The sequence below is a fragment of the Schistocerca piceifrons genome, chromosome X (assembly GCF_021461385.2).
Source record: "Schistocerca piceifrons isolate TAMUIC-IGC-003096 chromosome X, iqSchPice1.1, whole genome shotgun sequence".
Classification (NCBI taxonomy): Eukaryota; Metazoa; Arthropoda; class Insecta; order Orthoptera; family Acrididae; genus Schistocerca; species Schistocerca piceifrons.
In genome coordinates, this window is record NC_060149.1 from 689,573,894 (window position 1) to 689,695,789 (window position 121,896).

The 121,896-nt window shown below is 44.6% G+C and overlaps 1 protein-coding gene across 1 annotated transcript; it reads left to right on the forward strand.

Annotated features, from left to right (window-relative positions):
* Positions 1 to 9,601: 9,601 nt before the first annotated feature.
* Positions 9,602 to 118,967, forward strand: LOC124722617 (tubulin beta chain-like). The gene is made up of 9 exons (XM_047247753.1): positions 9,602 to 9,658; positions 35,438 to 35,546; positions 59,516 to 59,762; positions 68,901 to 69,027; positions 84,187 to 84,386; positions 88,404 to 88,656; positions 94,682 to 94,831; positions 113,626 to 113,778; positions 118,842 to 118,967. The coding sequence occupies exons 1-9, from the start codon at positions 9,602 to 9,604 to the stop codon at positions 118,965 to 118,967; spliced, it is 1,422 nt and encodes a 473-aa protein (XP_047103709.1).
* The last annotated feature ends 2,929 nt before the right edge of the window (positions 118,968 to 121,896 follow it).

Below are 121,896 nucleotides of genomic sequence, written 5' to 3' on the forward strand. Positions count from 1 at the left end.
GTTTGTAAATTTTTACAAACGAGGTTTTCATGCAGAATTGATTGCGTAATATCAACTGAGTCACTGTATTTTCCGTATGCTCTAACATCTTTGTAAATGTACTTATAATCCATAGCGCATAAATCAAATAAAACGACGGAAAAATAATTTTTATAATTATCGTAAAGTACGTTTGTGTTGAGAAAAATGGCATAACATATTCCACGTCCATCTCGCTCAGCTGATAAGTTATGACTGACCGTCTGCTGGCTTACTTAATTGGCTGCTTAGTGTTGCGTCTGACTAGTGTGTTATAGCCCAGCCTGCTGAGGCCGACCGCCTGAAAGCATTTTCATGTTTCATTTGTTATTCTGTAAATCAAGTAAAGCTGTGCTCAGCTTGAGGGGTGGTTTCAGCGCTGCAGCGCTTTAGTAGGCGTGGTGGTCCGCCCTTGACTTCCTCCCAATTCTGATCAGACGTATATAGCCAGTTAAAGGGGATCTACATTTCAACACGTACTCCAAAGTATGGTGCCAAATGACTGGGCATTATTTTCATTGTTACAGGTGATAGAAGCGTTAAATAAAAGAAAATCATGGGACCAAATGGGGATCGAACCCTCAGCCTAAGTTTTATAGTGTGAAACTTAATTGAACCACAGAGGTACATTTTTGGACAAACCATTAATAAAATATTTATCAAACAGAAACTGTGCTGAGCTAGGGGAACAAATAATAATACTGTAGAAGAAGTAAACAAAGAAAGTATGGTGACATTATATGTTATTCCTTATCTAATTAACAGATAATTTATTGGTGAATAAATTTCTTTGAATGACCTACTTATTAAAATACTTACGCAGACAGAAATTCATTCGAATAATACCCATCTCTGCTCACCACTACATCTTGTGCTTCCTTTCTCTTTATGTTCATATTATCAAATGTAATGAGTCATACCAGTTCATTTGCTCGATTTACTAACGAAAGACTATGGTTTAGCTGGACTGAATTTTTCTGTTAATTATGAACAAAGTTGACAGTTATGGTCTGTTGGCACACCTCTCAATGTCAATCTTTTTAATTTGTTCTGTTAAAATATGTCCAAAAGTTAGTGCGATTTTAGCTCCTGACTGAAAGCGAGCATTAATTCATCAGCTATTGTTTCACAGAAATATTTCAACAACATTCAATATTCGGTCACCACATTAATTTTCGTAACACCATGGCATCTCGGGTATACAGCACACACCTTCTACATAGAAAACATGGAAAATCGACAGATTAAACGAAATTCTAAATCTAAATGTATTTAAACGCTTGCTAGGCCCGCCAGTGCCCTACGTTGTGTCGACGTTGTATAGGTAGCGTCTACATTTCCTTACCCGCATGGCAAGGTCACGCGGCTGGTGCCCGTCACTCTGTGAGTGATCGCTGCGTGATACCGAGTGAGCAAACTGCCAGCCGTTTGCGTGTGCATAGCGAGTGATGTAGACGAGCGCTATTCACGTGTATTCGCCATGTAGCTGCAGTGCTCTAGTGTACACATGGCTGACGCAGCCACGTGAGCCACGTGGGTTTCTCGTACCTGCAGTCACACACACACACACACACACACACACACACACACACACACTGCGAATCTGCAGAGTGCACATGCGCTGTGCGCTTTGCTTAGCGTCAGACTTGGGCGAAATTTAAGTGATGACAAATGAAGAATACATACATAAATTACTATTCGTTTTCGTAAATAACAAATATTATCTGAAACATTATTCACTTACACGAATAAAAACACTTGTTCATCATCTGAGAATAAAAAGTGTTAAGGATACCAGATAAATTGGAAATCTAATTGCATTTACAGCTCCAATTATTTGCCATTTATTAAAGAAATGTAATTTTCGTTTCTTTTAAATTAGTTTTCGTCCGCAGCTCGTGGTCGTGCGGTAGCGTTCTCGCTTCCCGCGCCCGGGTTCCCGGGTTCGATTCCCAGCGGGGTCAGGGATTTTCTCTGCCTCGTGATGACTGGATGTTGTGTGCTGTCCTTAGGTTAGTTAGGTTTAAGTAGTTCTAAGTTTTAGGGGAGTGATGACCATAGATGTTAAGTCCCATAGTGCTCAGAGCCATTTGAATCATTTTTTTTAATTAGTTTTCAGGACAACTCTTTTTTCGAAACGTCTCATCAGAAACTGTATTTGATTTACAGAGATTTACCATTGTGTCACGAAAGAAAATACGTTCTACACAAGCAGTGAACTAATACAATGATCTTTAATCATGACTCAGATGATTGAGTTTCAACTCATAATTTTCTTCAGCTTAAACTGAGAAATCATCAGTTCCACTGCAGTTTTTACCAAATAATTCGTTGTGATTCCACTTTAACTTCACTTCTATAAATCACTCTCCTAATGAAATGTTCTTTTTACGCCATAGTGTCATTCGAAACTCGTGACCAGATTTATTTGACATTTTTTTGTCTGTTATATGTCTGAAGTTTGTTGTAAGTCTTCCTTGGTCATAGACAGTAGTAGAGGTGATCTACTTGTTTTTAAATCATGTATAAGACTTTGCTGCAATAATAGCAGTTGGTATAGAAAGGCGAAAAACGTCTTACAACCGTCTCTCAGCACTTTGACGATGAAAAAGTTCCAAGTGTGCTACAATATTACGAACTTTCTCTTACATTCGAAACCAGTGTCTGTTCCGAAATTTTTGAATCTCAGAGCTCTACATAATTGCATTGGCGGATGTCGGATCGAAAAACTAATCCATATCATGACGGCAAGCTCTCTCATAGTTAATCCTAAAACACTTTGGATGACTCTGGACGTCCAGCAGCATTCTATAAACGTTTTAGGACACAGATTAAAGTTCTGGTGACGTCAATCGTTAGGAACCACTGAGTTCTTGCTTGGTTCACTCATTTTGCAGCACTAAAAGAACGAATTGCGTAGTTATTCTAAAGAGACAAGCATATCCGATACCATTAGCAGCCTAAGAAAGGTTTGGAAGATTGCGGGTTTTTGTCGGCTGCATTCTCATCGTTGGATGCTTGGCTGCTTACGTAGCTTGTGCCATGTTAGCAGTGGGGAGGGGGGGGGGGGGTGACGTATTGGCAGGTGCTGGAGACAAATGAAAGGGGCCGAGTCGGTAGTGTGACAGGGTTCTAACGCGCTAGGAAGGCCGTCTGCGGCAACCAATAAAAAAACGACGTGCAGTGTAGCCCGCGTACTGGGCCCTTGTTTAGTATGGAGTTTTTCTCCAATATTTGTAAATTTTTTCTAACGAGATATTCATACAAAGCTGACTGTATAAAAATAGATGAGTCATTATAATTTCCCTATATTCCAACGTTCGTGTGAGTGAAGTTATAATCCGCAGCGCATAAAGCCAGTAAACGAAGGGAAAATAATTTTATAACTGTAATAAAATATGTTTGTTATGACAGAGAAGGCATGAAATATACCATGTCCATCTCGCTCAGGTGATAAATCATGACTGACAGTCAGCTAACTGAGTAAATTGACTGCTTAACATTGCAGCTGCCTGGTGCTTTATAACCTAAACTGTTGAGGCTATCCACCTGCAAGCGTTTATGTTTCATTTGTCACGTTGTAAATCAAGTAAAGCTGTGCTTAACTTGAAGACGATTTCAGCGCTGCAGCGTTTTACTAGGCATGGTGGTGTGCCCTTGACTTCCTCCCAGTTCTGGACAGATAGAGACAGTTAGAGGAGGATCTGCATTTCAACACGTACTCCAAAATACAGTGCACTTGACTTGGCATTATTGTCATTGTTATAGTCTGGAACCGCGCTATCGCTACGGTCGCAGGTTCGAATCCTGCCTCGGGCATGGATGTGTGCGATGTCCTTAGGTTAGTTAGGTTTAAGTAGTTCTACGTTCTAGGGGACTGATGACCTCAGAAGCTATGTCCCATAGTGCTCAGAGCCATTTGAACCACTTTGTTATAGGTGAAACAAGCGATAAGAATAGAGAAAAATCACATAACCAACTCAGGGTCGAAACCTAAGCCGAATTTTTGTAGTGTGGAAGTCAAGCCACTGAGCCACAAAGGCACATTTCTGGACAAACCAGTAATAAGTTATGTATAAAATGGAAACTGCACTGAGCCAAGGAAACAACTAATTTTATACAAGAAGTAAACAAGGAAAATACAGTGGTATTATGTGTTATTCGTTATTTAATTTACAGATAATTCATTGGCGAATAAATTTGTTTGAATGATTTACGTATTCGAATAATTATCCAGATAGAAATTTGTTCGAATAATACTCATCTCTTTCCACCAGTACACGTTATGCTTCATTTCTGTAACAAGTTCTAATAGTTCACTTGTTCTATTTACTCATGTAAGCCTATGGTGTAGCTAGATTGAAGTTTTATAGTTAATCATAAGCAAAGTTGGCGATTATAGTCTGTTGTCACACTCAACGTAAATTTTTGTAATTTGTTCTGTTCAAAATATGTCTAAACGTCAGTGTGATTTTAGCAACTGACTGAAAGCGATCATTGGTTCATCAGCTATTATTTCACAGGAACATACAGTTCCACAACTGAAACAATGACCTTCAGTAACATTCAGTGTTCGGTTATAACTTTAATTTTCGTTAGATTGTGGTAACATTTGGTGAATCCCATGTATACAGCGCGCACCTTCTCCATAGAAAACGTGGAAAATAGACAGCTAAAAAGAAAATCTAATTCTAAATGCATTTGAATGCTTGCCGGGCTCGTTAGTGCCACTGCGTTGTGTCGAAGCTGTAAAAGTAGAGTCTGTGTTTCCTTACTCTCATGGAAAGGCCATACGACTGTTGCCCGTCACTCGGTGTGTGAGCGTCACGTGATGCTAGTGAGTGAACTGGAAGCAGCGTGCTTCCGTGTGGGTGTGTATAGCGAGCGCTAGTCACGCGGATTGGCCACGCGGCAGGAGTGCTCTAGTGAGCAGCAATCCGGGACTGTTTGCTGCTGACACTGTGGTATACTAGAAAGTATCGTCGTTGGGTGTTTGTAGAAGGGTACAGGGTGACTTTGGATTCCTATTTGGTGTGTTGAATGGGAACTTGCTGTAAATGTAGGAAAATGTAAGTTAATGCAGATGAGCAGGAAAAAGAATCCTGTGATTTTCGAGTACAGCATTAATAGCTGCTTCATACGGTCACGTCGATTAAATATCTAGGCGCTGCGTTTCAAAGCGATATGGAATGGAACGTGCACTTAATGACGGTATTAGGGAAGGCGAATGAACACGAAGGTTATCACGTGTAGAACATTTGTGCGACCCATTCTTTAGTACTGCTCGAGTTGTTTGCGATCTCCACCATGTCACGTTAAAGGAAGACATCCAATCGATTCAGAGGCGTACTGCTAGGTTTGTTACCAGTAGGTTCAGTCAACACAAGTCTTACGGAGATGCTTCGCAAACTCAAATGGAAATCTCTTGAGTGAATACGGCGTTCTTTTCGCAATACACTGTTGAGACAATTTAGAGAACCGACATTTGAATCTGATACCAGAACGATTCTACGGTCACCAACGTATATTCTACATACCTCGAATTCAAGATAAGAGAAATTGGGATCGAACAAAGACACATGGACAGAAGTTTTTCCCTCGCCTCATTTGTGAGTGGAGTACGTATATAAATGTAGAAAGGTGCAGATACACCTTCATATTTCGTGTATGAGTAGCATCATATCGTCAGAAAATTCAGAGGCTAAGCATGGCTACAGTGGTCGGTGTGCAACATTCATATCAATTAAACAATAGTCAAGATATGTATTTCTAGTTTGCTAGTTAAAGCGTAGATACCACAAATTCTTCATGCCTAGGTGATACGTCTGTAAGGAGGTTATTGTCCGGTATTTTCCCCATTACGGATATTGCATTTATTTTGCTTCAATAATTTTTTTTGCCAACAATATAGTAGTATTACTACATACAACAGTATATGATATACTGTGATCCTTCCTTAATAATAAATTAGTGAGCGTGAAAGTTGTGTAATAAAGACAACCTTGCAAGACGAGACTTACAATCTCGTCTCTTATTTAAACTTTACTGAAGGAAGAACATTGCTTTTATACTAGCACATGGTTTGTTTTGAGTGATTACTTTTCAAGTGTCACGCAAACTGCTTTAGAATCCTGGTGTTTGTCCTGCAGATTTGAATTTTCCTTGTAAAACCATGTTTTGTGACACACATGGGTTACCTTTTTCTGCTCCTCAGAAACTGAAATGATCAGTTGAAAGCAACACTAAGTATTTTAGCTTGTTGCTGTATCAGGAACTATAAAATCTTTCGCTGTCGCTGTTGATGGATCTTAACTAAAACAAGTTTTACCTAATCAGAAAATGTGTTTTCCCGACACATAATGCTACAATTTCTTTCACCTGAAGATTCAGACGTTCGCTTTGCCGCTTATACTTTTCCTTAGTAATGTTTTACGTCCGTGTGCACGCTTCTCTAACAAAAAACAAAAAAAAAAAGGCTAAAGACCCCCAGAAAACGCACCAAGTTATCGGCTGACCGACCAATTTCGTGGCAACCTACGCACGTCCCGATCGATTTCACTCAGGGATTACAGCGCTGCCCTGTTTCTATCGCTGATAGCGAATAGGTTATGGTAAGTTCATAAGGTTATGTTAAACGAGATGCCGCCCGATTATACACAGAAACAAAAACTGGGATTTGCGTTGGCTGCTTCAGAGGCAAGAATGCCAAAAAAGTCGAAAGACGCTATGGGCAAAGAAGTGGCTAATGCATAGAATGTGATTCACCGACACTCTGCTACGTTAGGAGATGAGAGCCAATGATTTGCATAATTACATAAGAAAAGATGGAACATGCTTTTAGGAGCTGCTGAACATCATCATCAAACTATTCTTAAAGGGAAAGAATACAGTCATGACGGGGGCTGTAGGCTGCGAAGAGAGACTGTTAACTACATTTCGGTTTCTAACCACAAGCAGGAGCTACGATGATCTCAAATTCAATGCAATTGTATCACCACAATTATTATTTAAAATGATACCCGAAACCTGCAATGTGATTTATAGTTGTATGAAGAAATACATCGCGCTAAAGCAAAGAAATATAAAATATTCAGGTGAAAGTTATTAATTTATACAGATATGTAGAATAAAAGACGTTCCTGCAAGATTAACGAATTCGTTTCAGATTAGAAGAAAGGAAGACTACAGATTTCGCAATGTCTAAAATCAAACAAATACAACAGAAACAAAATAATGAAGCATTTAGCAACAGTTATTACTGTAAAAGAAGTCACAGACATCGCTCTTCATAGCAGAAGGCTTGGATATAGGTTGAACTTTTTAACACTTCTAACAACAAAGAAAATATATCTCATGAATACAAGATCTAATTTATATATATTTACATTTTTAGATTTACTCTCTGTTAAGCATCGTAAATAAAACCTAAAAATCGAAATACAGGCGGTCTATGGGCTTTTATTCGTAAAATGTATACTATAGTTCCGTTATTTTCTCCATGTGTTATATGAAACCGTTCTCCATTCGTTAAGAGTGAAACGAGTGCTTAATTTCTTGCATTGCTATTGGTATAATCCTAACAAGACGTGTCCTACAAACATCTGCAGTCTTTAAATTTCATCAGAAACTGCCATTAAACTTTTGTCCCCATCGCACTCCGTCGGTTATGTTAGAAAAGCATTTAATTCCGTGCACATTGACAAAAGACGAACTTTTGTCGGGAGGTTGGCACGACAACGCTGCGCAATGAAGTTGGGGTGAGGGGCAGGAGTGTCTGCTGTCGAGCGATCGTACCCAAGCAACAACTCGTCAAGAAAAGTCGGTCGGTTGGTGCTTTTTTCCTTTTTTTTCTCTAGTAATTTTCAATTCCCCCTGAAGGGGGCGGGCTGGCAGCAGCTTAGTACGCTGCTCTACAGCCTACAGACTTTTTTAAAAACGGAAGAAGAAAAGAAACAAGAAAAACAGGCGATAAAACGGTGACTTAAAGTGTAAAATGGCGGAAAAATGCGGAATGCTGTCGGTTGGTGCGTGTGTAGGGCCCTTAAATACCCTATAGCGGTCAGTGTATACCCAACAGCGCGACAGGCCAAGTACTGCCGCCGCCGGCAGGTTGGCCATACTTTCCCTATAGGCGCCTACATACGCTCCAAATTCATCGGCCGACCGACCGACCAATTTCGTGACAGCCTACAGACGTGCCGACTGATTACACTCAGCGATTACAGCGAAACCCTGTTGTTTTGATTTGTTTATCTTAAGTTCATTGAGTGTATATTCTACAAGATAATGCTCGGTTTTAGAGAAGCACAGAAACAGGGGTTTGCCTTGGTAGATTTAGAGGTAACAAGATAAAAAAAATCCGAGAGAAAGCTCTGGGTGAAGAAGCAGCTAATGCAAGGAAAAAAATTCGCCTCGTCCTGTTACTTAAGGAGCTGGTGATTTTCGTAATAATCTAAGAATGCATGAATCATGCGCTTCAGAGCTGTTGAACATCATCAAACAATTCTTACCGAAAAAGAATAGTCATGAGAGAGGCTATAAGCTGCGAGGTGAGCCTCTTAGCTACATTACGATTTCTAGCCGTTGGCAGAAGTTAAGAGAACCTCAAATTCAATGCTCTTATATCCCCACGAGTATTAACTAAAATTATTCCTGAAACTTACAATAAAAGACTTTCACCTAATTTATTTATGTATGTAACATAAAAGATGACCGGCAAGTAAGAGAAACTCACTTCAAATCCGAATAACAAGGACCACACATGTTGTCGCGCACAACACCTAATATACACAACAGATACATAAGAAACGAAGCATTTAGCGACTGTTATAACTGTAAGAAAGTCACACACTTTGATTTTCATAGAAGAGGCCTTGGATATAGACTGGACTTTTTTAACACTTACAACAATGAAGCAAATATAATATATACATTAAAGTTCATTGAACGTCGATATTTCGGTTTTTAGCTTTTATTTCCGACAAGTACCGGAAATAAAACGTAAAAAGAGAAATACAAAAGATCGATGGACTTTTATTCTCTATATACGCCACACGAAACCATTATGGATTCGTTAAAAAAATGAAAAAAAGTGCTTCACTTCTTGCATATCTGTATTTCCTATACTCCTCGCATGACACGTCCCACAGACATCTGCAGCTATTAAATTTCTTCAGAAACACTGTCCTTATAGTGTCGTCCGTCTCGCACTCTGTCACGTATTTCAGAGCAACATTTAATCCCACAAGCATTGTCAAAAGTAAGATTTTGTCGGGCAGTTGGCACTACAGCGGTACACACTGTACAGTTCGTTGGGTGGAGTGGAGTGTTCGGAAAGGTCGCGGGGGACGGTCGGCTGTCTGGTGGTCCTTCCTGCCCGACATCCCGACAACAGGAAAGTTTGTCGGTCGGTCAGAACACCTATACACATCCAATTTGTCCGTCGGTGGATGTGCAGGAGCCGTATCAGAGCTTTGCCAGCCCTTAGCAGTTTGGCCGGCGTGTCTTCAGCCAGCAGTTGGTTTCCGGCATCGCCCCAATAGGAACTGAACCTGGAAGTGTTTGTTTACACAGCCAAATAAGTATGCGGGAAATTCTGCACATACAGTGTGGTCAGTGTGGAAATCAAATTGGCAGCAAGGTAAGCCGGCTCAGAATTACGTTTGAATTTTTCTTCGCGGTCACGATGGGAGAAATACGTGGTGAAGTTGTCGTACATTCCTCGGTTCCTCAGTACATACTGGATTTTGGAAACCTTTTGTGGAGACTTTCGCGTCATAGTTGGCATCTATCTTAAACTGTATGCCAGGTCAGGGTTTCCAGTGTTCTCTCTCGGGGAGGGGGGGGAAAAAAAAAAAAAAACCCCTGCGACCATTCGTGTTGCCCTGAAAGTTACTGAGCTGCGAGTTCGTGTTCATACTATTTACTGTAGCAGTATGGAAGACAGTTGGTTAAATTTTTAGCTAAAACCTGTCGACGAAACGAACATTACTGCATTTGCTCATTCTGTACATTGGACGATGTAAATTTCAGTGCTACTGTGTTTAGTAAACGTTGTTCGTTGGCATCCCGCTTTCAGGTATACTACGTGCAAATAATGTATACCAATATCTCAGTACTAAGGTTTTGAAACATCTTTTTTGCTACCGACCTGTGTAATGCAGTCAAATAATTTCCACCTACTTTTTAGATTCTCGTGGAAGCAGCTAATGTCGAAGCTCTCATAATTGGATGTGTAAAGATGTTTGTAACCAGTGCAAGGTTTCCAAGAGTGACAAATATAGTAAATTTCATGTTGCAGTGATAAATTTGAGTCTCTGTATCATATTAGCGAAAAACCACACCTGTTAAAGAAAAGTCAAATGGTTTGTGTATGATTTGTTTAAAAGTAAGAAATAAACATCAATAATGCCCGAAGTTATGCACAACAAATGAGGTGCTGATTGATAATGCGCAATCCCTCTTCTGGTATCTGAATGATTCTCTCATATTTTAAACCGAAGAATCGTTGCAACTCTTACACCTTCGGGCACAGATGATAGAACTGTTCAGGCCACATAACAAAAGGTTGCGCGGTCCACACAGTACACCAAATATCATAAAGTATTCAAATTCTAAGGTTCTAAGTCAGATGCGTACCTTTAAACTATCAATCGGCTCCTCAGTTGCTATACGTAATGCCGAGAGGGTCGTCAAATGTGTATCTAACCTGTTTTATTTCTTACTTTTAAATTATTTGGCAAAACATTTGATACCGGTAGTTTTTCAAAAATTCTTAGTTTGTTGAGAAAGCCTGGTCCTTTCGGCAGCGCATTTGCTTTCCTACTGTCTTGTCATCGAACTGTCTCGAATATAGTACGTGAGGTGAAGGAAGCAGTTTTTCATACGTAAATGTCACACCAATGCAGCTTTTAATACCTGAAAAGGCTATGACCTGAAGAGATTAACTTTTTGACACTCCATTTACATAACTATAAATAGTTAAAATTTCCTTCAAAGTTTTCGTAATTAGCCTTCAGCAGTAATTAAACTTTGTGTGTGTGTGTGTGTGTGTGTGTGTGTGTGTGTGTGTGTGTGTGTGTGTGTGTGTGTGTAACAGCACAGTATTTAGGGCTTAGTGATTTTTAACGATTTGTGGAATTTGGCGCATTACATATGGCAGAAAGGATGGTTTGTACACTGTAGGATTACCAGCAGGAAGGGCTAGTGGATTGCAAAAATTTTCTGGCAAGCCTCGTTCCGTAGCAGAAAATCCCCTTTCGCCTGCGGTCACAGCTGTTTGTCACAGGCTCAGATCCGAAACTGAGTAAAACGAAATATTTAATCGAAACTATTAAATGATCTAATGGATTAATGAAGCTTCATTGAAAATTTTGGGGATAGGTTTCGCTAAATGACATCAAAAGTTTGTAGTGTGAACACAAGACAGTAACAGGAAGTAAGTTATGGAAACTTCAGTCTCCATTACCTAGCTTAATCATGTCTCAATAGATCTGTGAGTAAACTACCCATCCTGACATGGGTATGAGCCGATGTAAAAGTAACGGACCTAGGTAACAGGACAGTTTAGAGTACTGGCTCCGAGTAATAATTAGGACGTTCATCGAAAAGCTTTACTGTTTTCCACTCGGTGGAGTTTCTCCACCTTGTCGGCCTAATTTAGAAACTAACCTCAGAATTTTTCTTTCCCAAAGAAAGCAGGTGTTGACAGATGTGAAAATTACCGAACTATCAGTTTAATAAGTCACAGCTGCAAAATATTAACCCGAATTCTTTACAGACGAATGGAAAAACTGGTAGAAGCCGACCTCTGGGAAGATAAGTTTGGATTCCGTAGAAATATTGGGACACGCGAGGCAATACTGACCTTACGACTTATCTTAGAAAGATTAAGGAAAGGGAAACCTACGTTTCTAGCATTTGTAGATTTAGAGAAAGCTTTTGACAATGTTGACTGGAATACTCTCGTTCAAATTCTAAAGGTGGCAGGGGTAAAATACAGGGAGCGAAAGGTTATTTACAATTTGTACAGAAACCAGATGGCAGTAATAAGAGTCGAGGGACATGAAAGGGAAGCAGTGGTTGGGAAGGAAGTGAGACAGGGTTGTAGGCTCTCCCCGATGCTATTCAATCTGTATATTGAGCAAGCAGTACAGGAAACAAAAGAAAAATTCGGAGTAGGTATTAAAATCCATGGAGAAGAAATAAAAGCTTTGAGGTTCGCCGATGACATTGTAATTCTGTCGGGGACAGCAAAGGGCTAGGAAGAGCAGTTTAACGGAATGGACAGTGTCTTGAAAGGAGGATATAAGATGAACATCAACAATAACAAAACGAGGATAATGGAAACTAGTCGAATTAAGTCTGGTGATGCTGAGGGAATTAGATTAGTAAATGAGACACTGAAAGTAGTAAAGGAGTTTTGCAATTTGGGGAGCAAAATAACTGATGATGGCCGAAGTAGAGAGGATATAAAATGTAGACTGGCAATGGCAAGGAAAGCGTTTCTAAAGAAGAGCAATTTGTTAACATCAAGTATAGATTTAAGTGTCACGAAGTCGTTTCTGAAAGTATTTGTATGGAGTGTAGCCATGTATGGAAGTGAAACATAGACGATAAATAGTCTGGACAAGAAGAAAATAGCTTCAAAATGTGGTGCTACAGAAGAATGCTGAAGATTAGATGGGTAGATGACATAACTAATGAGGAGGTATTGAATAGAATTGGGGAGAAGAGGAATTTGTGGCACAACTTGACAAGAAGGAGGGACCAGTTGGTAGGACATGTTCTGAGACATCAGGTGATCACAAATTTAGCATTGGAGGGCAGTGTGGAGGGTAAAAATCGTAGAGGGAGACCAAGAGATGAATACACTAAGCAGATTCAGAAGGATGTAGGTTGCAGTAAGTACTGGGAGATGAAGCAGCTAGTACAGGATAGAGTAGCATGGAGAGCTGCATCAAACCAGTCTCAGGACTGAAGACAACATTTTTTTACTTCTCAAACGAGGAGATATAGATTAATTTTCCGCGAAGTAATATTTTCACTGCTGGGAATATACTGCATGTCGTGCTAGAAGTAAAAATGAAAATATTCTGTTGACATTTGACGTATTAAACAGGGTGAAGTAGAAAGGCATGTGGGCCGTCGGTCATGGGTGCGGAGTGGACAGTGTTCACTGGCTAGATGTCGCCAAAACGAGAAATATTTTTATCCGTGACTTTTTATCCTGTCAGCTCTTCCAGGTTAATGTCGAAAGAGCGGCCAGTTGGGTCAATACCTTCATATGCTCTGATATTTTCAGTTAGCAGTGCCCCTTTACCACTGCACTAGAGGACGCAGTCGTTAGTCAGTTCGGATGACAATATGTAATGTTTATCTATCCCCAGATGGACGTTTCCATTATGAACTGTTAGTGGCACAGCTCCCTGTCCCCTTCCTCTTGTTGGGGGACTTTAATGCCCATAATCCCCAGTGGGCTGGCGACGCTGTCTCTCACAAAGTACTAGAACACCACCTTTAAGAATTGGACGTCTGCCTACTCAACACCGCAGCTGCAACCCATTTCCGTGTGGCCCACAGAACGTTTTCAGCTATTGATCTCGCAGTTTGCAGCCCGAGTATCTTACCCCTCATTCAGTGGCACGCCCAAGGCGATCTTCGTGACCGCGACCATTTTGTTATTGTCTCCGCTCGGACATCTAGAACATGTTCCACGTTGGTCGCTTAGGAAAGCTGATTGGCAGGCTTTCTCCTTTGCAGCCACTTTTGTAGCTAGTCGTGTGATGAATATCGACAAATTGGTACAGGATACTATTGATACTACTAATCATGCTACAGCAGCAGCGATATACTTCTCCGGCTCATCCCGACGACCACTGGTGCAATGGTGGTCTCAAGATACAGCCACAGCTATCAGGGGACACCGCTTTAACAACACATGCGCAATCCCTCTATGAATGGTTTAACAACATTCAAGAGACTGCGTGCGAAATGCGGTTTTTAATAAGGAAAAGGGAACTGTCGTGTTGGGAGCAATATGCCTCAACTATGTGATCCTGCACCCCATCGTCCCAAGTATGAACGAAACTCCGCCGCACTTGGGGCCATCCATCACCCATGGAAGTTCCTGGCATCCTTGTCAATGGTAACATCTGCACTGATCCCGTGGTACTTGCCGAATGTTTTGTAGCACACTTTGGTGAAGTTTCCGCTTGCAGTAAATACCATCCTCATTTCCTGGCCCGGAAACACCTTACTGTGTGCCGCCCGCTATCTTTCCATGCACGTGGCTCTCTATTGTACAATGTCCCTTTTAGTGAACGGGAGCTTCGCAGTGCTTTGGCAGTGTGTCGGAATATGGGACCTGGACGCAACAAAATTGACAGCTAAATGCTCAAACATGTTCATGCCGACAGCATGAAACATATCCTCTGGCTTTTTAATTGCAATTGGCAGAAAGAAATATTTCCCTCCCATTTACGGTAAAGTATTTTTATTCCTGTCCCGAAATTGGGTAAGGACCCACATATTTTAACTAATTACCGACCATTCTCTTTAGCGAATGGGCTGCGTAAGCTATTCAAACAAATTGTCAGGAGCCATCATTGTTGGTACCTTGAAGTCTGAGGCATATACAGATTCCAAAGCGTTTCTGGTCCACCATAGAACACCTGGTTCGTTTGGAATCGGCAATGCGCAATGCTTTCGCGTATCGCCAACATCTGATAGCTGTGTTCTTTGACCTACAGAAGGCATCCTATACCACCTGGGTGACATCACACTGCATTAGTGGAGTTTATGGGCCAATTTACCCATTTTTATGCAGACTTTCCTATCTTTTGAGTAAAAATTTCTCGGTGTACATGCCGCGTCAAATCAGGATAAATCTCCGAGCTTTCGACCACTACCTCCATGGTCGTCGTCAGGGCTAAAACTGACTGTCGTGAACTAGCGAGGTTCCCACTTTTATATGCAAAGGACGGCTTCTTATTGGCTGGAATACGTCAGCGATATGGCGCGTAGCGAAGTGGTGCCCTCTACTTCCATAGATGTAGTTACTATCCCGCGTTGCTTGCAGCGCCATCCCTTAAATCAGGAGGTAAAGTGCGAGAAGTTTTTCTCAGCGATTTTTCTTTATCCAGTGCACTCTTCCAAGTGTTGCTAAGTGCATAGCCGTTGTCTCTATTAAAGTTATTGTCGCTAAGCCTAATTTCGACTGCTTCCCGGATCACAGAGTCCCAGTAATTCGATGTGTGGGCTATTACTCTGGTTTCTTCAAATAAAATCTTATGCTTGTTAAGCAGGCTATGTTCAGCCACCGCTGATTTTTCCAAATACCTGTATTTCAGGTGACGTTGGTGCTCGATGCAGCGGTCGGCAACGGTTCTTACAGACTGGCCCACGTAATTCTTGCCGCATTCGCAAGGAATAGTATAAATTCCCGGCACTCTTAAGCCGAGACTATCTTTGACTGGTCTCAACATTTCCTTAATTTTCCTAGGTGGTCGGAAAACTGGTTTTATTCCTTGCCTCTTCAGGACTCTGGCTATCTTGCTCGTTGTAGCACCGCAAAAAGGAAGCCGCGCTAAGTGTTGGTCCTCTTCTTGTATGTGGCCGGCATCGTGTCTTACTTTCTTGGACAATACTGATTTAATTTCACCGGCAGAATAACCATTCCTCTTGAAAACAGTCATCAAATGGTTGATCTCGGGACCGAGGTGGTCCTTGTCGGAAATAGTCCTGGCTCTGTGTACTAAAGTATTCAGCATAGCTCTCTTCTGAGACGGATGATGGAAGCTATGGCTATGCAGATATAAGTCTGTATGGGTTGGCTTCCTGTACACAGAATGGCCCAGTCGTCCATCCGGCTTTCGTTCTACCAACACATCTAAAAAAGGTAACTTCCTTCTTTCTCTACCTCCAATGTAAATTTTATGTTTGGATGTACACCATTCAGATGTTCGACGAACTGCTGCAGCGTGTCGCTGCCGTGTGGCCAGATTAAAAAAGTATCGTCGACGTATCTGTAGAAGCATGATGGGCGGAGGTGTGCACTGCTCAGGGCTCGTTCTTCAAAGTCCTCCATGAAAAAATTCGCTATTGCTGGTGACAGTGGCGAACCCATGGCCGTTCCATCCGTCATTTCATAATAATTTCCACTGTATAAAAAATAAGTGGTCGTCAAGGTATGCCGGAACAACTTCAAAATTTCTGAGGAGAAATGAGCAGACAACAATTGTAATGTCATCCACAGGTACTTTGGTGAACAGAGAAACCACGTCGAGGCTGACCATGATATCACTTGGGCCTATCTTCATCTGTTTTATGATATCAACAAACATTTTTGAATTTTTAATATGATGTGGGCAGTGACCAACTATAGGCGCCAACAGTTTAGTTAAGTACTTTGCAAGCTTGTACGTAGGAGAGCCAATAGCGCTAACAATCGGTCTCAACGGTACGTTCTCCTTATGAACCTTTGGCAAACCGTACAGTCTTGGTGGCCTAGGTGCTCTCGGCCGTAAGTTCTTCACCAGTTCGTCGGAGAGGCCAGAGTTTTTTAGTAGCTCCCTTGTCTTCCTGCTGAGCGCCGATGTGGGATCCCGTCTGAGAACCCGGTATGTGCTGTCCTCCAGTAATAATCCAACTTTCTTATGGTAATCTGTAGCATTGAGGATTACCGTGGCGTTCCCCTTGTCAGCAGGTAAAACAACTAATCTTCATCCTTCTGCAACAATTTCAGTCCTTGTCTCTCCTCTCTGCTGATGTTTGACTTAGGCGGCTTGGATGTCGCTAAAATCCGGCTAGTAGCAAGCCTTACGTCATCCGCTGCTTCTTGAGGAAGATGACGAACTGCTTGTTCCACTCCACTAATGATCTCAACCACCGGTAACGTACGTGGAGCTGGGGCAAAGTTCAATCCTTTACTGAGAGCCGAGATGGTAGCTTCATCAAGTTCCTTGTCAGAGAAGTTGATAACAGTGCGGTGAATGCCGTTGGACCCAGTAGTTCCTTGATCACGGTTAAGCCGCTCAAATTTATCGGCCTGTTTCGCCGTAGTCCTGCTTAAATTGGCTCGTTGGTGTGCCGCCAAAGTCATATCCACCCATTCCCAGTCCAATGGTGAGAGGACTTCGGCCAGAAATAAATGGCAACTAAATAACAGGCGAGCGTTCATGTCTAGTTCATACCTGGTATGACGTATCCTCTCCTTCACAATAGCATGGCTGGTCTTTCGTAAAATTCTGTTTACTGCAGCGCTTCTGATGTGGTGTTTGACGACTGCAAACTTCGGTACTACCTCCTTGTCACGACAGCGTTGTAAAAAAGCGTTGGCGCCTATAGTTGGTCACTGCCCACATCATATTAAAAATTCAAAAATGTTTGTTGATATCATAAAACAGATGAAGATAGGCCCAAGTGATATCATGGTCAGCCTCGACGTGGTTTCTCTGTTCACCAAAGTACCTGTGGATGACATTACAATTGTTGTCTGCTCATTTCTCCTCAGAAATTTTGAAGTTGTTCCGGCATACCTTGACGACCACTTATTTTTTATACAGTGGAAATTATTATGAAATGACGGATGGAACGGCCATGGGTTCGCCACTGTCACCAGCAATAGCGAATTTTTTCATGGAGGACTTTGAAGAACGAGCCCTGAGCAGTGCACACCTCCGCCCATCATGCTTCTACAGATACGTCGACGATACTTTTTTAATCTGGCCACACGGCAGCGACACGCTGCAGCAGTTCGTCGAACATCTGAATGGTGTACATCCAAACATAAAATTTACATTGGAGGTAGAGAAAGAAGGAAGTTACCTTTTTTAGATGTGTTGGTAGAACGAAAGCCGGATGGACGACTGGGCCATTCTGTGTACAGGAAGCCAACCCATACAGACTTATATCTGCATAGCCATAGCTTCCATCATCCGTCTCAGAAGAGAGCTATGCTGAATACTTTAGTACACAGAGCCAGGACTATTTCCGACAAGGACCACCTCGGTCCCGAGATCAACCATTTGATGACTGTTTTCAAGAGGAATGGTTATTCTGCCGGTGAAATTAAATCAGTATTGTCCAAGAAAGTAAGACACGATGCCGGCCACATACAAGAAGAGGACCAACACTTAGCGCGGCTTCCTTTTTGCGGTGCTACAACGAGCAAGATAGCCAGAGTCCTGAAGAGGCAAGGAATAAAACCAGTTTTCCGACCACCTAGGAAAATTAAGGAAATGTTGAGACCAGTCAAAGATAGTCTCGGCTTAAGAGTGCCGGGAATTTATACTATTCCTTGCGAATGCGGCAAGAATTACGTGGGCCAGTCTGTAAGAACCGTTGCCGACCGCTGCATCGAGCACCAACGTCACCTGAAATACAGGTATTTGGAAAAATCAGCGGTGGCTGAACATAGCCTGCTTAACAAGCATAAGATTTTATTTGAAGAAACCAGAGTAATAGCCCACACATCGAATTACTGGGACTCTGTGATCCGGGAAGCAGTCGAAATTAGGCTTAGCGACAATAACTTTAATAGAGACAACGGCTATGCACTTAGCAACACTTGGAAGAGTGCACTGGATAAAGAAAAATCGCTGAGAAAAACTTCTCGCACTTTACCTCCTGATTTAAGGGATGGCGCTGCAAGCAACGCGGGATAGTAACTACATCTATGGAAGTAGAGGGCACCACTTCGCTACGCGCCATATCGCTGACGTATTCCAGCCAATAAGAAGCCGTCCTTTGCATATAAAAGTGGGAACCTCGCTAGTTCACGACAGTCAGTTTTAGCCCTGACGGCGACCATGGAGGTAGTGGTCGAAAGCTCGGAGATTTATCCTGATTTGACGCGGCATGTACACCGAGAAATTTTTACTCAGGAAATACGTCGCGAAAGACTTCGTAGCCATATTTCCTATCTTTTTTTGTCCAAATAGACTCGACTGTTAGCAACCACTATGTGCAGGAAACTGGAGTCCCTCGGGGATCGGTTCTGAACGTAACGATGTTTGCTATCGCCATCAGTGGTATTGTAAGTGCAGTGGGCCCCACAGCTCCTCTGTCACTGTACATGGATCTCTGCCTGCGCTATGCCTCTGCGTCACTGTGCACCACTGAGCGCCAGCTTCAGGGGGCTGTCTGGAGAGTCCATGACTGGGTCCTGAAACACAGCCACCAATATTCCCCTGCACAATCACTAGTTATGCATTTTGACTCCAAATTGTGCACCCACACCCAGAAATTTATTTTGGTTACCAGTTACTAGAAATGCCAATTCGTAGGTATATCGTCTACACGCTAACTTGGCCCTCGCATGTCAGCCAGCTTAACTTGCATTGAGAAGCTGAATGCTCCGTTTTCTTAGTCAATCCTCATAGGGCGCCGACCGTACAGTTCTTCTGAGGTTTTACAAAGCACTTATTTATCCTGCTTGGACTATGGATGCGTTGCCTGTGGGCCGGCAGCATTGTCGGTACTGAGCTTGCTGGAGGCTGTTAACCACGCTGGCTAGCGGTTGGCCTTCCATACGAGCCCTGTGGAAGCCGGTATCACACCACAGTGGGTTAGAAGACAGTAGCTTCTGGCAAGTTACACAGTCACGGTCTATGAGATGCCTACCCACCCATGTCACTCAACACTGTTCCACAATCCCCACAGGAGACTCGTCACTCTTCAGCGGATTCGTGCTTGGCTACCACAGGGCCCCAACCTCTGCAACATTTTTCCCTTCCGTATAGTGTGTCTGTCGTCCTGCTATTCTTTCCCCCTCCCCCCCCCCCCCTGGGAAATACGTCTGGGGAATTCTTTACAATGTTCTGCATTCTGTCGCTGGTGTACGAACAGTCTCACCTTTATTTTTGGCTCCCTTTTCCTTTCTTTGTTTCCCTTCTCTCGTTCCTCCGCTTCAGCGTTAGAGAATGCTCTTTTTTCTTTTTCCTCCCTGTGCGCTTCTGAAGGCTCACCCACGGGTCTGACACATAACGGATAATTAGGTAACGTGTAATTCAAAGCCCCAGGTCGAAAGGAGGGTTCACATGTACCGCCTGGTACAGGCCAGGCACAGGGAGGGTAATTGCCTGAGCTGCAACCTTCCCAAATTGCAGATTAGTCGCTGTGTCAGATGTTCGGGAGGTGTGACCTGAGGTGTGAACAATCGTCTAAGGCGGGTGCTCCCCCTTGTGGAGGGAGCCCCCAGTTGGAACGAGCGCACCATCGGAGACGCTGCCAACCATGGGGATATTCTTGCAATGAGTCACTCATCTTCCCAATCAACGTCTACAAAACCTGTAAACGTAATTAAGCTATTGATTCGAAGACCCTTCCTGCTGCACTACAGTTCCTTGTGGTCTCACGTACTGAAGACGGTCAGTCCTTCGCCACGGTCAATCCGTTTATTACTGAGGAAGGTGTTGATGCAATTGCTGGCCCTGTGAAATCCTGCTCTCGTTTACAAACTGGCACTTTGCTTTTGGAGACGGCTTCAGATTCTCAAATACAGCTACTGCTTGCTGCCTCACTTCTCCACAGCTACCCTGTTGATGTCAAGGCCAACAGAGCTTAGAGTTCTTCCTGTGGTGTAACTAACACCAGGCTGTTCGACGGTCTAACCGAGTCCGAAATACAGTCTTATCTTTCTGGTCAGGCTGTCATCGCCATCCATTGTGTAATGAAAAAGGTAGATTATTCCTTAGAGCCCACGCATACTCTTTTCCTCACCTTGATAGAGTGGTGCTGCCGTCAAAGATGAAAGCAAGCTATGAAATTACCACAGTCCGGCCATACATTCAGAATCCGATGTGCTGCTGCCAGTGTCATCGTTTTAACCACACTAGAATATCTTGTTGACACCAGCCTAATGTGTAACCTGTGGCAGGGATACACACGAGGACGATTGTCCACCTCCTCTTCCCCACTGTATCAACTGAATGGCAGCCATGCCGTCTCATCTCTGGATTGTCCCATGTACCTAGATGAGTGGGTTGTCAAAGAGGGTCAGGTAATGGAAAAAGTGCCTTACCTAGTAGATCGCATGTTACTGGCTAGTCGTAAACCCTGTGTTCTCCAGTCTGGCACCTACAGTTCTGTTCTTCTTACCCTCGATCCATGAAGGACATGGCCACGCAAACATGCGACCTGAAATTCGGCTCTGTGGTTGTGAAGTCGCCCAGTGTCAAGGTAGCATCGCCATCCCCCCCGTCCTGCTGTGCAACAAACGGTCAAATTCTCGCCTCAAGGGGCGAAGCGGCAAACTACACAACCAGTAGGCAGGAAAAGACAGAAGTAGTACTCTCATGACGACTTCCTCCGTCCCTCCAGCCAAACACTCGAGACTTCCTCTAACCAGAAAGGCTCGAAGAAGTCCGCCAAAGGGAAACAGTCTTCTCCTTCGCCAACTTGAAGATTCTGTTCGATGGTGTCGCCACGTGGTACTTAGCCCAGCCGCCCTCCGTCTCGTCGGTGCGCACCACCAACCGTTTTACAGCATTTGACTCTACAGACTGACCGCACGAGCAAGCCGATGCTTCTGTGGACCTCGGGGAGCAGGATCCTCCTCCTCCTGTGCCCTGTAGTAGCGACTCCACACCGGCTATCACTCGGCAACCACCGAGTTTACACGCCTCCATCTCTTCCTCCCCATGAATGTCCTCCAATGGAACGTCCACGGCCTTTGGTCCCACAGAGGATTTACGGCTGCTTTTAGCATCGCAGCATTCCCTTGTACACTATCAGGAAACGAAATTTCGCCCTCACAACCGCTTTGAGCTTCCACGTTACTTACCGATTCGTTTTGACCTTCCCCTTGAGGTCGGCATTCCGTCCCATGGGGGTGTCATGCTGCTCTTATGAAATGACATTCATAGTCAACCCATCTCCCTGACTACCTGTCTTCAAGTTGTTGCAGTTCGCCTTTTCCTTCCCTGCCTGTCTTTCTCCCTTGAACCATTTATGTACCTTCGTCCTCCGATGTCACCAGGACAGACTTCCTTCAGCTTATTTGGCAGCTGCCTCCCCTGTTTTTGCTACTCGGTGACTCTAATGCGAATCATACACTCTGGGATTCTCTCAGGACTTGTCGGCGAGGTGCCCTCTTTGCTGACCTTCTTAACTAACTCATCCTCTTATGCCTTAACACTGGAGCACCCACTTTCCTTTCTGACTCCTCGCACACCTATTCCCATTTGGACCTATACTTCTTCACTGCCCATTTTTCCTATCGTCTTGAATGGTCCGTTCTGACACTTTCTCGAGCGACCATTTCCTGTGTTCTCTCTGTTTGCTGACTCCTACCCTGTCCACATGCACACCCCAATGGTAGCTTACTAAGGCTGACTGGCAGCTTTACTACTCCCTGGCGACCTTCGAAGAACAATATTTCCCCAGTTGTGATGACCAGGTGGATTATCTCACCAATGTTTTCTTTACTGCTGCAGAACTTTCCATTCCTCGCACTTCCCCTATACCACGCCGTGTTCCAGTCCCTTGGTGGACTCGGGCATGCTGCGATGCAATTAGCGCATAGAGACGCGCTCTCCACGTTTTTCACCGTCATCCTATGATGGAAAACTGCATTCATTATAAACAGATGCGTGAAAAGTGTCGTCGCATCCTTCGGGTTAGGAAACGAGATAGCTGGATTTCATTCAATAGTTCTTTTAACAGTTCCACCACTTCCTCTGTCGTGTGGGCCAACCTCCAACAGCTCTCTGGCACAAAGATCCATTCCCCAAATTCCGGCCTGACAGTAGCAGACGAAGATATCTTGGACCCTCTTCCTGTCTCCAACACCTTGGTCCGCCATTTTGCCGAAGTTTCGAGCTCTTCCCATTATCACCCTGCCTTCCTCCATTGGAAACGAAGAGGAGCTGGCTTGGGCGGTACCCTTCTCTTCTACGAATCGTGAGTACTTCAATGCCGCCTTTACGATGAGGGGGCCAGATCATGCTCTCAGTTTATCCTGATCCTCTGCCCCACGGCCAGACGCCATCCGCATTCAGATGTGTAGTAACTTTCTCTTACAGGGAAGCAATTTCTGCTTAACACATACAACTGCATCTGGGTAGAGGGCACATTTTCCAGACGCTGACCTGAAGCCATCGTCGTACCCATACCTAAGCCCAGCTAGGACAAAAATCTTCCTTCTAGCTACCGCCCCATCTCTCTTACCAGCTGCGTTTGCAAGGTGATGGAACGTACGATTCATGCCCGGCTGGTAATTTTGCTAGAGTCTCGCAATTTACTGACGAATGCACAGTGTGGATTTCGAGCACGACGTTCTGCAGTTGACCATCTAGTTACTCTGTCCACCCCTGTCATGAATGGCTTTCTGCGGAAAACACACACTGGCCGTGTTTTTCCATTTGGAGAAGGCCTAGGACACCTGCTGAAGTACTGGTATCCTCCATACTCTTTACACGTGGGGTTTCCGTGGGCACCTGCCATGTTTTCTTCAGGCATTTTTACAAGAACGAGATTTCAGGGTGCGAGTGGGTTCTGTCTTGTTGGACACATTTATCCAGGAAAACAGTGTGCCTCAGGGTTCTGCCCTGAGTGTCGACCTCTTTGCTATTACTATTTACCCTATAATGGCCTGTCTCCCACTGGGCATCTCTGGCTCCCATTTTGTTGACGATTTTGCCATCTATTGCAGTTCTCCATGGACCTGTCTCACTGAGTGGCGTCTTCAGCGCTGTCTTGATCGTCTTTACTCCGGGAGCATCGACAATGGGTTTCGCTTTTCCACTGACAAGATAGTCTGTATGAATTACTGGCAGCGCAAATGGTTTCTCCCACCATCACTACATCTTGGGCGTCTTGCCCTTCCATTTCTTGAAACTACTAAATTCCTGGGTCTCGTGCTCGATAGGAAGCTCTTGGTCCTCCCATGTGTCTTATCTGGCAGCCCGCTTTACATGGTTCCTCAATGCCCTACATGTTCTCAATGTTACTTCCTGGGGTGCCGATCGAACCATCCTACACTGTTTGTGCCAGTCCTTTGTCCGTTCGAAACTAGACTATGGGTGCTTTGTTTATGCATCTGTACACCCATCCCTCTTAACCCGTCTCAACACCATCCATCATCATGGCATACATTTGGCCATGGGCGCCTTCTACACCAGCCCAGTTGAGAGTCCGTATACTGAAGCTGAAGCTGCTGAACTACTACTGTCCTGAATGAGATTTTCACTCTGCAGCTGATTGTGCGCTGATATGAAACTTCCTGACAGATTGACTGTGCTGGACCGAGACTCTAACTCGGGACCTTTGCCTTTCACGGGCAAGTGCTCTACCAACTGAGCTACCCAAGCACGACTCACACCCCGTCCTCACAGCATTACTTCTGCCAGGTTCGCAGGCGAGCTTCTGTAACGTTTGGAAGGTAGGAGACAAGGAACTGGCAGAAAAGCTGTGAGGATGGGGCGTGAGTCGTGCTTGGGTAGCTCAGTTGGTAGAGCACTTGCCCGCGAAAGGCAAAGGTCCGGAGTTCGAGTCTTGGTCCGGCACACAGTTTTAACCTGTCAGGAAGTTTCATACCACATTGCTGGAACTTGCTCCTCAGCTGGTATGCATGCCGTTTCTCTGCCATGCATGGCCACTCGTCCTATGCCTCCTTCTTTGATGATTCCTTTGGCCATCAGTATGAGGCTCGTCGTTTTTATCTGTTCCCTCCTGGAGTCCACTTTCGGCACTTGCTACGGCAATTTAACGTCACTCTACATGCACCTTTCCCGGTGGGTATGAACCCTTCACCACCTTGGCTTCGTGAAGTGGCCCCCTGTTAACCTTGGCCTTCGTTCTGTTCCTAAGGACACTACGGCAGCCTCCATCTATCGCCTCAAATTTCATGACCTTCGCATGAAACTTCGCCATAGTACTCTTGTCTACACTGATGGCTCTCGGACTGGCCATGGGGTCGGGTGTACCTTCGTCATTGGCACCTGTGTCTTTCGATATCAGCTTCCGGCACACTCCTCAGTCTTTACAGCCGAGCTCTTTGCTTTGTATCAGGCCACGTAGTACATCTGGCGACACAGCCTTTTCAATTGCGACTCACTCAGTGCCCTGCAAAGGCTATGTGCACTGTACACTGCTCATCCCTTAGTGCAGCAGGTACAGGAAACCTGTCACTTGCTCACTGTTGTATAGCCAGTGTCCTGTTTCTGTGGGTCCCTGGTCATGTCGGTCTACCAGGAAACGACGCTGCTGACGTAGCTACCAAGGCTGCGGTCCTTGTACCTCAGCCCGCGAGTACCTATATTCTCTTCGATGTTATCTGCGTTGCTGTCAGGAGGTGGAGTCCCTTTGGCATCTCCAATGGTCCTCTCTTCACGGGAATAAGCTTATTAAGCCTCTCCAAGCGCTTTGGACGACCACCTCTCGGCCCTCCCGCTGGGAGGAGATTATTTTAACTCGGCTGTGTATTGGGAACTGCCTTTCTAGATATCGTCATTTGCTAAGTGGCGCTACTCCACCACTTTGTGAATATAGCGCCTAAATTTTAACTATCCGCCGCTTTCTCTTGAATGCCATTTATAACAATTTACATTCCAGCTCGGGTTTGCCATCTGATTTATGAGCCGTTTTAGCGAATGACCCGCGGGCGCAGTTGTTTTTGCGCTCTAAAGCAAAACACCACAACTGTTCCACAATCTGCAGTTCAGACTGTTTGTGCATAGCCCAAAACTGGAAAGACCAGCTGGGATCCGACTCAGTTTTCCACTGAAGAACCTCCTACAGCGTCTGTTAGCCTCTGTTAGTCTGTGTTCCTACAGCTCCTTCTAGACTCCCCCCATGGGCCGTACTGTCTCCTGCGATAGGGATGGACCTCTTGTTGCCCCAAGAAGGATGTTAATTCTACTCTTCTCAGACAAGTTTCTTTCAATCCTCCACTATTATTTTAATTCAGTATGCATGTACACAAATGGATCGAAAGTTAACAAGAGTCGGTTACTTTTGCACATGCAGGTAGACATGAGAAAAACACACTGCCGAGTGCCTGCAGTGTATACCCTGTAAAGTTGATTGCCGTATCTCAGGCTTTCCAGTATGTCAAATGCCACGTCACGACGATATTTCTGATCTGTAGTGATTCCATGAGTTACTTAAAAGGCATAGCCCTGTGCTATCCCATAAATCATTTGGTCACAAATATCTGGAAGCTACTGCCTGACATATACGGCTCTGGACAGATGGTGAGCTTCATCTGGACGCCGAGCCACATAGGCATTCCAGCAAATGAACTCGCCCGACCGTCTATCTAAATACGCAGCTACAGGAGATCAGCTTGACATCAGGATATCAGGCCCAGACGTCAGATTACAATTCCAAGGCAATAATTTGAGGCTCCGGGAATTGGAATGGCAGGCTACTACGACCCAAAACACGTTGAGAGCGGTTGAAGGCACCAGTAAGGCTCTCAGAAAGATGCCATTGTGTTGTGCCGACTACACATTGACCATACGACTCACCCACAAGTTCCTTCTGTGTCAGGATGGTGGTCCTCACTGCAGCTGCAGTAGCCTACTGACGATAGCGCATGTTCTTGATGCACCATTCTGGTTGATCTGCAGCACGGTCTCAGCTTGCCTATCTCACTACCTAAGGTGCTTATGGGTGATGTGCAACCACTGCCGAAGTTTTGCATTTCCTGAGGGAGAGCTGATTTTATTCTAACATATAATACTCTTCCACTTCCAATGTTAAGAGCGGTTGTCGGGGCGACTGCCTTCCCCTTTGGCGGGTACCCATTGCACAACCACAGATTCCTTCCCCCCCCCCCCCCCCCCCCCCCAGGGGGTCCACAACTCTTTTGTGGATACGTGCGTGGCAACCATGGGGCCCCGAGCTATTGCAACCTTCTTTCTCTCCAGGGCTGCATTTCCATTCCCCTCCGTGCTCCATTCCCCTCCGTGCTCCATTCCCCTCCATGCTCCATTCCCCTCCGTGCTCCCCCCAGGGGGTCCACAACTCTTTTGTGGATACGTGCGTGGCGAGCACGGGGCCCCGAGCCATTGCAGCCTTCTTTCTCTCCCAGGCTGCATTTCCTTTCCCTTCCCCTCCTTTCCCCTCCATGCTCCTTTCCCCTCGCCCTCTCCTCTCCCTCTATTGGTGTCCTTGCTTATGTTGGCCCCCGCTATCCTCCTGGTTCTGTTGGTTTTACACTCTGGCTTTGTTGCGTAATCATCTCCTCCTTTTGGCATTCCTTGGTCCCCCTCTGGGGTTTGACCTCCATTACAAAATTTCTCCTCCGTAGTGTGAGCCATTTGGGGAAGAGCACCTTACCTAGTGTCTCCGACGTGTGCCCTCCTAGTACATTCCACCTTTTCTTTCACGTCGTTGTCTGATGCTAGGGTGCATAGCCAACACGGTAGCCAACCCGTGTGGTGGGGTCGCTATGTACCCTTTTGGTTGAGCCCCCTGAACACACAGGGATCACACTTCTGATTGCTGAGCTGTGACCTCCTCATGCATGCCTTGGAGTGGTTGCTCGTCATCCTGGAGCATCGGAACTCCCGGCAATGGCCGCTGTGCCAGACGGCTCTTGCTGTGGCTGTGTGGCGCCCGTGAGGAGAGCCCCTGATCGGAGTGGGTGGTATCAGGGCGGACACTATGCAAATGAAACGCATATGCGTCCAGAACTTTGGCCGTTCTTCTGCGGCCGTCTCTCTGCGTGGAACTGATTCTTCAAGTGCTGCTTCTCTTGCCCCTTCGGCCTTCCCTTCCATGGCTATCCCCCTGGGAAGGAGGTCAGGCCTGTCAGCTAGGGGCGAAACCTTTCCCCTTTTACCTAGTTTGCACTGGGACTGATGGAGATACTTTCACGAGTACCACACCTTTATTCTTTGTGGAACACATAGAAGACAAGTTTGGTGAAGTGGACTCCCTGACCAAGATGCGGTCAGGTTCGTTGCTGATGAAAACAGCTTCAGCTGCCCAATCTGCGGCCCTTCATGCCTGTAAACATCCTGGCACAATTCCTGTGTCCATTACCCCCACCAGTCTCTAAATATGGTACAAGGTGTGATTTTTCACAGGGACCTCATCCTTCAAACTGATGAGGAACTTCGGGACAATCTTGGACGGCGGGGTGTTCACTTTGTTCGGCGTGTTCAGAAGGGTCTTAAGACAATCACATTGATACTGGTGCCTTTATCCTGGCCTTTGAAGGGGATACCCTCCCTGAGAAAGTTAAGATTATGGTTTATCGATGCGATGTGAAGCTGTACATCCCACCTCCTAGAGGTGTTTTAAGTTCTTGCGTTTTGGACACGTCTTCCCGCTGTTCACAGGCCCCTCTCTGTGGTGACTGTGGACGTCCACTCCATGAGGGGAGTCCCTGTGTTCCTCCTCCTGTGTGTGTAAATTGTCATGGTAGCCATTCTCCACGTTCACCAGATTGCCCAGTATATAAGAAGGAAAAGAAGATAAAGGAGTGTAAGTCCCTCAATCGTTTAACCTACACAGAGGCCCATAAGAGATATACACGTCTTCGCCCTGTGTCCATGACATCTAGTTACGCCTTGGTTACATCTTCACCCCTTCCTCCCCCTTCCTTACCCCCAACCCGGACCGCTCTCCTCCCCCACTCCCCTGCGGCTCCCACACCTTCTGCTCTGAGCGCTGCTCCCCCTCCCCAGCCGGAGAAGTGTCCCACTCCTTTGGCGTCTGCCGGTCAAGGGCGCCTCGCCTGGGATGCCCCTTCCCGGCACCTTCCAGGCCAAAGGTCTGCTGCCGCATGATGCCCGCGAGAGCCGCGGTCTGTCGGCCCCCAGGTTGCCCGGTCTCTTTCTGTTCCTGATCTTGCTGCAGCTGGCTCCTTTATGCCACACAGCCCTCCTCGATCTCAGCCTGAAAAGAAGAAGAAACATAAGTCCCGGGACAAAGAGCCTCTGGAGTCACCAGAGGTCCCTTCCCAGACTTTACAACCGGATTCTGACCTGTCGTTCATGGATGTCGCCCCCTCCTTGTCGGTGACAGGTGGGGACCCGGCGGTATGACTGGCTTTAGCGTGTTCAGCCCCCATTTAAATCATCGTTCTGTAGTTCTCGAATGGAACTGTAATGGATACTATCGTCACCTTCTGGAATTGAAAACCCTTCTTTCGTCTTACTCTGCAGCTTGTGTGGTTCTCCAGGAATCTCATTTTACTGATAACTCACCGACCCTCTGTGGGTTCCGTGTTTTCTGTCTAAATCTGGTCGGACCCCTGCGGGCTTCTGGTGGTGTTTGCATGTTGGTCTGTACAGACATTGCTAGCACGTGGATTCCTCTTCAAACTACATTGGAAGCGGTTGCTGTTAGGGTCCACCTAGACTCTGCGGTCACAGTTTGCAATCTTTATCTCCCTCCTGACAGGACTCTTACACCTGATGCCTTAACCACCCTTCTTCAGCAACTTCCTCCTCCCTTACTCCTCCTTGGGGATTTTAATGCTCATCATCCTTTGTGGGGCAGTGCCTTTCCATCTAGACGAGGTCTTCTTATAGACCAATTTCTTGCAGACCACGACTTGCGCCTTCTTAATTTCAGTGCCGGTCATGGTACATTTTCTGCCATTGATCTTTCTCTTTCTTCTCCCTCTCTCCTCCCTTCATTACACTGGTCGCCACACGACGACCTTTGTGATAGCGACCATTTCCCGTTGATTATCTCGCTCCCTTCCCGCTCCCTGATGGACAGGTTACCTCGTTGGTCTTTCCAACACGCCGATTGGCCTCTATACACGGCACAGGTCGTGTTTTCTCACTCTTTCTCGGGTTGTATTGATGATGTCCTATGTGACGTGTATGACGCGATTGTTCGCGCTGCTAACCTTGCTGTCCCGCGCTCATCTGGACCATTTCGTCGCCTGCAAGTCCCATGATGGAGTACGGCCATTGCCGTCTGTGATCGCCGTCGAGCATTGCAACACTTTAAGAGGCACCCATCCATAGCCAGCCTTACTACCTTTAAACGCCTCCGCATTTATGCCCGTTATTTAATCAAACAGAGCAAGCGGATATGTTGGGAACGATTAGTTTCTTCCCTTGGTTCTACTGTCCCTCTGTCACGGGTATGGGCTACACTTCGCTCTCTCCAAGGTTGCCATCGGCAGTCCACCCTCCCAGGCCTTCACCTCCCAGATGGCCTTTGTATGGACCCATTAGTTCTTGCAGAACACCTTGCGACCCATTTTGCAGTGACATCAGCATCAGCCTCCTATCCAGATGCGTTCCTTCACCAGAAACAGCTGGCTGAAGCTTCCACCTTATGTTTTACCCCTTGTGAGTCAGAATCTTACAACGAACCTTTTACTGAATGGGAATTTCTTTCTGCTCTATCTTCTCATGATATGGCCCCTGGCCCACATTCCATTCATAACCAACTGCTTCAACATCTCAGTGCTCCACAACGGCAACATGTTCATTGGGTGTTTAACCGTATCTGGCTCCAGGGTGACTTCCTTCTCAGTGGAGGGATAGCATTGTGGTTCCTGTCCTTAAGCCTGGTAAAAACCCCATATCTGTTGATAGCTATCCACCAATTAGTTTGACCAATGTTGTTTGTAAGTTACTTGAACGGATGGTAGTCCGTCGGCTCAATTGGGTCCTCGAATCTCGGGATCTATTGTCCCCTTACCAGTGTGGCTTTCGAGAGGGACGGTCTCCAATCGATCATTTACTTTGCTTGGAATCCGCAGTTCGGCAGGCTTTTTCCCAGCACCGCCATTTGGTTGTAGTGTTTTTTGACCTTCGCAAGGCCTATGACACGGCCTGGCGCCATCACATCTTACTTACCCTTCACCAGTGGGGTCTTCGGGACCCGCTCCCGATTTTTATCCGCCAGTTCCTGTTCCATCGGTCATTCAGAGTTCGAGTTGGTACTGTTTTTAGTTCTCCACGGACCCAGGAGACGGCATCCCACAGGGTTCTGTCTTGAGTGAGTGTCCTTCTTTTCCTCATTGCTATCGATGGACTTGTGGCCTCTGTCGGTCCTTTGGTCGTCCCTGCCCTGTATGTGGATGATTTCTGCATTTGGGTTAGTTCCTCTTCGATGGCATCTGCAGAGTGGCAGCTCCAGGGAGCTATACGGCGTGCCACTGCATGGACCCTCTCACACGGGTTTCAATTATCTCCTCTAAAATCGCGAGTGGTCCACTTCTGTCGCCGTACTACGATCCACCCTGATCCAGAGCTCTATCTCGATGCCCAACGATTGCCTGTGGTCCCACAGTTTCGTTTCCTGGGTCTTCTTTTTGACAACAAGCTCACTTGGCTGCCCCATATCAGACATCTGAAGGTAGGATGTTTCCATAAACTCAATGTCCTTCGCTTCCTTGCCCACTCCTCTTGGGGTACCGAGCGAGGTGGCGCAGTGGTTAGACACTGGACTTGCATTCGGGAGGACGACGGTTCAATCCCGCGTCCGGCCATCCTGATTTAGGTTTTCCGTGATTTCCCTAAATCACTCCAGGCAAATGCCGGGATGGTTCCTCTGAAAGGGCACGGCCGACTTCCTTCCCCATCCTTCCCTAATCCGATGAGACCGATGACCACGCTGTCTGGTCTCCTTCCCCAAAACAACCAACCAACCTCTTGGGGTGCGGACCGTTCCCTCCTTCTCAGTCTTTATCGTGCTGTAGTTCTGTCTCGCTTGGACTATGGTTGTCAAGTTTCGGTTCAGCTGCTCCTTCCACACTGCATGTGCTGGATCCAGTCCACCATCGTGGTATCCGTTTGGCCACCGGTGCCTTCCCTACTAGCCCTGTTGATAGTCTCCTGGTTGAAGCTGGGATCCCCCTCCCCCTTTCTGTTCGGCAGTCCCAGCTTCTGGTGTCTTATGCACTCGCTATCCGTTCCTCTCTCACTCATGCTTCCTATTCTATCCTGTTCCCAGACCATGGACGTCGCCCACCCGACTCCCACCCTCGGGCGGGTTTACCGGTTGGGCTCAGTCTTGCCTCTCTTTGCCGTGATTTCCAGCTTCCTTCTTTGTCCTGCCTTCCTCGCTCCCTCCCCTCCCCTCCCCTCCACCCACCCTTGGTTAGTTCCTCGGCCTCGAATTCGGATGGATATCCGCCGAGGTCCAAAAGATTCCATTCACCCGGTGGTTTTCCGTTCCTTTTTCCGCCAAATTTTATGGGAGTTTCGGAATGCTGTTGTTTTTTACGCTGATGGCTCTAAATCTGCTGATGTGGAGTATGCCTTCACGTCCTCTGTCGGAACGGAAAATGATCTGCTGCCACCTACATGTGGGGTGTTTACTGTGGAATTGATGGCAATTTCCCAGGCCCTTACCTTTATTAAACAGTCCCAACACAACCGCGTTTTGTTATGTACGGACTCATTGAGTGGCCTTCTTGCTATTGACCGGTGTTTTTCGCGCCATCCCTTGGTCTCTGCCATCCATGACCATCTCGCTGATATTCACCGTGCTACTTGTTCCATTGACTTCCTTTGGGTCCCTGGCCATGTGGGTATCCCAGTTAATGAGCTCGCTGATCGTTTGGCTGGGGGAGCAGTCACTTACCCCCCCCGTTTTCTGTAACCTCTCCTGCAGCGGATTTACGGCTTCACATCAAATCCCACTTCGCGCAGTCATGGGCCAATTCTTGGGAGGCTACTCCCCTGTCTAATAAACTTCGTGCGATTAAGGTGACACCAGACCCGTGGCGTTCTTCCTTTCGCCTCTCCCGAAAGGACTCGACCACACTGTCGTCTCGGCATTGGCCATACCAGGCTGACCCATGGTTTTCTTTTGCGTGATGAGCCACCCCCACTTTGTGGTTGTGGAGCCTTCCAGTCAGTAGCCCACATGTTGGTTGAATGCCCCCTTCTTTTGGCTCAGCATGCTAAGTACAGACTCCCCCACACTTTACCTTTGATGTTGGCTGACGATTCCCGGATGGTCTCTCTGGTTCTCGGTTTCCTCCGGGAAAGTGGTTTTTATTCTCAGTTTTAAGGTTTTTAATCTCTCTCTGGTATTGGGGCAGGGCGGTGAGTGTTGGGCGTCTCCCACTGTAAGCAGTGTTCGGAGATTCCCGATTCACCTCCCTGACCGAAATCCTCTTTTCTTCCCCTTTTACTCTGGTTTTACCTTTTTTTTTAGGATTGGTTAGTCTCCTTTTCCCATACGTACTTCTACATTATAGCGGTTGTACCTTTTAAGTCACAGGTGGTCTTGCCTATGCTGCTTCAGCATAGCGTTGGGTTCGTTCTCTTGCTAACTTCCCTCGTTTTGTTTTTACCATTGACAACATGACTGCTGCTTTAAGATTTTAGCCTTTTCCCTTTTATTGTTCTGACTTTCCTGAGATGTCACATTGCCGGAATGGACCACATTTGAAACAAGGGACTGATGACCTTGCTGTTTGGTCCCTTAAACCTCAAACAACCAACCAACCAACAGATTCCTTTCTTCCCCCCTCACCTTTTTGTGCTCTTAGTCCCCCTTGTGCAAGATGCTAAGTGGTTTCTCTCTTTTCTTTTACCTGTTTTGGTAGAATTACTGTCACGACGTTTTAAACTCTTTGACTTGCTCGTTTAGTTTGAGCAGCCTAGTCACCATTGTTTTCGATTCTTACCTATGAAATGTTTCTCTCGTAGTGAGGAGGGACGGGTGGCCCCGTTGTTTAGCCCCTTAAGCACAAGACCATAAACAATAACATTGTACCGTCAAAGGAAAAGTGTATCATCTCGACTGAGGATATTATGCGTGACATGACTCAGAGACTTGGGTTATAGTAGCATTGTTTGTAAAGGCATTTGCTGATTAGATCCATAAGTTTGTTTTATGTGGGACTGGTTCATAGTACTTAGTTTCTAGACCATTTCCTGAAACCCGAGTCTTGGGTTGTCAGCGTGCACCCACGAAGATACGCTGTAAAATAGGAATCAGTCAGGAAAATGCTTTATACCGGCTCTCATTCGCGGAGCTCCATCTGAATGCGGCTTGGGGAAACGTAATTTTCATTGCGCAGAAGGTGTTTTCCAGCAGCTAAGACGATCAAAGAATAATTTATAGACCGCTACGGACTAGACATCGTGAAGAATACGTAGGAACTACAAGGAGTTGGTGGCTATCTGTCTCAAGCTAGGGATGGGTTTCTGGGAAGGTGCTAAGAGTGATTCAGAATTGAGGGAACTGTTGAAAACAAATATGTTGACGCAATTGATACTGTCTTCAATGCAAATACTAAACAGTGAACGAGAATTCACATTACAAGATCGTCTTTTGCATAAACCACATTCGTTCGGCAACAGCTGTCCAACATGTGCATTAACGTTACGGACTCTCAACCACACTACCTGCCGATTCGAATCGCATGGAGAAACTGTGTGCTGAGGTAGCTTAATCACTGTCAGATAACTAAGATACCAATTGGCTACAGCTAATGCCCATTGAGACTGCATTCTTGAAGCCTGGGATGAAGTAGACATCTATGACTATCCTCCATAAACAATGCAAAAGATATCTTCTAATATTTACTCACCTTGAATTTCCACTCCCACCTCTTTCTCTTACACTCTCGTCTCACTTGCCTGTCACTCCATCCTCCGAAGATTAATAAAAAAATCAGTTTTCGTTGAAATTATATTTTCTTGTAATGTCTGCCTCACGTCTCACTTTTTTCCTTACCTTTCTCTATCAATCCTACTGGTACCTATGAAATAGTTCTTTTAAATCCCCATTTGGTTACTGATTCTTCGTTCTGAAAATATCCTTTCCGTTCCCATTTTCTCTCTCCCCTCTCCCCTCTAAGTTAAAAGACACTGTGACATACTTTCCTAAACGATCTGTTATTCATGTGTCTTTTATTTTGCTCTTCTACCCTCCAGCCTGTTCCTTGCTCATTCAATCGTAATGATTTTGCTACAGATCTTTCTTGACGTTCACCATCTGAGAACAGAGTAGAGTGGGAGGAGGGTAGAAAATAGTGATACTCGATATACCCTCTACTACACAACGTCTAGACACTTAATGAGTACTTCTGTAGGTGTGGAGGTGCTCTTAAGTATCTCGTGAGAAATTTCTGCTCAGCAGAAGGCGCGCCGATGAAAGTTTAGACACTGATGCAATGATGGAAACTAATTATTATTTCACAGTCTAATTTGGTGGGGGGAATTGACTGACAAATGTACTAGCAACTTTCCACGTGTTTGACATCGTGATGCAGCTATCGAAATAACTGTGCTTCTTCTCTTCATTGGCAAGGTAACTGAGTTAAATTACTGTATGGGCCTGTATCGACAGTTCCTCTACAGGTGCAAACAAGGGCCAAATGACGGGCATAGTCTCTAGTCTCTGTTCTCCGCCACGTACCACTCCATGGCCCGCAAATTATATACATAGATGTGAAAGCAAGTGTAAATGTGGTAAAATCAAGCCGTTACTTATGACAATTTTTACAGTGTGACGTGTTTTGCCCGTATTTCAGTTCTGGGAAACGATATCTGGAGAGCATGGCATAGACTCCAATGGTGTCTACATCGGTAACTCCGACCTGCAGCTGGAGCGCATCACTGTTTACTACAATGAGGCCTCAGGTGAGTTTTTAGATTTTTTAGCAGCCGATACCAGGTATAGCACAATGAAAATTATAAATTCTTCGATGTAACGAGGGGGCAGCATGTGTAGGGATATATCAGTAACTCCAGGGTTTCAGAAGACATACGGAAAATATCCACTTCAGTGGATAGAGACTCTATCGAAGGTTTTAGCACGCCCTACAGGGGCTTAATGAGGGCACTGTTTGTGACGTGGGAACCATCAATACGTGCATGAAATTGACGTCGGTGCTGCTTTTGCTGGAAAGGCGAAAAGACAGCAAATCACTTATCTGCAGGCGAGATCTAATTAGATGTGGCAGTATAGAGCTGATTCAGGGTGACAATTACTGAACTATATGAAAAAAAAAATAGTTAGAAACTACGGCATGCACACTTCATTCACCATGTACGTGTCACTACAGATATTCTAAGGTGTTATATGTCCGATATGCCTGCCATCATTGGCGATGATGCGGCTCAGACGAATAGCGAAATTCTGCATGACCCGCTGACGTGTCGGAACATCGATGCTGTCGATGACCGACCTCCTGAATGACTGTTTTCAGCTCAGTAAAGGTTTCGGAATTATTGCTGTACATCTTGTGTTGAATACAATCCCACAAAAAGAAGTCACATGTGTTCAGATCCGGAGCATATGGCGGCCAATCTAGGCCCATACCAGTGGCCTCTGGGTACCCCAGAGCCAGACTGCGGTGCCCAAAGTGCTCCTCCAGGACATCAAATACACTACTGCTTCGATGGGGTCAAGCTCAGTCTTGCACGACCCACATCTTGTCGAAATCAGGATCACTTTGGGTAATAGGGATGAAATCATCTTGTAAAACCTTCACGTACCGTTCGGTAGTCGCCGTGCCATCAAGAAATATCGCACAGATTATTCCGTGACTGGACATTGCACACCACACAGGCACCCGTTAAAGGTAAAGAGACTTCCCAATCGCGAAATGCGGATTGTCAGTCCCCCAAATGAGCCAATTTTGCTTATTGACGAACCCATCCAAATGAAAGTGGGCTTCGTCTCTAAACCAGATCATCCTAATTCCCATCATGCCCCATGTACAATCGTGCAGTTTTAACGTCCTGACGTAAACTGTTCAGAAGTTATGACGATTGCATTTCATATAGTTCAATAAATGTCATCCTGCATTTGTCTAAATGTGCTGACAGGTCTGCCTGCTGTAGCCTCTAGAGTCCTGATTGTTGTTCCAAGGTTTGATTTTATTGAAGCTGATATTCACAAGCGATAAGGACACAAATAAGACAAAAATACGGAGGAAATTTTTTCATTTTTCCATACTTTTAAGGTTTTTTCAGTTGGTATCATATCGAAGATCGCTGTGGATGGAGACATCTGTATGAAGTTTCAACTGCGTAAGAATGAATGAGGAAATGAGGTCAAGACACTAAGCAATGAGTAAAATGATTAATTAATGAATCATATGTGATACCCGCGGCCTAAGTTAATACAAAGTAATATAATACATATGAGCGTTAAGACAAAAATTTTAACATATAAAATAATCCTATTTTTGAAACTTCCTGGCGGATTAAAACTGTGTGCCCGACCGAGACTCGAACTCGGGACCTTTACCTTTCGCGGGCAACTGCTCTACCATCTGAGCTACCGAAGCATGACTCACGCCTGGTCCTCACAGCTTTAGTTCTGCCTGTGAGGACCGGGCGCGAGTCGTGCTTCGGTAGCTCAGATGGTAAAGCACTTGCCCGCGAAAGGCAAAGGTCCCGAGTTCGAGTCTCGGTCGGGTACACAGTTCTAATCTGCCAGGAAGTTTCATGTCTCTTTCCTACTTGACCTGTAAACTGTATCATCTGCTCATCTATACGTGCATGAGTTGGTCGGGTATGATTTCAAAATGCATTTCTTAGTCGGTCAAGGAGTAACTACCACTTTGTTTGATTTTCTCTGATACAGCATTATCATTAACCAGTTTCAGATTATTTCTTACCAGGTAAAACATGTATCTGCAATCATTGGATGTGTTCTTCTTTCCCCAACACATTCTCAATCTAGGGAGCCCCAGTAATGCAATCAGCATACTAACCACTCAAAACTTTAATTCTGCTCCAATACCGGCCATTGACTTTACTGTTAGTGTAACATGATGTAAATTTATTTAATAAGCCATATCATCAAATCTTTGGTCAATATATTGCGTGAAATATTGAAATGGTGACTTCACAGTTGGAATTTCAGGTGTTGCAAATTCTGGTACTTCAGGATTAAACCTAGAAATTAAAGTAAAATAACGTAACCTTTTCAAACTATACGTTAAATATGACATAAAAATTTGTATCTAGCAACCGCTTACTGTCATGTCTCCATTTTGCACCTCTGTTGAATCTCACTCAAAGGTACTCAGTTGTTATCTGATTCGGATGAAGACTCATCAGCTGCTGGAGTTAGTGATCTGACAGCTATATCACGCTCATCTTCAGACAAATCAAAGTGAGAAATATTTGGGTCTTCGATTGCCAAAAGTTCATCAGTTAGGCCTACAGTAAGGAAAACTGGGATTACTGGGTTCATTATTTTCATTAAAGTAACACAATAAATATCCAATATATTTACATGTAACAGAAACACACAATTTAATACAAGATAACGACAGCAAACAGAACAACATTCAGCAAAAAATGAAGATACAAACACACGCGCCACTATAACCAAGAAACAATGACAGGAGATCTATAGTAATAGTCCCGAGGCATCAGGGATGATACCTGCAATTAAGGAGAACATTTTGTTCATGAAGAGTAGTTTCTTGGTAGAGATATTTACAGGTTAAATGAACCATTTGCGAATACAGATATCCTAAATGTGTGAAATTGCAAAGGATAAGAATACTTACCTTTTTTATATTCCCGACATGCTGCATGCCATTGTAACACTCACTTTCCTGATGCTGCTACTGCTGCTGCCACCTGTTGATGGCGTGAAGTAGTTTAAACAAATGACGAACAGCATGAGCTGAATGTATACCCTGTGATACCGGCAGGAACTCTCGCTAAATCGGTCGAAAAACGAGTAAAAATATATTTTAGACTATAGGCATCTCCCATGATACCTACGGACGCTAGAGTATATAGGAAGGTGGGTATTGGGCCAGGGCCAGCTGAATAGGCAATCTGCACTAATAGTGAAACACAGTTCAAAGACAAGGTCACAATGCAACCCACCGACACACCTAAGGCAATCGTATGTGGTGAATTCGACGTCATGATATAAGCTAATACCTATAACGAGTCAAGGTAAGGATCCCCTTTCTGCCATTCATGTATGTAGGCCAGTTCCACGACCTAACTAATGGTGTGAAAATAGTCATCCATCACACTGAACATACCCCCCCAGGGGGTCCACAACTCTTTTGTGGACACGTGCGTAGCGAGCACGGGACCCCGAGCTAATATGGCCCTCCTTCCTTTCCGGGCTGCATACCTTCCCTTCCCTTCCCTTCCCTTCCCTTTCCGCATCCTTCCCCGTCCCCCATCTTCGCCCCCCCCCCCCTCACCTCTGGCTCTTTCCTTCCCTTTCTCCCCCTCTGGGAGTATGGTTTGTGCCTACGTCCGGAGATGGACGCTCGAAACTGTTCCAAATTCCTTGCTTTCTACACTTGCAAGTCCTCGTCCTTCCTCTGTCCTTCTCTTTTCCTTCCCTCTTCTCCTTGCCCTTTTCTCCGCTGCGGCGTTTGAGACCCCCTCTTCTTTCTTTTCCCTTTCTCTCTTTTCCTCCCTGTGCGCGTCTGAAGGCCGACCCACGCACTTCCATGCGTAGCCGGTGACGGGGTAACGCGTAATTCCCCACCCCGGGTAGACAGGTAGGACACGTACGTACCCCCTGGTAACGGCCAGGCCCAAGGAGGGGTGATTACCCGAGCTGATACCTTCCGAAAGTGCCGATTGGTCCCTCCGTCCGTTTGTCGGGAGGTGTGACCTGAGGTGTGAACAATCACCTAAGGCGGGTGTGCACTCGGTGAGGGCCCCCACAAAGGAGGAGCGCGCCATCGGAGACGCCGGTAATCATGGGGGATTCTTGCGCAATGGTTTCCTCACCTTCCACTATGTCTGCTCACAAACGTAAGTGCACTGAGTCTCAGCCACAGACGGTTCTTCCATCGTTGCCACAGTTCCTTGTTGTTTCTCGGTCTGACGAAGATCACGACTTCTCCACGGTCAACCCTTTCATTATTCAGAAAGGTGTCGACGCAATTGCAGGTCCTGTAAAGTCTTGTTCCAGATTACGGAATGGCACCCTGTTGTTAGAAACACACAGTGCCCTCCAGGCTCAAAAATTGCTGCGTACTTCTCTGCTCCACACCTTCCCTGTCCGGGTGGAACCACACCGTACCTTAAATTCCTCCTGTGGAGTCGTTTATACACGCTCCCTCGATGGATTGTCTGACGAAGAAATTCAGCACTACCTGTCTGACCAGGGCGTAACGGCTGTTCATAGGGTTATGAAAAGGGTTGACACGAACATCATTCCAACCCGCACTGTCTTCTTGACATTTGACAAAGTTCAACTCCCATCGAAAATCAAAGCAGGCTATGAGATAATTTCCGTTCGCCCCTACGTCCCAAACCCTACGCGTTGCTATCGATGTCAGCGGTTCAATCACACCAGCCAGTCCTGTTCCAATCCGGCCAAATGTGTTGTGTGGCAAGGATGCCCATGAGGGTGCTTGTCCACCTCCATCCCCTCGCTGCATCAACTGTATGGGTGACCACGCTGCTTCCTCTCGAGATTGCCCCGTTTTTAAGGACGAAAAGCTCATCCAGGAAATAAGAGTGAAGGAAAAGGTGTCGACCTTTGCTGCTCGAAAATTATTCGCCAGTCGACAGCCCACCGTGCCTCAGACAGGAAAATACAGCACTGTCCTTGCTTCTCCTCGGCCTACAAAGGAGGCGGCCACACAGACTTGCGACCTCACCTTTAGTACCACGGTCGTCAGATCTGCTAGCGCAAAGCTCGCCCGTTCAACCTCACCACTTTCGCCTGCCCACTCTATGGCTCACCCTTCGTCGGGTTCTGCTAAATCTCGAGCCCAAAAGTCAGACGCCAAGTCTTCGAAAAAGAGCATACTCGTGAAGAGTTTTCACGTACCGCAACTTCACAACCATCGGTTCCTCCTTCATCTAAACATCATTCTTCCAAGAAGGCTACGAAGAAACACAGTTCCTCTCCTTCTCCGCCAAGGCGTGTCCCATCTACAGCACCACCTGGCGGAAATCGCCCTCGGCCGTCTTCTGTGTCGCCGAGGCGCACTGCTGGTGGCCGGTCAACCGGCCTATCGCTGGTGGCAGGAGCTGCTCCTGACCAACCTATGGATCAGGACTGAATGCCATTCCATGCTGTCAGTCGCAAGCTCTGAGCAGTCGTTGACAGCACCCTTGGTCACATTCCTCCATTTTCTGTTCACCCCATGTCCATTATTCACTGGAATATCCGCGGCATTCGAGCCAATAGGGATGAATTGTCGATCCTCTTACGATCCTACTCGCCGGTCATCTTCTGTCTTCAGGAAACAAAGCTGCGTCCCCATGACCGCTTTGTTCTCCCTCATTTTCAGTCTGTCCGATATGACCTCCCCTCTGTTGAAGGCACTCCAGCCCATGGAGGACTCATGATTCTTCTCCATGATACTCTCCATTATCACCCAATCCCCTTAAACAGTTCATTCCAAGCTGTCGCCGTCCGTCTTTCCCTTTCTGGATACACGTTCTCTCTTTGTACGGTACACATTCCATCGTCCACACCAGTGGCACGAGCTGATCTCCTTCATCTTCTTGGTCAGCTTCCACCCCCCTATTTGCTGGTTGGGGACTTAAATGCCCACCACCCGCTTTGGGGATCTCCACATCCTTGCCCACGTGGCTCACTATTGCTAGACGTCTTCCACCAAGCGGATCTAGTTTGCCTCAACACTGGGGTCCCCACATTTTTGTCTGTCTCCACGACAAATTTATCTCATTTGGACCTTGCGGTCGGTACTGTTCCGCTAGCTCGGCGCTTTGAATGGTTCGCCCTTGATGATACACACTCGAGTGACCACTTTCCATGTGTTCTTAGACTGCAGCCTCAACTGCCATATATGCGCTCGCGACGCTGGAAGTTTGCCCAAGCCGATTGGACACATTTTTCGTCTCTAGCGACATTCGATGACCGTCGCTTTCCCAGCGTCGACGATGAGGTCACACATCTGACCGACGTTATTCTTACAGCTGCGGAACGTTCAATACCACGCACATCCGAATTTCCCCGGCGCCCTCCAGTTCCTTGGTGGAACGAGGCATGCCGTGACGCAATACGTGAGCGGCGACGTGCTCTTCGCATTTTCCGTCACCATCCAACTTTGGCCAACTGTATCCGATATAAGCAGCTCCGTGCGCGATGCCGTCGCGTCATCCGCGATAGCAAGAAGGCAAGCTGGAAATTCTTTATTAGCTCATTTAACACCTTCACTCCCTCCTCGGAAGTTTGGAGTCGGCTTCGACGGTTCTCAGGCGCGCCTAGTTTCTCCCCGGTCTCTGGGCTCACTGTCGCGCATGATACCTTAGTGGACCCCGTCGCAATTTCTAAGTCATTGGGTCAGCACTTTGCTGAGATTTCGAGCTCTTCAAATTACCCGCCAGCGTTTCTCCCCAAGAAACGAGCAGCGGAAGTGCGACGTCTTGCTTTTTCCTCTCAAAATCACGAAAGCTACAATACTGTTTTCTCCATGCGGGAACTCCAACATGCCCTCTCTTCTTCTCGCTCCTCCGCCCCAGGACCGGATGGTATCCATGTCCAAATGTTGTTGCATTTATCAACCCATAGTCTGCGTTACCTCCTTCGCCTTTATAATCGAATTTGGACCGACAGTACCTTTCCCAGACGATGGCGGGAAGCTATTGTCGTTCCCGTTCCGAAACCTGGAAAGGACAAACATCTCCCCTCTAGCTATCGCCCCATTTCTCTCACGAGTAGTGTCTGTAAGGTTTTGGAGCGTATGGTGAATTACCGTTTAGCTTGGTGGCTGGAATCCCGCAATCTTTTAACACCAGCCCAATGCGGATTCCGAAAGCATCGTTCTGCAGTTGACCATCTTGTTGCTCTCTCCACTTACATCATGAACAATTTTCTCCGAAAACGCCAAACGTTAGCAATATTTTTTGATCTGGAGAGAGCATACGATACCTGTTGGAGGACAGGCATCCTCCGCACACTGTTCTCTTGGGGCTTTCGAGGCCGGCTGCCCCTATTTCTTCGCGAATTTATGGCAGAGCGCACATTAAGGGTGCTGGTGAACACTACTCTCTCCTGTACTTTCTCCCAAGAAAACGGGGTACCCCAGGGCTCCGTGCTGAGTGTTGTACTGTTTGCCATCGCCATTAATCCAATTATGGATTGTCTCCTTCCTGATGTCTCGGGCTCCCTCTTTGTGGACGATTTTGCGATCTACTACAGCTCTCAACGGACCAGCCTGCTTGAAAGACGTCTTCAAGGATGTCTCGATCGCCTCCACTCGTGGAGCATCGAAACCGGCTTCCGTTTCTCACCCAGTAAGACCGTTTGTGTTAATTTTTGGCGACGTAAGGAGTTTCTTCCGCCCTCCTTACATCTAGGTCCTGTCAACCTTCCGTTTTCCGACGTCGCTAAATTCTTGGGTCTTATGTTTGACAGAAAACTGTGCTGGTCCTCCCACGTTTCCTATCTTTCGGCTCGCTGTCTGCGTTCCCTTAACACCCTCCGTGTCTTGAATGGTACCTCCTGGGGAGCGGACAGAGTGGTCCTTCTCCGCCTCTATCGCGCCTTAGTGCGCTCGAAATTGGATTATGGAAGCATAGTCTACTCCTCTGCTCGGCCGTCTATTCTTCGGCGTCTGGACTCTATCCACCACCGTGGATTACGTTTAGTGTCTGGAGCTTTTTACACCAGCCCTGTGGAAAGCCTTTATGCTGAGACTGCTGAACCTCCGCTGTCCAATCGGCGAGCAGTTCTTCTGAGTCGTTATGCTAGCCATCTTTCTTCCATGCCTGCTAATCCAGCCCATGACCTTTTTTTCGACGCCTCCTTCGATGTAGGGTATGCAGGCCGCTCCTCCTCCCTACTACCCCCGGGAGTCCGCTTCCGTCAACTGCTCCATTCTCTTTCCTTCCGCTTTCCTAAAACCCTCTTGACAACTTGGGGTACAGCACCGCCTTGGCTCCGTCCCCGGATCTACTTGCTCCGTGACCTATGTCAATTTGCCAAGGATGGTACCCCTACATTTGTCTACCGTCGGGCATTTGCTGCTCTATGTGCACAAATGACGGACGCCACATTTATTTACACCGACGGCTCGAAAACATCGTTAGGTGTAGGGAGTGCCTATATTGTTGGCGACACCCCAAATCACTTTCGGCTTCCCGACCAGTGTTCGGTTTATACTGCGGAGCTTTACGCTGTTCTCCAGGCTGTCCACTACATCCGCCGCCATCAGCGGATACAGTACGTAATCTGCTCAGATTCTCTCAGCTCTCTCGTCAGTCTCCAAGCTCTTTACCCTGTGCATCCTCTGGTCCACCGGATTCAGGACTGTCTGCGCTTGCTCCACCTGGGGGCGTCTCGGTGGCGTTCCTCTAGCTCCCGAGACACGCTGGTATCTGTGGGAATGAGGCGGCCGATATAGCGGCCAAGGCTACAGTCTCTCTTCCTCGGCCAGCTCTTCAGTCGCTTCCCTTCACCGATCTGCGGAGCGGTTTATGTCGCCAAGTTGCTCATTTATGGCATGCGCATTGGTCAACACTTCCCCATAATAAATTGCGGGAAGTGAAAGCCCTTCCTTGCGCTTGGATCTCTTCCTCCCGAACGCGTCGTCGGGAGGAGGTAATTTTAGCTAGACTCCGGATAGGGCACTGTCTTTTTAGCCATCGACATCTTTTAAGCGGCGATCCTCCCCCACTCTGTCCACACTGCTCTCAGCTGTGGACGGTCAGACACCTTTTAATTGAATGCCCCTATTTTAATCCGTTACGCTCCCGTCTACAGCTATCGCCTGATCTATCGTCGATTTTAGCAGATGACACGCGCTCAGCCGACCGCGTTCTCCAGTTTATTAGTGACAGTGAAATGACGTCAGTCATTTGAAGCTTTTTTTTGGGGACAACCAACCCCTTTCTGTAGTGGATTTTTAAGCATTCCTTCTGCTTTTAGTTTCTCAAATTTTATGACTTTGTTCCCATTGCTGCTGGTTTTAAATTTCGGTTTTTTCCTGTTTCCTAAGTCACGGGCTGGGCGCTAATGACCATAGAAGTTTTGCGCCCTAAAACCACAAACAAAAAAAAACACTGAACATACGAAGACAGAGTTAGTCATCATCCTTCCATTGATCTAGGCCAATTGGATGACATAAAAACGGCGCGAAAACAAATTCCTTCCCTTCACTTACCCTAAAAGCTATGGCAAATACTTAATACCACCAATTATCTAAAGTGGCCACCTTAAAGCTTCTAGATCAGCACATTTGACAGGAGAGTATTCGTCATTATCTGTAAATACACAAACGTAAGATCACTTGCCATTGCTATTTACAGTTTTGTGATAATTTGCTATATTTTTGACCTTGTCCCACTTTCGAGAATGGTCAGCCCAGGATCCACGTAAATACTAGACCGAGGGATATCTGTTGAGAGGCCAGACAAACGTGTGGTTCCTGAAGAGGGGCAGCAGCCTTTTCAGTAGTTGCAGGGGCAACAGTCTGGATGACTGACTGATCTGGCCTTGCAACACTAACCAAAACGGCCTTGCTGTGTTACACTGCGAACAGCTGAAAGCAAGGGGAAACTATAGCCGTAATTTTTCCCGAGGGCATGCAGCTTTACTGTATGACATTTTAATTCTGTCAGACAGCAAAGGACCTGGAAGACCAGCTGAACGGGATGGACAGTGTCTTGAAAGGAGTATATAAGATGAACATCAACAACAGCAAAACGAGGATAATGGAATGTAGCCGAATTAAATCGGGTGATGCTGCGGGAATTAGATTAGGAAATGAGACGCTGAAAGTAGTAAATACGTTTTGCTAGTTGGGAGCAAAATAACTAATGATGGTCGAAGTAGAGAGGATATAAAATGTAGACTGGCAATGGCAAGGAAAGCGTTTCTGAAGAAGAGAAACTTGTTAACATCGAGTATAGATTTGTCAAGAAGCCGTTTCTGAAAGTATTTGTGTGGAGTGTAGCCATGTATGGAAGTGAAACATGGACGATAAATAGTTAAGACAAGAAGAGAATAGAAGCTTTCGAAATGTGGTGCGACAGAAGAATGCTGAAGGTTAGATGGATAAACAACGTAATTAATGAGGTATTGAATAGAATTGGAGAGAAGAGAAATTTGTGGCACAACTTGACTAGAAGAAGGGATCGGTTGGTAGGGCATATTCTGAAGCATCAAGGGAATATCAATTTAGTATTAGAGGGCAGCGTGGAGGGTAAAAATCGTAGCAGGGAGACCAAGAGATAAATACACTAAACCGATTCAGAGGGATGAAGGTCGCAGTAGCATGGAGAGCTGCATCAAACCAGTCTCTGGGCTGAAGATAACAAGTGTTTAATGATTACAATATTGTAATATTGTAACAAATACAGATATTCCCCTATAAACAATTTTCAAATATCAACAAATACGCTCTTGCTACGTACTAAGTCCGTTTCACTGTAAAGATCATATTCCTGCAGGTAAGAGATATTTAAAAATTGCACTCCAAACAATTTCCTGCCCTTGTGCTGCTACTATCACTACAAGGGACAGTATCAAAATAGGAGAGGGACGTAATTTATTTGAAACCACCTAAAAATACAATGTAATAGTCCAAATCATGTTCATAAAGTCTGTTATCACGAATTGCTCTACACATTGTCTGCAGTGTCTAAGCTGTCGCCACCCCAGCCTCTCGTGTGTGCTAACAGCTTGTGGCAAGAGGAACTACAGCTCGCCTAGATAGATAGATCTGTGCTGAGACACTGCCCCGACTGCTCAGTTCAAAATACGGGGCCAGCATCTCTGTGCCTCACACGAGAATGACTCTTGCAATGATCGGCCAGCATCCATACTGAACTAAAGTGTAGGTCCTACCTCCAGCCGCGATAAGGCTGACCTGACAGGTGCATGGAACATTCAGCAGAGGAGAACGTAATGGCTATAATCTTAAATTGCTCTAATATTTTTATTATATGTCTAATTTTCGAGGCTATTTCCAGTAATGAGTCATTAACATTCAATCACTTTAACGTAATATCAATGCTAGCAAAGTTCTCCTGTACCGTAACAATTTTTTCAAGTCGACTGTTCTAAAAAATGTACTAGTAGCAGTCCCAAATGAGTCTAGTTAGATATTAATTTGTTCGCTATGTATTAACAGGGACATCAGAAACACGAAGAATCGCCAGTACTCACAGGGAATAACTATCTATCCTTGTCAGCTTCCCAATTTGATTCTCCTTATACAGCGCCTCCACCTCAAGTCTTCCTCGTTTCTAACCTTAGCATTTTCTAGTATAGCATCTCATAATGCTCCACGTTTTCTTCTTCCTTGAAGTTACTCTAATGTTGTGGCTGCCGACGTCATGTGTGGAGTTTTGAGGTATCAAGTACCCTCCATGTACAGGTGTACTGTCGAACGATCGCGAAATTGTGCTGTGACAGTCTGAGATAAAAGCACTTCATATCTCAAGGCCAGCAGTTTTTGATGGCAATAATATAAGGAAGGCTGATTAACAGTTTTCTAGAGCAATGATCAAATAAGTCTCATTTCTGCGACTTTAATTACACATTACTTAGTTTCCTGTCACTGTTGCACATTTTGCTTCGTATGTAGTAGTAGTACTATTCTTACCCTGACTTCATGTTTCACAGAGAAAAGGCAAACAATTGCCCTAGACTCTACGAACTGACGTTATATTACTGTTAGTCACCATCCAAACACCACATGTAGATCACTGTAAGTAGCAGACTTTTTAGAATCTCTTCTTATGGCAGGGCAAACTATGTATTTTGCATATATAGTCACACACACAAAAAAGTGTTTGCTTGGTATAGTAATACAGTAAATTTTCATGGGTCCATTGATTTCTGAAAGTTTTTAGCGGTGGAACTTCTTAAATGGGGTATGGTTTAAGTCTGCTCAATCCATTGGTTCCTTCAGGTATTATAAGTCTCGATACAGACATTTTAATGTACCACCTGTTCGTAGCACCTGTCATCTGTTTGTCAGTGTTAACAAAGATCGTCCACACTACGCCTGTAAGCCTCTTTTTTTGGTAGATTGTAGTTTTGTAGGGCTGTCACTCTTTTTAGCAGACCATTGCTGTGTGGTACTGCCTCCCACCACTAACAAATGTGCATTAAGAAAGACTAGTCCCACATAGTACATACACCTAACATCGATTCTGATTCTGAAATGCAATTTCCTTGTGAAGTATAGCACGTAATTCAGCTGAGCAATGGAATCAGTTGTGTAACATTGATGTTCACAGAGTTTACAATCAAATAATTAAAACTATAGGCGGCCAGAGCATAGTTTAACCTTTTCCCCAGTCTTGATTGCCTCTGAAGTGTACTTCATCAGTAAATTTCCGTCTGATCACAGTACTCTAATAGGCTAATTGCTGAATGGCAATAGTACAATAGTGCTACATATGTTCTATATGTTTTATACTGACAAGAGCCAGTTCTAATTTGTCAATACGTAAATTTTTTATGGTTCTCAATAGTACATCCCAGACTGAGAAAGTTTCTCCAGCTTCAGTAATACGACACGTTAATCCTAATACTTATCATGTAAAGTGGTAGTCGTTGACGTGAATGTTGCAATAGTTCAGGCAATTAGAACACTCATTTTAACATCTGTCTCTTCCACTTCGCGAAGAGTGTGTATTCGTCAAAAGAATGTACTGTGGCAACTAATAAACATTAAATCATGGGACACTGACACACATGCAGGCTGTAAGACAGCATTGCTGCACTGATGTGGAATGGCTCCAGTCAGCGATGACAGCCTCATCAACCATACAGTATTGTGTTCAGGCAGGCGCAGTTAAGAGTGTAATGTAAAGCAGGATTCTCAAGGAGGCGGTTTCCATCGAGCATTTTCAATATCCAGGGAACTGATTCTAAAATTTAAGAATGTGTATATATAATGCAACTTAAACTATGAAGAATATTCAAAACACCAACTTACCCACAATGTTAGTGTCCGAAGCATTGGGTAGTGTGTGTATGGTAAAAAGTATCGAATCGATATTTATGCAAGTACCCCAACGTGTGGTCACTCTCCTCAAAAACCAGTCGTAAACAGAGATCAGTGACTTTTCCACCACTGATAGCGATAGAGATAGCGATATATATATATATATATATATATATATATATATATATATATATATATATATATATATATATATATATATCCCCAGGTGGTAACAAATCCTCCGCCATCAGTGGCGCAACTAGTCTATCGGATTCCGGGGAGACTAGGCTGAAACGCTATATCCCAAACCAGAGGAAATCGAAGTCTTTTGACCGACTCATGCCCAAGGTCGAAACATTTTTTGGAACTATCAATATTAACTCTCTCTTGACACCAGGAAAACTCTATAAATTAGGAGACACACTAAAAGAACAAAATATCAAAATTTTAGCCCTGCAAGAAACAAGGTTGCCTGATGAGAATACCATGGATTTTGGAAACTACCGATTGTTTAAAAGTAAAACAGACAAAAGAATTCTTAAAAACACTCCGCATCTGGGTGTTGCATTCGCAATTTCGCAAGACATTCTTGGCTCCGTAATCGAAGTAAATCCAGTAAACAACAGACTAATGACAATTTCCATGAAATGTGCAAATAAAATGTACTGTTTAATTAACGCACACATGCCTATCAACCAGGAGAATAAAACAAATCCAGAAAAAGTAAATAAGTCATGGGAAGTGTTAGAGAATACAGTTTCCAAAATTCCTCAAAATTATGTAAAGATTTTAATGGGTGATTTTAATGCACAGTTAGGGAAAGAGAGAAAATTTAGAAAAACGGTCGGTGAATTCCCTGCACATAAATGGACCAATCAAAATGGAAAGAGGCTGGTAGAATTTTGCAGAAATTTCAATCTCAAAATTATGTCAAGTCATTTTAAGAAAAAACCTTCAAAACAAAAGACATGGCGATCACCTAACAAGGACATAGGTGAATTCCAAATTGACCATATTGCAATCTCGTATCCATGTCACAAAGAAATTTTAAATGTTCAAGTTCGTAAAGGCGCCAATATTGACTCAGACCATTACTTAACCCGTGTGAAACTAAAGCTAAAACCCCAAAATTTCAACAAAAGGACACCATTAATCCCCAAATTTGACACCAGTAAAATCCAACCATCATTATTAGCAGACGAATTTGACAAAACAAGTGCACAAAATTGGGAACAACTCAAACACAAGATTATCAAAACAGCTCAAGATCAAATTCCTTTACGAAAACACAAGAAACATGCTTGGTGGAATGAAAACTGATCATGCAATCAAAGCCAGACAAGAGACATTTAAAGCATGGAATAGCAACAAGACAGAAGACACATATGATACATTCCTGACAACTAGAAAAGACACTTCAAAACTAATTAGACAAACAAAAAGACAATATGAGAATAGTCAACTCTTAGAAATTGAAGATTTTCAGAAATACAATACTAGAAATTTTTATAAAACTTTTAAAACCAAAATAAAGGGGTACCAACCCCAGAATCTTTGCTTCAAGAAGGAAAATGGACAGTTGGCTCTTAACAACCAAGAAAATTGCAAAGAACTTTCTAAATATTTTAAGAATCTTCTAAATTGCCCCGAGCCCACAGAAAGATTTCCACCAAAAATTCCCCAACAATGCAATCCAGTTTCACTTGCACCAAATGAAGAGGAAATCATTAAAGAAATTCATAGGTTGAAAAGCAACAAAGCATCTGGTGAAGATGGAATTGTTGCAGAACTTTTAAAGGCAGCTGGTCCAAAAACCGTTAAAGAAATTACTTCAATCATGCAAAACATTTGGCAAACTGAAAAAATTCCTGATGAATGGAAAACCGCCTTGATTCACCCACTTCATAAGAAGGGAGACAAAACTGATGTTAATAATTACAGAGGGATTTCTCTTCTTCCAGTCACATACAAAATCCTCTCTCAATGTCTTCTGAACCGAGCACAACAACTTGAATGGAAAATTGGCGAATATCAAGCAGGTTTCAGGCCAAATAGATCTTGCCCAGAACAGATTTTAGTCCTCAAACTAATTCTCAGACATCAAAAAATTTACAATAAAAACTAGTTTGTACCTTTGTAGATTTTAGAAAGGCTTATGACGCAGTGGATCGTGAATCTCTTTTCCAAATTGTGAAAGAACAAGGCCTGGATCCTTAAACCACGGCAATTATCAGAGACACGCTAACTGGTACAAAATCAAAAGTAAAGTTCAGAGGAGAAATTTCAGAACCCTTTGAAATAAAAACAGGCGTGAGGCAAGGTGATGGACTCTCTCCGTTGCTATTTAACTGCGTTCTAGAAAAAGTAATAAGAGTGGCGCGAACGAAAATTGGAGTTCAAAATTGACCAACCAGTGAAATTAGGACGAACAAATATTCGAATAGACTGTTTGGCCTTTGCAGACGACTTGGTTATTCTAACGCAGGACATCCAAATTGCTCAGAAACAAATAGAAATTCTTAAAGAAACAGCAGAAAGAGTAGGTCTCCAAATCTCATTTGAAAAAACACAGTATATGACTAGCAACAAACTGGCACCCAAACTTTTGGAAACTAAGTATGGAAAAATCAAAAGAGTTTCGCAATTCAAATATTTAGGTGAAACAATCTGAGACTGGTCTAGAAAAAATTGGAAATGAAATTCGTTGTCAAAAGATGGAGACAGCGTTTAGACTTACAAAAGACATCTACAACAAAAAATGTCTCTCGAGGTACTCTAAATTGAGACATTACAACACGGTCATAAAACCAGAGTGCCTTTATGGGGCTGAAACGCTAATTTTAAACAGAAAAAAGGACATTCAAGAAATCCAAAAAAGAGAAAGAAAAGTAATCAGAAAAATTCTAGGTCCAAAATATACTGAAGAAGGAACATACAGGCTAAGAGCAAATAGTGAAATTCAACAATACACCAGCATATATTCGGATATGAAAAAACGCAGATTAAAATTTTATGGGCATATTAAAAGAATGGATGCTACCAGACTAACTAAACAAGTAGTGGAATTCTACGAAAATCGAAGTAAAGCTAAATTTGAGACAATAAAATGGATTGCTGCTATAAAAGAGGACATGAAAGAGGCAGATATAAAACAAGATGAAATTCAAGACAGAAAATTATTTAGGCAAAAAATTCATGACTGGGTAGTTGGTCAAGCTGAAAAACCAAAGAAAACTGGAACCACATGGTCTGATGAAAGGAAAAGAGCTCATTCCGAGAGAATGAAAACAATTTGGGCAGAGAGAAAGTCTAAAAGAAAATAACTGAATGCCCCGTGATTGTACTTCGCGTGGTCCAGTAGGGCCCAAACGTGAATAATAATATATAGAGATATACACATTTTTAGTTTTTCAAATAAAGTACGCGTCTGTTGTACTCAGATACTGCCCTAGTGGTGATGGTAGCAGCACTACTGCACAAAAGTGTTTAGTGTATTTTTAACGAGGTTTTGTCTTTAGAAACGTTCTTACTCATTTCCTGCTCTTACTTAAGTCTGCTGTAATCTTAGTATCAGACTCCTCTAAAACAGCCTGATAGTGACATTGTTTTTACCCCACTAATAATGCATAAACAAATTCTTTACAGTGAAAGGTAGACTTCGTAGAACAGGGGTGCCTTTGTTTGTGCTCATTAAATAATGTGGGATATCAGTGTATATGTTATAGTAGTACATTATGAAAATTGTTAAACATATAAAGCCTAGTATTTCCGTGTGTTTGGTTGACGATCTAGGAAGCAGAAAAATCAGTCAAAAAACGCACCACATTACCCCAAAATTGTAAACAGCAGTGGGAGATGATCATAAAGAAAAGTCCAACATTCTTCTACTATCTGTTGTAATTAAGGGATTTGAAGATCACCTTTTTTGACCATTCGGTATGGTAATATTGGCTACCATTTTAAATAGGATAACGTCCTGTCAAACACTTCGCCTAGAGGAGTGTGTGGAGGGAACAACATAACAGCACCTTTTTATTCTGACAAGAGGCGGTGGCCAATCTGATGACAGTAGTGATCCTTTCGCTATAGTATACGGACCTCAAATGACAAGAAACAATTGGCCTAGAGAAGGGAGGGGACTCGTTTCACTGCCATTTTTAAGTCATCCTATTGTCCTAGGCCAGTTTTGTCCTAATCCACACAATGTGCATGGGTGATTGTTTTCATGTCATATTTGTCGTACAACTGGCCTACAGGCATGGGCAATGGAAGGAGGTTGGGCAGCGCTTATCTTAACAGGTGATACGCATCAAGTTATGTGATGACATTGAACGTAGCAACGCAATTGCCCTAGAGGCGTGGGCAGTGCATGGGGTTACATTAAGACCTTGTCTTCGGACTGGCGCTGCTCTACTCGTGCAAGTTGCTGACCCAGCTGCCCCTGGCACTTTACCTTCCTTCCTTAGACCACCTCTATATAGGCTCTCTATCCTTCCTATACTACTCCTGCTCCCTAGTGGTGGACTTTGAAACTATACCGTAGCAGCTATTACGAATCGCAAGTTTCAGAAATGGCTTTTTTACTGATGTCTTTTTCGTGTGTCTTGTTTTAGTGCAATAATCGACTAAATGCAGAGTGGTACTTAAAAATAACTTCGTATTTCGTTAAAAACTGTCTAATACGCAAAACAGGAAATGTAAGAAAGTACGTATTTTCAGAAGGGCGAAAAGAATCTAAACCTAATTTGCATTTTAAGTAACCAGTTCTGCACTAAAATAATACGAAGATTATGAATAAATGGATGACTTCCACTATTATTTGCCGATATGGTTGAGAACACAATATAACTGCTTTAAACCTACAGCACGCATAGTTCATCTAGGTGGTGGATGACACTAAGAAGCGATAAGTGAGACGATCACATAAAATCAGAAGGAAGGTGATCGGAGGAATCAGATTTGTAGTACTATTCTGGGGAAGCAACTTGTATATGTAAGGGAAACAGCACAGTATTGTTCAGCGTTAAGTCACAGTAAAAATGGGACTAATTCAGACACACCGCTTTGATAGTAATAAGTCGACACATCCCATACGAATGTGTTGTGGGTAACGGGAGGATCTTTGGAAAAAGATTCTCGCGAAATCCTGTTGGATAAATTTACAGAACCGGTATTCGAGGAGTAAATACGAGTCCATTCCTAAATAGATTTTCAAGTGAACTGTAAATACAAAGTTCCAACTGTGAACTAGATGGTAGTGGTAGATTTTTGAATGCCGTAAAAGTTGAAACTTGCAGATATACCCTGTCACCAAAGATAGTATGTAATGATAGAGTAATGAATAAAAGAAATGAAGCAAGTAAAAGTGGTGTGAATTGTTGAACAATGTACGAAAAAAGTGTACATTACGAAACTCTAGCTTGGTGGGTATTACCTTAATCAGTTATATATTATATGAGTAGGTCCTTTGCATCTCCATTTCTTGCTACCTATTCCTTTTTTCTTAATGCTGCTGTATATGTTGCCGTTCATCACATGCAGCATCTGAAATCTCTTCCTACCTCGCCTCCTCTTTCCCTTCCACATCTCTCTTGGACTGTTTTATAAACCTTCACTTTCTTAATGTTTGTCCAATGCAGTTCAGGTTCCTTCTTTATATTACTTTCATTGTCTTTGCTCTCTCACTCTTCTGAATACTTCATTTTTTACTAGATCCATCCAACTATTTCCACCCTGCATATCCTCATCTCAGGTCCCTGCCTGGCTCTTTCTCCCTCAGTGTGCATGTTTCAGCACCACACACGACCCTCTGCACAAAATATTTTACTGATTTTTCCCACAAATTTTTGTCTATATTGCTACAGAAAATTCTCCTGTTCTTCTAAAGACCCTCTTCCGCCATCGATATCGTCTTTGTGCTGTTCTTCCAGTCAGTCTGTTTCCTGTTTCCGAAGTTGTCAAAGCTTTGTTCCTCTTAAATATTCCTTCATACGGAATTAATCTCTCTTTTTCCCTCGTAGTCCAATTAAAATTGTCTCTATACTGATTTTAACTCCATAAATCTTTCCTTCCGCTTCAGTCGTATCCATTATATCCTCTGATCTTTTTAATGAATTCGTAGGAGACTCATAATCGTCTGCAAACCTCAAACACCATATTCTTCCTGTAACTCCCTTTTCATTTAAGTGGTAGTGGTAAACAAAAACGCAATACCAAAATTAATTGTACAGTAACGAAATTTCGGGAGTAAATTTGTCAAGATACCATATGTGGTTAACATCGCAAGATCACAGGTTACTGTGAGCGCGAGATAAGCTATAGCAAATGTGAAATGCTGGTAAATTAATACCCGGTGTAGCTGCCAGAATGTTGAACACAATGCATGCACGTCTGTATGCTTCCTTTCTACAGATGCCAGATGTTAAGTTTGTGGGATGGTGTTCCAAGCCTCGCGCACTTGGTCGCTCAATACAGACGGTTAACGCTGTTTCTGGATGACTCTGGAGTTGTCGTCCGATGATGTCCCGTATGTGCTCGACTGGAGATAGCTCTGGTGGTAGACATTCTGCAGAGCATGTTGGGTTGCAACAGCGGTATGCGGCGAGCGTTATCCTGTTGGAAAACACCATCTGGAATGCTGTTTATGAATGGCAGCACAACGGATCGAATCACCAGACTGACGTACAAATATGCAGTCAGCGTGCGTGGGATAACCACGGAAGTGTTCCTGCTGTCAAAATCGACCCCATAACTAAAGGCATAGTTCCAGTGTGTGTAGCACGCACAGGTTGGATGCATACCCTCAACCGTCCTCCTCTTAACCAACACATGGCCATCACTGGCACCGAGGCAGAATCAGCTTTTATCAGGAAATACAACATACCTCCACTCTGCCCTCCAATTGGCCCTCGCTTGACACCACTGAAGTCACAAATGGCGGTGGTTTGGGATCAGTGGAATGCACGATACAGGACGTCTGGCTCGGAGCTCTTGTCACTATGGTGCCAACTGCTACTCAAATTGCTGCAGATAGAGTACAATGCGCCAGAACCGTACGCCGAACACGATGGTCCTTGCTCTCGGTAGTGACGTGTGACCGTCCGGAGCCGGTCCTCTTTTGACGGTATATTCTCATGATCACCGCATTCAGTAGTCATGTACAGTGGCTACATTCCTGCCAAGTCTTCCTGCAATAATGCAGAAGGAACATATAGCTTCTCGTAGACCTATTATACGACTACGTTCACTCAGTGACGTATTGACACTGGGATCTTTGTCGCCTTAAAGGCATTCTTGACTAACATCAACTCACTACGTTCAGTCTCAAACGTAACTAAAGCTCACGACCGTTACAGCGTGAATTTTACCCTTTCAGACCCTCTGGCTGCAGCTAAATATATTAACTTCTACTGTATCTTAGCTGCAACAGAAGTATCTTTTTCCCAATGGAAAACTTAGGTGCAAATTTGTGAATGTTCATCCTCTCCATCATACGCAAGCGCTGCCAACTGTTGGGCATCACTATGAAAATCTCGGCAAGTCAGTGTGACAGTGCGTAGTAACTCGTGTCCTCCAGAATACTCGGACGTGGTTGGTTCGCTACATTCCGTTATATAATTGAACATTGTTATTATTTTGCATGGTAATTATTGATCATTATACTATTTATTAAATTAGAATATTTTGCAATTACTGACTTTAATCCATGTATTGAAATCGGGGTACATACGTTTGTATAAATCTTGCATCTAAAATCGTTAAAAACAACCTAAGTGCATTACCAAATAAAGAAAAGTTTTCCTTCCCGAGAAAGCCAGTCTAAAAGGATTAATGCAAACCCCATTTGCATCTTCATAGTGGCGCTATTAGCGCATCTTACGCGACTGCCGCGAAATTTGAATAAACATCTTTCAGACACAGACGCACACCTACCAACTTTCGTTCATGTCGCGCAACTGCTCCTTAGCATTGCGATTTTTTCAGTCGTTGTACTCTCCAAGTATAGATTGGAACGAGAGGTAGACAGACAGCAGCCTTGCTCTACTCCTTTTCCTAGATCTATCCAGATGATACGTTCTCCTCTCACTTTCACTGACTCATTTTAATTTAAATAACTGATAAGACTGGTGTAGCCGGTGACAAATTCTCAAACTCGTGTTAAGCCATAGTATACGCATAGGTGCCCCCTCTTGGCTCTATTTAAACCACGTTAGCAGATGGCTGCCTTGCCATTCAGTTATAAATCATTTCTTCGATACTACTGAGATACAAACGCGAACATTAACAAGTACTACGTCGTCTTTCCACAAGCTTTTAAGTGCCACTAGAAGCGTACACTGAAGAGCCAAAACATTATGATCACTGCCCACCGCTACGTTGGATGCCGTCTGGTGGCGTTGAGGGCACGTGGCGCGACAACAAAATTATGTAAGCGGAGCAGACACGGACTGCGGATCACGCTAGCGAAGATATGGGCTGCAAATAGGGAAATTGATTGAGATAAGCGACACTGATGAAGGGTACATTATTATTACTCAGCCTGTGAACGAGTATCTCAAGAACGGCGAAGCTGGCCAAATGTTCATGTGCTACTGGCACGAGAATCTACAGAGAGATGTAGGGACAATGAAACTACCACTAGGCGAAAAATTGCTGGGCGCCCATAACTCTTCGCAGAACGTGGGGTTTCGAGAAGTTATGCTCTGTGAAGTAGGATAGATGGTGATAAGTGGCAGCTCTGCCGAAAAAGCGCAATAATAGTACACGCACGAGTCTTCAGAGGCACACCGTTCCTCATGTGTTCACATGATGATGAACCAACGACAGCGTCAGTGAAGATCACAGTGGCCACGGGACCAACGGGATTCGACCGTCGAGCAATGGGAACGTGTCGGCTCTGCGGGTGAATAGCATTTTTACTACACTAGATAGACGGTCGTCTCAACAAAAGCAGTCATCGGGGTGAACGGTGTGTCGAAACGTGCAGGGCACCGCGGACGCAACCTTTTGGGAGCAGTAATATGTTATGGAAGACTTTCCTAGACTTGCATGGAATCTGTGGTAGTAAACGAAGACACGCCCGACGGCGAGGTCATCTTTCAGAAGGCTAATGGTCCGTGTCTCGGAGCCAGAACCATGCTACAGTGATTTGAGGAGCATTATAGTGCACTTAAGTTTGTCTCGACAACCAAATTCGCCTGATCTAAGCCCTATGAAACGCATCTGCGTCGCTATCGGGCGCCATCGCGGGGTACGCAAATCGGCAGCCCGTTATTTACGAGAGTTACGTGACATCTGCGTAGACACATAATGACAAATACCTCCACAAACCTACCAACAAACTGTAGGATCCCTGTTACGCTGAATCGGTGATGTATTTCGTTCCAAAGGCGGACAAACAAGCTATTAAGCAGATGGTACTAACATTTTGACTCATCAGAGTATATCGTTAAACATCAGCTGCTTAAGGATGTCGGTTGTTAAACAGTGCAGAGGATTAAAGGTAAAACAACCTAGTTTGGATATCTTCAGCGGTTCACAAAGCACCGGCTCCTGGGTCGTTTACAACGAAGATGTTCTCCCTCTGAGCCGCTGTCTATTGGATCACTCAAAGGAATGGGAAATAACTGTCTGGTGTTGTTGCCAGATAAAAGCAGAAAACTGGAGCTTAAGGACAGGTGAATTAAAAAAAACTGTCGGGACTAGGACATGTCAAGACAAACGGACGTATTTTCAATTATTTTCTTAAAAAAATATTAATTTCATGCGTGTTAGGATTTTTCATTAGTCATCATGGTATCTAAAACCTACAAGACAAATCACAAAAAATTTTAGTACAAAGAAACCACGCATTAAATGACAGTGATGAAGACACACGCGCTTAATAATTCTGCACTTAGCATTTCTGAAGAATATTAGCGTAATTACAAAGAAGACAGGTTCATGTTTGAAATTGTTAGTACATCATCCTAGTGTGTAGCTCCATCCAAATTGTTTATATTTAGCGTTCCGAAACACATATATTCTACACATTAGTTACATCCGTATTTACACAGACAGTGAGCTGATAATGTCGATGGGCGTTGTGCGCACATTTGCCTCTCTCGTTTTACTACAAACCAAAGTACGAAATGAACAAGTGGACGTAAAGGGCTGTCACTGCAACGCAACTGAAGTATTAAATGTCGTGTCAAGATGAGTCGTCAGTGGGCTACAGGAGGCGAAAATTTGAAACACTGTTCGCGAAACGGCGGCATTTGTAAGCCACGCAAATAAGTTTCCGAGATGTACGATTCCAGCTGCGACGAGACGTCCCATTTGGTTCATGGAGTGCGTATTTTACGTACTTTTATCATCTCCATCGAATCATTCAGGAACTCTTCTCGGCACTTCAGTGTGCTGCAGCATTTCTGAAGTGAGACGCATATTTAGAATTATCAGTGTCCAAAAGTCAGATCATACTGCGTCCAGCCTAAGGCCGACACGTGACGGGTCATGACATCACTTAAAAATGGACATCTACCGGAAATCAGGATACATGGCAATACTATCACTTTCTCAATTAAAAACCAAATCGGACAATATCTTCCGTGAAATCTCGTCGCTCTGCAGACTGAGAATTCTCACTTCCGCCTTCACCACAGTTCCAACAGCATCAAGGGGCACTATTTTATTAGTACATGCAGTTCAGAGTTAACTAGTTACTGATTTGTGTTATGACAGCTGGGAGCCAATCGTGCAGCAGCAGGTACGTGCCGAGAGCCATTATGCTGGACCTGGAGCCTGGTACGATGGAAGCGGTACGCTGCGGGCCCTACGGACAGCTCTTCCGGCCTGACAACTTTGTGTACGGTCATGGCGGCGCCGGCAATAACTGGGCCAAAGGCCACTACACCGACGGCGCCGAGCGCGTGGACTCGGTGCTCGACGTGGTGCGTAAGGAGGCAGAGAGCTGTGACTGCATCCAGGGGTGAGTACACTCCATCACTACTACACATTCTTTTTCTTGCAGGGACTACTTGTACTTTGGTCTTCATCAGTCATATCCATTCCTTGATTCGGCACACCAAGACTTCCTCTCCTGTGCCAATCTCATCTCAGGGTAGCACTTGGACTCAGCGTTCTGTATTAGCTAGATATATTTCAGTCTGTCCATCGCCTAGAGCTTTTGCCTTATGTGGCTTATTCTAGCACTGTGGAAGTTACTCCCGTCGTCTTCATGCATGTCCCTTCTCACTGGTTCCTGTATATTACGCTCTTCACAAAAATTCTGCAGAGGACCACCTCATACAACAATTTACAAAGTCGTACCGAGAGATGTTGCACATGATCTTAGAAAATTCTCCTCCTGCGTAAAATCACTAAGCGGAACAAAGACTTCAACTCACTCTTCGACCAGTCTGGTGTAACTTAAGCTTTGATTTTGTCGTTTTCTATTGCTACACACACTTCCATGCAACTGGAAAAAGAGCAGGTAACTCTCACATATAAGGTGGTCAGAAAGTGTCTGAACAGCTTTGTTAGGCTGTTGCACGGTAGGCTGCGCTGAGACATAACTGACAAAAGAGACACTTTGCGCCATTTACGGTTTACTTAGCATTAAAGTTAGCCAATCAGGTAACTGCGCGCGAAAAATCAAGCAGCCTGCTTGAGACAGTGTCGCCAAACCGAACAAAAGCAACTTTCGCTCACGTTTTAACAAGTGATAACTCACGGACCCGCAGATGTGCGTTTTAGCATGTGCAATTGCCAGCATCTGCGCGCGCCACTATCTGACTAGCTAAAGTCAATGCCAGTTGAATCGGAAACAGCGCAACGTATCGATTTTTTTCGTTACAATTATTTCTCAGCACAATCCACCCTGCAACACCCTTAAAAGCTTTTCAGACATTGACTATCCTGTTTAAGAATAATAGGGTAATTTTGGGTATATTCGGGTAGCTTAGGAGAAAGCTAGATAACAATGATTTTCATTTTTTGGACGCCAAATTTATTTCAGTGAAAGATAAAAATGCATAAAAAACTTAAGTTACATACCATACGATACAATACCATAAACTTTGTGATCAAAAGTATCCGGACACCTGGCTGAAAATGACTTAAAAGTTCGTGGCTCCCTCTATCGATAACGATGGAATTCAATATGGTGTTGGCCCACCCTTATCCTTGATAGCTTCCACTCTCGCAGGCACACCTTCAATCAGGTGCTGGAAGGTTCCTTGGGGAATGGTAGCCCATTCTGCACGGAGTGCTGCACTGAGGAGAGGTATCAATGTCGGTCGGTGAGGCCTGGCACGAAGTCGGCGTCCAAAAACTCCCAAAGGTGTTCCATAGGATCCAGGTCAGGACTCTGTGCAGGGATGTTATGATCGTGTAACCACTTCGGCACAGGCCCTGGGATATGAACATGTACTCGATCGTTTTGAAAGATGCAATCGTCATCCCCCAATTGCACTTCAACAGTGGGAAGCAAGAAGGAGCTTAAAACATCAATGTAGGCCTGTACCGTGATAGTGCCACGCAAAACTTGTGCAAGGCCCGTCCATGAAAAACACACCACCATCGCTTCCGATTTTTACTGTTGGCACTACACACGGTGGCAGATGACATTCACCAGGCATTCGCCATACCCAGACTCCGCCATCGGACGCCACATTGTGTACCGTGGTTCGTCACTCTACACAGCGTTTTTCCACTGTTCAAGCGTCCAATGTTTACAGTCCTTACACCAAGCGAGATGCCGTTTGGCATTGCCGTTTGGCATTGCCGTTTGGCATTGCCGTTTGGCATTGCCGTTTGGCATTGCCGTTTGGCATTGCCGTTTGGCATTGCCGTTTGGCATATGAGCAGCTGCTCGACCATGAAATCAGTTTTCTCACCTACCGCCTAACTATAATAGTACTTACAGTCGATCCTGATGCAGTTTGGAATTCCTGTGTGATGGTCTGGATAGATGTCTGCGTATTTCACATTGCGACCCTCTTCAACTGTCAGCGATCTGTCAGTCAACAGACGAGGTCGACCTGTACGCTTTTGTGCTGTACGTGTCCCTTCATGTTTCCACTTCACTATCACATCGGAAACAGTGGACCTAGGGATGTTTAGGAGTGTGGAAATCTTGCGTACAGACGTATGACGCAAGTGACAATCACCTGACCACGTTCGAAGACGATGAGTTCTGCAGAGTGCCCCATTCTGCTCTCTCACGATGTAAAGAGAGCCGGCCGAAGTGGCCGTGCGGTTCTAGGCGCTGCAGTCTGGAACCGCGAGACCGCTACGGTTGCAGGTTAGAATCCTGCCTCGGGCATGGATGTGTGTGATGTCCTTAGGTTAGTTAGGTTTAACTAGTTCTAAGTTCTAGGGGACTAATGACCCCAGAAGTTGAGTCCCATAGTGCTCAGAACCATTTGAACCATTTTCTTAAAGAGAAATGACTCCCGGTTCTTCCCCAAACCCGATTATATCCCAATTTTCCGTAAAAGAACAACCCACAAACGTAGATCCATATCCTTAACAACAGTTTTCTACAGAATTGTTCAGTGAGTTGAAATATACTAAAGTTTTTTGTGACAGAAAAGATCTTATCCACAAATCAGTACGGATATAGAAACCATTGCTCTTGCGATACTTGGCTTTCCTATTTCTCGTACGATATCCAGTGAACCATTGACGAAGTGCATCACGCAGATTCCATATTCCAGAAAGTGTGTTCATACTACTGATTGACGAAGATCCGAGAATAAGGAATATGTTCTTACGTATGTGAGTGGCTCGAAGATTTAATTAATAGAACCTGGTATGTTTTCCTGGATGGAGAATGATCATCAGCCAAGGGTATCATCAGCAGTATATCCAATCTGCTTTTCAAATCCGGATCACATGAATATGTTTCTTGAAACGTCCACCGCTTACTAAACTTTTCTAAAGGAACAGAACAGGAATAGCTCATTTTGTTCAACGTAATGTTAATGTACACAAGTACATATGAATTACATGAATATTATAAGTTGGGATAAGCACATAGGCTATCATTAACAACGTCTAAGTAACCCAGCTTGTAACACAGGTACGTGGAGTGGACACGCTTGGCTCCGTATGTTAGACTGTCTTTGTTCAATCATTACTAGACATCACTCGCTCGCTCGCCCGCCCGCCTCATTGCCTAGTGTATTTCTTTTCTTTCATTATTACTCCCAAAATAGCACAGCAACGATGGCCAGATTCAGTGTCAGTGCTGAATGTCTTCAGCACTGTTTGCTTCGTGTATCAGTATGATACCCTTTTTTCAGTAAGCTTCTGTATGGTTAAAATGGCTCTGAGCACTATGGGACTTAACATCTGAGGTCATCAGTCCCCTAGAACTTAGAACTACTTAAATCTAACTAACCTAAGGACATCACACACATCCATGCCCGAGGCAGGATTCGAACCTGCGACCGTAGCGGTCGTGTGGTTCCAGACTGAAGCGCCTAGAACCGCTCGGCCACACCGGCCGGCTAGCTTCTGTATGTTCGCAGCTGAAGAGTGGAATATGCCTGAATACGACTCTTATTTTGGTTGTGTTGTAAGTTCCTCAGCTGTCCTTTATTTTCCGATTGTAGCTTTAATCACGTAAATCGTCCTTAAGCAAACTTTTGTGCTTAATTATCTCTCCAGCAGGAAAGGGAAGGTGACATCTTGGTCATGGTCAGGACACGGAGCAATTGTGCTGTTCCAGCGATAGCACGAGAAGACCATAGTGGGCCCTGTGTTCTTTCTACATGCAGTCGCGGCTGCTGCCTCTTAGTCCCCTCTGCTGCTGTGCATTTTGAGTTACTATCTCTCATGGATTTCTTCGCCTTCATCATCATCTTGCTACCCAACCTGTGTTACCTCCATAAACCTTGGCAGGCCCTCTCTAGTGGCTGAGCGTGTCTAACACTTCATCGTTCCTCATGGATATTCTTGTCTAGCTTGATTCCATTTTTCCTACTTAAGTGTTTCTAGTCGTGTCCCCTCTAGTTTCTATTTCCGGAAAACCTTAGTTTTGCTGCTTAAATTTTGTTTCCAAAAAACTCTCTCTCTGTCTGTCTGTCTGTCTCTCTCTCTCTCTCTCTGTCTGTCTGTACGGCTTGCCCGCTCTCTAAACCAGGGTAGGCAGGCGTCGATCTGTGAAAGATTTGAAGGCAGAGTACAGTGCTGGCACAGGCACAAGTGTTTTGGAGCACACCGTTCAGCGCACAGTGTTGAACACGGTGTTCCGCAGCAGAGGAGGACCTCTGTGTGTTCCCATGTTGAGCCAACAGCAGCTTCAATTGCGATTACAATGGGCACTGCGTCATCAAGATTGGACCGTGGATCAATGGAATCGTGTCGCCTGGTCTGATGACTCCCGTTTTCTATTAAACCAGGTTGAAGACGAACGGTTGCTCGAAACATGTAGCGCGCCACGTACTCGGGCCAGTGGGAGCTGTATTACGTTATGGTGCATATCAAAGTGACTTCAGTGGGACATGCGGTAGTATTCCAAGGCACCATAACAGTGGATTACGTGAACATTATTAGGAACCACCTGTAACCCCTAAAGCTTGATGTCCGCCCCAACAGCGATGGCATCTTTCAGCTGGATAACTGTCAGTGTCACAAGACTAGAATCGTTCTTAAATGGTTTGAGAAGCGTGATAGCGAACTCACGCTGATGTCTTGGCCATCAAGTTCGGCTTATCTGAACGCGATGAAACCCAACTGGAACGTTATCGGGCGCCAGCTTGCGTCCACAAACAAACCGCCTGTAGTGATTCTTCAGTTTCTCCCGGCGTATTTGTTGCTCGAACAGTCCACGGGTATACTTCCGGTTCATAGTGTCCAATGGGCACAATATTTCGGCGATCAGACATGTCGCCATCGTCAGGTGCGCTGACGTTAGAGAACCTGACGATGGCGATATGTCTGATAGCCGAAATATTGTGCCCATTGGACACTATGAACCGGCAGTATACCCGTGGACTGTTCGAGCAAACTGCCTGTAAATTACGGGAAGTGTGTGGCCTGCTACGCATAGGCATCTGGTGCCACAAACTTCTTGAAACCTCTCAAGTATTTATCGAATCCATGTCACGCAAAATGACTGTTGAATTGCTTTCCAGAGGTGGACCAACACGCTTTCGCGTAGGTTGTCATAATGTTTTTGCCGGCCGCGGTGGCCGAGCGGTTCTATGCGCTTCAGTCCGGAACCGCGCTACTGCTACGGTCGCAGGTTCGAATCCTGCCTCGGGCAAGTATATGTGAGATGTCCTTAGGTTAGTTAGGTTTAAGTAGTTCTAAGTCCAGGGGACTGATGACCTCAAAAGTTAAGTCCCATAGTGCTTAGAGCCATTTGAACCATTTCATAATGTTTTGGCTCATCAGTGTATGTAGACCTACAGACAACATACTTTTCCCATGAGACACTTCGCTTGTTAAAGTTATCTAGCTGCCTTAAACGGCCTGCTGCTCCCAATTATTCCTCGTTTTTCTCATATTCCCTTCAAAATACTGACGTTAACAAAGCTGTTACTTTTGACGCTTAATTTCTTTATTTAACGTAAACTCTTCTGTCCAGACATGGATGTTTGTTTTTATTGTCTATAGTGCCGTCATTTACTAGTGAGGAGAAACCGAACGGGTCAATTGACAGGCCTTTCATCTGATAATTTAGAATGGTCATCATAAAAAGCTAGTCTATTACCTACGCCTGGACTTAGAGTACACCAGTAACAGGAATTATTTGTCTGCTCCAAATTGTATAATTTATGTTCTCAATGTTAAAAGAAAAGGTAACTCGCAAAATTTATTTAGTGTCCTTCCAATCTAAGTTAACTGTACAGTAACGATGACACATTACAACAGACTGTGAAATGAAATGTCAAGACAGTCTCAGACCTCGTCAGAAAGAGCTACTGACGATGGGGTGCAAGGGAGAAAATAAATTCTGCCATAATGAAACACTGCTGATGAAAGTGTTTTATACTTCAGACTTGGTCATTTTTCTAACTTAAGCGTACGGTAGATTGAAACAACGTTTTGCCTTTGATAAAAAAAAATAGCATTCAGTGACTGTAGAGTAAACATTACGAATACATACATGTTACTGTCAAACAGTTAAGATACTTATCCTTCCAAGTAAGAGTATGTAAAAAAAGGATTATGTACTCGCATAAAGATGTAGTCTGACTATACAACGTGCTCTGAAAAGTTACTAGATGTCATTCTTTCAACAATTTGCAGCAAGCTTAAGATTAAAAATTACGAATAACTTTGGCAGTTGTTGTGGGTTACAGATGCAGATTTATTTTGTTAATAAATAAGATTTTTCGTTAATGCTTTGCGTCCTTTACGCAAAAAAGTGTTTCAGGTGGTAAGTTAGAGCAGTTAAAATACTTAAATACAAGCAGACTTGTACTCACAATGAATAGATAATCGCCAAACATGACATTCGTTTGCTGCAGATAACGTATGGTGGCTGTACCTCGTTTAAACCGAAACATGAAAGGTTTCGAATGCAATGAAATACAAAAACTTTCTGGAGCCAAGCATATAACTCCTTGAATTCAAATTACGAACTGACGTTCCTGTTAGACTTCATTTCTATTGGCCAGTATTGGCAAAGTGCAATAGGAGTGCAAGTGAAATCATCTGGCAAGTGTGTGTGTGTGTGTGTGTGTGTGTGTGTGTGTGTGTGTGTGTGTGTGTGTGTGTGTGTGTGTTTTTGCGTCAGTTAGTCAGTTAACCAATATGGCAGCACCGGTCTTCATTTACTCAAAAGTACGTAACAACTTCGTTCAGCTAATACACAGAGACCTTGGGCTCAGTCTCGAATGAAGTAGTGAAACTGGAAAGTGAAATGCTTTGTTTCTTTAATCGCGACCAGAAAACTGCTCACAACCACTTCCAGATCACGACGCAAGAAGTTAGGACGACAATGGATTCTGACATACTCGTAATACTGCTGGAACTCAGTGTGGCCTTCGGGGGAAATCTGTAATTTCAGAAAGCGCAAGCTGAACGTAAGATGGTCGAGGACTGATGGAATAATGCAACATATTGCACATAAGGCCCGTGTTGCCCGTGTTGCCCGTGTTGCCCGTGTTGCCCGTGTTGCCCGTGTTGCCCGTGTTGCCCGTGTTGCCCGTGTTGCCCGTGTTGCCCGTGTTGCCCGTGTTGCCCGTGTTGCCCGTGTTGCCCGTGTTGCCCGTGTTGCCCGTGTTGCCCGTGTTGCCCGTGTTGCCCGTGTTGCCCGTGTTGCCCGTGTTGCCCGTGTTGCCCGTGTTGCCCGTGTTGCCCGTGTTGCCCGTGTTGCCCGTGTTGCCCGTGTTGCCCGTGTTGCCCGTGTTGCCCGTGTTGCCCGTGTTGCCCGTGTTGCCCGTGTTGCCCGTGTTGCCCGTGTTGCCCGTGTTGCCCGTGTTGCCCGTGTTGCCCGTGTTGCCCGTGTTGCCCGTGTTGCCCGTGTTGCCCGTGTTGCCCGTGTTGCCCGTGTTGCCCGTGTTGCCCGTGTTGCCCGTGTTGCCCGTGTTGCCCGTGTTGCCCGTGTTGCCCGTGTTGCCCGTGTTGCCCGTGTTGCCCGTGTTGCCCGTGTTGCCCGTGTTGCCCGTGTTGCCCGTGTTGCCCGTGTTGCCCGTGTTGCCCGTGTTGCCCGTGTTGCCCGTGTTGCCCGTGTTGCCCGTGTTGCCCGTGTTGCCCGTGTTGCCCGTGTTGCCCGTGTTGCCCGTGTTGCCCGTGTTGCCCGTGTTGCCCGTGTTGCCCGTGTTGCCCGTGTTGCCCGTGTTGCCCGTGTTGCCCGTGTTGCCCGTGTTGCCCGTGTTGCCCGTGTTGCCCGTGTTGCCCGTGTTGCCCGTGTTGCCCGTGTTGCCCGTGTTGCCCGTGTTGCCCGTGTTGCCCGTGTTGCCCGTGTTGCCCGTGTTGCCCGTGTTGCCCGTGTTGCCCGTGTTGCCCGTGTTGCCCGTGTTGCCCGTGTTGCCCGTGTTGCCCGTGTTGCCCGTGTTGCCCGTGTTGCCCGTGTTGCCCGTGTTGCCCGTGTTGCCCGTGTTGCCCGTGTTGCCCGTGTTGCCCGTGTTGCCCGTGTTGCCCGTGTTGCCCGTGTTGCCCGTGTTGCCCGTGTTGCCCGTGTTGCCCGTGTTGCCCGTGTTGCCCGTGTTGCCCGTGTTGCCCGTGTTGCCCGTGTTGCCCGTGTTGCCCGTGTTGCCCGTGTTGCCCGTGTTGCCCGTGTGACTACACTACAAGGATAATTCACTGGACACAGTAACAACCGTAAAATACGAAAGCAAAGGGACCTAAGGCGGAATGACCACATGGAACGTGTTTTAGGAAATTCGGATGCTGGCTGCGATTGATTGGAAGAATTTCAAGGAACTGTAATTCATTCTCCAGATACATTACGTACAAAACACTTGTTTGGTAGATCTTAGACAACTATTAGTCAGTCTGGGAGCTTTACCAAATAGGATTAAAGAAAGATCCCTTGAAGAGAGGTACATGTCGTCAGATGTAAGTTCAGTAAGTGCGAGACTGTAGATTCGAAAAAGAGACAGGCAAGGTATTGTTTCCACACAAAGAAATCGTGAAAAATGACCGTGATGGTGAAACAGAAATCATGGCCCATAGGAGGGCTTACAGTTATTTTTCACATGTACTAGTAAAGAGTGGTACAGGAAAGGGGGAATCCTTAGGAACACACTTGACCTGCGAAGTATGGACGTAGACACGTAATGAGTGGATTGCACTTTTTGGACTTGAGGAATACTGAGGTTAGTACGATCCAGGCGCAGTCCGTGCCCCTTTAATGTAAAAATAAGGTAACTCCAGTCCCAGAGAATCATGAGATGTCGACCGGCCCAAGGAGTCATTGCAATGCAACATGAAAATGTCACATCGATCTCCCAGCGGTTGTCTGTGTCATAGATGCTGAAGCTATAGCTGAATAAAGTAGCTGCCAATTGGCCTGAAGAGGGTAGTTAGCTCACAAATGAAAATAACGGCAACTGAACCCGATTCCTCCGAGTGAGAGAGATGTGCTACCTGCTCATATTCGTGAACATAACAAAAAACATGACGTAAGTACCAGCATTGACGGTTTTGGACTCGTTTGTTGCAGATTCCAGCTGACTCACTCCTTGGGAGGTGGCACGGGGTCCGGCATGGGAACACTTCTCATCTCGAAGATCAGGGAAGAATATCCAGATCGCATCATAAAAACATACTCGGTGCTGCCGTCGCCAAAGGTGAGTACACAACTCCTCTGCTCTGTCGGTCTCAATACCCTCTGAACTTTCAAGATATTAAGATCTACTTGTTATTACCCAAAATATGAAGATGGAATGTATTGGTTTACAAACACATCGCCTTTTAAGAGCAGTCTTAGTGTTTGCCATATTTGCGGTATCGGCATAGCGTCTTTTGGTCGAGAAAATGTCCTGAGTCTAGAGTTAGATCCCAGCCACTGCTTTCATGTGGAATAAGATCAACAATGGTGGCCAAATACTTTCGGCATAATTCACCCTCGTTCTGCGAACGTCCTTAACAAAGATAGCGCAGAGGACAGATTCAGGACAACTTTTGTCCTTGGGGTGAAAACTGCATCTAATAGGCGAAAGAATCACTCACTATCATCGCCCTGAGGATGCAGGAGCCAATGGAAAGCATGCATCAAAAACACACACTGTGAATGCATGGGACATGTGCCAAGTAATTTAAGAGGGGCCAGGAAAACTCCATTCGCAAAAGATTATTCTCGAATAGCCCTACATCCTGAACTCCGGGAAGGTCTTCCAAAGGAGAAGTGACAACAAGAAAAAGATCGCATGACTATCGAAAGAGCAACACTCTAAGGGGTCGAAGCGTGGAGTGTCAGAAGTTAGAATGTGGCAGGGAAGCGAGTAAATCTGAAAAGGGAAATTCAAGGGTTAAGTCTAGATTGAGTGGGGTATTTCTGGTCAGAAGAATATACGGTAATAGCAACAGCAGTATTAAATGGTGTAAGGGTCGTAGGACCCGTTGTGATCAGGAATGTAGGACAGAGTTACTGTCCACCCCCAGGTGGCTGAGTCCTTTTGTGAGTACGTGTGTGGTGAGCACGAGCCCCGAGCTATTGCAGCCTTCCTTCTTTCCAGGGCTGCATTTCCTTGCCCTTCCCCTCCTTCCCCTCCTTTCCTCTCCTTGCTCCTCTCTCCTCTCCCTTGCTCCTCTCTCCTCTCCCTTGCTCCTCTCTCCTCTCCCTTGCTCCTCTCTCCTCTCCCTTGCTCCTCTCTCCTCTCCCTTGCTCCTCTCTCCTCTCCCTTGCTCCTCTCTCCTCTCCCTTGCTCCTCTCTCCTCTCCCTTGCTCCTCTCTCCTCTCCCTTGCTCCTCTCTCCTCTCCCTTGCTCCTCTCTCCTCTCCCTTGCTCCTCTCTCCTCTCCCTTGCTCCTCTCTCCTCTCCCTTGCTCCTCTCTCCTCTCCCTTGCTCCTCTCTCCTCTCCCTTGCTCCTCTCTCCTCTCCCTTGCTCCTCTCTCCTCTCCCTTGCTCCTCTCTCCTCTCCCTTGCTCCTCTCTCCTCTCCCTTGCTCCTCTCTCCTCTCCCTTGCTCCTCTCTCCTCTCCCTTGCTCCTCTCTCCTCTCCCTTGCTCCTCTCTCCTCTCCCTTGCTCCTCTCTCCTCTCCCTTGCTCCTCTCTCCTCTCCCTTGCTCCTCTCTCCTCTCCCTTGCTCCTCTCTCCTCTCCCTTGCTCCTCTCTCCTCTCCCTTGCTCCTCTCTCCCTCTCCCTTGCTCCTCTCTCCTCTCCCTTGCTCCTCTCTCCTCTCCCTTGCTCCTCTCTCCTCTCCCTTGCTCCTCTCTCCTCTCCCTTGCTCCTCTCTCCTCTCCCTTGCTCCTCTCTCCTCTCCCTTGCTCCTCTCTCCTCTCCCTTGCTCCTCTCTCCTCTCCCTTGCTCCTCTCTCCTCTCCCTTGCTCCTCCTCTCCTCTCCCTTGCTCCTCTCTCCTCTCCCTTGCTCCTCTCTCCTCTCCCTTGCTCCTCTCTCCTCTCCCTTGCTCCTCTCTCCTCTCCCTTGCTCCTCTCTCCTCTCCCTTGCTCCTCTCTCCTCTCCCTTGCTCCTCTCTCCTCTCCCTTGCTCCTCTCTCCTCTCCCTTGCTCCTCTCTCCTCTCCCTTGCTCCTCTCTCCTCTCCCTTGCTCCTCTCTCCTCTCCCTTGCTCCTCTCTCCTCTCCCTTGCTCCTCTCTCCTCTCCCTTGCTCCTCTCTCCTCTCCTTGCTCCTCTCTCCTCTCCCTTGCTCCTCTCTCCTCTCCCTTGCTCCTCTCTCCTCTCCCTTGCTCCTCTCTCCTCTCCCTTGCTCCTCTCTCCTCTCCCTTGCTCCTCTCTCCTCTCCCTTGCTCCTCTCTCCTCTCCCTTGCTCCTCTCTCCTCTCCCTTGCTCCTCTCTCCTCTCCTTGCTCCTCTCTCCTCTCCCTTGCTCCTCTCTCCTCTCCCTTGCTCCTCTCTCCTCTCCCTTGCTCCTCTCTCCTCTCCCTTGCTCCTCTCTCCTCTCCCTTGCTCCTCTCTCCTCTCCCTTGCTCCTCTCTCCTCTCCTTGCTCCTCTCTCCTCTCCCTTGCTCCTCTCTCCTCTCCCTTGCTCCTCTCTCCTCTCCCTTGCTCCGCTCTCCTCTCCCTTGCTCCGCTCTCCTCTCCCTTGCTCCGCTCTCCTCTCCCTTGCTCCGCTCTCCTCTCCCTTGCTCCGCTCTCCTCTCCCTTGCTCCGCTCTCCTCTCCCTTGCTCCGCTCTCCTCTCCCTTGCTCCGCTCTCCTCTCCCTTGCTCCGCTCTCCTCTCCCTTGCTCCGCTCTCCTCTCCCTTGCTCCGCTCTCCTCTCCCTTGCTCCGCTCTCCTCTCCCTTGCTCCGCTCTCCTCTCCCTTGCTCCGCTCTCCTCTCCCTTGCTCCGCTCTCCTCTCCCTTGCTCCGCTCTCCTCTCCCTTGCTCCGCTCTCCTCTCCCTTGCTCCGCTCTCCTCTCCCTTGCTCCGCTCTCCTCTCCCTTGCTCCGCTCTCCTCTCCCTTGCTCCGCTCTCCTCTCCCTTGCTCCGCTCTCCTCTCCCTTGCTCCGCTCTCCTCTCCCTTGCTCCGCTCTCCTCTCCCTTGCTCCTCTCTCCTCTCCCTTGCTCCTCTCTCCTCTCCCTTGCTCCGCTCTCCTCTCCCTTGCTCCGCTCTCCTCTCCCTTGCTCCGCTCTCCTCTCCCTTGCTCCGCTCTCCTCTCCCTTGCTCCGCTCTCCTCTCCCTTGCTCCGCTCTCCTCTCCCTTGCTCCGCTCTCCTCTCCCTTGCTCCGCTCTCCTCTCCCTTGCTCCTCTCTCCTCTCCCTTGCTCCTCTCTCCTCTCCCTTGCTCCTCTCTCCTCTCCCTTGCTCCTCTCTCCTCTCCCTTGCTCCTCTCTCCTCTCCCTTGCTCCTCTCTCCTCTCCCTTGCTCCTCTCTCCTCTCCCTTGCTCCTCTCTCCTCTCCTTGCTCCTCTCTCTCTCCCTTGCTCCTCTCTCCTCTCCCTTGCTCCTCTCTCCTCTCCCTTGCTCCTCTCTCCTCTCCCTTGCTCCTCTCTCCTCTCCCTTGCTCCTCTCTCCTCTCCCTTGCTCCTCTCTCCTCTCCCTTGCTCCTCTCTCCTCTCCCTTGCTCCTCTCTCCTCTCCCTTGCTCCTCTCTCCTCTCCTTGCTCCTCTCTCCTCTCCCTTGCTCCTCTCTCCTCTCCTTGCTCCTCTCTCCTCTCCCTTGCTCCTCTCTCCTCTCCCTTGCTCCTCTCTCCTCTCCCTTGCTCCTCTCTCCTCTCCCTTGCTCCTCTCTCCTCTCCTTGCTCCTCTCTCCTCTCCCTTGCTCCTCTCTCCTCTCCCTTGCTCCTCTCTCCTCTCCCTTGCTCCTCTCTCCTCTCCCCCCCCCTCCTCTCTCCTCTCCCTTGCTCCTCTCTCCTCTCCCTTGCTCCTCTCTCCTCTCCCTTGCTCCTCTCTCCTCTCCCCCCCCCTCCTCTCTCCTCTCCCCCCCCCCCTCCTCTCTCCTCTCCCCCCCCCCTCCTCTCTCCTCTCCCCCCCCCCTCCTCTCTCCTCTCCCCCCCCCCTCCTCTCTCCTCTCCCCCCCCCCTCCTCTCTCCTCTCCCCCCCCCCTCCTCTCTCCTCTCCCCCCCCCCTCCTCTCTCCTCTCCCCCCCCCCCTCCTCTCTCCTCTCCCCCCCCCCCTCCTCTCTCCTCTCCCCCCCCCCTCCTCTCTCCTCTCCCCCCCCCCTCCTCCTCTCTCCGCTCCCCCCCCCCTCTCTCTCCGCTCCCCCCCCCCCTCTCTCCGCTCCCCCCCCCCCCTCTCTCCGCTCCCCCCCCTCCTCTCTCCGCTCCCCCCCCCCTCCTCTCTCCGCTCCCCCCCCCCTCCTCTCTCCGCTCCCCCCCCCCCTCCTCTCTCCGCTCCCCCCCCCCCTCCTCTCTCCGCTCCCCCCCCCCCTCCTCTCTCCGCTCCCCCCCCCCCTCCTCTCTCCGCTCCCCCCCCCCCTCCTCTCTCCGCTCCCCCCCCCCTCCTCTCTCCGCTCCCCCCCCCCCTCCTCTCTCCGCCCCCCCCCCCCTCCTCTCTCCGCTCCCCCCCCCTCCTCTCTCCGCTCCCCCCCCCTCCTCTCTCCGCTCCCCCCCCCCCCTCCTCTCTCCGCTCCCCCCCCCCCTCCTCTCTCCGCTCCCCCCCCCCTCCTCTCTCCGCTCCCCCCCCCTCCTCTCTCCGCTCCCCCCCCCCCTCCTCTCTCCGCTCCCCCCCCCCCCCTCCTCTCTCCGCTCCCCCCCCCCCCCTCCTCTCTCCGCTCCCCCCCCCCCTCCTCTCTCCGCTCCCCCCCCCTCCTCTCTCCGCTCCCCCCCCCCCTCCTCTCTCCGCTCCCCCCCCCCCCCCTCCTCTCTCCGCTCCCCCCCCCCCCTCCTCTCTCCGCTCCCCCCCCCTCCTCTCTCCGCTCCCCCCCCCCTCCTCTCTCCGCTCCCCCCCCCCCTCCTCTCTCCGCTCCCCCCCCCTCCTCTCTCCGCTCCCCCCCCCTCCTCTCTTGGTGTCCTTGTTTACGTTGGCCCCGCTATCCCCCTGGTTCTGTTGCCTTTGCGATTTGGTTTTGTTGCGTAATCCCCTCATCCTTTTGGCATTCTCTGGTGCCCCCCTGGGGTTTGACCTCCATTACTAAATTTCTATTCCGCAGTGTGAGCCATTTGGGAAAGATCACCTTACCTAGTGTCGGACGTGTGCCCTCCTAGTTCATTCCACCTTTTCTTTCATGTCGTTGTCTGATGCTAGGGTGCATAGCCAGCACAGTAGCCTGCCCTTCTGGTCTGGTCAGAGGGGGTTCAGAAGGGTCCGAAGGACAATCGCATTGATACTGGTGCCTTTATCCTGGCCTTTGAAGGGATACCCTCCCTGAGAAAGTAAAGCTTATGCTTTATTGATGTGATGTGAAGCCGTACATCCCACCACCTATGAGGTGTTTTAAGTGCTTGTGTTTTGGGCACGTCTTCCTGCTGTTCGCAGGCCCCTCTCTGTCGTGTCTGTGGACGTCCACTCCATGAGGGGAGTTCCTGTGTTCCCCCTCCTGTGTGTTAACTGTCATGGCAATCATTCTCCACGTTCACTAGATTGCCCCAGTTTCAAAGAAGGAAAAGAAGATACAGGAGTAAAAGTCTCTTGATCATTTAACCTACACTGAGGCTCATAAGAAGTGTGCACGTCTTCACCCTGTGTCCATGACGTCTAGCTATGCGTTAGTTTCATCTTCACCCCTCCGACCCCCTCCCCTGCGGCTCCCACGCCCTCCCCACCAGGCACCGCTCCCCCTCCCCAGCTGGACAAGTGTCATACTTTTTTGGCGTCTGCCGTTCAAGGGTGCCCCCCCTCCTGGGATACCACTTCCCGGCAACTTCCAGGCCAAAGGTCTGATGCCACGCGACGACCGCGAGCACCACGGTCTGTGGGACCCCAGGTCGCCCGAACTCTTTCTGTGCCTTATCTTTCTGCAGCTGGCTCCTTCATGCCGCACAGCCCTCCTCGATCTCAAACAGAAAAGAAGAAGAAACATAAGTCCAGGGACAAGGAGCCTCTGGTGTCGCCAGAGGTCCCACCCCCCACCTCCACAACCTGATTCTGACCTGTTGTTCTTGGATGTCACCCCCTCCTTGTCGGTGACGGGTGGTAACCCAGCGGCATGACTGGCTTTAGCCTGTTCAACCCACATTTGAATCATCGTTCTGTGGTTATCCAATGGAATTGTAATGAATATTACTGTCACCTTCCGGAGCTTAAATCCGTTATTTCGTCGTACTCTGCAGCCTGTGCGGTTCTACAAGAATCTCATTTTACTGATGATAGCTCACCGACCCTCTGTGGGTTCCGTGTTTTCTGTCGAAATCGGATCGACCCCCTGCGGGCCTTTGGTGGCGCTTGTACGTTGGTCTGTATGGATGATGCTAGCACGTGGATTCCTCTTGAACCTACATTGGAAGCGGTTGCTGTTAGGATCCACCTGGACTCTGAGGTCATGGTTTGCAATCTTTATCTTCCTCCTGACAGGATTCTTACACCATCTGCCTTAACTGCACTTCCTCAGCAACTTCCTCCTCCCTTCCTCCTTCTCAGGGATTTTAATGCTCATCATCCATTGTGGGGCAGTGCATTTCCATCTAGATGGGGTCTTCTCATAGACAAGTTTCTTGCAGACCAAGACTTGTGCCTTCTTAATGATGGCTCGCTAACTCATTTCAGCCAGTCATGGTACCTTTTCTGCCGTTGATCTTTCTCTTTCTTCTCCCTCTCTCCTCCTCCTCCCTGTCTCCTCCCTTCATTACACTGGTCGTCACACTTCGACCTTTGTGATAGTGATAATTTCCCGCTGATTCTCTCGCTCCCTTCCCTCTCCCTGATGGACAGGTTACCTCGTTGGTCTTTCCAACGCGCCGATAGGCCTCTATATACTGCGCATGTCGTTTTTTCTCCCTCTTTGTGGGGTTGTATTGATGACGTCCTACGTGACGTGTCTGACTCGATTGTTCGCAATGATACCTTTGCTGTACCGCGCTCATCTGGACCATATCGCCACCGGCAAGTCCTGTGGTGGAGTACGGCTATTGCCATCCGTGATCGCCGTCGAGCTTTGCAACACCTTAAAAGGCACCCATCCGTTGCCAACCTTATTACCTTTAAACGCCTTCACGCTAAAGCCCGTTACTTAATGAAAGAGAGCAAACGGATGTGTTGGGAAAGTGTTGTTTCTTTCCTCGGTTCTACTGTCCCTATGTCCTGGGTATGGGCTACACTTAGCTCTCCAAGGTTGCCATCGGCAGTCCACCCTCCCAGGCCTTCACCTCCTGGATGGCCTTTGCACAGATCCATTGAGTCTCTCAGAACGTCTTGCCACCCATTTTGCAACAGCATCAGCCTCCTAACCGTCTGCTTTCCTTCACCATAAACAGTGGGCCGTAGCTGCCGCCTTATATTTTACCCCTTGTCAGTCAGAATCTTACAACGAACCTTTTACTGACTGGGAACTTCTTTCGAATGATACGGCCCCTGGCCCAGACTCCACTCATAACCAACTGCTTCAACATCTCAGTGTTCCACAACGGATGTTTAACCATATTTGGCTCCAGGGTGACTTCCCTTCTCAGTGGAGGGATAGCATCGTGATTCCTGTCCTTAAGCCTGGTAAGAACCCCTTGTTTGTCGAAAGCCTTCGGCCAATTAGTCTGACAAATGTTGTTCGCAAGTTACTTGAACATAGGGTAGCCCGCTGGCTCAATTGTGTCCTAGAATCTCTGGATATATTGTGTCTTCCGAGAGGGACGGTCTCCGATCGATGATTTACTTCGCTTGGAATCCGCAGTTCGGGACTTTTCCCAGCGTCGCCATTTGGTTGCAGTATTTTTCGACCTTCGCAAGGCCTATGACACAGCTTGGCGCCATCACAGCTAACTTACATTTCACGAGTTGAGTCCTCAGGGCCCACTCCCGATTTTTCTCCGCCAGTTCCTGTTCCATCGGTCGTTCAGCGTTCGGGTTGCTAGTGTTTTTAGTTTTCCATGGACCCAGGAGAATGGCATCCGACAGTATTGAGTGTACTTCTTTTTATAATTGCTATCGATGGACTTTGGGTCTCTGTCGGTCCTTTGGTCACCCCTACTCTGTATGTGGATGATTTCTGCATTTTGGTTAGTTCCTCTTCGATGGCCTCTGCAGAGCGGCAGCTCCAGGGAGCTATATGGCGTGCATCTGCATGGACCCTCTCACACGGGTTTCAATTCTCTCCTTTAAAATCGCGGGTGGTCCACTTCTGTCACTGTACTACGATCCACCCTGATCCAGAGCTCTAGTTCGATGCACAACGTACTTGTGGTCCCACAGTTAAGTTTCCTGGGTCTTTCCGATAACAAGCTCACTTGGCTTCCTCATATCAGACATCTGAAGGTAGGATGTTTCTGTAAACTGAATATCCTTCACTTCCTTGCCCATACCTCTTGGGGTGCAGACCGTTCCGGTGCTGTCTCGTTTGGACTATGGTAGTCAAGTTTATAGTTCGGCTGCTCCTTCCACACTGCACCTCCTGGATCCAGTCCACCATCGTGGTATCTGTTTGGCCACCAGTGCCTTCCCTACTAGCCCTGTTAAGTCTCCTGGTTGAAGCTGGGATCCCCCCTCCCCTTTGTGTTCGGTGGTCCCAGCTTCTGGTTTCTTACGCAGTCGTTGTCCGTTATCCTCCCACTCATGCTTCCTACTCTATCCTGTTGCCATATAATGGACGTCACCCCCCTGATACCTGCGCTCGGGTGGGTTTACCGGTTGGGCTCTGCCTTGCATATTTTCGCCATGATTTTCAGCGTTCTTCTTTGTCATGTCTCCCACGTTTCCGCCCCCCCCCCCCCCTCTTGGTTAGCTCCTCGGCCCCGAATTCGGATGGATCTCCACCGAGTTCCGAAAGATTCCATTCCCCCGATGGTGTTCCGTTTTTTTTTCCGCAGAATTTTATGGGAGTTACGGAATGCTGCTGTTTTTTTTACACCGATGGCTCTAAATATGCTGATCGTGTGGGATATGCCTCCACATTCTCTTATTACCTTTAATGTTGGCTGACTATTCTCGGATGGTCGCATTGGTTCTCAGTTTCCTCCTTGAAAGTGGATGTTATCAACAGTTTTAAGGTTTTTAATGTCACTCTGGTGTTGGGGCAGGGCGGTGTGAGTTTGGGTGTCTCCCACTGTAAGCTGTGTTTGGATATTCCCGACTCCCCTCCCTGACCAAGATCCTCTTTTCTTTCCATTTTACTCTGTTTTTATCACTTTTTACAATTGGTTAGTCTCCTTTTTCAATACGCACTTCTCCATTCTAGCGGTTGGATGCTTTTAAATAGCAGGTGGTCTTGCCTCTTCTGCATCAGAGTTGGAATATTTCCTGCCTCTAGCATAGCCTTGGGGTTGGTCTCTTGCTGACTTCTCTCATTTTGTTATTGCCATTGACAACACGACTGCACTTCTACGTTTTTTAACCTTTTCCCTTTTATCGTTCTGACTTTTCCGAGATGTCAAACTGTGATACTGGAGCACATTTGAAACAAGGGACTGATGACCTTGCTGTTGGGTCCTTTCAACCCCAATGAACCAACCAACAAGAGTTACTGTGAACAGTTCAGTGACAATTGGTTCTTGTCAGAATCGACAGCAAACTAACGCCAATAACACTAGTTCAGATACAGATATTGACGACTCTTGATGATGATGATGATGATATGATGATGATGATATGATGATGATGATATGATGATGATGATATGATGATGATGATATGATGATGATGATATGATGATGATGATATGATGATGATGATATGATGATGATGATATGATGATGATGATATGATGATGATGATATGATGATGATGATATGATGATGATGATATGATGATGAGAAGGTACATGAGGATAAGAAATGCGTAAGTCAGTAAGAACAGTAAGAAATCTTCTAACCATGCGGGTTATAACGCTGTAGTAGGTGAAGGAAAGAAGAAAGTTACGATAGGAGACGGGCTTGGTAGCTAAAAATGAGAAAGGACAAAGAATAACAGATGTGCTGTAACTTTCAACCAGTAAAAGCGTAAAAACTATTCAAAAAGCACGAGAGGTGGTACACTTGTAAAAGGCCCAGGGACACGAGAAGATTCCATCTGGATTAAATCATGGTCCGATTTCGAAATCGTTTTGGATTGTGCGGATTATTCATGAGCAGATACAGATCCGGATCAAAATTTAGCAGTCGAGTAAACTGAAGTATAACAGAATCGCTCGCACGAAACACTGTGGTAGGGAATGGGACACTGAAATACTGAGGAATAATGAGATTTGTTTGAAGTGCTCTGAGACTGTAGATACTGCGGTAATAACAAAATAGGTAGTGAGTTGAAGAGGACTTTACTAAAAAGGCAATGACTGAAGTTGGACAAAGAAGTATGGGTATAACGAAGATAGCGTCGAAGGAACTGCACATTACATAATTGGTAGACGAAAGGAGGCCAAAAATGTTAAGGAAAAGACAGGAATGCAATTGTATGTCACGTATGCATAAAATTAGAAGCATTTGCATAAAAGCAAATTTGAAATGTCTGTAGAAACAATGTTGGCCTAAAGAAATCGAAGAGAGATGGCTGGGAGAAGGACTGAGTCAGGAAATGGAAAAGATAAAACAAGTTTCTTTGAAATTAGAGCAAAAGCCGTAATACTGATAGAGTAGTGATAATTTCCTATTAACCGCAGAAGACATAGCGCATGCTGGAAAGAGTATGTTGGACAGTGCAAAATGGAGGATTTCTTGGCGATGATAGAAGAAATGGTGATTAAGACAGGAGGGATAGAAAACATTACTTCCCAATGTCTAAAATCATTCGGGAAGTGGCAACCAGGCGACTATTAAACATGATGTGCAGAATTTGAGAGAGGATACATGCCATCAAACTATTGGAAAATATAATCTATGCAATCGCAAAGTTAGTAAGAGAAGTGCCAGAACTGTAGCAGTCAGCGTAAAAGATCATGCATGCAGTTTTCTGACAAGAATTAAATACAAAATGAAAATAAATTTGAGAACACAGATTATGTTAGTGGTCGATCAGTTTGGCTTTCGAAAAGGTAATGGCGCAACGGAGGTCGTTCTGCCGTTTCGATTAATAATGCAAGCAAGTGTTAAGAAAAACGACTGCTACGGTCGCAGGTTCGAATCCTGCCTCGGGCATGGATGTGTGTGATGTCCTTAGGTTAGTTGGGTTTAAGTAGTTCTAAGGTCTAGGGGACTGATAACCACAGCAGTTGAGTCCCATAGTGCTCAGAGCCATTTGAACCATTTGTTAAGAAAAATATACACTTTCGAACTAGAAAAGTTACGACGTTACAAATTCTGCATAAGATTGGAGTGAGCTATAAAGATGTGTAATACGCAAAATTTAAAAGGACAAAGAGAAAATAATAAGCTTGGAAGATCAAGAACAAGGTGCTCAGATTGAAAAGTCTTTCGTCCCCTGGTGTTCAGTCTATACAGCGAAAATGCAAACATGAAAATAAAAGAAAGGTTGAAGAGAGTGGAAATAAAATTAAAGGTGAAAGGACATTAATGATTTGATTCGCTGATAACATTGCTACCCTCGGTGAAAGTGAAGAATTAAAGGACCTGTTGAATGGAAAAGTCTGAGTTCTGAATATAGATTAAATAAGCAGGAGTCGACGTAATGGTACGTAAATATAATGATAAACTTAACTTCAAAATTGGTAACACAAGCAGGTGAAGTGAAGGAATTCTGCTGCCTGTTAAGCGAAAGAACGCGTGATGGACGAAGTAAGCAGACTGACAGAAGCGAAAAGGGATTTCTTGCCCAAAAGAGGTCTACTAGAATTAAACATAGGCCTGGTTTTGAGAGAGAGATTTCTGAGAACAAAGTTTGTAGCACAGTGTTGCATGGAAGTGAACAATGGCAAGCGGGAAGGAGAATTTACTGACGATCTTGTAATTGTCAACGACTGTTGTGGACTCGGAGTAGTTTAGCAGTGTGGATACTTGCTTGAAAGGGATAAGAAGATGCGGTTCCAAAGGAACATTGCATCGTTAAGTCGGAATAACACACACTTCAATATCACATTTATCCGCTGGCTCCGGGCAAGCTACTTCAAAGTAAAAGGTCACCCCTGTACAGGAATATACATATTGTATGTAAGAGTATAGGTTGTAGACACATCGTTGACGACATCTGGAATTTTGGATCTGGGCACGAGTCGTCGGATAACCGACTGCTCGCCATAGGTGGGAAATCTGGGTTCCAGTCCCGGTTTGGTACAAATTTCCATTGCCATTCCATAATACAGCTGATGGTTGTCCATATTTACAACTATGAATACATTTCATGTATCTACTGAAGTTAGTTTGACATGGTACAGAAAGTCACACAACAGCGGTTCGGGAAGGATTGGGCGTAACGGGTGATAAGCAATCTGCTGTCAACTTAGCAAGGGGCATCCCGTCAAAACCCCTTGCTGTTGGCTGGGGTTGCTTCACATACGCTGTCCCGTATTACTCACTAATTATACTTGCGCTTAGGTGCATAGTAAAGATGGACATATCAAAGTGATATGACAGATGTATTACACCTTACGACCAAATAAGATTGTTCAGATGAAAAGTAACTCATTATATGAAGATGCGGATGTAATATAACCTGTTACGTATGTCCGTTGCCATTTACCAGAGGAAGATGCAATCCACAGCTGCTTCCTTCCTGTAGCACACTTCTTCATGGCTTACAACTTAGTGTCTTCATTCAAATATCTAATTCCTACATTCCAGTTATTACATGAAAACAAAAATTGTCACGGACTTTAGGAAATGTTTGTTTAGCGAGAGGGCACAAATATGTTGCAATAGTTTTTGTTTGCACACTTCGTTTCCACGAAAAGCAGAAAACTTTACTTCAGAGTAAAACATGTTGTTTTTTCCATGCTGGTGTTTGCTAGTAAAAACCCTTCAGACACATAATTAATAGTTAGTCTGCATTAGCCTCTCCTACTTTACTTTTTGCTGCTGCATAACCCAGTGATTGAATATTTTGGCATTCAAATTCAATACAGCTTGCAGTGTTTCACCGCATCTGCAAGAATATCATATTTATGGAGTCACATCTGCAAATCAATTTCCTAATAGTTTCACAGCTTCTGGAATTTCTCATTCTTCAGATTCAACATAGTCGTCTATCAGCAGGGGCATGCGTGGCTTATAGTTTGAATTCAAATTTTGATAACTCCTTTCAAATTTTGATAACTCCTTTCAAATTTTGATAACTCCTTTCAAATTTTGATAACTCCTTTCAAATTTTGATAACTCCTTTCAAATTTTGATAACTCCTTTCAAATTTTGATAACTCCTTTCAAATTTTGATAACTCCTTTCAAATTTTGATAACTCCTTTCAAATTTTGATAACTCCTTTCAAATTTTGATAACTCCTTTCAAATTTTGATAACTCCTTTCAAATTTTGATAACTCCTTTCAAATTTTGATAACTCCTTTCAAATTTTGATAACTCCTTTCAAATTTTGATAACTCCTTTCAAATTTTGATAACTCCTTTCAAATTTTGATAACTCCTTTCAAATTTTGATAACTCCTTTCAAATTTTGATAACTCCTTTCAAATTTTGATAACTCCTTTCAAATTTTGATAACTCCTTTCAAATTTTGATAACTCCTTTCAAATTTTGATAACTCCTTTCAAATTTTGATAACTCCTTTCAAATTTTGATAACTCCTTTCAAATTTTGATAACTCCTTTCAAATTTTTATTTTAAAATCCTTATCAAAATAATCTCAATCGCTTTTACTCAGTTCATTAGTTTCAATGTAGAAGGTAACAATTACTGAACTATATGAAATAAAACGTCCTAACTTTTGAGCCGTTTGCGTTAGGACGTCCAAACTGCTCTGGTGCACGCGGGGCATTACGTGAATTAGTATAGTTTGGTTTAGCGACGAAGCCGACTTTCATTTGGATGTATTCGTCAATAAGGAAAATTGGCGCATTTGGGTGTCTGACAATCCGCATTTCGCGATCGAGAAGTCTCTTCACCCTCCACGGGTGACAATGTGTTGTGCAATGTCCACTCACGGAATAATCGCTGCGATATTCCTTGATGGCACAGTGCTACCAAACGGTATGTGAAGGTTTTGGAAGATTATTATCCGAAGTGACGCTGATTTCGACAAGATGTGATTCATGCAAGACAGAGCTCGACACCATCGAAGCAGGAGTGTGTTTGATGTCCTGGAGGAGCACTTTGGGGACCGCATTCTGGCTCTGGGGTACCCAGAGGCCACTTGGATGGGCCTCGACTGACCACCATATTCTCCGGATCTGAAGACTGCAATTCCTTTCTGTGAGACTGTACTGAAGACAAGGCGTACAGTAATAACCCTATAACCGTTATTCAGCTGAAAACAGCCATTCGGGAGATCGTCGAGATCCTTGATATTCCGACACGTCAGCGAGTCATGCAGAATTTCGCTATTCGTCTGCACCTCACAGCGTGGCAATGATGGCAGACGTATGGAACATATAACGTAAATCCTAATATCTGTAGCAACGTTTACATACTTAATAAAGTGTGTGCCGTAGTTTGTAACTAATTTACGTTTTCTCTTCTCATATAGTTCAATAATTGTCGCCCTAACTTCTAATACTTTGTTGCATCATTTTAATCATGGTATTAACTTTTTATTCTTTTTCATCTGCAGTTTTTCTCCATCTGATTTTAATCCCCTTATGTTTTAACTGTGATTTAAATTCTTCCGTTTTACCATTTTGTATTTTTGATGTTCCTCCATGTATTATTTCTATTCATGATAACAAATAAACTAATTAAAATAACAGCAAGATTAGCAATAAAAAGTAATACTTACCCCCAATTAATTGAATAATTATCTAAGTTATTCCAATAAAAGCCTGAAAATACAAATTTTAAAAGCTCACAACAGGATTCTAACCCAAAACCTTCAACATGTCATGTATGTCTTAATCACTACACTACGCTGCCACTTCAGAAAATAGTATTATACGCAAAGTAGTGCGCGCATTTGTATCGAACTATTCTTTCGCATTGCAGTTGCTCACCTTTGGGAAAACAGTGATAAATGTTGCCGTTTTTCAAGTAGTATTAATGCATTGTGCCACACAGCAACTACTGACACTTGTTCATATTGACACGAAAAAGCTATTTTCGTTTGATGCACACCACAACGTAAGTGTTCAGATGAATGCACAGAAATTACTGTTACAGTACCTGTGTGGCACCAGTGTTCGCATTGGCGTCTGGGAATTTTTTCTCGCCTGGGGCTAGAATGGGATTTCTCCTTTTTATATATACCTCGAATGTAGCCACACATTGTTCTTTCCGTAGGTGTCGGACACGGTGGTGGAACCGTACAACGCGACCCTGTCAGTGAATAAGCTGGTGGAGATTACAGACCAGACTTATTGCATTGACAATGAGGCACTGTACAACATATGCTTCCGGACGCTGAAGGTGCCTAATCCCAGCTATAGCGACCTCAACCACCTCGTCTCACTCACAATGTCAGGAGTCACAACGTGTCTCAGGTACGACTATTAATAAACATGAAGAACTGTTAATGGCTGCGATGCCTCAGTTGTCTCGTCACGGTTAAAGGTGTGCTCAGCCAAATTTGTATTTCCCTTTTCGCACAGCATAATTCGCAGCACCTGGATAAGAATACTGATTAGACTGTCGAAACAGTACGAAAATGGACACAAACTCGGCTGAAAAAAATACAGCATTTTTCTCTTTCCCCCCCCCTCTTTCCCCCCCTCTTTCCCCCCCTCTTTCCCCCCCTCTTTCCCCCCCTCTTTCCCCCCCTCTTTCCCCCCCCTCTTTCCCCCCCCTCTTTCCCCCCCCTCTTTTCCCCCCCTCTTTTCCCCCTCTCTTTCCCCCCCTCTCTTTCCCCCCCTCCCTTTCCCCCCCTCTCTTTCCCCCCCTCCCTTTCCCCCCCTCCCTTTCCCCCCCTCTCTTTCCCCCCCTCTCTTTCCCCCCCCTCTCTTTCCCCCCCCCTCTCTTTCCCCCCCTCTCTTTCCCCCCCTCTCTTTCCCCCCCTCTCTTTCCACCCCTCTCTTTCCCCCCCTCTCTTTCCCCCCCCTCTCTTTCCCCCCCTCTCTTTCCCCCCCCCTCTCTTTCCCCCCCCCTCTCTTTCCCCCCCCCTCTCTTTCCCCCCCCCTCTCTTTCCCCCCCCCTCTCTTTCCCCCCCCTCTCTTTCCCCCCCCCTCTCTTTCCCCCCCTCTCTTTCCCCCCCTCTCTTTCCCCCCCCCTCTCTTTCCCCCCCCCTCTCTTCCCCCCCCTCTCTTTCCCCCCCCCTCTCTTTCCCCCCCCCTCTCTTTCCCCCCGCCCCTCTCTTTCCCCCCGCCCCTCTCTTTCCCCCCGCCCCTCTCTTTCCCCCCGCCCCTCTCTTTCCCCCCGCCCCTCTCTTTCCCCCCGCCCCTCTCTTTCCCCCCGCCCCTCTCTCTCTTTCCCCCCGCCCCTCTCTCTCTTTCCCCCCGCCCCTCTCTCTCTTTCCCCCCGCCCCTCTCTCTCTTTCCCCCCGCCCCTCTCTCTCTTTCCCCCCGCCCCTCTCTCTCTTTCCCCCCGCCCCTCTCTCTCTTTCCCCCCGCCCCTCTCTCTCTTTCCCCCCGCCCCTCTCTCTCTTTCCCCCCGCCCCTCTCTCTCTTTCCCCCCGCCCCTCTCTCTCTTTCCCCCCGCCCCTCTCTCTCTTTCCCCCCGCCCCTCTCTCTCTTTCCCCCCGCCCCTCTCTCTCTTTCCCCCCGCCCCTCTCTCTCTTTCCCCCCGCCCCTCTCTCTCTTTCCCCCCGCCCCTCTCTCTCTTTCCCCCCGCCCCTCTCTCTCTTTCCCCCCGCCCCTCTCTCTCTTTCCCCCCGCCCCTCTCTCTCTTTCCCCCCGCCCCTCTCTCTCTTTCCCCCCGCCCCTCTCTCTCTTTCCCCCCGCCCCTCTCTCTCTTTCCCCCCGCCCCTCTCTCTCTTTCCCCCCGCCCCTCTCTCTCTTTCCCCCCGCCCCTCTCTCTCTTTCCCCCCGCCCCTCTCTCTCTTTCCCCCCGCCCCTCTCTCTCTTTCCCCCCGCCCCTCTCTCTCTTTCCCCCCGCCCCTCTCTCTCTTTCCCCCCGCCCCTCTCTCTCTTTCCCCCCGCCCCTCTCTCTCTTTCCCCCCGCCCCTCTCTCTCTTTCCCCCCGCCCCTCTCTCTCTTTCCCCCCGCCCCTCTCTCTCTTTCCCCCCGCCCCTCTCTCTCTTTCCCCCCGCCCCTCTCTCTCTTTCCCCCCGCCCCTCTCTCTCTTTCCCCCCGCCCCTCTCTCTCTTTCCCCCCGCCCCTCTCTCTCTTTCCCCCCGCCCCTCTCTCTCTTTCCCCCCGCCCCTCTCTCTCTTTCCCCCCGCCCCTCTCTCTCTTTCCCCCCGCCCCTCTCTCTCTTTCCCCCCGCCCCTCTCTCTCTTTCCCCCCGCCCCTCTCTCTCTTTCCCCCCGCCCCTCTCTCTCTTTCCCCCCGCCCCTCTCTCTCTTTCCCCCCGCCCCTCTCTCTCTTTCCCCCCGCCCCTCTCTCTCTTTCCCCCCGCCCCTCTCTCTCTTTCCCCCCGCCCCTCTCTCTCTTTCCCCCCGCCCCTCTCTCTCTTTCCCCCCGCCCCTCTCTCTCTTTCCCCCCGCCCCTCTCTCTCTTTCCCCCCGCCCCTCTCTCTCTTTCCCCCCGCCCCTCTCTCTCTTTCCCCCCGCCCCTCTCTCTCTTTCCCCCCGCCCCTCTCTCTCTTTCCCCCCGCCCCCCCCTCTCTTTCCCCCCGCCCCCCCCTCTCTTTCCCCCCGCCCCCCCTCTCTTTCCCCCCGCCCCCCCCTCTCTTTCCCCCCCCCCGCCCCTCTCTTTCCCCCCCTCTCTTCCCCCCCCCTCTCTTTCCCCCCCCTCTCTCTCTTTCCCCCCCCCCCCTCTCTCTCCCCCCCCTCTCTCTCTTTCCCCCCCCCCCTCTCTCTTTCCCCCCCTCTCTCTTTCCCCCCCTCTCTCTTTCCCCCCCTCTCTCTTTCCCCCCCTCTCTCTTTCCCCCCCCCCTCTCTCTTTCCCCCCCCCCTCTCTCTTTTCCCCCCCCTCTCTCTTTCCCCCCCTCTCTCTCTTTTCCCCCCCCTCTCTCTTTCCCCCCCCCTCTCTCTTTCCCCCCCCCTCTCTCTTTCCCCCCCCCTCTCTCTTTCCCCCCCCCTCTCTCTTTCCCCCCCCTCTCTCTTTCCCCCCCCCTCTCTCTTTCCCCCCCCCCCTCTCTCTTTCCCCCCCCCCTCTCTCTTTCCCCCCCCCCCCTCTCTCTTTCCCCCCCCACCTCTCTCTTTCCCCCCCCCCTCTCTCTTTCCCCCCCCCCCCTCTCTCTTTCCCCCCCCCTCTCTCTTTCCCCCCCCCTCTCTCTTTCCCCCCCCCCTCTCTCTTTCCCCCCCCCCTCTCTCTTTCCCCCCCTCTCTCTTTCCCCCCCCCTCTCTCTTTCCCCCCCCTCTCTTTTCCTCCCCCCCTCTCTTTTCCTCCCCCCCTCTCTTTTCCTCCCCCCCTCTCTTTTCCTCCCCCCCTCTCTTTTCCTCCCCCCCCCCTCTTTTCCTCCCCCCCCTCTTTTCCTCCCCCCCTCTTTTCCTCCCCCCCCTCTCTTTTCCTCCCCCCCCTCTCTTTTCCTCCCCCCCCTCTCTTTTCCTCCCCCCCCTCTCTCTCTCTCTCCCCCCTCTCTCTCTCTCTCTCTCTCTCTCTCTCTCTCTCTCTCTCTCTCTCTCTCTCCCCCCCCCCCCCAAAGGTACTCTCCAACCAATGCCAATGTTAATGCATCATCCTCATTTTATGTCGGTCTTTTCTGATGATAAATCGACGCACTGTTGCTGCTAATCCATCTTGGTAGTCTTCTCAAATTTTTCTTGCTTTCTTAGGAAATTTGTATTAGACGTTTCCCACTCACCCTTCTCGATGCATGTATGGCGTGTGATGTAGGACAAAATAGTGCGGTAGGATGTTCATACATTTCTTGACCCTGGTGTGAAGTGCGAAAATGTAAAAGTAATCGAACATGACATAGGTTAGCGTCGAATACATAGTATCAAGTTTATCCGGCGTAAGTGTTATAATGAATTGATAAAGTACTTTATATTTCCTATGCTGTGTTTATACTTCCAAAATTTGTAAATAGTTTTCACAATGATTGAATTCATTTTCCTGTCCAATAAGGTATGTAGGTAACCAAGCATTACCAGTTAATCATTTCGCAATCAAAAATTTGACATAGTCTTATATGTTGATAGGACACATTAGAGGCATCAAGTAACAGTAAACTTCGAAATAGAGGAATGTGTGTGGTGGTAAAAATTGTAAAGGTGAGCAAGGCTTGAGTACTGTAAGCAGGTTACAGTGAATATACGTTGATGAAATTAGAGACGGTCTCCTCAAAAGACGACTAACGGGTTACAGAGCTGCCTCTTAAGATTCTGCTAGTGATACCATTTCACAGAGCGTATGACAAACAGGTATCACATATAACGTTGGTCTACTAAAAGTATATAAACAGTAGAATGATGGTATGCCAACAAATAGGAAAATGATACATCGTTGTCACTTGTACAGGTTCCCTGGGCAGCTGAATGCAGACCTGCGTAAGCTTGCTGTGAACATGGTTCCTTTCCCGCGTCTGCACTTCTTCATGCCGGGCTTCGCTCCGCTTACATCACGCGGTTCACAGCAATACCGAGCGCTCACCGTGTCGGAGCTCACACAGCAAATGTTTGACGCCAAGAACATGATGGCCGCCTGTGATCCAAAGCACGGGCGATACCTCACCGTTGCCGCGATCTTCCGCGGTCGCATGTCCGTAAAGGAGGTAAGTTACGGGCTCTTCTAAGTGTATGTAAACCTAAAAAGTTGAGACAAATAACAAATTTAAAGTTGAGACAAATACCAAATTTAAACAGACATGTTGATAACAGAAAACATCTTTCAGCCTTTGATTGTTTTGAGAAACAGGTGAAACACGCTGCTGCTGTTGTTTTCGTCGACCATCTCGTCGCGTTTTGCATTGGTACTTATCTGTTAAGGCATGTGTACGCGAGTGCTTATGTTTGAAGGCATTTTTACGTACACCTCTGTCGGATTCCCTTGGCGCAATTACTAGCTCCCTACTATAGAAGTCAATCGTATATTCCCTCGACTGGTCAATTTTCCATGGGTGGAGTTCATTCACAAACTTAAAAAGATCTCACTGTCAGCATTAACTTTCTAAATTACTTACAAAATTGGCAGTTCCGGTTTCTGGAACATAGCTCAACAGAACATGTCAACTAACATTTATGCTCTTATTCATAAAATAGTCTGTACTGCTGTAAAATTCAGAGCTGAGCAGAGTGTGGCAAATTGATCATACTTCTGCCTTCTAAAATGTGTAGTACGATCTGGCTGTAAGTAATACAATTGACAATGATCGTTAACTGTTGAATGGAGCAAACTACCACGCTTAAATCAGACAGCGACTGCAGCTGCTGTGAACGTGTGGTGCAGTGAGGGAAATTCACTCTGAAGATTCCTTGTGCTGGTGCTCCGAAATGCTCATCAAGCACATGGAGAAATTTCGAATTCAGTGGCCAGCATGGCTCTGCATCGTGTTCAACGATTGACGTCCATATCCTCGTTCGGATCAACTTCGCGCCCAGACTCATTGGTCAAAGCTCAAATACACTTACCTCCAACATGACACAAGATTACACTTCTCTGCTCCACGGCACCCGAAGGAATTCTGCTAATCTCGTCCACGACAGAAAACTGAGTCACCACTTTCTCAAACGTTATGCAAGTCCACGAACACGACGTGTGAATTATGTGCCAAAGCGTTAAGAACCACCAATCGAAAATGGTAGTGGTCTCTTGCACCAATTACACATCACCCCTTGTACTGTACAGCCTTCTTCCAAAAGCTGGGGAAAAACTATATCCCCATGCTAGCATATCTCGAGGCATCGAACATGAGTTCACTGTAAAGTTTCCTGACGTCACGACCGGTGTCCGTAGACACACCTATTTTGCGTGCACGGGAAACAGTGGCATCGGAAAAACGCAACAGCCCTCCGAGAGACACAGCGTCAGGCGTACAGCAGAGCCGCCCAATTTCGGATATTTCGGGGACATGTTTTCACATGTCCAGCTGATAACGGTCTTGCAGGGACATCCTGTGGAAACATGAGGATCCCTGCAGAAACGATGGAATGAACATATCCTTGGCCAAGAGAAATTGTCAGTGCATCGGCTTTTTGCAGCTCGGCGAAAGCAGTCGTCAAGAGTTCTGCCTCTGGCCTATGGAACAATACGCTGTGGCGCGCTCTGGGCTCACCGCTTGCCGTAGGCAGTGGACCACCCATCACCTCTCCAGTGCCTTAAGCCATGTCCTCTGCCTCTGCTTCCGCTGTGCTGACCAGTCGCCCTTCACTCTGTCGATACCTATTCTCAAGACCCATTGTGTTCTCCGAAGTGGAATCAGTAAAACTCATCTGCCACAGCCATGGCTTCCGACAAAGCAAGCGCTCAGTTCCATCAGCTCTAACAACTTCACGCATCTAGCTAACATTTAATTCAGGGTTACAATCACAGACAACTCTCTTTACTAGCCTCATTGACCATAGAGCCTTCCTAACCTAATGAAAGTACCTTAAATGTATGTGTCTTCTTGAATGAACAATTAAAGCGGAAGAAAGGCAGGACCGAAAGACTTGCCGTCTTTAAATTTTTCTGTATGTTGTGTAGTTTTTGCAGTGTCGTCTTCTGAAACAGAGGTACTTACGAAGAACATTGTATCATTTCCATCGTCATATTACAAGCTACCAAGATTACATTCGATATAGTCATCAAGGTAACAAATCAACGCAGTGTAGTGTTCTAAATCTTAATGAGATTTAAGGAAAGGAAGTGATAGTTTGAAGTGGTATGACGTAGCAAAACTGAGGACGCCAGTAATAACGTGTCAGATTAGTTCATGTATTCACAACTGCCAACAAACCTGCCAGTAATGGACCTAGTCCCGTTTTCGCTTAATGTGGGCACATTTTCACAGCTGTGAAATCCACCAATGAAGATGGGCCATAGAACATGTGTACATGTGATGCTCTTAAAATGACATATGCGGAGGCATGTACGTGTCAGTAATGTGTCGTTTCATATTGTAGCTGCCATTTGCGTGAGGCCATGTGAATTAATTGATGAAATTCTATATGTATAATGTCGTTGCGTTTCTGTGTTCCACTACAAATGACGAAAGGCTGAAATAGCTTCCGGACATTCTATAAACATAATTTGAAGTCAACATTGTCCACAACCATCGTTCCAGTTTAAACTGAAATGAACAAAAATGCTGTATCGTCATAATCGTAAACAGCACGAAGCGTTCCTAATGTGATTTTCCACAATGATATGTTAGATGCTGCACAGAGTTTTCGTGATATAGATAGTAAATCGAAAAAATTGCTGTCTATCGCCGAGTTAATGGATTTCTCTAAACCTTCCCCCCCCCCCCACCCCCAGCCCCCAAACTCAGCTAATGTGAAAACTAATCTCCCAGATCTCCCAGGATGGTGAGAGAGACGTCGTTCCCCTATCATCTACTGCTCTTAACGTGATGCTGCTACTTAGAATAGCATTTCAGCAATCTTGGCAGACAACAGCTACTGGCTCATTAAAACTGTTTTGGTCTCTGTAGGAACGGATTGACACAGGGCGATATGGATTCCACTGAACATAAAACTGCGTTACTCATACACAGATTAAACAAGTGTGGCAGGGGCCTTCGTAGTCCAGTGAAAAATTACCAACGAGTGTTGCACGATGCGCAAATATTTCATTTTTGCTGTGTTTCTGTTGATAATGATTTGCTTACGTAACTGGTGACTCGGGTAAATGCGGAACCAAAAGGCTAAAACCAACACCTAAAAGTAAAGAGTTTCTAAGCTTATATCAAAGTTCTATCCTCGTTAATAAGTAACAAAGGCAGATCTACCAATCCATCTCTAATGTCTAGCTGTCCCAGAAGCATGTGTCTATCCCAAACGCGATTGCGAAGTGCATTTCACTAATTGTAAAATATTCAAAGAACAGCAATCCGGTCATACGGCGAATGTCCCAGTATGTGGTCTGATTGAGACAAGTATATTATTGTTTAAATCATCGCTCGTATGGTTAGTCTGTCTTACCTCTACCTTTCTCAGCTGTTACTTACTAACGATAATTGTGATTAGATCTTAATCACGTTTATTCCTATCACATAGCTAATTCACTGGAGCGGTTTGGCCAACAGAACTTACCTCCCACTCCTGGCGAACCACTGTCTAACGTCCCCCGCTGCATGAGGATGAAGGATTCGTCGGAGCCAGGGGTCTGAACTCTTGCAATACTAGCAAAGAAGACAGTAGACCACCGGCCAAGTACGATCAGCGAACTTCTACTGTCTTTACCTGGAGTACTGAAAATCGGCTTCCACTTAGTGTCATTCAAATGTCAAAGTTTCAAAGTGCATGGGACACCTGTACCCCTAATACTATGCATGTATAGAGCTACCACAAAATGTCTTTCATATGAGCCGACAACCAAACAAATGTATATGGTCGTGTTTTGGATGTAAAAATAGGCGCTATAACTACCTCAAGTACTATAGGCAAAGACAGTGTGAATGACATGGTGAGTGAATCTTAGAAGAATTTGTAAAGTGCTAAATCGAAAATATTTTGTAGAAACTGCATATACAGGTATGATGCATCTCTTCATGCTAGACTAACCCCTGCAAGTATATCTTATCTGCATAACTACTGCAATCCACATCAGTTTGAATCTGCAGTTTTATTTATTCCGTGGTCTTCCGCTACAGCTTCTACACTCCTTTTTTTCCCCTCCTGCATCAAACTAAAAATTTGTTGATGCATTACTATTTGTCCCATCAACCGATTCTTTTAGTCAAGCAAGAAATTTAGTTTCCCCCGATTTGATTAGTGTACATTATTGGTTACTTGATCTACCCATATAATCTTCAGCATTCTTCTGTTGCACCACATTAAACACGCTGACTGCCACAAGGCCACACTTGGCGCGCCAGGGCCGCTAACAGCGCGCCCACCAATGGCCTCTTGGCAGTCAATGTACTGAATGTGGCGCTACAGAAGAATGCTGAAGATTATATGGGTAGATCGAGTAACTAATAATGCAATTAATCAAATTGGGGGAAACTAAATTTAAGAGTTAACTTGCCTAAAAGAAAGAAACGTTGATGAGAGAGCGGCAGTCAACATGTTAACAAGCTGTGTTCTTTACACGTCACTTCCTTTACAGGTTGAACTCACGTCAAATATCTTCTGGAAAGGGAAAATAATTTCTAATTTTGAAATTGGTTTTAGGTGTAGACAAATTTCTTTCCGAAATGCTTTCCTTGCTACAGCCATTTCGTATTTTATATGATCTATAATTCAACCATCATCAGTTACTTAGCTGCCAAAATAGCAAACCCCATTTTTTAATCCTATTCCCTCAACGTCACTTCGTTAAATGTTATACCACCTCCTTTGTTTCACTTTTATTGATGATCATATTATAATTACCCTTTCTAGGCACTATGCATTCTGTTCAAACTGCCGTTCAGTCGCTAGCCTTAATTGACAAAATTACAGGCTCATTAGAAAATCTGTTTCCATTTCTTCTCCTTCAACTTTAATTGCCTCTTCAAAATTCTCCTTGATTTCCTCTACTTGCTCAATGTGCGCATTAAATATTGTGAATAGACTACCTCTCTCTCTCTCTCTCTCTCTCTCTCTCTCTCTCTCTCTCTCTCTCTCTCTCTCTCAGCAACTGCAGCCTGATTTCTGTGCAAGTTAATAATGACATTTCACTTCCTATCTTTCAACTGAGCTGCCTTCATAATTTAAAAAAGTTTATTCCAGTCAACATTGTAAATCAACAAATGCCATAAACGTAGATTCGCCTTTCTTCAACCTATCGTTCAAGAAAGTCGGCAAGTATAGCGCTACGAACTTCCAAATTTCTCTCGATAGCCTAAATTATCTCAGAGGATACCTTCAACCACTGTTTCTATTCAGCTTTAAATAATTGCTTTTGTAACTATGGCTTGCTGTACTGGTTGTACTTTCGTCAACGTAATATCATCGATGCATTTTTCAGTACATAAGCTGTTCAAAGCCTGTTGTCTTCCATTTTCATTAGGTATTAGGGCATATGCTGATACAGCATGGACGTATTACATCAAGGTGAACTGTTAAGAGGCATTTACCGTGTACAGATAACCACAGCACGAGTGACAGTAATTTGTACTTGCGACATACAACCCGACACAGGATGCGCACACGTAAATGCTCAGATATCTCCCACATATATTCTAGTGCACATCAAACAACTGACGTATGAAACAAAATTAGATAAATATTTGCGAACTGTCTTGGAGTTCAATCAAAAAAGTCTCTACTTTCCAGTCTAGAAATATTTTTTCTATTTGCTACTTCGCATTTTTTGGGCAAAATTTTAGTTTATTCTGACATAGCATTTTCAGGCGATTTTTAAAAAATTTATTCGAAAATTATAATTCGATATTTATTAACAAACATCTCCATTTAATAATTCAGAATTTTATTGAGAGTACGTAAAATTTGCTGATAGCCAGACCATAACCAACGTCTTAAAAATAACGAAACTGGTAACCTATCGGATCTCAAAATTGTATACTTAAGAAGGAAATCGAAGACCATCTTCCAAGGTGGTCTTGTCAGTATTATAATGGACTTGTTATTCTGCCAAATTGACACTATTAACACAAGTTTATGTAGAACATACGCTGTTGTCCCAGTGAAAGCACCCGAAATTGTTTACAGGTGGACGAGCAGATGCTGAGCATGCAGAACAAGAACAGCAACTGCTTCGCAGAGTGGATCCCTAACAACGTGAAGACGGCCGTGTGCGACATTCCGCCCAAGGGCCTCAGCATGTCCTCTACGTTCATCGGCAACACAACAGCCATACAGGTAAAAAAATAAAGAACTAAAACGGTGAGTCCAAAGCACGCTGAAAACCAATACTCACAATGTGGTCCATATTAAATAAAAAGAGTGCAAATATTGTTAACGAAGTGCGAAATCCATTCGCTTATAGCGCACTGCAACGTGGCGGACGGCAGCTTCATGTAAGTCATATAACCGCTCGACCACTTTACTCGCATACTTTATTAACACTGGAATACCTCTGATAGTAAAATCTCATAGGCTCGATGCGTACGAACGAGTCAGCAATGTGCTCGGAACGTCAGATATTGTTTCGGTACATGCAGGGCCTCATAATACCGGTAATCCCGCAGTAACAGTAGTTTGTATGGCAACGGGTATGGACGTCGGCAGAAGAAACCAAATAGATAATGCTCTCCACCGGGATCTAGTCATTTTCTGGTTATAGCAATTCCACGTTTTTAACACGTACAGTCATAGACAAAAAGAACTGACGGCCGGTCGACCGGCCGCCACAGAGACCAAGTCCGAGTCGTTCACTTCAGGTGGCCAATAAAACTGACCGCCTCTGACAATGCTAAGTCCGGCCATCTGCACAATATGGCAACGCTTTAAGATGCGGAAGTTTCAGGAACAAGTGTTGTGTACTTACGAGATACTCTGCGGTTGCGTTAGCCCGTGGGCTAGTGGTAATCGTCGTGCATTCTAAACTTAGTCGTCTAAAGTTATGAATATCGAAGATAACTCGCATCACATTCTGCCCACTTGTAATAAAAAATTCTTTCAGAAACAATTACGCAGGACAGCTCGTGGTTGCGTCGCTATCAATGCAGCCTATGCTCGAACGTTTCCTCGCGATGCATCAGCAACCGGCCACCGGCCAGACGCCACCCGCCGCCTGAAATCGGCCGCCGCCCAGTTGAACGCGGCGCCACGCTGTCGGTGTATGTATCAACCGTCATTTTCGAATTTGGAGTTCTAGTTGTCATCTTGCAGTTAAGCATCGGATTTTGCACACTTCAAAATCATGAACTACCGTTAAACATTGTAAAATTAGGTCGCAAGTGGAAAGAGGTGTAACATCTGCAACACAATACTTACTTTAGGTATAACAGAGGGGTGAATGCAGAACAGGTAGCTCGAAAGATTTGAACTGTATGTGGAGCGAATGCTTTTGGGAAATATGCGCCAGAAAGATATTCTTGTTTCAACAAAGATCTTTCTAGCATGATTGATTTTCCACATTAAGAAAGACTTGACTACGGAAAGTGATGACTTACCATATAACCACCATACGAAATTTGCATTCAACAGGCAATCTTCAGAAGTTTGGTGTAGGAATCCTGCACGCTCTAATTCGAAACAACTGAAATCAACGAAGTAACTATTACTGCAGTGTTGCTTCAACATCATCAGGTCGCTCATTGCAATACTGTTACTGGTGACGAGTTATGAAGCCTTTATCGTTAACTTCCTAACAAGAAATGAAAAGCTGAGCTCCCAAAAGACGTAAATTCGGGAAGAGAGTAGTGTGAACATAATACTTTCCATCTGGTAGCTCCAAAAGTGCAGTTTGCTCTACGAATTCTTCCCCAAGGGTGTGTCCATCATAGCTGGAATTTGTTGCCAACAATTGACACCTTTCGATCGCAGTGTAAGAAAATCGACTGACAAAACATAACCGCATGTGCTAATGCATGATAACGCACTCTGTTAATTTGAGACAGAAAACTATCCAGGAGATTGATAGGGAAGTCATTTCTCAGGAACTTGTATCGATGGGGAAGTCATCTCTCAGGCACTTGTCCCTCTCATCGTATACTCGTAAAATTTTACCTTTCCCGCTCTTCATCGATCAACCGTCAAGGCAATTCATTTCTAGACGAAAATGCTCTTTAAATTACACTGGTTTAATAACTTTGTTAGAACCAGTAGGTTTCTACAGACGTAGAATTTGGAAACAACTTCAGCGTTGATATACTGTGAAAGGATATACTGTTGCTGATATAACTGCGTTTTCCATTACTTTATTGAAGACAACTGTAATCATCAAAGAGAAAGTAAATATTCACTTCACTAATACAAATTAAATTCAACTTACTACGGAAACATCACGACGGCAGTCTACCTTCATAAAGCATTACATGCCTGTAAGACGACTGTGCTAATTTTAACACAAATTAATAGGATATTACCGACTTTTGATCTCGAAAAGGTCTCTATTTACTTCATGTCTTGTATCATACTCAAATATTATGAAAATGCGGCGGATCATAGGTAGAATTATGTTTTCACAGCAACAAAAAAATATGTCGGCAGAAAATAAGAGTGGTATTACGAATTTTTCAGTACCATAAGGTTTTCGTTCTGACACTAAGGGGCTCTGAAAGTAGCAAGACGAATTTTCTCTAGCGTTCTTAAGATTTCCTTAATGAGTTTCTATCTGCCTGCTTGTAGCTCTGCCACAAAAGAATTAAAAGTGCGGCTTTCAGTGAGACTCGAAAGGCGAACGAAAACAGCTTGTAATCGGCAGACAAGCACGTTACCTCGGAGCTAGCGAAAAGGTGCACCGTCTGTGAGTTACTTATCGGCACAGTAGCCGCTATGACATAAGTCGCAACATTTGAGACGAGAGTAGTTGTACTTCCCGTTTCCAACGACTTTCGTGGACTCAAAAGCATTAACTGATATCCTTACATCACTTCTCAAGAGAAAATCACATGATTCAATTGAAACGACAGCATAATATCAAGTGTATTTAGCGAGGTAGTGCTGTGCCATCACGGAAGTAACTAGTCTGTCACAGAGTTGCCAAACATATTCTGCGTTGTTGCCAAGTTTCAGTTATACTCTCAGGAAGGATACCAGCTGATGCGTTCTGAGAATGACATCGGAAGTGGCTATAGCTCCGTCTTAAAGTTGTGGCTCGCAAGGGCCGGAATATACTCATAATATTTCAATGAGTCTTATTCGCATTTCTGTAGCTAGGTTTAGGGGCTGGAGTGGAATTACCTATAATACATCGAAGCACTGAATGCAAAGGAAACGTCATAAATAAATAACTGCGACGATTATTTGTGTTTTACTGTCTTAATCGGACCGAAACCTTGAAAGCGTAATCACCAGACGCGACTCACAATTTTGGAGCTTCTCCATTGTTTGAGTTGACAACGTATCTTTGCTATATAATATTGTTATTGAGATCACTGTCAGTGGCACATCTGCCAGAAGACAGGCATGACCTGGCTGCTTCTTGTCAGCTTTTCTGGCGTATATTCTCCCGTTGCTCGAAACGTGAAGACTTAAGGTAAATTCGAATATTCCATATAGCGAAAATCTGATGTTTATCTTCCAGCTCTAACATTAAAAAAACAGGTTGCAATAAGCAGCAGGAAAGCGCCTGTGAACCAACAATTAATAATGCAGTCATAATTAGTGGAATCTGACAAACTCCATCTGTCATCTGATAATTGTGAAAAACTTTTTTCATCTGCACAGCACCACAATATGAACTCAAGGGTTTTGTACGATTCCTATGCTTAATTTCGTTGTGATCGTTTTCAATGACATGAGAGGAGAGGCAAAACCATCTAACTTGAAACACACTTTTCCAGCGGGATTGGAATATTTGGCTACAGTTGCAGTAGCACTTCCAGTGTGGTATCAAGAATGTTACCAATCATTCACTGCTGTAGTATAGGCTAGGACAGAAAGAAGCAGGTTTCCCACAAAGTAAACGGAGAGACCCTGTCGCTGTCACATATTAAACATGAATGGTTCAGAAAATTTCAAATATATCTAGTGAAATGAGTAGGTTAATGCAGCTCCAGTCAGTCATTATCACTGAGTCGCCAAACATTTTTGAAGGTGTGTGTGTGTGTGTGTGTGTGTGTGTGTGTGTGTGTGTGTGTGTGTGTGTGTGTGTGTGTGTGTGTGTCCTTTGTGACATGTCCGAAAGAACGGACACCACACATATTTTCATATGCAGGGTTTTTCAGGAGGAATAGTAGATATTTTAGCAGGTGGTGGTATAGACGAATTGCATAAAAGAATTCCATACAAATGGGTCCACCTTTATTGAGTACAGAGATACAGCTGTTAGTACGTAACCCTAAAAAACTCAAAGCAAAGGCAATTGAGGACGTTCAAAGTTTATTTTCAAAAAATTCTCCCCCAACTTCAATCCAGTTTTGACTTCTCTTGATAGCACCAAGTGTAGCTCTTCTGAGGTCGTCTTTGCGTTCTTTTATGAGGGCTGCACTATTCTTAATCCGAACGATCAAATCGGCTCTTGAGTTAACTTTTACTTTGTAGATTTCACCTTTTAACCATCCCCACAGGCAAAAATCAAAAGAAATAAGGTCTGGGGGCCTCAGTAGCCAAGGAAAGTGGCCATATCTACTGATCCATCTTCCGGAAAATGTTAGGGTTGGATTGTCACCTGACGACTAGAATGTGCAGGAGCCCCGTCATGCTGGAGGAACATAAGCATACTTGCAGCAAAAGGAACCTCTTCCAATAATGCTGGAATCTCATTTTCAAGGAATTGTAGCCAACGGGGTCTTGTAAGGACCAACAAATGAAACGAAAATGCATTGACCCCAGCTGTATGTACTCAAATATTGGACACATGTTGTATGGCATTTTTCTGCGATTCATCTGTACTACCACGTCCTACAATATTTACTATTCTCCTGAAACATACTTTATAATTATTCAGGTCTCGACGGAACCTCGAAAGTTTTCAGTGCTAGACGCACGTCGTCATCCGAAACCTCGCCGGAATACAGAGTAGCTGCAGGCGAATGGAATAATTGATGGATTGGGGGGTGGGGGGGTGGGAGAGGGAGGGTACCGCGTATGTGGTATGCGGCAAAGATGAGAATTTTCATCAGACGAGGAGAGTGTATAGATAGTTCCTGCAGGCATCTTGGACGTTGTGTCCCGATAGTGCAATGGCCAGCGCTTCTGCCTAGTCAGCAGGAGATCCAGGTTCGAACCCCTTGCGATCACGCGTTTTCATCTGCCGCCGCTGGTGTATTTCAACGCCCTGTGACTGTGTGGAGGTCTGTCCTTCGATATTTAAGATGAAATTGTTTTTTGGGGCAATACTGTGATTTGCGAACATGTCATGCCATCAATGTAACGGGACTTCAACGGCATCCATTATTGTAGCGCATATTTAGTCAAGTAATGAATGGTAAGAATACAAGCATTTACGAACAGTCGAAGCAGGATGCAGCTGATCACTTAACCAAGTGCAACATAGTCATTTCAGTTCCATAGCTGATGGTAATATTTGTCAAGCAATTTACTGTAGAATTAATGTAGTACCTGCACGATTATCTCTGTAGTCGTACTGTATCATTAGCAGCCTGTGAATGGAGTACTACGTTCGTTAAATCAGATTACTCAAGCTGATGCCCAATAAATAGAAGCGACGACGCCACCATTAACGTTACTGTAAGCAGTAACACCATACATCCACTGCAACCCAGACCATTATCATTCAGTTGTTACTCGTAGTGATTACAAGTCGCTGATGTTCGTCAAGAATAGCGTAAAGGGCCTCGTGTATGTGAAGTTCCATTTGTATTACGCGTAGGACAGAGAGAATCCTAAATAACAGTAAGAGATTACCCAGAGAAGTAAGAGTCCACGTATTGTCTCAAGTTGTTGCAGTTTGATATTAATGTAGTTCCCGATGGTTTCACAGTAACGGTATCTTTTAGCTATCTCAGTACTCATATGGGAATTATCAAAGTGTGATTCCTAGAACACTCAACTACCTTAATAACACCTCATTTTGGAGTGAATATGACTAGGAAAGCGACGTTAGTTTGGCGTTTCCGTCCGTCTCCTGACTACTTAAGAATGAAGTCTGAAGTGCACTCACAGTTGTTGTCTGCCGCATGAATTCTGTAAAGTATTTCTGAATACAGACATGTGCAAATATCTTCACTGCTCTAGGGAAACTCGTCTTCGTTGCATTTTTTTCCATATCGTAATTAGCACAGTAACATAAGGCTCATTCTGTTTAGAGCGCTCCCTGCTTTTTGCGTTTCCGATAGGGTCTACGATGAGACTCTGGTGCCATTCTATGCTTCAGAACACTTCATACTAAAACAAAAGCTATTGTATGAGAAGAGGAAATGACTTATATGTTCTCAGAAACTTCAGTTTTTTATTTTCTCACTTCATACTAAAACAAGGGCATTGATATGAGGAGGAGGAAATGAAATACTCTTCCAAGACATAATCTTTCCTTGTGTGTTACTACTGCGTGCATGAAAGCTCTGCAGTTAATTTTCGTTTATTGGATAATTTTGATATCACCTCACATTACTTTGGGAGAAGGTACCTATTTTCTTTGGATCCAAATAGTGGAGATTTCCTCACTGGTTAATATTCAGATGACTAATGACATGATACCCGTTCCAGTTGCTCCATGGCATCTGTGAGTAAATTGTCACGCTGGTTACTATAAGAACATGCGGGCAGTGATGTCCGCTCACTGCAGTCAGAGCCAAGGTGATGTCTTTATGTTTACGGCCAAGCGTCTGCTGCAGTGTCCACGCTCAGTCAACATAAACAAATCACGGTGGCACTGGGTGAGATTTTTCATTTACTTTGCATTGTAAGAATTGTGAGGAGGAGACTGAAAGTAAATGGACTTGTACGCTAAAGAGCTGCGACAAATCAAAGCTTGCCCGATTATCAGTTAATTGTCCACATGGGTTTTGTGGACGAATATACCTTCAGTAACCAACCCAACCACCATCATTACGTAAGATTTCTCGAAGGCGTCAGGGCATTGATTCCATTAAGGTCCTCGATAATGTAGCGTGATGGTTTACTTCCCACCATACGTTTTTTATATTCGACCAAAGGTCGCGTACATTTGTAGGTCCACATAGCAATGACTTCGTTACCTCTGTCCACATATTCTCTATCGGGTTGACCGTGGAACAAACAGCAACAGCTTTATCCTCTCTTGGCCCTGAAATCAATCTTGCACTGCTCTGCTCTGCTCTGATGGAGGGGGCTCTGCTCCTGTAAATAAACTGTTATCTCGTTACTTCATATATTTATATTTAAATAAGGTATTTGTAATAAGCACATTGTATTTGTATTTTCCATAGTGTTTAAGAATGCAGGCCCTGTCATAGATAAGAAATCTAGATTCAATAGTCCGATTAGGAATGTGGTTTATCGAATCAATCATGTGATGAGAGTCGTAGTCGGAAATCCACATTAAGACTGACTGACTGGCTGAATCCGATTAGAACGATCTGGCATCGAACTGAAACTACAGAAATGGGATAATTTGAACGTCTGTATTTCAACAACGCTGCGCTCATAAATTCCTTTGGTGGAGTAACAGGTAGCAACTGTCTAAGAAAAAGTGAGGAATATGTCTACTAGAAGCAACGTAACGTAATTATAACCTATATTTATGTGATGCAAATATTGAATCGAACAATATACATCTATTTCAGTGGTAGGAAGACACACCATATTGAATTTGCTGATGACAATAATAATAATAATAATAATAATAATAATAATAATAATAATAATAATAATAATAATAATAATAATAATAATAATAATAATAATAATAATAATAATATTATATACTGTACAGTTAAAAGGAAGTCACGCTTGATCAAGGTCCGCGTTACCTTCCATTTTTAACCAGACATAACGTCTGAGACAAGAAAGAAATAATAATTCCCGTGGAGGCCCGGGAAAAGAATAGGCCTCCGGTATGTTCTGCCAGTCGTAAAAGGCGACGAAAAGAACAAACCACTAACAGGACTAACCCCCCTTTTAGTGTGATTAGTTGGTTCAGGACAGAACTAAAGAAGCCTCGGACAAGCGCAGTCATGTTCGGGGACGACGCTTAAACCCTATGCCCGCCCACAATGGTAACGACACTGCTAGCCAACTGAAAAATGATTCAAATCCAAATAGAGTTGTTTTGCAGGATATGCTTCCTGTAACCACCCTAGAAGGAAAACACACAGAGGATGAGATGGTCAGATGAAGTTAATCGACACCTCATGTTCTGTTATTACCAAGCAACAAACCTGGGAACCAACACAACTGGATACAGATCACAAGTATAAACAACATTTATTACCAGATACCTGGAATTAAAATTTTTAACAGAACAACGACTAGCTGATCAGATCCGTGTAATAATAAAAAATAACAGGACACCCCAGTCAGAATTAGAAAACATCAAACAACAAGTACAACAAATACTGGAACAAAATAATGTGCTAGAAGAAGAAGAAGAAGAAGAAGAAGAAGAAGAAGAAGAAGAAGAAGAAGAAGATACAATAATGGGCTGAAACATCCCAGAGCAAACAAATGAAGAACAACACGCATCAATTAAACAGTCAGAGGAAAACGAAATCTTAAGACAGCCACCAGAACAAGCACAAATAGAACACAAAGTGACACACATGTTAGATATAGAAGAAAAATTTCAGCTGACATATATAGAATACAAAGACATAAATACAGACATTAGACCATTCTTGCATAGACCGCCAAATAACCCACAAGTCAAAACAACAATAAAAACTATCAACACAATCATACACAAAATAAATGAAAACACAACTATGGAAGAGTTACAACTACTGGTTTATATAGGAGCACTCACTACACTAAATATACACACTAGGCAGAGATCAGAACCAACCAACACACAGAAGCAGCCCGCAAAACCAGCATGGCAACACAGGCTACAGATCAGAATAGAAAAACTGAGAAAAGACATCGGACAGCTAATACAATTTATAAGAAATGAAATGTCAGAAAAAACGAAAAAGGTTAGGTAAAATCTCACAACAAGAAGCGATAGAGCAATTAGATGAAAAGAAGCAGAAATTACAAGCATTGGCCAAACGACTTACAAGATACAAAAAAGTGAAAATAGAAGGAAACAAAACCAAACATTCAACACAAACCAAAAGAAATTTTACCAGAAAATAGGTAACACACACACATTAAAATAGACAATCCACCAAACATAACAGACATGGAACACTTCTGGAACAACATATGGTCAAACCCGGTACAACATAACAGGCATGCATGGTGGATACAAGTAGAAACAGACACGTACAAGATGATACCACAAATGCGTGAAGTGATAATTTTGCAACATGAAGTCACCCAAGCAATTAATTCTACTCACAATTGGAAAGCCCCTGGAAAAGATAAAATAGCAAATTTCTGGCTAAAGTAGTTCACCTCAACACATTCACATCTAACTAAATTATTTAAGTTACATTGCAGGCCCATACACATTCCCTGATACACTTACACATGGAATAACTTATCTGAAACCTAAAGATCAAGCAGACACAGCAAACCCAGCTAAATATCGCCGCATAACATGCCTACCAACAATATACAAAATATTAACTTCAGTCATTACACAGAAATTAATGACACATACAACAGAACAAAATTATAAATGAAGAACAAAAAGGCTGTTGCAAAGGAGCACGAGGATGTAAAGAGCAACTGATAATAGATGCAGAGGTGACATATCAAGCTAAAACTAAACAAAGGTCGCTACACTATGCATACATTGATTGCCAAAAAGCTTTTGATAGTGTACCCCACTCATGGTTACTACAAATATTGGAAATATACAAAGTAGATCCTAAATTGATACAGTTCCTAAACATAGTAATGAAAAATTGGAAAACCACACTTAATATCCAAACAAATTCAAATAATATCACATTACAGCCAATACAGATTAAGCGTGGAATATACCAAGGAGACTCATTAAGTCCTTTCTGGTTCTGCCTTGCTCTGAACCCACTATCCAACATGCTAAATAATACAAATTATGGATACAATATTACTGGAACATACCCACACAAAATCACACATTTGCTATACATGGATGATCTAAAACTACTGGCAGCAACAAATCAACAACTCAACCAGTTACTAAAGATAACAGAAGTATTCAGCAATGATATAAATATGGCTTTTGGAACAGACAAATGTAAGAAAAATAGCATAGTCAAGGGAAAACACACTAAGCAAGATGATTATATATTGGATAACCACAGTGACTGCATAGAAGCGATGGAAAAAACAGATGCCTATATATATCTAGGATACAGACAAAAAGTAGGAATAGATAATACAAATATTAAAGAAGAACTAAAAGAAAAATATAGACAAAGACTAACAAAAATACTGTAAACAGAATTGACAGCAAGAAACAAGACAAAAGCTATAAATACCTATGCTATACCAATATTGACCCACTCATTTGGAGTAGCGAAATGGATTAACACAGACCTAGAAGCACTCAGTACACTCACACGATCACAATGCCACAAATATAGAATACATCACATACATTCAGCAACAGATAGATTCACATCAAGCAGAAAGGAAGGAGGAAGGGGATTTATCGACATAAAAAACCTACATTATGGACAGGTAGACAATTTAAGAAAATTCTTTATAGAACGAGCAGAAACTAGCAAAATACAGAAAGCAATCACTCATATAAATACATTGACTACACCACTACAATTTCATAACCACCTCTACAACCTTTTAGATCACATAACATCAACAGATACAAAGAAAGTAAATTTGGAAAAAGAAAACACTACATGGCAAGCACCCGTATCATCTAACACAGCCACATATAGATAAAGACGCATCCAACACATGGCTGAGAAAAGGCAATATATGCAGTGAGACGGAAGGATTCATGATTGCAATACAGGATCAAACAATAAACACCAGATATTACAGCAAGCATATTATTAAAGATCCCAATACCACAACAGTTAAATGCAGACTTTGCAAACAACAAATAGAAACAGTAGATCACATCACAAGCGGATGTACAATACTAGCAAATACAGAATACCCCAGAAGACATGACAATGTACCAAAAATAATACATCAACAACTTGCCATACAACATAAACTAATAAAACAACATGTTCCCACATACAAGTATGCACCACAAAATGTACTGGAGAATGATGAATACAAATTATACTGGAACATAACCATTATAACAGATAAAACAGCAGCACATAACAAACCTGACATCATACTCACCAATAAAAAGACGAAATTAACACAACTAATCGAAATATCCACACACAATACAACAAATATACAGAAGAAATCAGGAGAAAAAATTGAAAAATACATCCAACTGGCTGAGGAAGTCAAGGACATGTGGCATCAGGATAATGTTGACATTATACCAATTATACTATCAACTATAGGAGTCATACCACATACTATCCACCAGTACATCAACGCAATACATCTACATCTAAACTTATATATACAACTACAGAAATGTGTAATTATTGATTCATATTCAGTTACCTGAAAGTTCCTAAATGCAGTGTAACATATACCGTACAGTTAAAAGGAAGTCACGCTTGATCAAGGTCTGCGTCACTTTCCATTTTTGACCAGACATAACGTCTGAGAAAAGAAAGAAGAATAATAATAATAATAAAGGCGCCTCCCCAGGTGGCGAATAGGAGAAAGCGTCCCAGATATGGATGGTACTGAAGAAATCGCCGTTGAACCCAAAATCCAGACACGTCTGAGTGAAAAATCACAGGTACTCTGGTCACCGTCTGTTAGCTCAATGAACTTGGCTGAAAATATTTGGTTTCAAAGGCTTCGACACAAGCAAAAATGAACTGTGCAAGTAAATTCAATTTGCAGAGAATATCGGAGATCTCTGGTAAACTTCCCTGCAAGCAGAAAACATTCATTGGAACGCTAAATATCAATACACTGATCCAAGCAGGAAAACATAATCTCACATAAGAATTCGACCGACAAAAAATTCTCAGCCTTGCTCTTCAAGAAACATGACTAACTGATAATGAAATTTGGCATTACGGAAACTATCACATCATAAAGAGGAAAACACAGCAAAAGATAACAAAAGGCTCACAAACCTTCGGCATGGTATTTCTCATACACAGATCAGTCATCAACTCTGTCAAAGAAATCACACCCATTAACAGTCGACTTATCACTATGCGCATCCAGAGCGCCAATAAAAAATATATATTCTTCAATGCGCATGCCCTCACCAACATCGAAAATAAGAAAAACCCCTAAAATGTCGAAAATCTGGAACACACTCGAAAAAACCGAGAGCAAAATTCACCAAGAAGAACGTGAAAACGCTAATGCGAGACTTCAACGCTCAATTGGCGACAGCAAAAACCTATAGAAAAATCATCGATAAAAATTCTACACATCGAAACACTGAAACCAACAGAATACGTCTGATTGACATTTGTCAACAGTTCAAACTCAAAATGATGTCTACCCACTTTAGGAAAAAATCAGCTCCGAGGTAACATGCTTGCCTACCAGTTGCAAGCTGCTTTCGTTCGCGTTTAGACACTTGCTGAAAGCCATATTTTTTCATTCTTTTGTACCAGAGTTTCAAGCAGAGAGAGAAACTCAATAAGACAACCGTAAGACAACGCCCCCCAAATATTCACTAAACCAGTGTAGTTTGAAGAGCATTTTCGTCTAGAAATGAACTGCCTTGACGGTTGATCGATCAAGAGCAGGAAAGGTAAAATTTTACGAGTATACAATCAGAGGGACGAGTGCCGGAGAGATGACTTCCCTATCAATCTCCTGGATAGGTTTGTTCCTAAAAATGGTTCAAATGGCTCTATGGGACTTAACTTCTGAGGTCATCAGTCCCCAAGAACTTAGAACAACTTAAGCCTAACTAACCTAAGGACATCACACACATCAATGCCCGAGACAGGATTCGAACCGGGGACCGTAGCGGTCGCGCGGTTCCAGACTGTAGCGCCAAGAACCACTCGGCCACCCCAGCCGGTTTGTTCCTAAGATCAACAGAGTGCGTTATCATGCATTAACACACGTGATGTAGTTTTGTCGGTCGATTTTCTTACACTACGACCGAAAGGTGTCCATTGTTGGCAACAAATTCCAGCTGTGATGGACACACCCTTGGGGAAGAATTCGGAGTGCAAAATGCACTTTTGGAGCTACCAGATGGAAAGTATTATGTTCACACTACTCCTTTCTCGAGTTTACGTCTTTTGGGGGGCTCAGCCTTTCATTTCTTGTTAGGAAGTTAACGATAAAGGCTTCATAACTCGTCACCAGTAACAGTATTGCATAGGAATGCTCAATGAGCGACGTGATGATGTTCAAGCAAAACTGCACTAATAGTTACTTCGTTGATTTTAGTTGTTTCGAATTAGAGCGTGCAGGATTCCTACACCAAACTTCTGAAGATTGCCTGTTGAATGCAAATGTCGTATGGTGGTTATATGGTAAGTCATCACTTTCCGTAGTCAAGACTTTCTTAATGTGGAAAATCAATCATGCTAGAAAGATCTTTGTTGAAACAAGAATAACTTTTTCTGGCGTATATTTCCCAAAAGCACTCGCTTCTCATACAGTTCAAATCTTTCGAGCTGCCTTTTCTACATTCACCCTTCTGTTATACCAAAAGTAAGTATTGTGTTGCAGATGTTACACCTCTTTCCACTTGCGACCTAATTTTACAATGCTTAACGGTAGTTCATGATTTTGAAGTGTGCAAAATCCAATGCTTAACTGCAAGATGACAACTAGAACTCCAAATTCGAAAATGACGGTTGATACATACACCGACAGCGTGGCGCCGCGTTCAACTGGGCGGCGGCCGATTTCAGGCGGCGGGTGGCGTCTGGCCGGTGGCCGGTTGTTGTTGCATCACGAGGAAACGCTCGAGCATAAGTTGCACTGATAGCGACGCAACCACGAGCTGTCGGGCGTAACTGTTTCTGAAAGTATTTGTTATTACAAGTGGGTAGAATGTGATGCGAATTATCTTCAATGTTCAATCAGATATAACTTTATACGAGGGCCGAAATGTATTTAAAAAAAAGACAGTTGGACACGAACACGCGATTTCAGGTTAAGAATGCATGATTGCGACTAGCCCACAGGCTAACACAACCGCAGAGTATCTCCTAAATACACAACACTTCCTCCTGAAACTTCCGCATCTTTTAGCGTTGCCATATTGTACAGATGGCCGGACGTAGCTTTGTCAGAGGCGGTCGGTTTTATTGGTCACCTTAAGTGAACGACTCGGTTAGTCGATGTGGCGGCCGGCTGGTGGTCAGTTTTATTGTCTAAGACTGTACTTTCTAATAATCGATGATACTCCCAAAATCGTTAAACGATGCAAACTTTTAACAGTAGGGCTTTCGTACTACTATTTACTATGTGTACCCAATACTTCATGGTATTTCTGCACCGATTCGAATTGCACATCCAAGCCGAATACGTATATGGGAGGCTGACGGTAGCTGTTGTCTGAGTTACAAACACGAGGCTACCTCCCAATTGTTCCATAAGGACTGCAGCTTCGTGGTATAGCTCCACTATCTGAAGTGTACTACTGAAAAGCTTAGAGTTGGCATACGAACATGAAAATGGCAGATACTGAGATACGTGACAGCGGAACAGAATAGCATCTACAATCGTTTAATAAAGGAAACGCATCTGGGCCAGAAGTGAAACCTGTAAGATTCTACACAGACGATGCGAAAGAACGTGCTTTCCAGTACAAGCAGCATTTCATCGTAAGTCGCTGGAGCAACGAACGGTACGTAGCAATTGTAAAAAAGCGATAGTCATTTCCGTTTTCAAGAAGGGTCCTAAGACAGATTGACATAATTACAGGAAGGAAGGAAGGAAGGAAGGAAGGAAGAAAGAAAGAAAGATTGTGTTTAACGTCCCTCATTAGAGACTGACCACAAGCTCGGATTGTCTCAAGGACGGGGATGGAAATCGGCAGTGCCTTTTCGAGGGAACTATCCCGGCATTTGCTTGGAGCGATTTAGGGAAATCACAGAAAACCAAAATCTGGATGGCCGGACGTGGGTTTTGAATAGTCGTCCTCCCGAATGAGTGTCCAGTGTGCTAACAATTGCACCACCTCGCTCGGTACATAGTTATAGGACTCTACCACTGATGTCAATTTGTTATAGAATTATGAAACATGGTTCATGCTCTCGTATTATGACGTTTTGAAGAACGAAAATCGCCATAAAACTCAACATGAATTTCGCAAAGAGATTTGTGAAACTCTGCTCGCTCTGTCGTTCCATGAGATCCATAGTGCTCAGGTTTATGCCTTGTTTCTAGACTTCAGGAAGGCATTTGACACCGTCCCGAACTGTCGTCCAGAGAAAAAAAATAAGAGCTTATCGAGTATCCCGAGTATCGTACCAGATTTACTACTGCGTTCAAGGCTTCCTTGCAGAGAGAACACCACGTTGCTCTTAATTTAACAAAATAGATGTAAAGCAATTTCAGCAGAACGCTAAGAGTATGAAAGAACCATTGCTTTTAATAATATATTAGATGAGACAGCAGAAAATGGCAGAAGCTCCACAACATTGTTTGCAGGTGATAGTTTCCTACAAGAAAGTAGTAATGCAAGAAGGTAGTAGCTATTTGCAAAAGAACTTGGAGGATTGATGAATAGTGCAGAGAAATGCAGTTCACCCAGAACGTAAATAAATGTAAGATACCGCTCACACATCGCAGAAATAAACTAGCGTGGAAATACCCCACTGATGACAAATTTTTAGAAGTCGTATCAACCGTAAAATATCTAAGAGTAAACGTCCAGAGCGACCTTACGTGGAAAACCACGTAAAATAGCAGATGTCGGACAGATTCATTGGAAGGGTCTCAAGGCGACAGCTACGAAATAAGTAGCTTAAAAAACATTACGTCAATTGACTCTTCAGTACAGCTCCTCACTCTGGAACACCTACCAGGTAGGACTAATAGTAGAGAGCGGAGCGTTTAGTCACAGAATATTTCACTTAGCGCAAAAGCGTTACAGAGATGAACAAACTACACTACCAGGCGCTGCAAGAGGGACATCGTGAACCACTGCGTGGTACGAGAATAGACTCGCGGCCCTTCTTTTCCTGTCGTAACAGGAGCTTAATAGGAGTCTCTTTATTTGGCACGTTTTTGCCTTGGTAATTGACTATACTTTGGACCAATTCTCCCTTTTGGCCCCCACACCCGCCTCTTCTGGCCTTCTTGTTCCCAACAACGACGGAATTTTCGTGGAAGACAATGGCCCATGTCACCAGGCCACAACTGTTGGCGGCTGATTTGAAAAGCGTTCTGGGCAGTTCTATCGAATGATTTGGCCATTCATCAGACATTTTTTGGGACATAATCGAGAAATCCGTTCGTGCACAAAATCCTACGCCGGCAATACTTTCGCAATTACGGACGGCTACAAAGGCAGCATGGCTTTTATTTCTGAGGGGATTTCCAACGACGTGCCTTGTCCATGCCACGCCTCGCCACTATTCTACACTGGCCAAAAGGTGGTCCGTCATGTTAAGAGGTATGTCATGACTTCTGTCAACTCAGTGTGTGAAGCACCGCACTTCTGAGAAAACGTAGCTAAGTTCATGCAGTAAGATAATGCGGAAAGAAGTAAGAACTACCAACACACTCATGTCTGGTTCCATCCTACACGCTGAGGCTGAATCGCTACCGTTGTCATGTACTGCATTAGGGTTTTCGTACGCACAGACGTGATTGCTACGATAACTGAAGATCCCATCACTTGTAAAGCAGCCTTATCAGTGCCAACAACTGACAATGCACGAACACAGCACACTGCCGCGACGTGCGTCGACAAACATCTTCTGCTAAGGACGTTTTCCGGATTTAAGCCTTTCACCCACTGAAAGTGATGCGTTCACAGGAGATAGTGATGCTCCTTGCCTTCGATCAGTCAGTATATTAGCTTTTGTCCAAAATATGAACGCGTTCTAGCTCGCAGCTCCATAGGTCTTGGGGTCTGCCAATGTTACAAACCCTTCTTTACAATGTGCCTTTCTCACAAAAGCACTATGTAAATGTATTTACACATGGTAACTGCCTCTTGAGATGCCTTTAAGTATGAAGCTGAAGTGCTGCCGCAGCATTTCCATCCGCAAGGCCGTATATGTAGTGCATGTCACTTATCTCTCACCAAATAAATCTCTTGTGACGTGATGGATGTTACTAACATACGCAAAACAACAAAAGACAAGCTAAAAAGAAATGACGAGATCACCTGTAACGAAGAATGCAATTAAAAATGTAAGTCTGAGGTGCATTACATAACGGGAATTCCTCTCGGGATTCGGACATTTTCGGCCCATTTTCATATGGGCTTCTTGTAATGGGTTGGTGACAGGAACAGTCATTCACTTACGGACACAATTTACACACACCATGTGTATATGTTGTCATATATTAAATTGATATTATTAATGTAAGTAATACGCAACTCTAAAAATGGAATACAATACATACAGGGTTTCCGAAATTCCCCTTACAAACTTCCAAGATTTGTAGACGGGAGCGAGAACATAATAATTTGAATAGGAACCCATGTTCGGAAACGTACCGTTTCTTTTCACGGCAGCTTCAGTTTACATGTGTAAGGCGTCCACGTCTGCTGAGGGAAAGTCTGAGTTGCTTCTCCTGGTATGCAATAGAGTAGACAGGATGATGTGGACTACCAGTTGTTGAGTCGCATGCAAAGTATAATTTAAGAGACCCCTGTAGAGACAGAGGAAGATCTGCTCTCATGAGTTCTGGTCGCTGCACTAGAAACTGAAGATATGGCATGTGGGATGGCGAGGGTGTACCACAACAGGTTTCCTAAGTAAACTATTTTTAACAAAGTTTGTGGCCGCCATATCGAGCCGCTGTTATGCATCAGTACTGTCCTGTGCGTACAGTACGCTGAGTTCTTTTTTGTTTTAGAATAATATAAAAACGTAATGTTAGTGTCAATACAAACAATTGGGATTATAAATGGATGTTCAGCTATATTTCCTTTCCAATTGTACTGCGTCACTCCTAATTAAATTCCTCGAGGAGAAGTGGACACGTTAAACATCTGAACAGAAACTGTCAGAATGTTACGTACTCACTCCCCTCTAAAAGTCTTAGAAGCTTTTAACAGGAATCCCAGATCACCTTGTATATCATGAAGTTTTCCGTGCTTTTTGAGTTACACATTGATAGCATTCATAGAATCAGTACAAAGATAGATTTTTAAGTAGATAACTATAGTCCAGTTGTGTGCTTTTCGAAAATGGAATAACGAACATCTCAAGTATGGGAAATTTAGAACATTGTCAAATAATAATTCACAATTTAAGTCTCTAGCTGCTCTATTAAAACATACTGCGGGTAAAAGAACGTTGCTACGGTGGAGAGCCGTCAACCTAAACGAAAAAGTAATGATCCATGCTACTGAAACAGATGCCACAACCATAGAAGATAGCAGAACAGTATAAAAATGGCTCTGAGCACTATGAGACTTAACTACTGAGGTCATCAGTCCCCTAGAACTTAGAACTACTTAAACCTAAGTAACCTAAGGACATCACACACATCCATGCCCGAGGCAGGATTCGAACCTGTGACCGTAGCGGTCAGGCGGTTCCAAACTGACGCGCTTAGAACCGCACGGCCACACCGGCCGGCGCAGAACAGTATACTATAGATCTGTGTAACCGATATAAATGATGCGTAATTTTCAATAATCGTCACTCGCACGCACTCCACAGTAGACTTCTTTCGTTTCTGGGTTATGTCAAGTACTCAACTGTGCGCGACATGGTATCCCGTTATTTCTGGTGTCATTTGTGAATTGCGGCAATTCTGATAAGAATACGAACTTTTTTCAGGAATTGTTTCGGCGTATTTCAGAGCAGTTCGCTTCCATGTTGCGACGCAAGGCTTTCTTGCATTGGTACATAGGCGAAGGCATGGATGAGATGGAATTTGCAGAGGCAGCCTCCAACATCGACGACTTGATCAGCGAGTACCAGCAGTACCAGGTTAGTAGCGGGTGTTTGGTGAATCTAAAAAAGAAATGAGGCGATGTAGCAGATTTTGATAACCTTAAATAAAGTTACCCTGCCACCTACATGCTACCTGGTTACTCCTGCCTTAAATGCCACTTAAGTCAAAACGAAGAAACCTTTTGGCAGTTTTAATGTTCACAGAAAATAGGCTTACCTTATTTAGTGCTACGCCTTTTCCATTAAGCGTAATAAATATGGTAGATGCGCCATCACTACATAACTTGAATGAATGAATGAATGAATGAATGAATGAATATCGTTGATGAGTGACATTGCCAACTAGCTGTTCAAGAATCAAATGAATCTGATCCGTGTTTGAGTTCCGCAGACTGGTCCGTGTACTGACCATGTAGCTACTTGTGTCTCCAGTTTGTTGTAATAATAACGTAAGCAGCTCGTGGTCTTGGAGTAACGTTCTCGCTTCCGGCGCACGGGGTCCCGGGTTCGATTCCCGGCGGGGTCAGGGATTTTCTCTGCCTCGTGATCACTGGGTGTTGTGTGTTCATCATCATTGACTCGCAAGGCGCCGAAGTGGCGTCAACGAAAAAGACCTTGCAATACGGCGGCCGAACTCTCCCGCCTCCCGACGAATAATGCCATACGATCATTTCATTTTTAGTAATAATTATTATGAACCAGTTGTACGAAAGACTAAACAGAATTAGTATCTCGAACTACGAAACTATACTCCGATGTTGCAAATGTAGCCCTATTCTTGCAACCAGTGGTTTCACTATAGCTAAAACGAGTTAGTTGTCTGAACAGCAAGTGTTGAAGTCTTATAAGGTAACTTCAACATTTGGTACGTGTCGGTTACCATTATTGCAAGAAAAAAGTAATTCACGTGGTATTTTCCTTCACTCTCATCGTCATTTTTGCAAATACGGTTATTCGTGAGCAACAAATTACTATAAATACTTGTATGTGTCCTTGAAAAACCGCACGATGTCACAAAATAATGTACACTTTTTGGAACTGAAGCCCTTCAGTGTAAATCGGACAGAACTGTAAAGTTTTCCGTGTTGTACAGGTTAAGATGTAAATTAGCGGTATATATTCAAAACTAAAACCATGTTGAAATAAGACTACGGCTAAGATTACTGCTGCTAAGACAGTGACATAACTAATGTATTTTTTATAATGGAATAGCATCGAAAGCTTGCTGGATTTGACCTCTTAGATCAGTGTTTGTATTCTTGCGGTATACATTGTTCCCTTGCTAGTACCCAAAAGGTTGAACATAAAAGGATTAAATGTGGTGATGGAACGAGTACCCTACAACACTTCCACTTTGCCCTATCCATCTCGGAGGGACTTGGTGACTCAAATTTCCTGTTGCAAAAATAAACTTAATTTTCAAACATTTCGTTAAGTCCTGTACTTCTCAGATGCAACATTTCTTGTTAAGTCACCTGCTTCGATTGGGCGGTTTCTTGTATCAGTCATCCATCTACTTAGATCATGGATCGGCCTGAAGGTCTTTATTTCTTGGTTTCGGTGCAGAAATTTGTCAACCTACGTAGATAGGCTTGTTCATGCCCATTCACTTCACTCTGTGTTGATACGTGCTAGTTCAATCGACGAAAAGCGCCATTAAAATAACACCGACTAGGTGGCATAACTCAAACTTAGTCGCAGTATCTGTATATTTTTAGAAAAGACCTGGCGTTCGGAATTCTAACTAATTGCATTAAACGTTAAAAGTTCAATTAATGAGCCTTTAATGTGTCTGAAAAATCATCTTAGTGGCTATCAAATCCATATTCACTGCCTAAACTATTATCATTGCAATCTTGTTACTGTTTTACTGTCTTCACACGCAAAACAGCCACCCGAATAAATTGTGTGTTCTAAACAACCAGTGACCCACAACTATCCGCGAGTTAAAGTAGTTCAGTCTTCTTCTTTTAAAGAAGTGCTCGCCGTAATGCTCCATGAATGTTCATGACACACCATGTGGAGTTCTAAAACGACCAGCAATTTCACACGCAAATAACTTCCAAAGTAATTCAATAAAGAATTCTCAAACATTTCACTAAAAATTTTTAAATTTGTACTCGATTCATATTTATGGCAAAACATCTGAACGAATACATGATTCTAATCTTAGCCGAAATTTGTGTGGTACCGGTCCACACGTTCCGTTCACTAAGACGGCTGACGTTCGACAACTCGATACACAGGACTGCAGCACAGTGCGCTTTGCAAAGTGCGTAGAATACTTAAATCTCTTGTGCTGATTGTCTGTCCAGATAATCAGAAAAGCTCCTGCCTTCAAATGCTGCCGATAATCAATAACTCGTCCAACAAGATTATGAAAGAATTTATGAAACGAAATTCAAATAAAATGAACTCCGAATTATCGCCAGCAATTAAACTTTTTCTTTCGTTTTGGCTGTTTTTATACAAAAGAAAGCACAGTGGACACGAGTCTCATGACTCGTGACTGCACAAGATTTTTTCCAAGCATACTTTTCCATAGTTTTCAGTAAAATAAAACATTCACACTTCACGTATGTCCTCTATGCGCTCACTCTAACCACAACATAATTAAATAATATTGAAACGACTGTTTCTACTTCAAGCAACTATTGTAGCTAAAACATAATTTTAAAGAAATTTTATGTACTAATCTTCAATAAAGAATTCTCAAACATTTCACTAAAAATCTAATCTTACAATCCATAGCTCTGTTTCGTGGCGAAAGAAAAGTTATTTTCAGATTAAATATATCTCCGAAAGTATTGAAGATTATGATCTGAGGTGATGAAAGTACAGTCGTGGCAGCGACAGGATTACAGTATGTAGAGTACGAAAATAAGAGTTTCCCCCGGCAGCAGAACCAGACACTGTTAAAAATCGCGTACTTCACTGCAAGGAATAACAACTCGGGATAATGTGCTACGTTAGACTGTGACAGGCTCGTCAAAGAAGCGGGGCCTGATAAACCGTCCGGACGGCAAACACCAGAATGATATTCGTGGTAGGCTAACGTGCCTAGCTTCAGTTACGTATGCATTTTCTTTAGCCCAGTGCACGCAGCTTTCACAATTAATTGTTCCGTAAAATTTAAAGGTTACGTCATCCGGCAAAATACTTAGGTCCTCGAAACATTTAACTTCACAAATTTTGATGAACAACTAACGAAATTAATTTCCCGTTTTGGCATCAGCTACATTCAGAATGTCTGAATGTAAGCCTTTAAGACTGGGCTCTGCTAATCTCGATCCATTGTCCGTTCTCAGTGTGACCGACATTTTCTTCCGCTATATGCCTTCACACAATCTACCGTTCCCTAGACTTCAACCATGCCTCGGATTCTTGTAACTCTTAACTGCAAAGATCAAAGGTGGTACTGCCCAAGTAAAATTCTTAAACGTCGTTTGTTTTCTAGAAACACTTCAGCACCCACTTCATACCTGCAAACGATAATGTCACGTCTATTTAGAGTCCTGCAAGAAATGGAAGAGTTGTTAAGTTTTGCACTTCATTCTGATTCAGTGCCCACAAACATATTTCCCTTTTTTAATAAACATTTTTGGAACAGTGATCAAAAATTCTTAAAATTTTTCTTTCAAAAATTCAGGCTTGATCACACCACTTAAGAGTTTCAAGAACATAGGTGACTGGTTTCGGTCATATCACATGATCATCATCAGACCTGTAATTTAATTTAGAAAGTAATAGAAACCTTACTAGATTGACAATAAAATATGACAAAATGCTTATAAAGATAAAATACAATAAGACTTGTTATACCCAAGGCAACCTTCGAAGATGGTAGGTGGAGCACTCTTCTCAGCTGCTGTGATGTCAACTGGTGCCAGCAAGTGACGGGCATTCGCTTAAATACGAAGATGCTCCGCCTACATCTTCTCCCTCTACCTCACGTCAACCAGTGCAAAACGGGTTCACATAATCGTCAAAACGTAAAAAAAAAGTACAGTAATAACATAAAACTAGTTATGTATAAAATATATCTTTACAACCATGGAACTACTTAGATATTGTATAAAATGTCAATTAAAAGCTTTAAAAATAACTGTACAGACTATGAATGCTTAGTGTGCCCTCTATAGGCTAAGGTGGTACTACCACAATGGTTTCAAAGTCAACGATGTTGTGAAGATCTTTGGCATTGTGGCATTATATCGATATGAGTTGACTTGACTGCAAGTATACACCTATGCTAGATTCAGTCTGTCTTATATTAACATTATTTGGCACTGGAGATATATGTAATAATGAAATGATCAGCTGGCGATTGGTATGATATTACATTTTTTAAATGTCATAAAACTGGTTTATTAAAAATGGAGTTATATTTCGTAATATTTCTAGCTGGAAGTTTAAGATTGTGATATAAATATTTATGTACTGTTCTGAGGTACATTTCTGCCATGGATAGAACTGGGTCCTATGATTTTCTGAACAAAACAGTACATACGTGTTCCTAGAATTTCGTCAGAGAGATCATAAAAATGTTTCTCACGAAAATCCAGCTGTTCATTGAGAAGCACTGACGGTTCATCTCTCTAATGGGTACATATCTCGATCTCCTCCAAACTATTTAATAATAAGCCTTTATTAGCGCAATGAAGGACTTGCAAATTCTGTTGTACCGTCCCTTCAGCATGCTTATTAAAAGTTATATGATGGCCGAAGACTGATTTTGTTCGTGCGGTGCTATTCTGATGGTCATGTGATATAACCGAAACCGGTCACCTATGTTCTTGAAACATAAGTAGTGTGATCAAGACTGTATTTTTGAAAGAAAAATGTTAGATATTTCCCTGCTTGTAAAAGATAAATTCAGTTCCACAGAGTTCATTTTGCGACAAGTAGGAGTAGTTGGGTTGAACTGAACTTGAAATGCGAACATTTTACGTTAGGATTTACCGTGACTTATTGACATTAAATGAAACAAAAAGTTTACTGTAACCAGTCAACGGTGACTGGTAACAGTAAACTTGTTGTTTCATTTAATGAACTGAACTTGCTGTGACAGCCTACTAAGATGTGCGTTTCGTCTGCAGGAGGCGACTGCAGAAGACGACGACGACCAGGGCGATGACCAGGACGACGAAGTAGAAGAGGCTGCCGAGGATAAGGTGGCGGATGTCTCCGCGTACAGCCTGGACGACACACGGGTTGTGGGCTAACCATACCATATTTACGTTTAATAAAATCAAAATATGGATTGATAGCGGATGTTGCAGTCACAGATATAGTTATGAGCGCAGAACTAAGTATTGCATGTATCAATAAACATGTTTAAAGGGACGTATTTTTGTTTGATCTGCCGTAACGATTGGTCCCCTGAAATATGTTCTATGTAATTGGTAAATTAGTTTATTTACGAGAAGAAATGATGAAGATGCAAAATTTAGATTTAATCAAAGTTTTTTTTTCCATTGAATAGTTGTATTTGGTCTTCTGTTACAGTAATCTGGTTAGTCTTTGTTCTAAATTTCATATCGAAAATCACAACTGCGAAGTTACACACAAAGAGCGAGAAAACTGTGGTTTGTGTGGTCAGTAAGAAATACAAGAACATAATTTATTCATCTCTTAATGAAAACATTTTTCCAGCCGTAATACAGTATTTCAATCGTTAAAGGCTTCTCCACTTTTTTACACTGAGTCATTTAAATTTTCGTATTTGTGGAGACAACACATACAGTTTTATGTAGAAAGAACGTATCTATCACATACTTCTGGCCTACAGGCGAGGTTTAAAATTTCAGTATAACTGAGAAACGACTCTTCTCCTGCAGAGGTGCTATTTATGCCTTGAATGTGTGCATGAGAAGTGTTCTGTCTGTTCAGCACGTGGTATGCCACTACCGTCCTTCGAATGTCAAACGGCAGCATGGCATCTGATAATGAGAAAGTGTTTTGTTCGAAGTGAAAAAAACGTGAAAAGGAACTTAAAAATATCGAATACAAATCAGAACATGTGAAGGAAGCAAAAGTAAATAGTTCGGCATACATCAACTGTGCTTCTAAGGTCGTCACAAAGAAGAAAATTGGATACGATTGCAAATCAGTATGCTGCAGTTTCACTGTAAATTTTGATCATGCAAAACGTTTGCTGTTGAAAACAGTGCTTCAGTGTGTCATTAACAGTTCCATAATACATCATGTGTAAAAAGGTTACGGAGCTGTCAGAGGGATCATTATGAGATATCCACAAACTTTTGTAGCAAATAAAGATGAACACGATTAGTATTACAAGCACTGCTGAAGTTGTAAAAGTTAACAAGGTAAGGAAGCAAAGATATTTCGCACATGCTATTTCATGTATTATGTTACATAACGTTTAGTAAGATGTCAAATATGTGCCAAGGCATTTCAAAATAGAAATGTGACAAAAGCTCGTGCTCGCCGTTTGACATGTTTCTTTACTGTCTGGAATGTCTCCAAAGAACATAAAGGGTAAAAATGTCACTAAATGCATCTCCAAGGGGCCAGTATTCCAGTAGTCGAGCAGTTACGCTCATATCCAACAAAAAAGGGTCATTATACATAACGAGATGAAAATATTCGACTAAGAAACTTAATATCAAAATAATGAATAGCATTTTTGTGGAGAAATATCCTGAACAGGTTTCGTATTTGTTGAACATTATTTTTGGAAGAACGGTTCACACTGATAGAAGTCCACAAATTGCTATTTCCTGTAAATGTAAAGCTGTAGCAATAAAGTTAAGTCTAGTAGTAGTAGTAGTAGTAGTAGTAGTAGTAGTAGTAGTAGTAGTAGTAGCAGCAGCAGCAGAGTATACAGTCCATACGAGGAGACCAAAAAAGTTCACAAGCAAAATGGAATCCTTGTATAATCTAAGTAAAGAAAACAATGAAGTTGCTATAATATGTGTAATTACATGCAGAATCTGCAGCTGCCGAAGATGTCAGTACAGGAAGCGCTCTGCTGCAGGCAACTTCCCTTCAAGGTATTATATATTCACAATATGAACTACACTGCAAAACTTTGCGTACAGGTATATCATGAGGGATAGGCCAAGAAACATCTGGATGAAGTTGCTCTTCTTTCTTAGACTACATTAATAGTGAAGTACAAAGTTCTACTACGTAACTACAAATTTCCTGGTGGTTTTCTAGGTCAGAACAAAAATAAGTGTTGGATTTCTTAAAAACCACTTGTTAGCACTGAAAGATTACATAATTTAGACCATTATTTTCCCGTACGTGGTCATTCTTACACGCCACCTGACTGTAATTTCGATGTTACAGAGAGATTCGCATATCAGACAGAATATATCCATTGCATGAGGAAGTAGTGTTAAAAGTATATTCGAACAAGAACAACATATTTAGTATTAATAATTTACAGACTGCAAACATTTTTGATTTTCGTAACTGGTGACAAAAATAGGTCTCCTTCAGGAAGTAAGTATTTTCGGTGGAGTCTATGCGAATAACGGTGAAAAAATGAAAAGTAATATTCTATGTATGTGCATTTATGGAGTTTAGATATGAAGAGCATCTTGTCGTAGGAAGGAATATCACTGATGGACTGATTGTTCATAATTTTCAACTGTTGCTTTGCGCAATCAACCGTCCATTGTTGCCATGTGCTCCTCCTTTTCTGCAGGGCTATGTGGAACTAAATGAGAAGAAACCAACCGATAGACAGAAACTGAAACCATTGATACCAACAGTATATTGTGACTACATAATTAACTGGTGACAAATTCTGTCGATAAGGCTTATTCCACAAGATACTTTTATGTTTTCTTTACTGAATTTCTAACATTTGTGTAGCCTTATGATGTGACAAATATAAGATTTTCATTTTATTTCAAACATGTTCTGCGTAGATATTTGAGTACTCAAAATTTTTTGTTACAAGGGAAGCACCCCCCTTCCCCTTCCCCTCCCCCTCCATTAGATTTAGTGGTAAGATGGTCCTGTGGATATCCCGTCAAAAACTGAACACAGATCAAGCATGAAAACAGGAATGTGTACTAGACTTTGAAAAAATAATCAAATCGAAGCAGTGAATGATCGAACTTTAAGATTGGAAACATCGAGGGAAATGTGGAAAGCGAAGTGTCGTGGTTGTGTGGT

Excerpts from the sequence above, each read along its gene's own strand:
- LOC124722617 (XM_047247753.1), top strand. The coding sequence starts at position 9,602 with ATGCGGGAAATTCTGCACATACAGTGTGGTCAGTGTGGAAATCAAATT. Across the intron at positions 59,763-68,900 it reads AGCTGTGACTGCATCCAGGG|ATTCCAGCTGACTCACTCCT; the intron begins GTGAGTACACTC and ends CGTTTGTTGCAG. Across the intron at positions 69,028-84,186 it reads CGGTGCTGCCGTCGCCAAAG|GTGTCGGACACGGTGGTGGA; the intron begins GTGAGTACACAA and ends TTCTTTCCGTAG.